The sequence below is a fragment of the Dioscorea cayenensis genome, chromosome 14, assembly GCF_009730915.1.
Source record: "Dioscorea cayenensis subsp. rotundata cultivar TDr96_F1 chromosome 14, TDr96_F1_v2_PseudoChromosome.rev07_lg8_w22 25.fasta, whole genome shotgun sequence".
NCBI lineage: Eukaryota > Viridiplantae > Streptophyta > Magnoliopsida > Dioscoreales > Dioscoreaceae > Dioscorea > Dioscorea cayenensis.
Genome location: NC_052484.1, coordinates 2,148,207 through 2,292,385, shown reverse-complemented (window position 1 = coordinate 2,292,385; position 144,179 = coordinate 2,148,207). Strand labels below are relative to the sequence as shown.

Sequence of the window (144,179 nt, the reverse complement as noted above, 5' to 3'; positions counted from 1 at the left end):
TAGTTATAATGAAAAAAAGCCCATATAATTATCAAAAATTAATTTTTTTAAAAATAATGTAATAATTTATATTTTAAATATATTATTTAATTATTTTAATTAATAATATCTAAAATTTTATTAAATAATTATATTTTAGGTATAAATCTCACAATGGTCTTTTTATTTTGCGTCCTTTTAGTCCATATAATATAAAATATATAATTTTTGTTCTTGTATTTGTACATTTTTGTTCTTTAACTATAAAATCCGTCCTTTTCGATTCTTATATTTACATATTTTCATTTTTTTTATCCCTTTAGTTCATCTGTTAGAAATGAACAAAAAGGCAAATCCATCAATTAGATAAACCAAAATAATAGAAATGTACAAATATGAGTACCAAAAATAGTGGATTTTATATTAGAGGAATTAAAAGAAAACTCAAAATAAAATATCATTTTGATATTTTGACCTATATTTTAATAAAAAATATATATAAAAAGTAAAAAAAATGAATAAAATGATTGTGAATTTTATTTTACAGTATAACTAAAAAATAATTAATGTCGAGTTTAATGAGTTAATGAAGCGATATGAGTTTTAAACTTTGGAATAATATAACAATTTAAAGTTGGCCTTTATATCCACGTGTGGCCATCGGCCCATCGCTCATCCATGGTTTATCCACATTTGTCAATATATTTATTATTATTATTATTATTATTATCAAAAGTTTATACTTAGTGACAACACACTCTATGCCAACTTCTTGAACTGAATGAATTAGTCAATGAGAAATCCTTCCCGCCTTATTTCAAAAAAAGTGGATTTCCACATCCCTTTTTCGCCATCCCAATGTCTTTCCCTTCTTCAACCTGGATCTCTCCATCCCACCACCCAACTCCACGCCCTCCTCCTCACCTCCGGCCTCCTCCTCTCCCCCTCCGCCACCCACCTCCTCTCCAAACTCACCTCCTCCTACTCCCTCTCCGGCCATCTTTCCCATGCCCACAACCTATTCGCTCAAATTCCTCAAAGAACCACCTTTCTCTACAACACCCTCATCCGCGCCCACGTCCAATCCCAGCACCACCTCATTGCCATTCATTTGTTCTCTCAAATGATCTCTTCGGGTTTTCGGCCGGATAACTTCACCTTCCCTTTCGTGTTCAAGGCCTGCGGCGATGTCCCGCTCTTTAAAATGGGGCTTCAAGTTCACTGCAAGGCTTTTGTTTCCGGGTTTTTGTCCAATGAGGTTGTTCAAAACTGTTTGATTGCAATGTATATGAATTGCGGCGAGAAGGAGGTCGGTTCGGTTGTTTTTGAGGGAATGAATAACCGGAGTGTTGTTTCATGGAATACAATGATTGCGGGGTTGTTTCAGAATGGATGCGCTGCTGAGGCTTTGATGGTTTTCGATCGAATGGTTGGTGATGGTGTCAAGGTTGATGAGGCCACTGTGGTGTCTGTTCTACCGGCTTGCGCCGTTGTTAAGGATTTAGAGACGGGCCGGAGAGTGCATGTTTTGGTAGATGAAAGAGGATTTGGAGAGTATGCTCCCGTGAGGAATTCTCTTATCGATATGTATGCGAAATGCGGGAACTTAGGTGAGGCAAGGAGGCTCTTTGATGATGGAAATTGGAGGAAGGATGTTGTCTCTTGGACCGCAATGATTGGAGGTTGTGTTTTGAATGGATGTGTATCAGAAGCTCTACATTTCGGTGTTAGGATGCAGTTTTCGGGGATCAAACCGAATTTAGTGACAATGGCCTCACTACTTTCAGCTTGTTCAAGTGCGCTGTTCATAAATTACGGCAAATGCTTGCACGGTTTGTGTATTCGATTAAGGCTTAAGGATGATATCGTAGTGGAGACTGCATTGATTGACATGTATGCTAATTGCGGCAACATGAATTTCAGTGCGCGAGTGTTTGAAACATGTTCAAGAAGAACAGCGACATGGAATGCTGTTGTATCAGGGTTTGCTCACAATAAGCATGCAATTACAGCGATAAAGCACTTCAAGTTAATGCTGGCAGAAAGTGTGCAACCGGACCAAGCAACGATTGCAAGTGTCCTTCCGGCTTATTCTGACTCAGCAGACATGAATCAAGCACTGAACTTACACTGTTTTCTGACAAAAACCGGCTTCCTCCGGAGCACAGAAACAACAACAGGCCTAGTTGATGCCTATGCAAAAACTGGGTGCCTAGACGCTGCGAAAGAACTCTTTGAAGGGCTAAATACAAAGGATTATGTGGCTTGGAGTGCGATTATCTCAGGATACGGCAAACACGGGCACGCGAAGATGGCAATTAGCCTTTTAGAAAGGATGATAGAGGCCGGAATTGAACCAAATAAAGTCACATTCACTTCAGTGTTGTATTCATGCAGTCATGCAGGATTAGTGGATGAAGGAGTGCATATATTTCAGCAGATGCTACAAGCACATCAAGTAAAACCAAGTCTTGATCATTATGCTTGTGTCGTTGATCTTATCGGTAGAGCCGGAAAGTTGGAGGAAGCTTATGGGCTGATAAAGAGGATGCCATATGAACCAAATCAAGCAGTTTGGGGAGCATTACTTGGTGCATGTGTTGTACATGAGAATGTGGAATTAGGAGAGTTGGCAGCTAAACATTTGTTTGAGATAGAGCCTGAAAACACTGGGAATTATGTTTTGTTAGGGAATGTTTATGCAGCAGTTGGAAGGTGGGAAGATGCAGAGTCAGTGAGGAGTTTGCTGAACAGCAGAGGGTTGAGGAAAGCACCAGGATGTAGCTCTGTTTGATTATTTGAAATTAAGATTTCTTTCTTCTTCTTCTTCTTCTTCTTATTATATATATATATATATATACATATATAATACACATATGTTTTTTCAAGAGCTAAAAATATAAAACTTTTTCAAAGATTTAAACTCAAAATCAAGTGCTTGAATTACCAAAGTTTTACGTTAGATGAAAATTATTTTTGAAGTACAGAAGAGGGTTGAAATTAATTATTTTTGTTTGAGATAAAGGATTAAATAGTTAAAAAGATAATAGTAATTTACAAGGAGTTTTATATAATTATAAAAAATATCAGGGAAAACATGGAAGATATTTGTTTAATTAACGGATGAGTGAAATGATTATTTCTACTTATTTGAATTTATTTTGTTGAAACTATCTATTTATTCTGTGTTAAAAATTTAAAAAAATATAGAATTTATTAAATCAATAAATATGATGTTCTCTATTTTTTTATCCTCACATTTTAAAATATTTTTTTTTGCATTATTTAATATGCATTAATCAATCTATTTTTTCCGGGTTTTTACTATTAACTCCCTGACATAGTTTTATTTTAGAAAAACCCGTTAATTTTTTGTATTTACAAATCAGTCCCTGAAATTCAGACGCTATAAATTGGAAATCCCCCGCCGCACTGAACCTCAAAACCCTCAAACGCTCTGAGATCGCAGTGATGGTGAGCAAGAGGCAGAAGCTCGCGAGGAAGCGCTTCAAGGAGGCCAATCCTGAGCTCTTCCCGAAGCCCGAGCTCTCCAATCATGGCGATTCCACTTCCAGGAAGAAGAAGAAGAAGCGTAATATTAAGGGCAAAGTCCTGAAAACGAAGAAGAATTCAGGAAAACACCCTTTTAGAGTTCCCGGCATGAGGCCCGGCGAGAACTGCTTCATCTGCAAGTCTTCCGATCATATCGCTAAGCTTTGCCCTGAGAAAGCCAGCTGGGATAAGAACAAGGTCCATTACCCTCTCTTTCGTAGATTGAATTGAAGGAATTGTATGTGAGAAAGATGAACTTGAAGGCAATTTGTTTTCTTTTGTTTGTTGAGTAGATGAGTTTAGGTGGATACGCAAAAAAGGCTAATGTGTGGTGATAAAGTTAAAATTTTTCTTTGTTTTTCTATTTTTTGCTTTGATGTGAGCTAGGTTTGAAGTTTTCATTGTGATTTAGAAGTTGATATTGTATGGAATTGTGTGATTGTTCAAATTAGGCTATGAATTAGATGTTTGTTCAGGTTTTTATTCATGGTTTTTGGTGATCTTCGTGATTAAAACTACATTGTGTTATCTTTCCTAAATTTCAGCAGGAGTAGTTATGTAGGAAAATTCTAATGTTTGTTCTTCATTTTGTTTAAATTATTTCCTTGCATTATAAGTGATAATTCTTTTTTATCACTGAAAAAATCCAACATGAGAGTGGCCCCTCTTCAAGCTTCTTTTTTTTTTTTTACTTTGGGAAACCCTGTTATTATAGTGGAGAAAATTAATTTCAGCATTAAAGTTGATGAAAATCGAAGGCTGCCATTTTCTATATGACTGTTATGACTGTGTTTCAGCAAATTTCTATGTTGTTAAACCAAGTTTCTATGGCTTGATTGTGCTTAGCTGGTGTTTGCAGCAGTGGCCTATTGCTTGCCTAGCTTCAGTTTTATTTGATTTTCAATTTCTTTTGCACTAAAAATAATAATCTGATATGCTGTGTGCTATGTTCAGATATGTTTGTTCTGTCGGCAACGTGGTCACAGTCTTAAGCAATGCCCTGAGAAGGACACCAATCATAACAAGATATGCTATAATTGTGGCGAAGTTGGCCATTCTCTTCATAAGTGCCCCTTACCTCGTCAAGACGGTACTCTTATTATTGTTTTTTTGTTATTTTTTATGTAGTGCTTTGGAATTGCAATTTACTCTTTGTTTAATGTATTGTAATTTCTAAACTGAAATCACATGTTTCAATTGATATGGAAGTGTTCTGTCCGTTGCTTGAGATGAGATAAAGATGGATGCTAATTGAAATTCTCAAGTCTAGACAAATGTGTTCAAACTTGGTTCCAAATTTTCTTGTCGGCATGCACAACATACAAACAAGGATATTAAATTTTCATTGCTACATATCTGAACTTTATTTCAGAACATGATTTTTGTAGTGTTGTGTGCCTATATTCTAATTCTATGTGCTAAATTTGGTTTGTCATTTTCCTACGTCAGGTTGCTTATTTCATGCTGATACCCTCTCTTTAGTTCTATTCTAGAAGTTGCTATAACTGAAACATCAACCTAAGATTTGAGCATCTAGATCTCTTTCATACTGATTTTCTCATCTTTTCATCAGCCTTTGTTTTTAGTAAACTTGATCTTGTTTAATAATAAATTTGATTATTTGTCATGAGTGAAGGAAAGTCCTTCATTTAGTGATCTTCTCTGTAAATGCAGGGGAAACAAAGTATGCCGATTGCTTTATCTGCAAGGAACGTGGACACTTAAGCAGGAACTGTCCAAAAAACACTCACGGTATATATCCAAAGGTACTTGAACATGCTTTCATTTTTTTGGTGACTTTGATTTAGCGGGTAAAGATAAAACTGAAATCATTTCTTTGTATATAATCCTATACATGTGTTGGTGTATCTGACAATAATATGTGGTAACACAATTTCACATTATAAAACTGTTATAGAATCACAAGTCAGTTCAACACATTATATGCATATCCAATTGTTATTTACATTCTTGGAAGTTTACATCTCTAACACCTGGTTTATACAATTTCAGGGTGGATCATGTAAAGTATGCGGTGGAATAGACCATTTGGCCAAAAATTGTCCAAACAAAGGCAACAAAACTTATTTATCTTCCACAGGACTGAAAATTTCAAGTAAGCTGACGGTTCCAATTATCCACATCATTTATGTATTTACTATGTAATTTGAAGTAGAAAGACAGGCCTATTTATATATAGAAGTAAATCTTGCTGATTTTTATTTGGAAAACCATATCCATGTTCGATTCGAATATTAGCCTCAAGATGCTTTGGAGCACATTGACCTTAAACATGTCCAGGCCTAAAAATCCCTATTAGAAAGAAGAGAAGAATCAAATGCATATTGATCAACCTAGTCTCAATTCAATCTTATGCTTGGAAACAAGTTCAAAGCTTAGCTATTTGACAGCATTCTAGTATTGATCAACTCAACCTAAATGCTTTATTAGTGGCCACTCTCTCCATTCTCTCAACATGCTGCTTATATCATGTAGAATCCTGTGGTGAACTTGTGTACCATGAACTGGTCTATTGGTCTGAGAACAATCTTCTTACACATCATTCAATAAACTTAGTTTGTTGTTTAGAGAAGGAGAAATAACACACTAATTATGATAAAGTTTTGTCCTCACTTACCTCTATCCTACCATTAAGACAGCGGAAAAGTAGGATGCTAAACTATTATCGATACATTGCTGCTGAGATGCCATTATAACACAGATAATTTTGATTATAGTAAGAAGAATAAACTTGAAGATTAATATATATATATATATATATATCAAAGGATTTTCATTTAGTGTAAAGTGATACCTGTAAGTACCTTTGTAAGTAAATGACAAGTTGTTGAAGTAATGATGTTAATTATTATACGTGTATTTTTTTCATGTCTTTCCTCTGCAGTTGGTGATCGTGATGGAGACCGGGGAACACAGCATACAATTTTTCAAAGTGGAGATGATCTTGAAGATGATTTCATGGTAGAAGATACAAAACATGGGAAGAAAACCATTCAGCAGTCACAATCAGAATTGCCTTCTTCTGAGCATGTTCTTGAAGAGAAAATTCTTGTAAAACAAAAGAAAAACCGAGGCCCTAGAGTAGTGAACTTCTTCGGTTGATGCTCGAGGAAACTCTAAAGCATATGATACCAATTTTTGTGTATTATTATTCTTGTAATGTCCGGAATTCTCCAAAGCTATGTTGGTGAAAATGGCATCAACTTCATGTTGTATTTTTTTCCCCAGTTTTTGATCAAAACTTGAACACAGGCAAGATTTGCAGAAGGTTTTCCTTTGCTTCTTGTATTTGGTATTATTAGCAGAAGCTCAAGCAAATCTAATTCTTTTATTAATTGAGAAAAATGCACAAAATTTGTTGGTATGATTTGAATTTAAATTTTTATATTGCTTTTTTTTTAGGATAATTTGGCTATAAAAAAAAATAAAAAAAATAGTTAAATTTGAGTTACAAAATTTCACCACAAGAATTTTACATTGAATACAACAGAACTTTATAACTAAAGAAAAATAATGATCATACAAATGTGTGAAAGCTTACAAGTGATTGCTTCTTTTCATTTTTCTCAACTTCAACACCAAAAACACATACATCTTGTCATACAATTTGTCTAGAAATGAAAAATATGAGTAGCACCAATTCTTCTTCACAATCAGCACACCACAAAAGCACCAAATCCCTGAAAGAAACCCTAATCCCATGCTCAAGTAAAACCATGTTATATCATTATCCTCAGAACCATCTTCTTCCTCAGTTTGCAATGTTGGAGTTTGAGTTTTGTTGTTGTTCTGACAGCTAACATCTAATGGAAAGCCACAAAGACGATAATTGCCGTAATAGATAGATGAATCAAGAAGTGTTTGGAATTGACCTTTTGATGGAATTTCTCCGGACAAGTGATTATAAGAAAGGTTCAAATCACTTAATGATGTCAACAAAGTCATACTTTGTGGAATCACACCGGATAGATTATTCATCGATAAGTCAAGAGATTCTAACCATTGCAGCTGACTAATATTTTCGGGGATTTTTCCTGTGAAATGGTTCTTAGATAAATGCAAGCTTTGCAATCCAATCAAATTTGTTAACTCTTCCGGTATCTCTCCTGATAATTGATTATCAGAAAGATCAATAGCAATGAGAAGACTAGCTGTGCTATCGTACCTTCGAACTTGGCCTTTCATGTCTACTTCGACATTGTCCACATAACCGAGATATGTTTGTTGATAAAATGCTGGAGAAACCATCATGGCACTGAGATTGCCGAAAGAAAGCGGAATAACTCCTGAAAATTCATTATGTGCAAGATCTATTACTCGAAGAGACATGATGTTGCCTAGCTCTGGAGGAATGATGCCGGTAAACAAATTGGATCGGAGGCGAACAATGCCAAGACTCCAATATCTATCACTGATCAAATTTGATATGTTTCCGTTGAACTTATTGTAACCAAGATCAAGTGTTGCCATACCTGTACAATTTTTCAATGACGACGGGAGCTCACCAGACAAATTATTATTATTCAAATGTATTGCTTGCAAAAACTGCAATGAGCAAATAGAAGTAGGAATGCCACCACTGAGATTGTTGTAAGATAAATCCATGACTTGCAGTTGTAAATCTTGTGATTGATTCCAATTGTAAGAGCCATCCATGACCTGCATTTGTGAATCTTGTGATTGATCCCAACAATCTGGAATGCTTCCCATAATCTGATTTTTGGAGAGATCAAGTGTTATCAATTGCTTCAATTTACATACTGATTGAGGAATTTCGCCGCTTAAATTGTTTGTGGAAACAGAGAAATATGAGATACTTGAGATTGCTTCCATCAAATCATTTGGAATAAATCCTGAAAATGAGTTGTTCATTAACCTCAATTCTTGAAATGTTGACGAAAAATACGGCAGTGGCCCGACAAAATGGTTGTGACTTAAATCGATATAGCGTAGATTGAGATGTTCTAATGAAGCTGGCAATTTGCCTTTGATGTCATTATGTGATAAGACTACATTCTCAAGTTTCTGACTAAAATTCCAAAACCAATCCGGCATGAAATCTGAAATCCCGGCATATGACATCTCAATGCTTGACAAGTTTGTCAACTTCTGAAGCCAATTAGGAAATGCCGGTCCCGAACGACAGTAACTCATGCGAACTTCTTGTAGTCGAAGCGGCGGAGTCCAATTCGATTGAAAACTTAATACAAATGCATTTGAAGTCATGTCAAGATATTCAATCTTTGTGAGATTAGCAAAATGAGTTTCAGTTAGAACACCCATCAATTTATTCCCTTGAAGTTGTACATCAACTAGTTCTGTAGACAGTTGCCCAAGAGGAGGAATAGTTTCATTAAATGCATTATCAGAAAGATATAACTCTTGCAATGATGGCAGTTGAAGTTGTGGAATTGGTCCATACAATGAATTCTCCGAAAAATCAAGTGTTTTAAGAGACTTGAGATTGCCTAACCAATTCGGTAATTGTCCGACTAAATTGCTACTTCTCCAGTTCAATGTTTCCAAACTTTTACTAACACATCCTGAAAATGCTCCTTCAAATTCATGCAACTCATCGGTAAAATTATTCCCCGAAAGATCTAGCAAAGTTAACATGCAAAGATTGCCTAGTGATGTCGGAATTCCACTAGAAAGAACTCCGTTATTCGAAAGATCAAGGACTTTGAGATTAGTCAAATTGCTAATGGCAGAAGGAATAAGATTTGTGATGCTATTTCCTCCGAGATATAGATATTCAAGATTTCTTAATTCGAACAACCACAAAGGTACTGTTGAATTAATAACATTACCTGAAAGATCGATGAAATGGAGGGATGTGAAGTTAACATGAGGAAGAGAGAGCGGAATATGAAGCTTGCAATAAGACAAGTGTAGTTCTGATATCCATTGAAGCTCATTCAATGATTTGAGAAGATTAGGCGCTTTGGAGAGATCTGCCGCTTGGAAATTCAAGTACCGAAGAGAAGAAAGATTTGAAAGCCAATGACTTCCAACAATGTAGAGTGAATTAGCGTTGTTTGAAAGATCAAGGTAGTGCAAGCTAGTTAGATTGCCAAGTTGATGAGGAACCGGTCCCGCGAAGCCGGCATTTGATAAATTGAGATATTGAATAGCATCAAATGAAGCAAAGAAACTTGGAATACTCATTTGGAAGTTGTTTATGCTAAGGTCCAAGTATTGCAAATGCTTCAAAGCAAGCAAAGAAGAGCTGATCTTGCCTCCTAATTGCCGGGAAACAAGATCGAGCCGAACAACATGCCCATTAAGATCATGATTGCCACATTTTACTCCACTCCAAGTGCAACATTCTTGGCCAACCCAAGAAGATAGAAACCCAGAAGGATCATCAACTCCTTGCTTGAAATCAAGAAGAGCATTTCTCTCATCTTCTTTGCAAAATACCACTTTATCTTCTTCTTCTTGTTGTTTTTGTAGAACACCACAACAAACATCAATTATGAAGAAGAATAGAAGTAAGCTTACCACTAGTTTTATACCCATGATCAAGAATGGCATGTGTGATGTTTGTTTTTTAATTCTTGAATTGGTGTTTATATAGATTTAGTTCTTGATTTTGAGTTTATGGTCAACTTGTCCAAGCCATCCAATATGTGCATTTGGGAGATCTACCATGTGCAGGTTGGCTAGTGGGCAATATAAATATAGTTTGTAAGGTGCTAAGAAGCATGAAACTTTGTCTTCTTTTCAGAAATATAAGTAAAGTATTAATATACTAATAGAATGGGCTAGTATACATGCATGCTTATCTTGATTACCACCTAAAGGTCAAAGATGATAACTTGTCATGACTTTGTACTAAGGGGGCGTTTGGTTCGCGGTAATGTGCAAACATTACCGGGAATCTGGTGGTAATCTGTTCAGATTACCATGTTTGGTTGCTGTAACAGTGGTAATGTTGATGGTAATGTAAGATTACCAATAGTGAAATATTACCAAGTAAGGTGGTAATCACATTACCACCAAAACAGGTGTCCATCCAGATTACCAAGTTGGTGGTAATCTGGCATGTATTTTTTTCCAATTATACCCCCACTCATTTAATCTAATTCCTTATTACACTCCCTAGTTTTTATTTTTATTTATTATTTTTAATATTATAATTTAATTATTTATTTATCTAAATACTTTAAATTATATTTTTTAAAATTTTATATGTAAGGGTATTTTGGTAAATTTGACATATTACTGAGGTGATTACCATGACTAACCAAACATAGTAATGAAAGATTACCAGTAATATAAATACTCAACCAAACATGGTAATCTCACATTACCACAACATTCCCAGGCATATAACATTCCCGATCACATTACCATGGTAATCTCATTACCATGGTAATATATCATTACTGTGAACCAAACGCCCCCTAAGAGTAATGCTATATACAACTAACTGGTTACACGAACCAGCCACACAAACCACGTGGCTGGTGACGTGTAATCCAGTTAGTTTTAATTAGTTTTAACTATAATGATAATATCTTTTTGTTAATCAATTTTTTCTCTCCCGTGCCCTCACTCTCTCTCTCTCTCTCTCTCTCTCTCTCTTTCTTTCTCCAGTGCCCTAGCCGCCGCTCTCCCATGCCGTAGCCGCCGCCGCCGGAGAGCTCTCCCGTGCCCTAGCTGCCAGAGTTTCTTTGATCTTGGATGTCACTCTCCCACATCTCTCTCTCCCCTGGCCTCACTCTCTCTCTCTCTCTCCCTCCCATGCCCTAGCCGCCTTTCTCCCATGCCAGTAGGCCGCCACGGGAGAGCTCTCCCGTGCCCCTAGCCGCCAAAGTTACTTCAATCTCGGGATGCCACTCTCCCATACCTCTCTCCCGTGCCCTCACTCTCTCTCTCTCCCCGTGCCCTTACCGCTCTCCCATGCCGTATTTGCCGCCGCCGGAGATCTCTCCCGTGCCCTAACCGCCGCTCTCCCATGCCGTAGTTGCCGCCGCCGCCGGAGAGCTCTCCCGTGCCCTAGCCGCCCGGAGTTTCTCCCGATCTCGAATGCCACCGTCCCCACTCACCAAGCTTTCCCGTGCCTTAGCCACCGGAGTTTCTCCCGATCGCAGATGGCCCTCTCCGACTCACCGATGCCACCGGAAGGTTACTTCCATCATGAATGATAAGGATGAGGAGTCAAGATGGTGATGCCCGTGAGGAGTCGAAGATGAATGAATTTGCGGTCCTTAGTCCTAGCCTTTGATTTTGATTGTTCATAGGGAAATTTGTAGGTTGTCCACCAAAGATTAGTCGCTTAAATTTCATTGTCGGGAAGACTCACTGAACTCGCCATCATGATATAATTTTTTTCCGCTTTTGTTTCCTTTCCTCCCTTGGAGTGATGCTCTATTCATGTTTGGGTAGTTGTTTGTTTTTTTATGAAATTCCTCCCTATAGTGCGGGGCTTATTACCATGTTTACTCACTGATGCTATTGAGAATAGGAAGTACTTCTGCGTTGAGATAATTTTTTCCTTGGTTATTTATTGAATAATATCGATAATATTCTCTGGTATTTCCCTTAGATTCTTTCTTCGCGGTCGGAGTGATGCTCTATTTTTTTTCTGGTATTTTTCGCGGTCGGAGAATCTCTAGCGGCTAGGGCATAGAAGAGCTTAGGACCGGGAGAGCGGCATCTGAGACGGGAGAGCTCTCCGGCGGCGGCAGCTATGGCATGGGAGAGCGGCGACTAGGGCACGGGAGGGAGAGAGAGAGAGAGAGAGTAAGGGCACGGGAGAAAGAAAGAGGGAGAGAGAGAGAGTGAGGGCAAGGGAGAGATAAAAGTGATTAACAAAAAGATATTATCATTATAGTTAAAACTAATTAAAACTAACTGGATTACATGTCACCAGCCACGTGGGTCGTGTGGCTAGTTCGTGTAACCAGTTAGTTGTATATAGCATTACTCTTGTACTAATGTGCACTTTTGTACATATTGAACACATGATCTTAAACTAATATTTAATTAAGTCCGTTGAATAGTGCATAAGCATTTTCTTTTAAGGGATGGTACCTTGTGAAGACTTGCTACAAGTGTATGTTTTTTGTTTAACACGTTGTGCATGATCTAATGGGTTTTTCATTTTAGAATTGTAAAATATTTTTTAAAAAATCCATATTATCATTCAATTTTTTAAAATATTTTAAAAATTAATTTTACTCATGTCAACCATTATTTAAGGTATCCAAAAAAATTCTTAGTTACAAATTTTGAGACATTATATATTTGTTTCTTCAAGCATTACATATTATACTGTATAATTCCTTGTCAAAAAGTGGGGCAAACTTTAAATTTGTAATGAAATTAAAAATAATTAATTTTTTTACCTTAAAAAAATAAAGGATTTTTTAATAATTTTTGCACCTTTATTTGCCCAATTGCTAATAGTACCATACTTTTTATGCTAATTATATGGAAATTTTTGGTGATGTATAATTAATTTAAAAAACCTATAAATGTGGGGTAGGTAACCATCACAATATTAGTTATAATCTTAAATAATTTGTTACAAAAGCTGAAACAATATTAACCAAATTAAATGTTATCAATACCATGAAAATACATAAAATCTTCTATTAAAGTTAATTTGCTTTTCACTTCATTTTTACTATTTTTTCCAAACTTATAATTTTCAAAAATTACAACATCTATTCTATTCAACTTTTTCAACTCACTTTTTGCAGTAATCAAATAAACTTTAATCATTCAAAATCATGTTTTAAGATAAGAACAACAAAGCCAAACAAACAAATCCCTTCAGTGGAATGAATTTGTATTCAGGCACTGATGAAAATATTTAGAACTAATTAATGATACAAATCATAAATCTCATATCACAAATCAAGAAACAAAAAACAAATAAATATAATATTCCATCTTTGAGAGACATGAAAAAAAAGGTCCAAAAAATATAATTAAAGGCCAATAAATTTATCAAATTGATGAGGGTCTCATTCTTTTCTTCAAATAGCTCTTGATTTGATAATATCAAAACTCATCTCACTTGGATCAGTTGCTTGTAACTCAACTTGAATTCCATCAAGCTCTCTCTTGAACCTGTCTTTGGAGCTTGCATACAACATCTTACTCCTCACTTTAGATGTATCAGGAGACCTTCAAAAACCAAATTAATGGTGTTGTATTTTGGTTCATGAACAACATAATTACATTATATATTATAAGCAAATGAAATTTAATTCATTAATTCATATCAAACTACAAATTTATTGAGAGAGTAAAATAATATATATATATATATATTTATATTTAAAAAAAAATTTGAGAACTTATTAGTAGCTTTGAAAAAAAATGTCGATTTCATTTTGAGTGCAAGTGTTTAATATAAATGATTTTGTATCAACATGATTTCCAGGCATCAAATTAATTTAGCAAGTCAAGAAAGAATCCAAGTACATCAGGAAATGATTTTCAATTGGGGGAAAAATAGTAATTAATGAATATATGCTTATAGAAAAATTATGTTTGCTTGTATATCTCTACAAATTAATCATAGTCAATTAAAAAATTTTATAAAATAATTTAATACCGAGATACAAGTAATTTTCTAAAAAAAAAAAAACATATATTGTATATTAAATATTGTGGGTAAGCTACCACATTACTCAGATCATGTCAAAAATTGTGAAGATTTACCCTAAAAGATATATAATAATAATAATAATAATAATAATAATAATAATAATAATAATAATAACCATATAATGAGAAAATGAAGAAGACAATTACCAAGCTAGCAATGAAGAAGATTAAAAAAAAACATATATTATATGTTAAATATTTTAGGTAAACTACCACGTTACTTGGATCATATCAATTAATACTTGAGAAGGTTTTACCCTAATATATATATATATATATAATATGCAAATATTTATAATAATCATGTAAAGAGAAAATGAAGAAGATAATTACCAAGCAATGAAGAAGATCTTGCTCTTTTGGCAATTCTCATCAGTAACAAAGTCAAAATCAAAGACAGCATAGCGACATTCATTTGGAGGCAATGCAGCAGTGAAGTCCTCATAGCTCTGATCAGGTTGGCCAAGCATATCAACCTTCACTTGTTGGATCTTTTCGTCGATCTTGAAAACGATAAACCGAAAATTCCTCTTTGCTTTCAGCTCCAAGAATTTTAGCTTACACTCATCGTTCACCGCCATTCCCGATGCCGAATTCGCCTTTATAACACATAACAACATCATATTATAAAGAGCAAATACTAAATAGTATACATAATGATAATGATAATGATAGGAATACAACTATATAAAGTAAGGATCTAATAAACTTAGTATAATGTCCATTGAGGATATAATTAAGTGAAATGGTAATGCAAGGATGGTATACCATGGTTGTTGTGATGAAGGACAGTGCCCTTGGGAAGGGATGGAGAAGGAGAAGGGGATCCTTAGAACATGGAAGGGTTGTTTTGAAGGAGATGGAGAGGGTTTTGAGGGGAAAATAGAGGTGGAGAGTTTATATGCATAGGGTCCACAAAACACTTGTTATATGCCACACGTCTAAGAAAGAAAAACACTAGCACTTTGCATGCATGGCCTTGGTTTAGGGTTTCATGTATATTTTTAGGGCATGGACTTGGTCATCATTGTGTTTTGTGTGGATGCATCCTATGGATCATCATCAATATATCACACAAATACTTTAGGTTATTAACTTTGTAAAAAGTTTAATATACATACACCTCTAGAGGAGTGTTTTTCTCAATATATAAAGCAAAAAAAAATTTTAATTTATATATAATATCAAACAGAATAGAGATGAAAAGTTGTTAATAAGCTTTAATTAATTGTACTGTAGTGAATATATAGAAATCCGTTGAACTTCATTAATTGTCACCAGAAATTCATTTCATATACATAATAGATATATATTTTTTTTTCAATAACTTGAAGATTATTTTGATGTATACATAAAGGGTAAAAATCGCATCCGATGATGCGATTTTTTAATTTCATTCCCCATCTTTAACCATAATTAATTTGTTTCATATGCACAGTCTAAATTTTTTTTTTTAAAAATTTGTTTATCATTAAGATAAAAGTGAGGAAAAAAAGCCCAAAACAAAAAATAAGCTTCTAAGTAGAAAATGAAAAGGAACCTGTGGGAGAAATTTCAAATTAGACTACTCCATTGTACATGAATCGGTATTTTGAGTTCGAACCTCTCAGATTACAATTCATATTTAGGGTCCCCTGGCTGTGTGAGCCGTGAGAATTACCTCTCATTCTCCCCTCCAGGGTTGCATGGCGGGGGGATTATTCTCAGGAGGTCATTCAAGCCACCGTAACTGATGCACCTCCGTACCTGCTTGTCCTTTGCTTTGTTGATTGTCGATATCTATGTGTGTCTACAAAATAACAATAATTTATAATAATAGTTAAAGTATTTAGATAATAGGAAGCATGATTATTATTTCTGAGATAATTATTAAACTAATATCTTTAAAGTATATCACTTGTCGTAACTGAATTTGAAATGCAAATATGAGTGGAAAAACTCAAAAATTGGAGTAGCTAAATTATTTATTTGTTATCTTAATAATAAACAAATTTAAGAAAAAAATCGCATCCGATAGTTTTATTTATTTTTTTTGTAATGGTGTATGCTATATTAATAATAAAAATAATATTTTTAAAGAAACAAAAAGTTTTTGAAAAAAAATAAATTTTAAAGAAACAATAATTTTTTTTAAAAAAAAGATTGGGTTAAAAAACATATAAGTGATTATAAAAATTATAATATTATTGAAGCAATAGGAAGTACTCTCTGTCTACATGCCCACGCTTAGAAATTTTTTATATCCTAAATTATTTATCTATAAAACTTTAATTAAATGTTATTTTTAAAATTTGATCTATTTAAATACATTATTCTTTTATCGCTATCCTGTTAAATGCACTACTTTAGTGGATGAAAAAGAGAAAGAAAGGGGCAAAATGAGAAATATAGTCTGAATGTTCATGAAATTTTCAACTCTAATTAGTTCTTTTTTCATGAAACAGTTAAGATTGACATTTATAATAAGGCAGAGGAAGTATGGCAGAACTCATAAAAAATAAATAAATAAATAAATAAAATAAATAAATAAATTTTGAGGAAGACAAGAAGGATCCACTCAAAGTCTTCACACGCTTTCTCCTCGGAGATCAAGCAAGCTTCAACTTTGGCATTATTCAGAGTCCTCATCGGTGGTTGGAAAGTTTATTTTTTCAGACTGATTCAAAAGGTTAGATGACTCCTATTAATTAATTCTATAGTTCACACCAATGTAGGGCTTGCTTGTTGACGAGAGAGAGCTAGGTTGTCCCTGTCCCCCTACCAATAAGTGTGATTGATATTGTAAAATTAAAAGTAAAATAAAATAAAAATAAAAAATTATTTGTAAAGAAATACTTATAATATATAGGTTCATATAAAAAATATAAAAAATGAAAATAAGATATTTACAAAAATATTTTTAAAAAAATCTATAACAGATATTAAATATTATTTTTCTTTTTCTTTTTTTCAAACTATGCTACTTGATTATGAACATACTAAGGGTGCGTTTGGATGGATCATTGACTCCCAAGGATTGGTAATGAAACGCACATTAATAATTATAAAATATTTTTTTAAAATGTTCTATATCTTTTGTTTTTTTTTTTTATACTTTCCAAATAAATTACAAAGTTTTGGGGGTTTTTTTTTGTTCCAACTTCAAATAATTATGAATTGTGTAATATATATATATATATATTAAATTTAGTTCCACCAATGATTTTATAGTTTATAAGCACCGGTTTCGAAGATATTGTCTCTGAGCAGGTGCTAAATTTAGCACACGTAAGATGAAGGCATAGGGGTGTTAAAAGATTAATTTGTGCAAATCCTTAATACATGGTTTGTTCACATTTGGTTAAAAAAATAATCTTTAATTTTTGTTACCTTATTTATGTAATTTTTTATATAAAATTTTAATAGAATGTTTAACATTTTATGTTAAATAATTTTACTTTTAGTTATTTAAGATTTTAGAAATTTGTTTTTCAATTGAGATTTTTGGTTTTTTTTTTATGTTTAGCTTTTTGGTGTTTAATTTTAATGAAAGGGATTAGCACTTATGCCAACGGGGCACTGCACAGCACTAGCCCACTCAGGCTGGGCTACGCGTCGTGCTTGGCCGATCCATTGGACTAAGCAGGCCGTGCCAAGTGCCAACCCTATAATATTACTACAAGGTGGTCGGCACAATTCTTTTACAAACATGAGTAATTCATAGTTTGTAAATAGTTTTTTTTTTTAAACGAATTCTTCAAGAGCTATATACATTAAGAGTGTGCATATAGACCGAGAATTGATTATCTGGCCTACACGCCCTCAATAGAGACAAAGAGTTGGGCTCTAGCCATACATTACCACCAATGCTTCCAAAATTAGTCATTTAATTGTGTAATTACCTCTTTAGTTTCTTATTTAGGTGTTGTGAATATTTTTGAATTTATAACGATTATGTAATTTGTTATATTATGGCCATATTTAGAATATTTGATTGGGTTAATTGAGATTTGAGAAACAACCCAATCTCATTTTCTATGTGAATATATTTCTCACTTATCCTGGCACAGAAGATGTTTGTTAGAATGCCAGTGAAAGTTGTTACAATTCTGTTATGACTCTCAATTAATAGTGTGATGAATAAATGGAACGGCATCTTTTGGCTTGATATTATTCTCTCCTTCTTTCTATCCTTCTCCCTTTCCCTGTCTCCCTCCTATAAAATTCTCTGAACTTACCCAGTCTCCTGCATCATTAGGTGCTTTCATTGACCCCATAACGGAAAGTATGGTGACAAGGGCGCGCGTTGTCGATAAGCAGCTGTTGTTGATGGCCGATCAATTAGCTCGTCATGACTTCATCTTCACCAAACTCGATTTGTTCTGTACCACCTTTCAGCACCATTTCGATTCATTAGAGCTGATGCGGAAGACTCACTCCGACTCCTTTGAAATTCTCTAAAGCTCCCTTGCTGCACAACAAACAATGATGGCTGAGATGATGGTGAAGTTACCACAACTTGATCGAGCTTCGTCATCCTCCCAACCTCCATTGCTACAACTTCCCACCAACCCAGCTCACTACTCCTCACCCTTGACTCCTTCGTCTCTCCACTCATCACCAACAATTCTAGCAGTCCGATCGTCGAAGATCGAGGTTTCCTTCTTCTCCAGCGATGATGTTTTGGGATGGTTATTTTCAATCAGCCACTACTTCCTCTTCTTCTTCATGACTGGAGCTGCCCACTAATGGTTCCAATGGGTGTGCCCTTCGATCAACTTCATCACTAGGAGGATTTTGTCCGGAAACTCTAGCTGTATTTCGGCCCTTCCTCATTTGTGAATCATGAAGCCAATCTCTTTAAGCCAAAACAAACTACAATGATCACCGCATTCTTTCACGAATTTGAGTGCCTCTCTACTCAAGTCATCGGATTAAGTGAACAGAGCTTGCTGAATTGCTTTCTCTCCGGCCTTAAGGACGAAATCCAATAAGAACTATACTTGCTGAAGCTGGCCAACCTCCACAATGCGGTGGGGATGGTGAAACTGGTAGAAGGTAAATGCCTTGCTGCTTGGGCAGCCGCTTCTCGCCCAATTTTCACCTACTCTTCGTTACTTGATCCACCGATAGGAGGACCTTGTTCGACTCCCTTGCCGATTAAACATCTTTCTCCTGCAGAAATGGCTGCACAAAGAGAGAAGGGCCTTTGCTTCAACTGTGACTCTAAATTCACTCTGGGACACTGTTGTAGTCATGCCCTCTTCCTCCTTCAGCTTCGCCTATTCCGGCACCGGAGGAATCACTGAATGTCTATTGGGTTACAGATGGGCATTGTATTTCTTTTCATGCACTCATGGGCAAGCTTGTCCCATTGACGTTGAAGCTCGCCAGCTCAATCAATGGTCACGCCGTAACCGTGCTCGTGGATGGGCTCAACAAATAATTTCATATAATCTCGTCTCGCCACTAACCTGAACCTTGTCATCCAGCCATCATCGCACATGCAGGTCACTATTGGAATTGGCGACGCCCTCACATGCAACGGTGAGTGCTTGGGAGTCCAGCTCAAGTTGGGAGATGCTCTTTTCACCATTGATTTGATTATATTACCCATCTACGGTGCTGATTTGGTCTTGAGAGTGTAGTGGGTAAGGCAGTTGGGTCCCATCTTATTTGATTATGATCAATTATGGATGGAATTCACGCACCAGACTAAGCGCATTTGGTTGCAAGGACTCACCCAGCCGCAATGTGATCAAGCTTGCCTAGCAGCTCTCTCTAAGTCGGGCATGCATACAGGCCAATTTTATCGGTGGTGGAGTCGGTTAAACCGGATCAGAGCCCGACAATCTGGCCACAAGCCCCGGTTGTCTTCCTCACAGGTGTTAAGTCCTTCCTCCATTGCTTCATTGATATTTTTACAGTGCCGACCGACTTACAGCCGATTAAAGAGCAGGACCACTGAATTCCTCTCTTACTCGGTTCCGCTCCCGTTAACGTGTGGCCTTACCGTTATCCTGACTTCCAAAAATCCAAAATTGAGAAGCTAGTGAGTGATATGCTCATCGACGGCATTATATGTCCGAGCACGAGTCCATTTTCATCGCCGGTGCATCTGGTCAAGAAGAAAGACGGTTCTTGACGCTTATGTGTTGACTACAGAGCCTTGAACGCTTTCATTATCAAGGATCAATTTTCGATTCCCACGGTGGAGGAAATCTTGGATGAGATTGGCATTGCACAGGTCTTCTCCGAGCTAGACATCCAGGCATGATATCGTCAAGTTCGGATCTACCCATAGGACATTGAGAAGACAGCTTTCCGCACACATGACGGCCATTATGAATTCCTCGTAATGCTATTTGGACTGTCGAATGCCCCTTCAACATTCCAGTCTCTTATGAATTCCATCTTCAAACAGGTACTGTGCAAATTTGTTCTTATATTTTTTGATGGCATCCTTATGTACAGCTATGACTGGGACTCCCATTTGCGACATCTCGATGAGGTCTTCTCTTGTTTGTGACATCATCACCTTTATATAAAACTTTTAATATGTGAATTTGGTTGCCTCTCTCTGCCTTATTTGGGCCACGTCATCTCCGACGAGGGTGTTGCTGTTGATCCCGCAAAGATTCAATCCATACATGATTGGCCCCTTCCGACTTTGGTGAAGCTCTTGCGAGCATTTCTTGATCTCTGCGGATATTACCGTTGGTTTGTTTCTTGATACTCTATTTTGGCAGCCCCGTTAATCGAGCTTTTGCGCAAGGATGCGTTCGTCTAGACACCCACAACTATAGAGGCCTTCAAGGATTTATAGGAGGCCTTAACCCAAACTCTGATCTTGCAATTGCCAAATTTTGAGCTTCCCTTCGTGGTTTAGATTGACGTTTTGGGCTCGGGCATTGGCGTGATCCTCTTACAGAAAGGTTATTCGATCACCTTCTTTAGCAAACAACTCTCTGCTTGAAACAAGCCGCATCCACATATGCTAAAGAAATGCTAGCCATCACTGAAGCGGTGAGAAATGGCTTCAATATCTTTTGGGTCGGCAGTTCACAGTCCAGACCGACCATCATAGTCTTCGCGCCCTGCTTCACCAAATAATTTAAACCCTCAAGCATCAGCGATGGTTGTACAAATTAGTGGGGTTTGATTTCGATATAGAGTGCAAGTCGGGTGTACTCAATGGGCTGGCACATTGTCACAAGTCTCTGGTGTATCTTATCAAGCTCTGTTCTCGGACTCCTGACCACAACCAATACTCTGGGACGCCATTCGAACGGCTTACAAAGCTCACCCAGACACCATGAAGTTGATTGCTTAGATCACCGGGAATCCAGGCCAGCACCTAGATTTCTCATTGAAAGAGGGTGTCTAGTTCTTCAAAGGAAAGATATGGATTCCAGGGAATTCAGTACTTCAACCTCTCTTATTAGCGGAACACTAGCTCGCATCACTAGCATCTTTTTTTTGCCAGAACTTCGGCGTACAGTTTGGGAGTATGTAGCCAAGTGCTCAATTTGCCAGGCAACGAAGTCCTTCAATTGTGCTCCTTAGGGCCTTCTGCAACCCTTGGCGATTCCAGGAAAAATTTGGCATTCAATAGCCATGGATTTTATCACAAGTTTACCGCCAGCGGGAGGAAAGACAACAATTATGGTGGTGGTTGACCGTCTGTCAAAATAGGCGCATTTCTTCGCATTGAGCCCTTCTTTCGTTGCTTCTCAGGTGGCATAATCTATGGTCCAAGATGTCATTAAACTTCATGGACTTTCGGTGCAGATTGTCTCCTATCGTAACCCTATCTTTATGTCTAATTTTTGGTGAGGGCTATTCCAACTACAGGGAACGATGCTAGCTACTAGCACTTCTTACCATTCACAAACGGTCGATTAGACGGAGGCCCTCAATTGTTATTTGGAGGATTATCTGAGATGTTTCGCCGGCAACAACCCCTGCCAATGGCCACGTTTCCTTCTATGGGCCGAGTGGCATTATAATACTGCTTGACACTAGGCGATCAAAATGTCGCCTTTTGGAGAGGTATTTGGGCAAGCACCACCCTCTTTAGCTGATTATCTGACTAGAACATCATTGGTGGGGGCGGTGGATGACTTACTTACTGACCAGTCAAAGCTCATCACGACACTGCATGAGAACTTACAGCTCGCCCAGCTTCGAAAGCAGAACCAAGCCAACTCCGGTTGGACTAATGTTCAGTTCTAGCTGGGAGATTGGTTTACTCAAATTACAGCCCTACCGGCAATCTTCATTGGCACATTGCACATTTCATAAGCTAGCTCGACATTTTTTTGGCCCATTTCAAATTGTGGAGTAGATTGGTGCGGTTGTTTATAGATTGCAATTTCCAGTCATGACAAAACTCCACAAAGTATTTCATGTCTCCAAACTAAAGCGGTTTATTGGGGATACCACAACGGTTCTTCACCCATTGCCGTCTGAGTTCTTCAACCAACATCCCATTCTGGAGCCCAAAGCTTTTCTTCAGTGCAGGGATGTTCTCAAGCACGGACACATCTTTCCTAAAATCTTAGTTTAATGGGATCACCAGCCAGAAGAGGACGCCACATGGGAAGATGTAGCAGCATTCAAGGCCACTTATCCTAACTTCATCCTTGAGGACACGAATCTTTAAAAGGTGGGGCAATTGTTACAGGAGAAACATCAAAGGAAGGGGGCGTATCCATCAGAAGGAGCTCTCGTAAAACTCAAGGAAAGAAGCACGCCAAATACGATGATTAAATAATGAAGTGAAATGAAATCAGATGCAATAATTAGAAGAGTGAATTACATTGGTGAATGTTTGTAATTAGGAAAAATTTACCAGTACTAGAAGGTTGTTATTACTTTACAAATTACCTTGGCACACAAGATGTTTGTTAGAATGCCAGCTGTGAAAGTTGTTACAATTTTGTTATGACTATCGATTAATAGTGTGATGAATCAATGGAACAACATTTTTTGGCTTGAAATCATTCTCTCCTTCTTTCTATCCCTCTCTTCTCCTATCTCCTTCTTCCTTTCCCTGTCTCCCTCCTTAGAAATTCTCTGAACTTACCCAATCTCCTGCATCAGAAAGCCATTATTTCCGACTATCTAATTCTTTATAAAGTCTTGAATTTGAGAATTTTGAATGTTTCACTCTTGTTTTTTCATGAAAGGTCAAATACTATTAGACTATGAGCCCTTTGGTCGTTTGTAAATAGTTAATTATTTTGTTGGCCAAAATTTGTCAAGAAAGATAAGCCAAAAGATAAATAAAATAAAGGCAAAAAATTTATATTTTTCATCCAGTATAGGCTACGAGACAAAAGAGGAAATCTTTTAAGTATATAAGCACTTACTCTCCATCGCAACCCCAAGTAGATATTAGAAAATAATTTTTTTAACTCTCACAAATAAAAAACTCATTATTTCTCTGTAGGAATTATTGTCCGCGTCTTCCACTTTAAGATGCACAAAATGAGAGAAAAAACCTGTTATTCTCATATCACCACACTATATATATATATATATATATATAATCTATTAACTTCTTTAGTTTAATCACACTAGATTTCATTATATAGATTAACCTTCTTGATTTCTTGATACGGTATCTGTATCTGTATCTGTTATATATTCATGGTAATGCATTAGTCTGTAAGTAATTGTCTCACTGCTCAGTATCTCAATACATATGATAATGTTAATTATTCTCTATGGTGTACGTGATAATTGATTTTGTTCCTTGATTTCTTCAATTAGAATCACATTACTTAATTTCATCAGAGAGTATCACACTATATATATGGTGATTAACTTCTTCTTTACTTTTCTTGATTCCCTCTAATACTCTAATGTTGTAATAATACTACAATTTTAATAGTGATTTTTTAATCTTAGACTTCACTATAGATGTAACCCTATTGTAAACTACCCCATATATTTGTTAGTCTTAAGAGTCACTCCATTTGTGATTATTATTATGTTAATAATAATAATAATAATAATAATATTATTATTATTATTATTATTATTATTATTATTATTTCTTCTTCTTGGATTAGGAAATTTGACAATGAAACATCGTCATTTTTGTTCTTCTTCATTTTCAAAGACTGAGAAATACTTGTTAGACTAAGAAATTCCACAGGTAATTAATATTATATTTATTAGAGTGAAAAAGATTTAATCTTCTTCTTCCTTCTTTTTCTTTTTCCACTAGGAAATTTGACAATGAAACATCATCTTTATTCTTCTTCTTTATCTTCTTAGAGAAATTCCATATGGTGACATCATATATTTTTATAGTGAAAGAGATATAATAATCAAGGGATTGGTCCAAATGTTAGAGATTTTGGTTGCTTAAGCAATTAGCTTCCAATTTGAATTCTCGTATATATATATATATATATGTACAAAATATCCCACTGAGAGAAATTTACCCTTTTACAGGACTTCCAATACATGGTCTACACTCTCACAACCATTAAAAGACTTCTTTGGTTGACGAGAGAAATTTGAGCATCCTTTGTTCCCCTCTAATAAGTATACATAACAATTTACAAATAATATTTTAATATACGTATAAAAAAATTTGTAAAAAGAAAAAAAATACAAATATTTTAATTCAAATAATATTTGTTAGATTTATTATGATGTCATTATACATATTTGTGTCATATTATGCTAGTCCTTATATAATATCTGTTAGTATCGATGATTGTGTCCTAACCTTAATCATGGTTCAAGTAATCCACATTTTATTCCCACAAAATTCAATTATTAAAGTAATATATTAAATAATTAATATAACAAAAACATACCACATTTAATTATAAAAATTTTAATATTAATTTTATAAATGTTGATTCAAATTTTCGTTTAACTCTAAAATATTTTTTTTTTCATTCAAATTAATTCAAACACTCAAAATAACTCCGATATAAGAGTGAAAATAGTCGGGTTTGGACATTGTTGCTCGGGATCATTCTAGAAAAAAAAAAACATGAAAATAGATAAAATTTTCCCTTAATTTTTCTGATTAATAATAAATATTTATTAAAATTAATGAATTTTAAAAATTAATCACTTACCAAACTTCGTGAAATTATAAATGGTAAAAGTTGATTGTGGCGTAACGTTTGGGTGTTTAGTTGAATGGAAAATTTGGATGAGGAAATTCCTCGTCCATAGTGTGGTTAATTAATGGGAACTGAAAGACATGACTCTCTAACCTATCTATATAAACGAATTGAACACAATGGAAGAGAAATCAACATCTACACACAATTAGCCATTCTTTCATCATGGATAATTTACTGTCTTTACTACTGATCTTGTTTCTCTTGTTTATTAATAAGCTTGATGTTTGTACTGGTGACCTACAACAAGAAGGACAAAAACAAGATCAAGTAGTTGAAGTTTGCAAAGAAGATGAGAGAAAAGCTCTTCTTGATTTCAAACAAGGGCTTCATGATCCTTATGGATTTCTCTCTTCTTGGACTGGTAACAACTGTTGCACTAGTTGGAAGGGAGTGCAGTGTAGCACTAGGACTGGACACGTTGTGCAGCTTGATCTCCATAGCCAAGTGCCATTGTATGATTATAATGACAATCCTATTCGTTCCCAAAGATTAGGAGGTGAAATCAGGCCTTCTCTGCTTGGCTTGAGGCACTTGAGATACTTGGACCTTAGCATGAACTACTTTGTCGGAATCCATATCCCGGCCTTCATTGGTTCATTTCGGAGTCTTCAGTATCTTGATCTTTCATATTCTGGTTTCAGTGGAGCTATTCCGCATCAACTTGGTAATCTCACTAACTTGAGCTATCTTGATCTCTCTGATGAGATATTTGGATTTGGGTGGAGGCTCCATATAGTTGGAAGTCATTGGCTTTCAAATCTAGTTTCCATTCGATACTTATATTTGAATGGAGTGGATCTTTCTAAAGCACCAAATATAATCCACTCATTGAATATGCTTCAATGGATATCTGAGATACGATTGTCTGACTGCAAGCTTAACCTTCCTCTTTCTCTTCCTCGAGTTAACTTCACATCGCTCTATCTCCTCGATCTTGCAGGTAACAATTTTATTTCAACTATGTTTTAATTGGTTATGGCTTGATTTTAGTTACTAGCATATGATCTATTTATCTTGGCTATAATAGATTTCTAAAATCATATTCTTTCTGCCATTAGAAATAATCTAATTTTATTTCTGACTCTCTGTTTTATTCAATCTTTCAGATAACAATATTAATTCAACAATACCATTTTGGTTGTTTGAATTAAGTAGGCTTCAGTATCTTTATATGGGAGATAATCGATTCTCAAATCTCATTCCTCCAACCATTAGCAATCTAACTTATCTCAAGACCCTTTCTTTCAAAAATAATATAAATAGTAATAATGGATGTGGAATTCCAAAAACTTTGGGTGATCTTTGCATGTTGACAACACTGGATCTTTCAGGAAATAATGTTAGTGTTGAATTGAGTGAATTTGGAGAAACATTTTCAGGATGTATTAATATGAGTTTGGAAACACTGATATTGTCGAATGCCAACCTGTTTGGTCATTTACCAGAATGGTTAGGAAATCTCAAGTCTGTCAAGTCAATTGACCTCTCTTTCAACTCATTATACGGCCCAATTCCTGATTATCAACTGGTACCATCACTGCAAGAGTTAGACCTTTCTTATAATACCCTGAACGGTACTTTGCCTGAAAATCTTGGCCAGTTGTTTCCCAAGTTAATTCTTTTAAGCGTTCGCAATAATAAGTTGGTGGGTGTTGTGACCGAAACTCATTTTGTTGATCTTACAAATATAGAATATCTGGACGTTTCTTCGAATGCGTTCATATTCAATATTAGTTCAAATTGGGTTCCTCCATCTTCTTTGGAAGAAATTTTGACAGGTAGTTGCCAAATGGGACCAAGTTTTCCTACTTGGGTTCAAAAATTGGAGAACTTGTTTACTATTTCAATGTTTGAGGCAGGAATTTCAGATGTCATACCAGATTGGTTTTGGAATTTTAGCTTGAAACTTCAAATTGTAGATTTATCACATAATGATATCAAAGGCAGATTGCCTCATTCACTGGAGCATCTCAATCTAAGTCATGTCATTCTGAGCCACAACCATTTTGAGGGACCAATACCCCTTTTTCCCTCAACAATTGAAATATTGAAGTTAGAGAACAACTCATTTTCTGGGATTATTCTTGCTTGTTGGAACCAATCTCTACAAACAAAACTTACAATCGTGGATCTTTCTTACAACAGTTTAAGTGGTGATTTTCCTGCTTCAATTTGTGGAGGCTATTCATTGGATGTATTACACTTGAACAATAATAATTTTTCTGGTGAGCTCCCTTTACAATTGAGAAATTGCCAATCTTTGGGAATACTTGATCTTGGTTATAATAAATTCAATGGAAGCATATCAACTTTGCTTTGGGATGGCTTGTTACATTTAGAAGCTCTTCGACTTCGATCTAATTTATTGATTGGCAACATTCCTCCACAGCTGGGCAACCTCAATTTTCTTCGAGTTATAGATCTTGCACACAATCATTTTTCAGGAGAAATTCCAATAACTTTTGGCAACCTTAAAGCCATGAAGGGCTTCTTAGATACTTCACATGATATAGATCATTTTAACACATTTGAAGTGGAAATGAAAGGTAGAGAACTTTGGTATGGTGTTGAAGAATCTTCTCTCCCCATGGCTATTGACCTTTCTGATAATGATTTATCAGGAGAGATCCCGAAGGAGCTAACAAACTTGATAGGCTTGCGAAGCTTACATTTATCTAAGAACCATTTAACTGGAAAGATTCCTGAGAGTATTAGTCAGTTGCGGTGGTTAGAATCTCTCGACTTATCAATGAATAATCTGTCAGGTATGATTCCAGAAAGTATGGCATTATTAACCTCATTGAGTGATTTGAACCTTTCTTTTAATAAGTTCTCGGGAAAGATTCCATCTGGTGGACAATTTCAGACATTCATCAATTCCTCTATTTACAGCAACAATTCTAATCTCTGTGGATTTCCATTAGATGTCAAGTGCCATGAAAATAAGCCATCTCAATCACCTACACTCCAAATTGGGGAAGAAGATGTTACTGAGGTTGATGAAAGAAAATGGCTTTATTTAAGCATGGGAATAGGATTTGCTTCTGGACTTTGGGCCTTTTGTAGTGCATTGATATTAAACAAGAGGTGGTGCTTCACATATTTTCAATTATTAGATAATGCTTTTGATTGGATATATGTGGTTACAGTGGTAAACTTCAACAAAATAAAGACAACTTGTTTGGTATTTGCCTAACATATTTTGTTGTATGTAATATTTGTAATGAAATTATCATGATGTATTGGTGTAATAAAATAATACTATTTGAGTTTAAATAAAATAGGCATGTTCCTTGAGCAATGCTCCAATTAAATACTAAATAAAATTAATGCCCATCTTTGAGAATTTAAAACCAATTATTGTAATAATCAAAATGAGTGTACAACATTCATGTATTTCATATCATTTTGTACACTCATTTAGCATGTATTATAATTATATTGTGAAATTTAATGCTAAATATAGTGTGGTTTGCATTCTTAGGCTTAGGGCAACATTTCAAGCCGAGAGAGAGAGAGAGAGAGAGAGAGAGAGAGAGAGAGAGAGCCAAAAGGAGCATTCCAGACTCTAAACGAAGATGTTGGAGCTTTGTCGGCATCATTTGAAAAAGGGCAATGCAAACTGGTTGGCTTACAGGCCTCTTGCGGCCAACTTTACGGCCGTAAGTGGATTCCAGAGAACCTTGCGGGGATCCTTATAACCGTAAGGAGGATTCAGAGCCAAATCAGAGAACCTTACGGGCACGACTTATGCCTATAAAAATGTCTGTAAGGACCATCCACAGGAGTTTATTACCACAGCATACGCTCGTAAGGGTAGTCATAAGAAGTAGCACAGTGAAGCTTACGGTTTAGCGCTTACGACTATAAGTTGGACCGTAATATAAATAGAAGATCTTACAGATGGGACTTACGGCCGAAAGTGTTCTCGTAAGGCTCGTGACCATCTTCTCCAGCTCCTTTATGGCCACATCCTTACGCCCGTAAGCAACCCGTAAGCAGTCAGTTATAAATAGAACTTATGAGGATTTTTAGGGTATTTTTTGTTTTTCTTTTGGGCGATTCTTAGAGGTGAAGTTTGAGAAGAAAGGAGATAAATCTCCAGTACTGAAGGGCTATTCCAAGGGAGATTTGGATCCATATTCAAGGGGATTGGAGATTGTAGCTATCAATCTCATCTTGGCGGCATGCTTGGAAGCTTTCCTAGGGCTTCTTCGGTAATCCTCCGTCGGCACGATTGAGAAGAGGGTTTTCATGTTTCCTCCTATTACTTGTATCTTCAATGCTTACCCTCCACTAATGGAGGACTAATTTGATAGATGTTTGGGCATAGTTGAAATCTAGGGTTTATACTTTGACAATGGTTGTGGATGGTTGTGCTATTTCATTTCATTAATCGCAATTTATATTTTTGTATCTAATTACATGTTTTTATTGAATGATTGCTATTGTGGCAAGAGCCCCCTAGTTTTCATATATTTGATGTGCTTGGTGACGAGAAGAAATTCGTACATAGCATAGACTTGCTATAATTTGAGGGGATTATGAGTAAGACTCTAGTTAGGGTACTTTGGAGACCCAGTCTCCCTCAATTCTCCTGAGTGAGTTAGTGATAATCTTTGTAGGATAGTTTCTTAATAGAACTGCTTTGTAGGATAGTTTCACTAAAATTGTGATAATACCCTGAATATAATTCCTTACAAGTATCCAAAGGTTTAAGGTATTACACGAGGTTTGTGATATGTTGAAGATCAACAATATTTCTGATAACGCCATTAGACTCTGATTGTTTCTATTCTCACTAAAGAGAAAAGCCAAGCAGTGGCTCCAAGCTCTCTCTAGAGCATCTATCACAACTTGGGAGTAGCTCGTCGAAGCGTTCTTAGCCCGTTATGTTCCACCAGGAAGAATGGCCAAGTTGCGTCAAGAGATTACAGCTTATGCATAGTTGGATACCGAATTATTGTTTGATGCGTGGGAGAGATTCAAAGACTTATTAGGGAAATGTCCACATCACAATCTCCCTGAATTGATGTTTCATCAAGGCCTAAATCAGAGTACCAGTCATCTTATTGACTCAGCAACAGGAGGATCACTTGGCAATAAGACCCCAGAGGCTGTCAAGCAGTTGATAGAAGAGATAGCCATAACCAACTACCAATGAAATTCTAGAGGTAACTCAGTTGGAAAGCCCACTGGGATAATCGAGGTTAGCAAAGTCACAGCGTTAGGAGCCCAGGTGGAGGGCTTGAGCAAAAAGATTGATAACTTATCCACTTAGAAGTCTACTGTAGTTATGGTTTACAACACGTGTGGGGAAAGACATGCCTATACATATTGCTCTATTGTAGGAGCGGCCCACGGATACATCGAACAAGTATATTTCATTGGCAGTGCCCTCCGACAGCAAGGAAGCCCCTACAGTGGCACCTGTAACCCAGGATGGCAGAATCAACCTAATTTCTCTTGGGGAAATCAAGGGCAGCAGCAGAAGCTCCCACCAGGATTTCCTCAACCATAGAATTATAAGAAACCCGTATTGGAGGAAGTACTTACTCGGTTTATACAGAGCACGGATACTAAGTTTCAGCAGTCCAAAACCTAATTTCAGTGCATAGAGTCAATGATGAGAAATCAGTAAGCTTCTATTTAGAATCTAGAGAATCAAGCGGGGTAGATAGCTAAACTGTTGTCCAAATGTACTCAAGAGAGTTTGCCGAGTAATACTGAAGCCAATCCTTGTTAACATCTCAAGGCTATCAGTCTTCGGAGGGGTAAAGAAGTGGGGATGGGTTAGTAACAGGCTGATAGGGAAGGAAAAGAAATTAGAAGTTGAGATTTTGGAAAGTCCGGCAAAGAAGGGAAAGGCCACTCCAATTGTTGAGAAAAGAACACCGCCATTAGTGAAGAAGTATGTCCCTCGCTTCGTTACCCATCAAGGCTGAAGAATGATCGCACAGATGAAAAATTCAAGAGATTTTTGGATTTATTGAAGCAACTACACATTAATGTACCGTTTGTTGAAGCTCTTTCTCAAATGCTGAAGTACACCAAGTTTCTCATAGACTTACTAACCAAGAAATGGAAAATTTGAAGAGGTGTCAACGGTTACATTGAGTAAGGGATGATCGGCATTACTTTAAAACTAACTACCAGGGAAGAAGAAAGATGTAGGGAGTTTTACTATCCCTTGTAGCATTGGTGATTTGGTAAATGAAAAAGCCCTAGTGGATGTAGGAACTATTATAAATATTATGCCTTACACTATGTTTAGGAAATTTTGACTTAGTGACCGTTAGCCAACTAGGATGACCTTACAATTAGCAGACCGCTCCATTAGGCATCTTTAGGGAATCATAAAAGATGTGTTGATTAAAGTTGATAAATTTATCTTCCTGGTAGACTTTGTAATTTTAGATGTAGATAAGGATGTTGAGATCTTGAGGTACCCCTCATTCTTGGTAGGCATTTCCTAGCCAGCTTCCAAGCTCTAATTGATGTTAGCAATGGTAGAATGATATTTAGGATTGGGGGTGAGTAAGTCATGTTTGATTTATCTAATGCTACTGATGACACTTGTTCTTTCATTGATAAGATTTATTCGATTGTTGATGAATATGTGCAAGAAATTCTGCACAAGGAGCATTTTGTGGAGTTATTGGATGCCCCTCATGTTGAAGAGATCGCCTCTATTCTTACACCAACATTGGTTGAGGAATAGATGAGCAAAAAGTATTGGCTAGAGGTCACTTCCCCCAAGAAAGGCAAGAGAAAACTTTTACCTAAGGAGGTAACACTTGAGTCAGTCAGCTTCATTGGTAAGTTCACCATTTTCTTCAATCTCGCACTTGGGCACTATTTCAGAGACATTCATTTTGGTCTTGAGGAGTATTTCTATTTTGAACCTCCTTGACATGCGTATTCCAGCTAAGCCAAGCTCGTTATGTTAAACAAGCACTTCTTGGAAGGCAACCCAAGTAAAACTTTTTGTATTTTGTTGAGTTTGAGTCCTTACTGCTAGTTTTGTAGTTTTGTTTGAGTTAAAAGTAAATTACTCGGCATGCCTTGGATTTTTCATGTGTTGGCTGGTTGTTTGTTTTTTTGACACTCATTTTGTGCTTCATATATCATATTTATACTTGAGCTTAATTATAGGAAACATGGGAAACTCTACCCATTTTCCAGGACTGTTTACCGGCAACTTATGCCTGTAAGCAGGGCCTTAAGCCTCAAATAGAGAGCTTTACGGCATATTTACACCGTAAGCCACCCTATAAGGGGGTTCCAGAGAGTTTTAAGAGTGTACTTATTGCCTGTATGTCCTGATGAGCACAGTTCAGAGGTTCCTTACGTGTGATTTACGCCTGTAAGTGAGGTGTAAGGGTCATCCAGAGCACTTTACAGGTATTCTTTAAACCCTTACGGCCCATAACCTTAATGGGGTACAACCTAGGTTCTTGACGGGCATCTTACCCATGTAAGCAAGATCGTAAGAGCAAGACAAAGAACTTTACAGGCTACAGTATAAAGGCCCTTATGATAGTAACCTAGGTTATAAAGGAGATGTATCCTTACGGGCCAGGCCTTACGGCCGTAAGCTCCCCGTAATTGTTCATTCAGAGATACTTACGGTCACGGCTTATCCCCCAAGCTGCCCATAAGACCCTAGGGTTTTAGTGTCGCCAGCGACCTTTGAGCTTCATTTCAAATTCTCGTTTTAAGTAATTTTGAACTAGTTTGGATTGCTCCTAAAGCTTTTCACCTACCAGTTTTTTATCTTATACTTTGTATCAAAAGTAATCCTCATTTTTCATGATTCTTGAGTCAATTTATTGAAATTTCACATGAAAACGAATGTGTGCATGCTTAGCACTGCTTGATTGTTGTTTTAAAGTCGAAATTTGTAAATTTTTGAGCTCCAATGTACAGGAGGGGTTCTTATGGTCTAAGCTCATGGATTATGGCCGTAAGGTTGCCGTGGCTATAAAGGTGACATTCCTCGAGGCTTACGGTAATAAGCCTACTCGTAAAGAGGCCTTAAGCACTCCTAATTAGAGTAAATCTTGTATTTTTTTTTCTAAACATCATATTTGTCTGTCGCAGTATGGCTAAAGTGAAGAAGGTTGCATCAAGACCGGCTAAGAGAAGCTGGACAGAGGCTTCTACCTTGGCATGGCCACCGTGGAGGAGACGACGACTCCCCTGATCCCTTCGGCCCCTACATTCTCCAAAGCTCGCTTCTGAGAGCGGTTTGCCCGCTTGAAGACAAAGTGATTTGGCCAGTCCTGTACGGTGGGCTGGTCGATCCTCGAGCAATTTGGGCTTGAGAAGGAGGTGAAGGGGTTGTTTTAAACAGGTGGATGGAGCAGCCTTTTCTCTTATGAGGAACAGGTGTACTGGGACACAACCCTTGAGGTCTTATCCATCTTCAAAGTGAACCGAGGGCTCGTGGGGTTTGATAGAGCTATTACCATTAGATTTCAGCTATTCGGGGAGCAGGGATAGATGACTTACATAGAGTTTTTGTTATTGTTAGGGTTGCACGATACTGACTACACCAATTCCCTGCAGTACGAGAAGTTGCTGATCGACTTCCCTCTAGGCGTCACAGCCAAAACATTGTGGTAGCATTTGAGCAGAAGGTGGAGTTACGAGCTAGGCTTCAAGAATACCTCTTTCCTCACTCGCTCGGCTCTAAGATACGCCCATGCTATCATTGCATGCTCTTTTGTAGGTAAGGCCGATAGCATTGGAGTGGTGGGGCGACAGGAGCTCCTATCCTCTACAGCATTGTAGAGCATCACCCCATCCACCTTGGCTACGTACTAGCAGACTTTATCACACATCAGGGCTAGTATGTATGTCTTGGTGTGATTTTCACAGGCCCATATATCACACGACTCATCCAAGATATGGGCTTAGTAGATCGACTTCAAGGACAGGAGGTGGTTGGCGGCACATCTCCCATCGGCATTAATACATTGACCATTGTATCCTCACCTTGACCACAGAGCAGCCATCAGCAGGGGGTGAGGATAAGGTTAAGGAGTTGAATGATGAGTTTTGCAGTGAGTTATCCCTACCTTCAGCCACTAAGCCTGCAAGTTCGCCCAGTCCATCAACTCCTCCCAAACATAGATCAGAGATTCATGAGCTGTGGGCTAAGGTAAGACAGGTAAGGGAGGACCAACAGGCTATATAGTTGACGCTGGTACAGATGTAGGCCGATCTTGGCTGCGCTCTGGATATTCTTGCCAGGCTGGTCCCTTATCCAGTTCCATCTCCTTCAGCATCGACTTCTCCATCATCACCGCATCCACCGACAAACTCCGCCCCATCGGACTGAGCATTAGTTTCTTTTCTTTTCATTCTACTCTTTCATTTTCAAACTTTGTATTCATCATTTATGAGAAGGGTTGGCCCTCCCTAGTTTGTACTTATTTTTTTAGACTTTTAATGGATTTCAGTTTTTATTTTTGTTATTTTATTTTTGTTGAGCTTTAATGTCTTCCATGCACTTCGCAGCACTTAATGGTAACACCCACCGTCCTCAATTACAAAAGGGATGCTCACTCGGTCATTTCTTGACCTTAAGCAATCCCAACTGCTAGGTCACAACAACGGACACACTAGACCGGTTCCAATGATCAATGTACTCTCTAATTTGAACCGGGGAAGTACTCATTTTCCACTCCCCTTCTATTCTTGTTTACATTGTCTTGCATGCTTATTTTGCCCACACATTGAGTACAATGTATGATTTAAGTGTGGGGCAGGGTTTATGACTCATTGTATTTTTTTACATGCCAAGTTGTAACTAATGTCGGTGCATTTGAAATGTAGTTGGAGTTTCTTAGTATTAAAGGTGGACACATGTGAGTTTGGTCCATTTTGAGTTCTATTTTTTTTATGCTACACTATATTCTTGGTTATTCACCTAATTAGAGCACACAAATTCTCTATTGTAACAACTTAAACCTTGTTGGACTTCATATAGTTTAGTTCATTTTACTTCATGTGGTTGAATATTGAGAAATTTTTTTGCAAATTTGAAAGAATTTGTTAGAAAAAAATGAGAAAAGAAAAGAGCTGCCACTATTAGAAGTGTGAAGCTAGTCTCAATAAGTCATATATGGTGTATGCCCTAATAAGAGAAAGAGCTACCTCTTTAGGAAAGTGAAAGATACCGTATTTCGGTAAAAGATGTGGAAAGAGCTACCTCTTTTAAGCGTGAAAGCCACTTGTGAGGCTACGTGAGAAAATGATGCCTTAGGAGTTGTGTGAAGCTACCACTTTATAATTAAGAAGATGTTTGTGAAATTTTTGTTATTAAAGTCCTCTAGGTCAAAAGAAGTGAAGGTGTTGTAACACACACACACACACAATGATAGCTTTGAATAGAGTGTCTACTATTGTTGGAACTTAAAGTTTTTAGCAATCTTGTTTAGTTGAAACCCGAACTACTTTTGAAATTCCCCAATTCTTGAAGCCCCGAGGTCTTGCACTTTCTTCACTTAATTTGTAATGTTTTATTTTTTCTTAAGAATAAGCAAAAGCTTAAGTGTGGGGGAATTTGATGAGTATACAATGCCATGTATTTCATATCATTTTGTACAATCATTTGCCTTGTATTAGAATTATATTGTGGAATTCGATGCTAAATCTAGTGTGTTTTACATTCTCAGGCTTAGGGCAGCAGTTCAAAATGAGAGTGTGAGAGAGAGAGAGAGAGAGAGAGAGTCAAAAGGAGCATTCCAGACTCTCTCAGAATTATTTTAATAAAGACAAGGCAAACTGGTGGCTTACGGGCCACTTACGGCCAACCTTACAGCTGTTAAGTGGATTCTAAAGAACCTTGTGGGCATCTTTATGCCCGTAAGGAGGATTCAGAGCTAAATCAAAAGGGTTTGATTTCCGGCTTCTGATGCTATTATATTTAATGTTTTATGGTGATTTGTATGCCAAATTTTGAAATTATTGGTGCATATTTATGTGAAATTGTACTATGAATCACTTGATCCTATGCATCTCTATCCCCCAAGAAAATTTTGTTTGATGTATTTGTGAAGGTGTACTGAAATTTTGTTAGAAAAGAACCAATTCATTTATAAGTAGGACATGTTTGTATGTATATAGTTGTATTATCACTAAGTAGGTTAGGCACAATTGTGTAATTTCGTCAGTTATCCTGTTTACTGAGTAAAATATGATGGTTAAGTGCAAGAGTTGGTTGCATGCAACTAGCATTAATTAAGAACATAACTAATTAATATGCATTTTTCAGCTATCAGCATCTTCTGATTGGCATGTATATTCTAAATATACATTATGATATTCATTAATGGTATTAAATGATGTCAAAAATTGTATGAAGAGTATACAGTATAAGTAGATAGTAAGAAGGAAGATGTATGTGGGCGTCCATTAAGCTTGGAATTCAATAATAAAACAGGTGATCTTTTTGTTGCTGATGCTTATAAAGGGCTTCTAGAGGCCACACATAATGTGAGAATTTTGAAGCATGTGGTCACAAGTGTAGAAGGTGGAGCACTTTGCTTCATAAATGGTTTGGACATTGATCGAAATTCAGATGTTATCTACTTCGCTAATAGCCGCCTAAAATACCAGAGAAGATACCTTACAAATAAATACATTAATTTTTCATTATATAACAACACTAGTAAGATATATATATATATATATTATGATGATGTACCATTCAGGAAGTATATGGAGGAGATAATATACGGTGAATGTACCTTTTTAAAATAATGCAGGCAAAAGTATGAGATGGGGGCATTGATTGGAGGGGAATGCAATTAATGTAGTGAAGAAGTCTTCACCAGCAATTGACTTAATGCCCCCAGCACTTGCGGCTAATGGACTAGAGATGGGCACGGGCCGTTCGAAAACCCAGATGCAGCCGGAACCGCCTGAAGCAGCCCACGGGTTAGTGACCCAACGGGCTAGTTCAATGAACTGTAACCTGCCCGTCATGTAGATGGGCCGGTTACAGGTTGGGTTGCCCCCAACCCGTGACCCGGCGGGCCAACCCGTTGGGTTGGCCAGCCGTGTCAGGCCCGATTTGGAACCGGGTCAACCCGTCGAGTTAGGCCCGGTTTGGTATTTAATTTAATTTTTTTATATTTTTTCTGAAAATTTTTGAAATTTTTTAGATTTGTTTTTCTTTTTGTTAAATGTGTGGGCCAACCCGGCTCGGCGAGTCAAACCCGCCGGGTCAATAGGGAGCCGGGTTGGTTCCGGGCCCAGCTCCTTCTGAATCAGACCCGCCGGGTCAGACGGGTCAACCAGGCCCGACGGATTCGACTCCCCTGCCAGGCCAGGTCCAGGTCAAGGGGCAAGTGAATCGTAACACGACGGGTCTGGCCCGCAGGGCCGGTTAACCGGCCAGTGCCCACCACTAACATGGACTAGAAGTTACATAATGGATGCTTTGCTGCACTATTCTAAAATGGCTCCTATTTAAAGGCATGTTGTCACGCCCCGACCTTAGCCGGGCACGTGGCAATCGCTATGACAACAAGGAGTGGATCCTACAACATCCTACCTCCTAATCATCGTAAGGCTAAAAAAAACCGCTATCACAACTTACTGAAAAGGGAGACAACCTCCACTACATAACCAACCGGGTTTCCAAATACAACCAGAAAGTACAAATACAAGAACAGTACACAAAAGTCAAGTCTAGTGGATCCATAAAATTTACATGCATATTGTAAACTAACCTAGACAAGAAGAAAAGGGTCGGTCAGTCTACTGCCTACCCAGCACAACCCAGTCCAACATCGCAGCCTGAGGAAAAAAAAGGAAAGTACTGAGTAACAGATGTTACCCACTGAGTGGTGACCGTATAGATATAACAGAGTAGTAAAGCATTCCAAATAGTAATTACCACAATAATAATAACATATACAAGTAGTTCCAGGTATTCAATAGATTAACAGAGATAAAAAAGATTTATAAATAGTACATGTAAGTAGCATTTTCTAACACATTGAGCACCGTTCAAAATACAGGATGACCTCAAACAATTCCCAAGCTAATCGTGGCTGCGACTAGCTATGGGACCATCAAGGTGTTTTTAAGAATTTTAAAATTCACAAATACTGCATTCCTTGGTGTTAACCATTGAGATCCCCGTGTGGTGACCCCGGGTTTCTCAAATCCAAGAACAATGAACACAAGAATGGAAACTAAATTGCATGCGAATGCAAGGTTACATGTCGAACATGTAACTCTAGGGTTTTATGGGAAAATGACGTCATTTTGGACCCAAACGACCTCAAACGATGAAGTTGGAGCTCTATCGGCACTATTTGAGTAAGGACACGGCAAAACTTGGTAGCTTACTGGCAGCTTATGACCAACTTTATGGCTGTAAGTAGATTCCAGAGAACCTTGCCGGCATGCTTATGCCCATAAGGGAGATTCAAAGTAAATCAGAGAACCTTACGGGCAAGGCTCATGCCTGTGAGGATGCTTGTAAGGACCATCTATAGGAGTTTATGATCACAATATATGTTCGTAAGGGCAGTCGTAAGAAGCAACACGGTGAAGTTTATGGTCCATCGCTTACGGTCGTAAGACCGTAATACAAAAAAAGACCTTACAAACATGACTTACGGCTGTAAGTGGTCCCATAAGGCTCGCGACTGTCTTCTTTAGCTCTCTTACGGTCATATCCTTACACCCATAAGTAGTCAGGTATAAATAGATCTGATGAGGATTTTTAGGGTATTCAACACTTTTCTTTTGGGAGTTTCTTGGAGGCGAAGTTAAGGAAGATAAGAGACGAATCTCCAGCACTTAAGGGGCAATTTCAAGGGGGATTCGGATCACCATTCAAGGGGATTGAAGATCATAGCCATCAAGATCACCTTGGCGGCGTGCGTGGAAGCTTTCCTAGGGCTTCTCCTGTGATCTTTCATTGGTACGATTAACAAGGGGGTTTTCATTGCTTTCATGTTTTTTCTTATTATTTGTACCTTGGATCATTGCCCTCCATTAATAGAGGTCTAATTTATAGATGTTTGGGCATAGTTGAACTCTAGGCTTTATACTTTTGACAATGGTTATTGGATCTTTGATGTTTTAATTATTTTTTTAATTGCAATCATTTCTATTTGAGTCTAATTGCATGTTCATGCTTGGATCTTCAAATATCTAATCATATCTTATGTAATCTTCAATCATTCTCTATACATGATTAGTCTCCTTGAATAGCTCCGCCCATAATTAGCTCTTGGATCTTCCTTCAAATTGTGATGATAAATATGATCTTGATAATCACCTTGGCTTGTCCTTGCCTAACTTAGTTTGTGTCTTCAATTAGCTTCACACCAAACTAAGCTCTATGCAATCTTCATGATCTTGGATTCTTGCCAATGATAAAATATTCCTCTCCCTCTTTAAAATAGATTTTTCTAAAAAGGAGCTCTATCAAAGATATGATTTATCATCCCGAATCTTACGAAGGATAGATAAACATACTTTAAATAAAACTTGCCTTTCTTGAAGAGAAACTTTAGACTTGATGCACTTTCCAAAAATAGTTGATCATTACATGACTCCATTGAGAGGAATATCTTCTAAACATAATCTTCATCTTGATCTTCTAACCCTTGTAGCTTCATATGTCATGACACCTAGCTTCATCCACATCATTATCCTAGTCACTCATCCTTTGTGCCAAGTCATCATTGCCACGTTATCTTCTTAGTCATTACTTCCTTTACTGAGTTATCATAGCCACATCACCTTCCTTTTGCCATATCATTACTCGGCTTATATAATGTCAATCCATGTCATCAGACTTAACATAATATTATAATGATATGAAAATATTTATAATTATCTTTAATTTTGTACCAAACTTTAAAAGCAAATTATAATTTCAAAAATATTTATAATTCAAAAAAGTATTGATAATTTCAAAATTTGATGAAACTTTGATATAAAATATCGTTGAAATATAAACTTCAATTAATTTAAGATTATTAGAGGGGTTGTATTGCAATAACATAAAAATATTTGTAATTTAGTTCTAAATTAATTATAAGTCATTAGAGGAATTGCCTTGCTAAACCACAAAGGTATTTGAAATTTAGTTTAAAATTAATTATGATTTATTGAAGAGATCAAATTATAAATAATATGTAGCATAAATTCATATGTTATATATCATTTTATTATGGTGTTCCTAAAAGTTTGAGTAACAATATACTTCACTATCATCATTTGAACCGGCCCAAGCCCGATCTAAATCCGATCCAAAGTCAATGTTTGATAGGTCAATCCAAACCCGACCCAAACAAACCTTGGATTGGATATGGATATCATTTTTAAATGATCTGGGCCGGCCTTTTTGGACTTTTTTTGGGCCGATCCAACAAGCTGACCCATGGTCTGACCCATTGAATTTATTACTAAATATTGATTATAAAAAGGGTAAATGACCCAAATAGTCACTGAACTATGCACCAATTCTTATTTTGATCACTGAACTAAAAAAAATTCTATTCGAGTCACTAAACTTATGAGTTTCTTCCAATGTGGTCACTGTCGCCTATGACGTTAACGATGATCTGACTTGGCTCCGCCATGTCATTAGGGTTAACCATGTCAGCAATGCCACACGGTTGAAGACTCTTCTTTTCTTTTTCTTGCACCTTAATCTGTGTCCTTTCTCCCTTTCTGTCAAGCATTGAAAACCCTAAATCTTCCTTGTTTCTTATCTCAGAATCATTGTGGAGATGGTGAAGATGGTGAATTCAAATGGCATGGAGATGCTAAAGATGGTGAAAAGATTGTATTTTCAATGCTAAAAATGGTGAAGATGGCAAAGATGGTGATGTTGAAGTTTTCAAATATCTATATTTATCAATATTGAAGATGGGGAAGATGTTGAAGTTGTATTTTTTGGAAGTTGTTGATAATGGGAAGATCATCATCTCCTTACCCTTCTTTAACTTAGTCTAAATCCCTTGCAAGTCCATCCATGTAACCGCTCATGGCACTAAATCCCCAACATTAAACATCCCCTCACCAGTCATCAACTTCTTCAACAACACTTTGTACGAGCCCAACTTTGGATCTAACACATCAAACACTCTCTGGTTTCAAGCACACTAATGAGGTGTCCACATTGGCTGGACTCATGCATGGACTGGAGCATGCATTGGATCTCATCACGGCGGATGTCAAACCAAATGGACATAGCTTTGGCGTCAAGCATGTGCAGGATGGTGAGCCGGTCGAAGAGCTTTCACTTTGGATTGTAGTTAGAGAAGGTCATGTCATTGCCGTGTATCTAATCTGTTTGGCGCTAGTGACTTTCCCATGGTGGTTGGCAAACTGGAGGTCAAGGATTGTAAAGAAGGAGCGAGTAGCGGAGGATAAGGAGATGATGATGACACGACTGTTGCCGATCTTGAGGTGCATTAGGGGATCGTAAAGCTTGGCGAGGTTGGTGAGGGAGACATGTGGTGCTTGGCCAATGAATGGGAGAGCATCAAGGATTGGGTAGCTTTTTGGGCTTGGAGGAAGTGGAAGGGTGGTGCGTTGGAAAGAGCGGTGGAGGATTATGAAGAAGCAAAGGAGAGTGGAGAGGATGAGACTTGGATCTACTGACACCATTGTAAGTTTGTGTTTGGTTTTTGGTGAGGCAAGTGTTGCTTGAAAAGAAAAAGAAGAAGAAGAGAAGACTTCTTTAGCTACGTGGCATTGCTGATGTGGTTAATCGTGATGACATGACAGAGCCAAGTCAGATCACCGTTAACGCCGTAGACGATAGTGACCACATTGGAAGGAATTCATAAGTTTAGTGACTCAAATAGAATTTTTTGTACTTCAGTGACCAAAATAGGAATTGACATATAGTTTAGTGACCATTTAGGTCATTTACCCTAATAAAAATTAAAAAATATTACAAATGATTGATTGACTGAAATAAGTTCATCATACAAGGGAGCTAACCAGCTAAGTGGCTAATTGTATGAGCCAACCTCATTAGTTATGGCATGCCAACCAACGACTCGCTTCATGATTCATCTTAAAAGAGAGTTATATTTTCATTGATCAATCAGGTACATAGAGGTCCAATTTTATACACAATGGGAAAAAATGCATATGATTGACAAATGAGTAGTTGCTAATTTAGTTTGATGCAATATTTTCCTCAAGTAAAAATATAATAATACTAATCATCATAGAGTTTAATAAAATATAGTTAAAAAAGAAAATAACAACGGGCCGATTTGAGTCAAATCCAAAGGCCCGATCCTGACCCGATCCAATGATTGATCCAAAGAGCCAAGCCTATGAGCTGGAGTATGGGTTTCATATTTTAAAGTTGGGTCAGCCTAAACTATTCATGAAACCCGTTAGATTTGGGCTTGAGCCAAGTCAAAATTTTAATTTTCTAGGCTATGCCGACCCAGCCCGGCCTAATGCTGAAAGTGAAATATATTTAGTTAAGTTTCAAATATTATTATCAAAATTATGATAATTACATCTGGTGCTAATATTGTTTGTAACATATGTTTATCTTTCTTGTGCATAGCTCAGGCATAACACTAGTATATATATCTAACAATATATTGATTGATCATGCTCGATTTTTGACATTTTATTTAAAAATCCTCAAGTTTTACTTATGTCTCATAAATCTAATAACATGATAGATCTGTCATGCTCAACATGTCAAAATATCAACTGATCAAGATCTAAATAATTTCCAAATTAATTGTTGAATTAACATAATTATTTGAAAAATTAGAAAGAGGTTGAGTCATGTGAAGTTGACACTAGAAAAGAAAGAATAGTACAAAGTTAGATGTCTAATAGCAACAATTATATTGTTCGCAAAAGGCGCTTGGCCCCATATAAGGTTTTATGAGTTGAAACGTTCATTGTTCGGTGGTGATGTGAAATACTATAGTTTATCTATTTCGGTAAAAAGCAAAATATATTTGCCAAATTATTCTCTCACTGAGAGATAGAGATACTATATATAGACCACACACAATAAATTACCGCTAGATATATTGTTAAATTAATAAATTATTGTTGAAGGAAATGGTTTAGTTTTAAAAATAATAATGGATTGGTTTGGTATATTTGACAAGGTTTATAGAATGTGTTAATTACTCTAGATATGGAAAAAAAAAAAATTTACTATACTAAAAGTGTCTTTGAAACTAATAACTTCTTGTTTTATTAGCACCGAGTCCTTCTGTGTAGGGTGTTCCTATCTAATTAAAAGCTTCGGATTCAAAACTCAACTCCTGTAGGATGAAAACGTATGTGTATTGAGAGATTAATTACATGCTTATACACATCTTTCACACATGATTTATTCACATTTTGTTAAAAATACAGTGACTTATTCACATTTTGTTAGAAAAATACGCAGGAAATTATCTCATACAAGGTTTTCCTGTAATAGATAAGTGCCTTCAACTTATTATATGAATTTTGTGATAAATTTGAAGACATATAAACCCCACGCTAAGAAAGTTATCCCTTAATTACTGGGAAAATCCTTAATGAAACATTACCTTTATTTATGTGAAATACGCACACGTATATATTCTATAGCAAATTTTCACTCACTGATTTAATATATGTATATGTAATTTTACTATGTAATTTTACTGTGTCGTGTGAGCAGAGATGTAAACCAATCGAGTTTGATCTAGTTGGCTCAAAATTAAATAGTTTGAGTTTGAAATTAGTCAAAAGAAAAAAAAAATTTGAACCCATTTGGATCAAAATTGAAATTAAATATAATTACTTTTGACAATTCAAACGGGAATGGATTTAGTTTAAAACTAAAGCCTTATTTATACTTTGTTTTTTATGTTTATTAAAAATTATAATATATTTATATATTTTTGAGCTACATAGTAACCTTGAGAAGCCTAGCTAGCTTTAAATTTCAATATGAACTTAAGTTGCTCCAAAATAGCTTGTGTGTACGTGCATCACACAAATTTGTGTATTCACTTACTATGTGATATATATTATATATTTCTTCAAAATATTCACTTATATGTAATTATTATTTTCGTTATTGATTTATATAAATTATGTCGCTGCTGAAAACAACACAACTCTTATGAAAGTCTGTCATTGAGGAAGTCAAGAACAGAGCCATCTCTCAGTCTTCCGAGGAGACAAAGGAACTTGGTATTATCCATCTCTCAGTCTTCCCAGGAGACAAAGGAACTTGGTATTATGTGAAGTCCTTGCTGGTCTTTGGAAATTTATCCCTTGACAAGACTATTTCTCGAAATAAAAATAAAAATAAAAATAAATAATAAATAATAAATAATAAAAAAGTCGGTTCACAATAATGTAGGGCTTAATTGGCTGACAAGAGAACTTGAAACACATTCGCCATCTCTAGTGAGCATGATTGATTATTGTCAAGATATATATGCATTATGCATGGTGAAGTAGGTTTTGTAAAATTAAAAATAAAATGAAACGAAATAAATTTTTTTTTGTAAAATTAAAAATAAAACGAAACGAAAAAAAAAATGAAACGAAATAATTTTTTTTTTTTTTGTAAAATTAAAAATAAAATGAAACGAAAAATAAAATGAAACGAAATAAATTTTTTTTTTGTAAAATTAAAAATAAAATGAAATGAAATAATTTTTTTTAAAAAATTATGTGTAAAGATATGCTTATTATCTACATATTCATGTAAAAATATATGAAATAAAATATTTATAAAAAAAATTTAAATATCAATTCGAATTAAATAAAAGGTTAATAGCTTAGTGACATTGGCTCCACTATATAAGTATAAGATATTCAATTGTCTCAAGTTCAAGACTCTTTGTTCCATATGCATGTCCTTTGACTAAAGCTTTTGTTGCATTTGTCAAAAAAATATTCAAAAATATTAAAAAAAACTTTTTATTAATATTTTTTATATTAATACATTTTCTTTTTATTTTGTATCAATTGCGCAATATATATAAGTAACTATATAAAATAAATATTTTTATTTTGCTGGAAATAATTGCTTTATTTGGGTTATAGTTTAGGGTTAATTAAAAAGCTTGACTTCACACATTTAACCAATTTTCTCCGACGTGTTAATCACTCCAGATATCAAGAATTATGTTGTGATCATAATAAACACAAATCCACATTCAAAGTCTTTCAAGAAAGCCAAAACTAGAAAAGTCATATCAAGTCTTTAAGAGGTCCTTAATTCAACTTTACATCTTGGCGAAGTCCTTAATATGTGAGCCCCAGCCTAAGAAAGTATCCCTTAAAATGCTAGAAAATCTGCCAATAATAGATAACTTTTCTATTAATGCATCTTTAGTCATTATTAAATGTGATAGCCTTGAAATCTGCAACTTTAGTCATTATTAAGATATTTATATGTGAGTCCTTCGATCGAGGGAATTTCTACATCAAAGACTAAGAAATTCCACAATTGAGCATTATATATATATATATGTGATTAGAGTGAGATATAGTGATATTAAATATATGAGATACATCAAACATAATTAAGTGGATTTTTAAATTGACAGGATGGAAAATATATTTGAAAGAAAAAAACTTTTATTAACAACCATTACCGTTCAGTGAACTGGATTATTATTTAAATAGTGAATAAACAAACCTATGATCGAATTTTTTGGTAGTATTGTATAAATCTTGTTTAAATAATATAGAAATAGTATAGTAGTATTGACCATTTACGGTTCATTGGGATCTCTGTGGAAAGATGTCATTTCTCTCATATCTGGAGTTATATGATAGGAGGATTTATTAGCACAATTTAGTTTCTGAAAATCTTCTTGACATGCGCGTGATATGACTCTAATTGTCTTAGTCAAGTTAATAAATCCCTAATGGATCAATGAAGTCACTGTAATTTAGTGCATCATCATACTACTTGTAACCCCTTTAAATAAGGACACTTGTCGTTTTTGTTGAAAAACGAAAAAACCTTTATTGACACTAAGAGAACAATTAACTTTAATTACATTAGATTATTTATATAAAATAGTACTAACAAAATCTTAAAAATAATCCTGTTCATCCCTCTTACTATTATTGTTAAATCTATATAAGGTCCATATTACAATATATATTTGCAATAAAATCGTAAAAATAAAAAAATTATAAATACTACAATGTTATCTTATATATTTATATTATATTAAGTTATTTCACATACTATATAAGTTGCTTTATATAATTATTATGTCCAAAGATTAATACTGGTTAAAGTTATTAACCAATTCCTATTACAAATTTAATTGTTAAAATAATATATTAAATAATTAATTGAGAATTATTGTAAAAAAAAAAAAACCATCATGTTATAAAACTAACATTTTAACATTAATTTTTTTTTTGGCTAATACTGATTAATTCAAGGTATTATTATCTATAACTTTGTCAAAAAAATATATACTATTATCTATAGCTTCATATAAAAACATAACAAATTAAAATAAAATATTTATAAAAAGATATACTATCATTTATAGCTCGAAATTTAGGGCAAACTAAAGTTAGCTCACAAATAGCTTGATCAATTGGTTGCTTTACTTGCATGTGTATCACACAATTTTTTATTTTTTTTTTATAAATGTAACAAGCACCATAATCAAGGGTCCGTAGAGAACCAAAAATTAATTGTCCAGTCATATACCTAACTCGATAGTGCCAGAATTACGTTGTAAACCTACTCCCATACTAAAACTCTTTATAGCATCATATGCATAGGAAAGCCCTCACCGCCGAAACACACTGTATCTTTACTCGCTATAGGTTCAATAGGATTTGAAAACTCAATCCTTTGTATAGCAGCAAATGTTTTATTTATTGGGTTAGCTCAATGTTGACTCTATCACACAAATTTGTGTATTCACTTACAATGCTATATACATGTATTATATTTCTTCAAAATATTCACTTATTTGTAATTATTATTGTTCATGTTGATTTATATAAATTATGTCATTGCTGAAAACAATAATATTGAAGCGATATGAGCTATTACACAGCTCATATCAAAAGACGGTCTTTGATGAAGTCAAGAATAGAGCCATCACTAAGTCTTCACAAAGTCTTTTGCCTGGAGACAAAGATACTTGGTAATTAATTGGTATCATGTATGTAGTCGTTGTTGGTCCTTAGAAATTTATCCCTTGACAACTATTTAAATAAAATTAAAAAAGGACTGGTTCAAAATTGTGGATTCAGACAAAATGATCAGTTCAGACAGCTTGAAGCAATTTTTTTGGCTCACCAAAAAATTGATGACCTAGCAGTATTTAATTTTATTACGAAAATGAAGATGAGACAGTTAAAAAGCCTTGAATCAAAACTTATTAAAAATAATAATGATAATGAGTCATCTATTATGGGTGTAGACTCACATCCAAACTCTTTATCTCTGGTTGAGAGTGTGTGGGCTAGACGAGCCCATGCCACACTCTTAATGTATATAACGCTTATTATTCCTGCAAAAAAAAAAAAGTACTAGCTCAACAGTGAGCATGACTGATTACTGTTAAAATATTTATAGTTAAATAGGCATTGTAAAATTAAAAGGATAATAAAAAAAATTATGTGTAATGATATGCTGATAATCTATAGACTCATGTAAACAAATATATAAATAAACAATTTATAAAAAAAATTCAAAATATCAATTAAATTGTTATTAAATCTTATTTTTATTTATTTGTCTTCTTTAAAACTATTTTACACGATGTTTGGCATATTCAAAATTACACAAACTTCTTATTGATATTTTTTATTTTTACTACATTTTCTTTCTTTTTAATTATTATACCAATTGCACAACAAGTGACTATATAAAACAGATATTTTTATTTTGTTGGAAGTGATTGTTTAATTTGGGTTATGATAGTTTAGGGTTAAAAATAATGGCTTGGTTTGATATATTGGACTGATTTTTTTTTATATATAAAATATAGACAAAATATGTGTCAGGGATATACGTATGGGTCAAAGATAAGAGGTTTGGGTTGCAAACCTGCACACGCAACTAATGACCTGTTACTATTATTCCTTCCATCAAGTCTTAAGCTCGAGACTTTTGAATGTCATACTTTCAAGTTTCACAATGAGATCAAGTACCACTTGGTTATGAACTCTTTATTACAGGTTTTATCAAAAATGTTAATTAGTCAAGATATCAAGACTTATGTAGTTGCTCATCCTAAACACAAAATCCACATTGAAAGTCTTGCGAGAAAGCCAAAACTAATGTCATCTCAAGTCTTTAAATTAAAGGTCTTAGTTCAACTTTGCTTCTTACCAAATTCCATAATATGTGAGTCCTACCCTAAGAAATTGTCCCTCAAATGCTAGGAAATTTCCCCAATGAAAGATCATGATCTTTATGAATGTGATAGCCTTCAAATAAGCAACTTGCCAATTAGGTCACTAATATTATATTTATATGGTTGCCCTTCCATCGAAGGAATTTCTACTTCAAAGACTAAAAAATTCCATGAAGGAACATTATCTTTATTAATGTTATGAGAAGGAGATATATTGATATATTTCAAACATATAATAATTAAGAAGAGTGTTATTGCCTATTGGCACTAAGGAAAATCTATTGGAAATAAAATATTATTATTGAGGGTAAGAGAACAATTAACTTGAATTATATCGGATGACTTAAATAAAATAGTACTAACAGAATCTTAAAAATCACAACTTCACTAAATAACAAACTTAATATTATGCTGACTTAATTTAAAATAAAACCACGCAATGTTGCTGAATGGAAAGCTTTAGTGGGACTACTCTGTTACTTCAAGCATAATTAAGAGCGCTTTTAATGGAAATCAGCGTTCACAAAGAGTTTAGGACTTCATTGGTTGACTAGAGACTAGAACATCCTGTTCATCCCTCTATCTATTATTGTTATATCTAAGATCCATGTTACAATATATATATTTGCAATAATGTATTTATTATCTCTGTATACAGTTAAATAAATTATTTGAAAAAATAAAAAATCATTGGGTAAATATTTATGTTGAGTGGGCACCGTCCTATTATTTTTTATTTTGAGTATTAAACTTCAATCTGTATCATTTTAATCATTCAATTTTAATTTGTATTTATTAAAAAAATATCAAAAAAATTACGGGGAGAATTTGATGACATGTACATCGGATTTGCCATATTAACACTAGTTCACCTTGTCATTTACATATACAAACATGATACATCATCAAAAAAAGTCACATGACTACTCTTATTGACAAGTGAATTAGTCAATAAAAATTACTAACATGGCTCTATTTGATAACGCAATATATCTACATATGCAAATGATGAACAAACTAGTGTTGACATGGCAAATCCAATATATATGTCACCAAATTTTTCTTAGAATTATCTTTGATGCTCAAATTTTTCTAGTGAATATAAATTAAAGTTGAATGACTAACCAAAGGGCTTGTAGCCTAGCGGTACCCTGGGTGCCCTCGTCGGAGGAGACGCGAGTTCGATTCCCTCTGACCGCGCTCCTCAATTTCAAGAGGGTGAGGACATTGTGACAATTCCCCCGCCCGCGTACCTCCCTGAGGGTTGGCGCTTGTCGCCCTACCTCAAAAAAATAATAATAATAATAATACAAATTGAACTTTGGTGTTCAAAATGAATATATATATATATATATTGTATGGTATCCACTTAAAGAATTTATGCCATAAATACTATGACGTTATCTTATATATTTATATTATATACATTAGGTTAGTTCACATACTATATCAGTTATAATTATGTCCTAAGATTAATATTAGTTAAAGTTATCTACCAATTCGTTTTACAAAATTTCATAATTAAAATAATATATTAAATAATTAATCGAGAACTATTATCATAAATAAGAACTTATCATTTTATAAAACTATAATTTTAACTTTGATTTTTTTTATTTTATTTTGGCTAATACTAATTAATTCAAAGTTTTGTTTAACTCAAAATAAAATTTTCCTTCAAATTAATTTTCAATGATCAAACCAATCCTATTATCTCAATACCAAGCAATCACATGTCCATTGTCAGGAAATAAAAATAATTGAGTTTGAGTATGATTGCTCAAAAACAATTAAAAAACTTTTTTAATGCTGTGATCAAATTTTAACTTAATGAATACCAATAAAAATAAATATTTTAAAATTAAAAACTTTTAGTTTCTCATTATTCATAAATATTTATTAAAATTAATGATTTTAATAACTAACTACTAAACACATTTATTCAAATAATCAAGTCTTATAAAAGATGGTTTTCATATTTAAGCACAAACTCTGGTGTTGTATTAGATAGAATGGTTTATCATAACAATAATTTAAATATACTAAATATATTGTTTACTAAAGCCTATTTCCACTCTGTTTGCAAAAGTTTGGAATCACACAGAATTCCACAACAATGTAACATCAGTCATTTAACTGAAAGGGATTTAAATGAGGAAAAATTCAAGAACACTGCCATGCTAGAATGATTGAATGAGACACTTGACTCTCTAATCTATCTATATAAACCAGTTGAACACAATGGAAGAGAAACCAACATCTAAACAATTAGCTTTTCTTTCAGTATGAATACTTTACTCTCTTTACTGCTGATCTTATTTCTCTTGTTTATTAATAGGCTGGATGTTGATGCTGGTGTTCTACAACAACAGCAGCAGCAGCAGCAGCAGCAGCAGCAGCAAGATCAAGTAGTGGTTTGTAAAGAAGATGAGAGAAAAGCTCTTATTGATTTCAAACAAGGGCTTCATGATCCTTATGGACTACTCTCTTCTTGGACTGGCAATAACTGCTGCACTAATTGGAAGGGAGTGCAATGCAGCAATCAATCAGGACAAGTTGTGCTGCTTAACCTCAACTACCAAAAGTTAGAAGGTGAGATCAGGCCTTCATTGCTTGATTTGAGACACTTGAGATACTTGGGCCTTAGTGGTATTTACTTTAGAGGAGTTGGTATCCCAGCTTTCATTGGTTTGATTCAGAGTCTTCAATATCTTGATCTTTCATATGCTGGATTCAGTGGAATTGTTCCATATCAACTTGGGAATCTCACTAACTTGGCCTACCTTGATCTCTCTGGGAATCATTATTTTTGGCAGAGGCTCCATGTAGTTGAAAGTTATTGGCTTTCAAATCTATCTTCTCTTCAATACTTGATTTTTGATGACGTTGATCTTTCTGAGGCACCAGATATGCTTCACTCATTGAATACACTTCAGAGGTTATATGAGTTACGACTGTTTTATTGCAACCTTAACCTCCCACTTTCTCTTCCTCAAGTTAATTTCACATCACTCCAAATCTTTGATCTTTCAGGTAACAATTTTGATTAAAGAATATCTTAATTGAGTATTTCATGATTTTAATTCCCTAGCATTTATTTATATGGGATATTATAGATTTCAAAACAACATGTTTTTTTTTTTTTAATTAGAAACAATCTTATTTCCTATCTCACTATCCTTTTCTGTTCAATATGTCAGGTAACAATCTTAGTTCAACAGTTCCTCTGTGGTTGTTTGAATTAAGTAACCTTCAGTATCTGAATTTGGGACTTAATCAATTTTCAAATCTCATTCCTCCTGTTATTAGCAATCTGACGAATCTCAAGATCCTTGATCTCAGATATAATTATCATGTTGGAGTTAGGCTGCCTATAACATTGGGGGATCTTTGCATGTTGCAAAAATTGGGTCTTTCAGGAAATAAATTCAATATTGAATTAAGTGAATTTGGAGGAATATTTTCAAGATGTATTAATAAGAGTTTGGAAACATTAAGATTGTCAGATGCTGGGCTAGTTGGGCATTTTCCTGGATGGTTAGAAAATCTCATGTCCCTCAAGATACTTGAAATTTCACAAAACTCATTATATGGCCCAATTCCAGAGCTTCAACTACCATCATTGCAAGAGTTATACCTTTCTTACAATAAACTGAATGAGACTTTGCCTGAAAATCTTGGCCAATTGTTTCCAAAGCTAGCTCTTCTAAGTCTTGCCAATAATAAATTAGTGGGTGTTCTGACAGAGACTCATTTTGCTAATCTTGCAAATATAGAATATCTGGAAATATCTTCAAATGAATTCACACTCAATATCAGCTCAAATTGGGTTCCTCCACCTAGATTGGAAAAAATTTACATGGATGGTTGTCATTTGGGACCTGGTTTTCCTACTTGGGTTCAAAAGTTGGAGAACTTGTATATTATTTCCATGTCCAATGTAGGAATTTCAGATGTCATGCCAAATTGGTTTTGGAATTTCAGTTTGAAGCTTCAAGGTGTAGATTTATCACACAATGACATCAAAGGCAGGTTACCCCATTCATTGGAACAACTCAATCTAGATGTTGTTGATCTAAGCAACAACCATTTCGAGGGATCAATACCCCTTTTCCCACCAACAATTCGACTGTTGAGCTTAAGCAATAACTCATTTTCAGGGATGATTCCTGATTCTTGGAACCATTCCATACAATCTTCACTTTTAGAAATGGATCTCTCTCACAACAATTTAAGTGGTGATTTTCCTGCTTCAATATGTGCAAACTCATCATTGGAGGTATTACGTTTGAATAATAACAATTTGTCAGGTGAGCTCCCTTTACAGTTGAAAAATTGTCAATCTTTGGGGATACTTGATCTTGGTTATAATAAGTTCAATGGAAGCATATCTACCTCAATTTTTGATGGCTCGTTATATTTAATAGCTCTCCGACTCCGATACAATTTATTTAGTGGCAAAATTCCTCCACAACTGGGTGGCTTCAATTTTCTTCGAGTTATAGACCTTGCACATAACCAATTTTCAGGAGAAATTCCGGTAACTCTTAGTAAATTGAAAGATATGAAGGGTTTTTCGAATACTACATACTTAACAATTGACTATGATGAATTTGATGTGGAAATGAAAGGAGGAGAACGCTCTTATGGCGTTATCGGATATGTTCTTCCCGTGGCTATTGACTTTTCCAATAATGATTTATCGGGAGAAATCCCTAAGGAGCTGATGAGTTTAACAGGTTTGCAAAGCTTACATTTATCTAATAATCATTTGACGGGAAAGATCCCTGAAGGTATCAGTGAGTTGCGCCGGTTGGAATCTCTGGACTTATCGATGAATAATCTATCAGGTGTGATCCCAGAAAGTATGACATTGTTAACCTCACTGGACGATTTGAACCTTTCCTTTAATGAGTTATCAGGAAAGATTCCATCAGGTGGGCAACTTCAAGCATTCAGTGCCTCTGTTTATAGCAATAATTATAATTTATGTGGGCTCCCATTAGATGTCAAGTGCAATGTGGACAAGCAATCTCAATCACCGATATTCCAAAATGATGAAGATTTTTTTGAAGATGATGAAAGACGATGGTTTTATACCAGCATGGGACTCGGATTTGCTTTTGGGCTTTTGGCTTTCTGCGGTGCATTGATAATAAAGAGGAGGTGGTGCTTCACATATTTTCAATTGCTAGACAATTTGTTCGATTGGATATATGTAACAATGGTGGTCAACTTCAACAAGATGAAAAAGCTTATTTTTGGGGAAAAATGATCCTTTTTGTAAGCTAGAAGAATTCTAAAATTCTCTTTTATGTACTAAACAATATAGTGAGCGTTTGTGTGCATTATATTGTGCTATGTTTGTAATAAAATTCTCCTGATGTAATGATGTAATATGTAGTCTTTTTTTATTAAAATAAGATATAAGCATGTTTGATGTTTGAACCCTTTCAAATACGGTTCTTTAATTCACTTAAATTCTTTGATATCATACTCTTTCATATTTTGGCTTCACTTTTGATTTGATTATTCAATTGAAAGGGTTGGTTAAATTTTTTTTTTTTTGGTATATTTCCTAAAAAGAAATTATTTGCAGCTAGTAAGCAAACATAAATATTTTCATGTTTTTAAGTTACTCAATACTAAAAATCTGTTTACTTAATTTTATACAATATGAACATAATATTTATATTAACATATTGCATATTTTCTAAGAGAAAAATTACACAAGTAAATCAAATTAAATTCAGTTATTTAGTTTCGTTTTAGTGTTTGGGTTTTTAATTAAAATTTAGTTTAGTTAATTAAATTTGTAGAAAGTGCAGTTTGTTTTTAGTTATCAAAAATCAAACTATTATTCAATTATTTGGTAATTTAGTTTAATTAGTTAAATTATATTAACGGAATGCACTCCCTAAGCTTCACTAGATGTGCTCATTAGCTTTGCAATTTCACCAACTTAAAGAACCTTGATTTCTTACATAATTCATGGTTTTATTTGATTGGGCTTATAACTTTTTTTTTTTATTATTATTCTTTTATGGTAGAATATCTTATTTAGTCCATCTAATACAGTCAATTTTTCCTTTGGTTCCTTTAATATGATTTGTCTCTAGAAAGTCCTTGTATTTTAATTTTTGAGAAATTTAAGTCTCTCTTTCTAATATAATTTGTCCCTAGGAGGTCCCTGGACCTACATTTTTTAAAAATTAAAATACATGAACCTTTGAGGGACAAATTATATTAGAAAGAGTGTCTTATATTTCTCAAAAATTAAATTACAGAGACCTCATAGGGTCAAATCATATTAAAAAGACCAAATGGGCAGATTAACTATATTAGAGGGACTAAATAGGGTATTCTACCTTCTTTTATTTAAACACACAATACAATCTATCCTGGAATTACTTATTTTATAAAAATAAATATTTTTAGTTTAGATATCTAAATATGATTAATTGCACAATTTCAATGATTATGGTAAAATTTAGCAATTTTAATAAATTATGGGATGTAAGCAGCCAAAATTTTATTCTTTATTGTTGTAATATTAATTATTTGTTTTCATTAAATTTAGTATACATAATTAAATATTTTTGTAGTGTTTTTTTTCATGAAACCAATTACCAAATCATAAATTTTATGACCATTTTTTTAATTATATCGATGCCCGCTGCCAAAATTTTTATCATTATTTTTCTTTTTTTCTGATAAATTATAGCGGCAAACGTTGCCCTATAAAAAAGGTTAAAAGAACAGACAGATATAGTAATACACCAGTTATGGTGGCTCAACAACCTTCTAGTGATTTTTTTTTTTATAAAAGTGGATAAACCATAACTTTATTAGAAAACTGAAAAACTAAACAATCTAAAACAATACAAACTAACGCTAACAACCCCAAACAGAAGCATGGGTAGAGAAAAGCAAAAGAACAAGAACAAGAAGAAGAAGAAGTACATCACCTCTGGTGATGCATTTCTAACAATCATTCACTAAAACAGCAAAAGAAGAGAAAACACAGAGGAGTTGACGAAGTCTGCCAAAAGGTGTCGGAGGTCAACTCATGCTGAAGGATGAGGGGATCACTCTTGAGGTGGTTGTGGTGCCACGATGTTGGGATGCTCACATTGTCGCTCATTCAAAAAGTGAGCGAACACTTTAGATTCTGGATGGGGTTGCTAGGCAGTAGTTGGTTGGATCTCTAGCTGCAGAAAATAATGACAGGCGCAGGTGAATGATTTTAACAATAATTGAATGCAAAGGTAAAACACGAGTTAAAAATTTGATTGTTTCTTTCAAGCCAAATATTCCAAAAATTGCTTTTGAAATTAGATCCCAAAGAAGTCGATGTCGAACATCAATAAATGGTATCCAGGACATCCAAACCTCTGCAATTGAAAGAGGATGGAAATGGAGGTTTAGAATTTGATGGAAAAATGCCCATATGGGCATTGTAAAATCACACCTAAGAAGGAGATGATCTGTTGTTTCAGACCCCTTGTTACACAGAACACAAGTATCAGGGGCATTCTGAATGTTACAACCTCTCATAGCTAGATTGGTGAGTGTTAGAATTTTTTCCTCACATGCTAGCCAACAGAAAAGTATTATTTTGCTCTGACAGCCAAATTCCCAAAAGGGTGGGTACAAAGGGCTACGCACCCCTCCATTTATAAGAAATGTATAGTATGAGCAAACTATAAAATTATTGTTGTTTTTTAAGGACCAAGTTTTCATATCATCTTGCTCACTAGAACAATCAGGAATGAACAAGAGCATTGGTTGAATTTCAGAAGGAATGTCTGTTCTAAAGATCAACACTTTATTAGTAAATACTTGTTTGAATTGTCTGATTGTAAGCAAAGGGAAGATGCAATCATTAAAAAGATTCGGCCATAGATCTTTAGGTGCTCTTCCTTCTAACCAATTATCATACCACAAAAATGTTGAAGCCAAGGTTTTAAAAACCAGACCGGACCGGCCGGTTCAACCGGATTAACCGGGAACCGGCCGCCAGTCCGATTCATAAGTATAGCTTAAACCAGTCTGGATTGAACCGGTTATGAACCGGCTTTAGACCGGAAATCATTGAACCAGACTGACCGGACCGACAGGGTTTTAACCAGAGATTCACACGCCACATCCATCAATGACCTCTCTTCTCCTCTCTTCCATCTCTCACAGCATCATCATTATCCATTATATCCTTCTCCTTAACTACAAATGCATACATCATATCCAAATGCTTAATCCCTGCTTCACTCTCCACTGGTTCTTCATCACAAGGGATTTGCAGCAGTGAGGTCATGACTCTCGGTCGTAGTAAAGGTTGCCAAGTAGACACACACAAGAACGGCACACACAAGATCACGGTGGAGAGGACGAGTAGCGAAGGGACAACAAGTGGCGTCATCGTCACCGCAGGTCCAACGACGGCCAATTTCTTCCCAATCCTCCAGCCACAGCAAAGCAAGCCAAGCTTGGGCGAGCTTCTCTCCGGCGAACTTAGGGCAGGCCTCTTTCATTGTCTAGGGCTTCTTCTTAGAAGAACAACGATTTTCGATGAATGAAAGAGAGAGAGAGAGAGAGAGAGAGAGAGAGAGAGAGAGAGAGAGCTCGGTGCTGGTTCATTCTAAGTTCTCTTTCTATGTGAGAGAGACACGCGTTGGAGAGTGCTGAGCACTTGAAACAAACAAGAAACGTGGTCGTTGTTTGGATGAGTGAATGTTGGCATGATGGCATCTTGCATTTCATTATACTTAATTTATATATATAACTCTTTCTCTAATAAATAATAATTTATTTATTTTTTTAATATATATGTTGAACCGGACGGTCGAACCGGTTGGACCGGTTGAACCGCGAACTAGTTCACCAACCGGTTCGTCGACCGGTCCGGTTATTAAATCCTTGGTTGAAGCACCATTTTTTACGATAATTAAGGAACAGAATCAGAAAAAAGGTAGAATATGTAAGATTCCAGCCCAAAAGAATGATTTGTTCTTGGGTGAAGAGTGAAAAAGTAGTCCTGGAGATCCTCTATTGAGGTAATTAAAGTGAATAAGTTTGGACCAACATCCTTTCTAGCCAATATAGATTTTCCCCCACCATTTACCTAGTAGGGCTTTGTTAAACTCCTGGATATTTAGAATTCCCCATCCTCCCATATTGCGAGGCCTACATATTCTTTTCCAGGATACTAGGCGAATACCCTTAGATCCCAAATCTGGTTATTTCCAAAGAAAGTCTCTTTGAATCTTATCTATCTCTTTAACTACCTAAGCTGGTAGTTTGAACACAGACATCCAATAAATTGGGATCGAGGTTACAACATAATTAAGGAGAGTGAGGCGACCTCTTAGGGAAAGGTAATTTGCTTTCCAGGCAGTTAGCTTAACTCGAACCATGGAAATAAGCTTCAGTCAATCCTGATGATTTGGTCGTCTGCCTGAAAGTGGATCCCCAGATAAGTGAGAGATAGACAATCCCTCTTACAACTGAGAATTGCCGCTGAGGCTGCATTTGGTTGAAAACCAAAATTTGTGGAATACAGGTAACTTTTAGAATAGTTAATGGCGAGGCCCGAAGATCCTTCATAAAGGTAAAGAATTAGTTTGATGATTTGGAGATTTTCCTACCCACAAGCTGTACTCCTTGCCTTAATCCCTCTTGCAACGGATGTATCCATGGGGAGCACCATTGACTAGAATCCTAACCTTAGCGGTGCTCAGAATGTTATGAATCCAGGCAATTCATCGAGGTCCAAAACCTTAGGCTGCTAACACATACAAAAGGAAATTCCAATCTAGTGAGTTAAAGGCTTTTGCAAAATCAACTTTGAAAGCATAACCTAAAAGATTTTGTTTTAGGAGATTGAAGATCAATTCCTAAGCAGTGACAATGTTATCTACAATACACCTTTTAGTGATTTACCATATAGAGCATGCTAACATACACCTGACTAAATTTATATCTATATAACTTAAGTTTTATTTTATATATAAATATACATGGAGTTATCCGGCAATTTTATTAAATATGAGGTTGTCAGAGCCAGAATTAGGGTAACTCAAGACCAAGTATAAGAAATTGTATTTTAAACTGAACTAATACTATAGCTCGACATTTGTCTTATTTATAATTTTATACAGCCCAGGAATTCAAAATAAACAAACACTCATTTAAGCATTAGTCTCCATCCTCTTTTATTGACTATCCAAAAATAAAAAATTAAAAAAAAAAGACTTGGTCAACATAAATTTACAAAATATATCGTATGTAAAAAACACAAATATATATATATTAGTTTATTATGTATTTGTTTTATGATCTCTCTTGAGGAAGACTAGTCATTGACACTACATATATATATATATATATATACATACACACACACAGACATTTGTAACATTCTGATGACTACAATTAAGAGGAACTATTCAAGGTATACGAATCAAGCCATATAATAAAAGACAAGACTAGACAAGTTAACCAGGAATTGAATTATTGTAACACACTATATAAGTATATATAACAAGCAAACATAATGCAAGAGAAACCAACTTCACATCTAAGATATTTTTCTGAGCATGGGTCTATACCACTTGTAATCTTACTTGTCTTGTTGAAGACTGATGTTTGTATTGGTAATTTACAACAACAACAAGAAGATCAAGTAGCAGTAATTTTCAAAGAAGATGAGAGAAAAGCTCTTCTTGATTTCAAACAAGGGCTTCATGATCCTCATGGTTTTCTATCTTCTTGGACTGGAAACAGCTGCTGCACCACTTGGAAGGGAGTACAGTGCAACACTCATAATGGCCACGTTGTGCGGCTCGACCTCCATAGAAAAAGGCCATTATGGGGTCCTGGAGGTGATCCTACTCATTCTCAATAAATAGGGGGAAAGATCAGGACTTCTTTACTTGGTTTGAGACACTTGAGATACTTGAACCTTGCCAATAACTATTTTAGAAGAATTTGTATCCCGGCTTTCATTGGTTCGCTTAAAAGTCTTCGATATCTTGATCTTTCAAATGCCGGCTTCACTGGAACTATTCCTCACCAATTTGCGCTATCTTGATCTCTCTGATTATCATTTCCATTGGGTGCTCAGTGTAGTTGGAGGTCACTGGCTTTCAAATTTATCTTCTCTTCAATATTTGAATTTGAGATTTGAGATTTGTGGATCTCTCTCAGGCACCACATATTCTCCACTCATTGAATAAGCTTCAATGGATATCTGAGATACAATTGTCTGGGTGCAAGATCAACCTTCCTCTATCTCTCTTCCTCAAGTTAACTTCACATCACCTTATTATCTCGATCTTTCTGGTAATAGTTTTATCTTAATTTTCTTGCATATATATATATATATATATATTTCTTTATCTATGAGTAGACTTGCAAATAATAAATTTTTTTCACTAGAACTATTAGGAAAAATAGAGTATCCGCAGGAGAAATCAAGAGAGCAATGAGACAATAAAAACACACAAGATTTACGAGTTTCGGCAATGTGCCTAAGTCCTCGGGAGTGGAGCGGCTGTGTTCCTCTTATTCACTTGTCTCTCCTCACAGTTGAGACAAAAGACTAGGGTTACAAATATTTATAGGTAAAAACCTAAATTTATCCAAATACAAACCTATTTGGATCCTAAACATATCCAAATTCTAAACCTATCCGGATACAAATCCTATCCGGATACAAATTACAAGATTATCAAATCATAATCTTAACAAGATATAAATTACCCTTGTATCCTACGGCGGGACGTTTCCCCCGCACCCCAACCTATCAAACTGATGCTCCCATAATATAACAGATGTTGTCACGCCACTCCACTCCGTTCCCACATCTGCTAGTTTACTTGTGTATATGAGCCATACACAACAAGAACGATTTTCATATAAAATCTCAATCTCTCTTTAATCTTTCAGGTAATTTGATTAATTTAACAATGCCCTTGTGGTTATTTGAATTAAGAAACCTTCAGACTCTGTATTTGCCATATAATCAATTCTCAAGTCTTATTCCTCATGTTATTAGAAATCTGACAAGTCTTAAGGTTCTTGATCTCTCATATAATGATGTTAGAGTTAGAGTACCACAAACGTTGGAGGATCTTTGCACGTTGAGAACACTGGATCTTTCGGGAAATACCGTCGATATTGAATTAAGTAAATTTGAAGAAACATTTTCAAGATGTATCAATCAGAGTTTGGAAACATTGAGATTGTCAAATATTGGACTAGTTGGGCATTTACCAAGATGGATAGAAAATCTGAAGTCTCTCAAGACACTTGACCTCACTTACAACTCATTATATGGCTCAATTCCTGAGAATCAACTAGCACCATCACTGCAAGAGTTAGACCTTTCTTATAATACTTTGAATGGGACTTTGCATGACCAATCTTGGCCAAATGTTTCCAAAGCTACCTCGTCTAATACTTGGCAATAATAAGTTGGCAGGTGTTGTGATAGAAACTCATTTTGCTGATCTCGCAAATACAAAATATCTGGATGTATCTTCAAATGAGTTGATGTTTAAAATCAACTCAAATTGGATCTCTCCACCTAGACTAGAAAAAATTTCTATGGATGGTTGTCCCATAGGACAAAGTTTTCCTGCTTGGGTTCAAAAGTTGGAGAACTTGTCTTACATTTCTATGTCCAATGCAGGAATTTCAGATACCATGCCAGATTGGTTTTGGAATTTCAGTTTGAAACTTCAAATTGCAGATTTATCATATAATGACATCAAAGGAAGGTTACCCCATTCATTGGAACATCTCAATCTATATGTTGTTGACTTGAGCCACAACCATTTTGAGGGATTAATACCCTATCTTCCACCATCAATTCTAAGATTGAGTTTAAGAAATAACTCATTTTCAGGGACTATTCCTTGATGATTGGAACCAATCCCTACAAACAAAAATTGTAGTAGTAGATCTAGCTTACAACAATTTAAGTGGTAATTTTCCTGCTTCAATTTGTGCATATCCTTCATTGAATGTACTACATTTGAGTAATAATAATTTGTCTGGTGAGCTCCCTTTACAGTTGGCGAATTGTGAGCATTTGTCAGTTCATGATCTTGGTTATAATAAGTTTAATGGAAGCATATCAACTTTAATTTGGGCTAGACTATTATATTTAGAAGTCCTTCGACTCCGATCTAATTTATTCAGTGGCAACATTTTCCACAACTTGATGGCTTCAATTTTCTTCGAGTTATAGATCTCGCACATAACCAATTTTCAGGAGAAATTCCAATAACATTTGGTAACCTAGAAGACATGAAGAGTTTTTTTTACATTTTCATACTATTCATTTTACTCTGACATTAACATTGAAGTGGAGATGAAAGGAAGGGAGCTTTCTTATGGCATTAGAGAAAACACTCTTCCGGTGGCCATTGACCTTTCTGACAATAATTTATCAGGAGAGATCCCAAAAGAATTGACAAGTTTGATAGGCTTGCAGAGCTTACATTTATCTAACAACCATCTAACAGGAAACATCCCTCAGAGTATTAGTAATTTGTGGCAATTAGAATCTCTTGACTTATCAATGAATAGTCTATTAGGTGTGATTCCAGAAAGTATAACATTGTTGCACCTCATTGAGCGAATTAAATCTTTCTTTCAATGAGTTATCTAGAAAGATTCCATCAGGTGGACAGTTTCAAACATTCATCAATCCTTCTATTTACAGCAACAATTATAATCTATGTGGGTTTCTGATGCGAATGCTATTACTGGGGACAAGCTCACTGATAGAAGGAGAAGTGGTCGTCGAAATCAAGGCATCGGTGGTGACAAATATAAAGATTTTGTGATGAATTGAGAAGCAGGAAAGGAGATACTAATTAGTAGTTAAATGTTGATTAGTAGTAATGCAAATTGTAATTTCTGGAAACCAGGTTGTTTAGAGGAGGGGTTAACAATTAGTTGGGTGTCCTGGCACGCGTCATGTTTGTGGAAATGCCTCAGTGGCGAGTTTGTTGTGAATTGGTTACAATTCATGATTGTTAAGATTCCCTATATAAACAGGGATACAATGAATGAGAAATCAAGAAAGATTTGCTCTATTTTCCTATCCTTCTCCCTCCTCCTTCCTCTCTTTTCCTCTCTTTTCCTCTTTCTCATCATCTTCTTTTCTCTGGTTCTTTTCCTTAATCTGCTGGAACTTGGTGAGCCTGCATCAAATTGGTACTTTCATTGACTCCATGACAGAGGGCATGGTGACTCGAGCGCGGGCGATTGAGTAGCAGCTAGCATCTATGGCCGATCAACTGGCTCGGCACGACTCTGTTTTTGCCAAGATCGACTCCCTATGCTCTACAGTTCAGCACCACTCCGAATCCTTTGAAGCCATCCGCAAGAGTAATTCAGAATCATTCGATCTCTTGCGTACCTCTATGGCCTCTCAACAAGCAGTCATGGCGGAGATGATGGTCAAGTTACAGCAGTTGGACAAGCCCTCCACCCCATCACCCCAGCCTCATCCGCTTCCATTACCAACATCCCCTCCATTACCAATGTTTCAGTCCCATCTTCCATTCACTCCACCATCTCTCCACCCCCCTGGCTCTATATCTCCTCCTCGTTTGCCTAGGATTGAGGTTCCCCTGTTCACGGGCGAGCATGCCCTCAGTTGGTTGTTCCAAATCAACCACTACTTTCATTTTCATCAAATTCCTGATGATCATCGCATCGCCATGGCCGCTTTCTACATGACAGGGCAAGCTCTTCAGTGGTTTCAATGGTTGTATTCCACTTCCCAGTTGTCTCATTGGGACGATTTTGTTCGGAAGTTGGAATTGAGGTTTGGACCATCATCTTTTGTGAATAACGACGCCGCACTATTCAAGCTTCGACAAATGTCCACCGTCACAGATTACTTGAATGAATTTGAGTGTCTCTCTACTCGTGTCACTGGTTTGAATGAGGAAAAACTCCTTAACTGCTTTCTTTCAGGTCTTCGTGATGACATCCAACGGGAGTTATACATATTGAAGCCTGGAAATCTCCACGACGCTATGGGCATGGCGAGATTGGTGGAGGATAAATGCAATGCTGGCCGTTCTCTGCAACCCAGGTTGACGTGGCCAAAACCACCTCCACAACTTTCTCCTGCACCGATCAATCGAACAGCACCCTTGCCGATCAAGCGACTCTCCCCGGTAGAGATGGCAGCATGGAGAGAGAAGGGATTGTGCTTCAATTGTGACTCCAAATTCACACCATGTCACAAATGTAAACCGGCCCAGTTTCTTTGTTTGTTGGTGGATCAAGAGGATGGGAATCCTCCAGATGGTGAACCTCCATCGGAACTGGAGCACCAATTGGTGGAGGGCTGCGCAGGAGAAACTTGGGAACATGCCAGCCCATCTATTTCCTTTCATGCTTTGATGGGGCATGTAGTTCCCTCCACATTGAAGCTCGTTGAATCCATTAATGGACAAGAGGTTCTCATTCTAGTAGACGGCGGGTCTACGAACAATTTTATCCAAAATCGGCTGGCATCACAATTGAAGCTGGTGGTGCAACCATCGGCCCATACGAGAGTCTCCGTCGGCAACGGCGACGCTCTCACGTGTGGCGGGGAATGCTCAGTCGTGCCTCTCAAGGTAGGAGATGCAATCTTCATGGTTAATCTAATCCTATTACCCATTTACGGTGCAGATCTTGTTTTGGGGGTCGAATGGTTGTTACAACTGGGCCTGGTCCTCTTTGACTACGAGAATCTCTGGATGGAATTCAATTTCCAAGGCAGTCATGTGCGACTTCAAGGTTTGACTCAACCACAATCTCAGCTGGTCAGGCCTGCATCTCTTCCAAAAACGGACTCGGATGGAGCACAATTTTTTCAGTTATCAGTTGAATCCATTGAACCAGCTAATCCGGATCATGTTCCATCTATTGGATCCGAAGCACCAGTCGTCTTCCTCAATGGCTTCAACTCTCTTCTTATTAATTTCAGTGAAATTTTTAAAACTCCGACTGGTTTGCCACCGCCACGAGCACAGGATCACTGCATCACCCTCACACCCGGAGCACCACCTGTAAATGTTAAGCCATACCGGTATCCATATTTTCAGAAATCAGAAATTGAGAAGCTCGTCGGGGAAATGCTGTCTGACGGGATTATACGGCCAAGCACAAGCCCCTTCTCCTCGCACGTCCTTTTAGTCAAGAAGAAAGACAGCACTTGGAGGTTTTGTGTGGATTACCGGGCATTGAATGCGGTGACCATCAAGGATCGCTTCCCGATCCCGACTGTGGAGGAATTGTTAGACGAGGTTGCCGGATCTCAGATCTTCTCCAAATTGGACCTTCGTGCGGGCTATCACCAGGTCCGAATTCACCCAAATGATGTGGAGAAGACGGCGTTCAGAACGCACGAGGGACATTATGAGTTTCTCGTTATGCCGTTCGGCCTCACAAATGCACCATCCACCTTCCAATCACTCATGAACAACACTTTCAGGCAAGTGCTTCGCAAATTTTTTTTTTTATGACATTCTTATCTACAGTCAGGATTGGACCTCTCATTTGACTCATTTGACTGAGGTGTTTGGGAGACTCCGAGATCATCGACTCTTCACTAAACTATCAAAGTGCGAATTCGGATGTACTTCTATTGGGTATCTTGGCCATATCATCTCCGGTGAAGGGGTGGCTGTGGATCCTGAGAAAATCCAGGCAATTCGGGAATGGCCTTTACCAGTTTTGGTGAAAGCTTTGAGGGGATTCCTAGGCCTCTGCGGCTATTATAGACGCTTTGTTGATCGGTATGCAGCACTTGCCGCACCATTGACTGAGCTTCTCCGCAAGAACGCATTTGTCTGGACACCGGCGACAACTCAAGCTTTTCAAACATTTAAAGAAGCCAATGATGCAAACACCAATTCTACAATTGCCTGATTTCACTGCTCCGTTTGTTAATCAAACTGATGCATCGGGTACCGGAGTTGGCGCAATTCTAATGCAGCGAGGTCATCCTATCGCGTACTTCAGTAAGCAGCTAACAAACCGCATGCAAGCTGCATCAACCTATGCTCGCGAAATGTTCGCGATCACTGAAGCTGTGAAGAAGTGGAGACAATACCTATTGGGCCGACGTTTTATAGTCCAAACAGATTACCGGAGTCTCCGATCCCTACTCCACCAAACCATTCAAACACCAGAGCAGTAGAGGTGGCTTTGCAAACTTCTTGGTTACGATTTTGATATTGAGTACAAGCCAGGGGTGTTAAATGGTCCTGCTGACGCTCTGTCTCAGAGGGAAGAAGCAACACTCTCTGCTATGTTTTCAAATTTAGGGCCACAACCAATTCTCTGGGAAGCAATACAGCGTGCTTATAATTCTCATGGGGAAACAATGAAGCTCATAACCTCAGTGAAAGAAGACCCAGGACAACATCCGAATTTTGTTTTAAGGAATGGAATTCTCTTGTTCAAAGGGAAGGTCTGGATACCGGCAGATTCAGCTCTTCAACCATTTCTGATTGCTGAGTTTCACAATACGCCAACGGGTGGCCATGCCGGCATATACAGGACATTGACGCGTATCGCGAGTATTTTTTATTGGCCAAACCTCCGGCAGTCGGTACGCGACTTTGTGTCTCATTGCACAACATGCCAAACCATAAAGCCGTTCAACTGAGCACCTCAAGGTCTCTTGCAGCCACTGCCAATCCCAGGAAAAATTTGGCATTCAATATCCATGGATTTCATCACAGGAATGCCACCATCCAATGGAAAATCAACAATTCTGGTGGTTGTTGATAGATTATCTAAACATGCCCATTTTTCAGCATTAGGATCTCAATTCACAGCACCACAGGTAGCAGAAGTCTTGGTGAGGGATGTCATCAAGTTGCACGGCATACCGGCTCAGATCGTTTCCGATCGTGACCCAATTTTCATGAGTAGCTTCTGGCGGGAATTGTTTAAGCTACAGGGTACTCTGTTAGCTACGAGTAGTGCGTACCATCCCCAAACGGATGGGCAAACGGAGGTACTCAATCGATGCTTGGAGGATTATCTCCGGTGCTTCGCTGCCGACAACCCCCGACAGTGGTCGCGCTTCTTGCCGTGGGCAGAGTGGCACTATAACACGGCTTGGCATTCGGCGATCAATATGACTCCTTTTGAGGCTGTGTTCGGTCGACCACCACCTTCTCTAACGGATTACCTCGCCGGAGATTCCACAAATGCTTCAGTTGATGATTTACTGATTGAACGGGCAACTGTTCTCCAGGAGTTGAAGAAGAACTTAAGTAGAGCTCAACTTCAAATGAAGAATCAAGCTAACGCGGGCCGTACTAATGTCCAATTCCAGAAGGATGATTGGGTGCTATTAAAATTACAGCCGTATCGCCAAACGTCTTTACGGCAATGGTCATTTAACAAGCTTGCTAGGAGGTTTTATGGACCATTCCAAATACTGGAACGAATTGGTGCTGTGGCCTATCGCTTGAATTTGCCAGATACTGCCAAATTACATAATGTATTTCATATTTCCAGGTTGAAGAAGTTTATTGGGGATCCTACTATGGAGGTTAATCCGTTACCAGCTGAATTTTTAAATCAGCACCCAGTATTGACACCTAGTAATGTGCTACAAAGCCGTGAGATACTTAGAAAAGGAAAAGTCATTCCTCAGATATTGGTTCAATGGGGACAACATCCAAAAGAGGAAGCTACTTGGGAAGATACAGCTGAGTTTCAAAAGATGTTTCCTGAATTCACCCTTGAGGACAAGGGTGTAGTGGAGGTGGAGACAATTGATGCGAATGCTATTACTGGGGACAAGCTCACTGATAGAAGGAGAAGTGGTCGTCGAAATTAAGGCATCGGTGGTGACAAATATAAAGATTTTGTGATGAATTGAGAAGCAGGAAAGGAGATACTGATTAGTAGTTAAATGTTGATTAGTAGTAATGCAAATTGTAATTTCTAGAAACCAGGTTGTTTAGAGGAGGGGTTAACAATTAGTTGGGTGTCCTAGCACACGTCATGTTTGTGGAAATGCCTCAGTGACGAGTTTGTTGTGAATTGGTTACAATTCATGATTGTTAAGATTCTCTATATAAACAGGGATACAATGAATGAGAAATCAAGAAAGATTTGCTCTATTTTCCTATCCTTCTCCCTCCTCCTTCCTCTCTTTTCCTCTTTTTTCCTCTTTCTCATCATCTTCTTTTCTCTGGTTCTTTTCCTTAATCTGCTGGAACTTGGTGAGCCTGCATCAGTTTCCATTAGATGTGAAGTGTATTGAGGATGAGCCACCTCAATTGCCAACATTCCAAAGTAATGAAGAAGATTTTTATGAAGATGAAAAAAGATGGCTTTATCTAAGCATGGGATTAGGGTTTGTTTTCGGACTTTGGGCTTTCTGCGGTTTACTAATATTAAACAAAAGTTGGCCCTTCACATATTTTCAATTGCTAGATGATTTGTTCAATAAGATATATGTAGCTATGGTGATAAACTTCAAGAAAAAAAAATGAAGAAATAGACCTTGTTCTTTGGGAAGATGATGTTTTCTTTAAACTTGAAGAATTCCAATATTCTCTCATATGTATTAAATAATTTAGTTAGTATTTGTGTACTGTATTGTGTTATATTTGCAATTAAATTCTGATGGCATAATGGTGTAACACAGTAGTCTTATGGTTAAAATAAAATATGAGCATGTTATTTTTTTTTTATAGCAATTTTTCACTCAAATATATATACACTCATATTTGCATTCTATTATTACTATATTATATGATGTATAATATTTTTTTGAAACATTCAATCGCTTCTGATTATTATTGTCAATGTTATTAATATAAATTATATTAATCTTGAAAGTTACAATAATGAAGCGATAGGAATTATAAAACAACTCATAAAAATAATAAAAAAATATCATTACAAAATTTTTGCCTAGGAAACAAAATAAGCTTCAATTTGGTATTATCCAAATTCAGTGTTGGTGCTTAGAAAGCAAGCAAGCCATGCATGTAAAAGACTATATGATAAAGTTAGGAGAAAATATTCCCATAAAAATCTCACTTCACAATAAAGTAGAACTTGTTTGGTTGACTAGAAAGTTTGAAATAAATTCTCTACCCCTCCACCGAGTATGATTGAGCATTGATATATTAATTATTTATAGTGCAATAGATATTGTAAATTTAAATAACAATAATAATAATAATAATGATAATATGAAATAATAAAAACTAGTTGAAAAGATATATACCCATTAATAACCAAAGGGCTTTTGGTCCAACGGCACTGATCCAACAACAAAAAATGTTATTTGAGAGATAATAATTGCTTGGAATCAAAATACGCTGAATGCAAATGGGTGCCAAGAGTCTCTGGTTATGAATGCACGCTTATAAGCCAATCCCTATACTCACCTATACTCACCGGGTCAAAGTGCATAGGTGAAATCTCAATGCAATTTGAATGCGTGCCTCCTGAGTATTAGTGCTCATCACTTTTTTCTCATATATATATATATATATATATATATATACTCATTAATACTTAAAAAAACAAAACAATATTAGGATGACATAAATATTTATAACACAACTCATGCGAAAAGAAACTTTTTGAGGAAGACAATAGGCAAAGAAACTTTGATAAAGAGAAACTCGGAGCCATCACAAGTGTTAACTGTTGGCATAAACCCATTGGCCCAAAACCAATGGAACAAACCAATGAACTATAATCCATTAGCCCAAATCCAACTCCTCTTAATCCATGGATCACCCAAACAATGGTTGGCTTAAACCATTAACCTAAACCATGAACTTAATCCATGGATTAGTGCCCATGTGTTTAAGGAAAATGGTGGTTTTAGTTGGCCTATATATATGTGAGCTTATTCTCATTCTTACACAACCAACAAGTGAGAGTGAGAGGAAATTAGAGAGAAAAGGAAAGTGTGGAAAAAAAATATTTTGAGAGTTAGTCCAATCTCCTAGTATAAGAGAGAGAGTACTGGTTTTCTCCTTGTTATTAGTAAGAGTTTGTAACAAGGGTTTTCCACGTAACATCTTTGTGTTCTTTATTTTTCAGCATTTCTTTTCATTTATTTTGCTGCAGTAATGCTATATTCGGTCCTACATTTAGAATATATGTCTTCCGTCTTTTTTCATATTAGTTTGCATCTCAAATCTCCAACCACTCATAGAGCTATAAAGCCGAACGATGGAAGTGTTTATGAATTTATAATTGTCTCAGTAGAACAAGTGGAGATGGGGCCTTCACACATGGGCACCAGAGACCTGCACATAACCACTACTCACACTCCCCAAAAATATACCATCACCCACAATTTAAACACTCATCACTTATGAAGGATTTTAATGAGAATTCGACTATCAATAAATTACTTCATCGTTAGTTATGAATTTGTAGTTCCCCTATACATAAATTGCTCTCCTTTCTGTATGCATATCCCCATCTCTTATAAATATAGTTAATTTAATAATTAATTCTAACAAAACTGTTTTGTTTGTTTGTCAGTTGATGTACCCTAAAATTGATTTATATTTATCTTTGACCCACATATTATGGACGTTCACAAAACTATTTAGTTTGTTTGATCAATGTTGTGTTTGATCCATGGATTAGAGTGTTTTTTTAAGAGAATTCTAGTTTAAATTTTAATCATAGGAAAATTTATATATGAGCTAACAACACTTAAAAGTAATTAGAATTATATAAATTTTTAATTAATAACAAGTGTTTATAAATATTAATTTTTATGTTTAGTTAATTAAATATTTATTTACAATTTAAATGATTACTTTTCATTAAAAAAATACGGATATGATAACTCAAAGCCATAATGGTTAAAAAAAGAAAAATAATTTAAAAAGTGCGCAACAAAATAGAAGATAAGTGAATGAACAACAACATAATTGTCAATATCGAATTAAAAAGAAGGTTTTTGGAACTATTAAAAATAAAGCAATTCTATACTATTTCGAAAATTAAAACGTGTCAAATGCAGCTACCTTCTCTTAACCACATGCTTTGCGTGTTCGACATTGGCACTAGCGGTAGTTCTAGCTAGTTCAAGTATGCATGGATAGTTATATATTTTATGTTTTTTTAGATATGTGTATTCAAATTATGGTCAGTTTAATCAAAAGTTATATCATTGCACTATTTTACATTCAAGATAATTGTTTTGTTGGATAATTTTTTTTTTAACTGTATGCCTTCAGCCTCCTTACCAGTGAAGTCTTGGTGCCACCACTGGTTTTTGCGATTGTGATAGTTTTAGGATATGTATTTTTATTTGTAGCACAAATTTTGATAGAACTTTCTGCATATACTCCCTAAATTTTCCCAATTAACAACTTAATAAAAATTATGCAAGCAAATAGTAAATGAAAAACAATATACTTGAAATAGTAACAAAACAATACAATCTAAACAATATTATGAACACAAAATTCTAGTAATATTGCATATAGACATATAAGTTAAAGGAGAAAACTTAAGTGAAGTGCAATAGATAAAGTTAATGTAGATCACCATTGAATTTTTTATACTTATCCTGAGATGAGTAATTTAATAGAAAGATTAAGAGTATTATGGGAAAGTTGTTATATTTTAATATATTTTTGGTACATGTGTCAAAAGCTCATTGGATATTACACTAACTACACCTATTGCACTACACCTAAGTAGACCTCTAAGTTAAAGCACAAACAAAGTCATTTAATTTACCAAATTCTAATATCATATATAGAGTGCATAGGAGAAAATAAACAAAGTAACTACAAATGAAATAGTGTCGGGCAAAAGAATACCCCAAAAATTCTAAAATGAAAATAATATTTTAAAAGAGAATAAAAATATAAACTAAATGTAATTATGCAAATAATATATTTTATAACTTTTTCGGCGACACATTGAAAGAATTAAAACCACCATAATTACTATTTTGAGCATTAAATCACACAATCAATAAATCCGCCCCTAATTTATATTTTTTTATTAAAATTTTGCTAATACACCATATTTAGAAACACATTCAGATTTTGAAATTCAACAGCTTCTATCATTTGATTTCCCATATTTCTGTCTCTTCAATTTTTCTGCACTGTTTGTAGGGGTAAGCTAAACCCTAAACCCTAAACTCGACCCATATCCGACCCGGTTTAAACCGGGTATTAAAAATTGGATACCCGGTTTAAACCGGATCATATATCGGATATCTGGATCCGAATTTAAGTTTTATCTACTCCATGGATTTGTTTTATATAACAACATTACATAAAAAAAAAACAAATATGAAAAACTTACAACTTAGCATTAAACTCTTATATTATTCTCCACACAACAAAAATTATAACTAAAGTAAAAAAAGAGTTTTATCAAAGATTAGGCATTACAAAAATAAATAAATAAATAAATAAATAAATCAAATAACTTCTTAAGCATCAAGTGTCTCATCAATGATGATCATTAGTTGCTAGAGAGAAGAGATTTGAATGGAGACTAGAGAGAAGAGGTGGGTAATGACTATTGGTGAATGGGAGGTAGAGATTTGAAATTTTTTCTTTTTACTTTTAACCCTTGTAGAATTTAAATTTATATATATATATATATATATATATATATGAGTATATAACTCTTTAAGTTATTTGATTATGCATTTGGATATATTTTTTATTTTTAGCCCTTGGAAAAATTTAAATTTATTAATGTACATAAATATATATATTATATAACTTTTAAAGGGTTGAGAACTTGAGATGAGGGATTTGGATTTTTTTTTCATTTTTACTTTTTAGGCCATATAAAATTTAAAATTATATATATATATATATATATATATATGTGTGTGTGTGTGTGTGTAATATAATAAAAATTAAAAACGGGATCGAATTCGAATACCCAATTTTTAATTTCTCCCGACCCGATTCAACCCGATTTGCATTAAAAAATTCGGATCGGGTACCCGACCCTTTTTTTTTTATTGGGTACCCAAAAAATTAGGATAAAAAAATCGGATATCTAATTGGATCATTGGATCCAGATTTTTTTTGCTCGCCCCTAAATGGTTGAATATATTTGAATTTTTATCTATAATCCTACTCATTTTCCATAAAACCCAAAAAATAATCAATGTCCACCATTAATAATAAAAAAATACAACCCACAAAATCCAGTGTCTTTGATTAAATAATTCTATATAATTATATAACCTGAACCGCCCGGTCTGGTGGGCTGACACCTAAATTGGTTCAGATCTTTAACTGGACCACTTATGCAATCAATCCGGTATAACTCATTTTGATCCACCTTGAATTAGTAAAACCCAATGAACAGTCATGGTTTCTTTGACCAGAGGAAGTTGAATTTTGTTTTTTGAAATAACTTTTTCATCCCTTCATTTTATTTTTATTATTTATATTAAAAGGCAAATAATATGTTATTTCTTTAAAATAAAAAATTGTAAAAAAGAATGCTTAGTCTTTTTTTTTTAATAACCATGGTTGAGATATTTCTTTGTTAAGATTTTTTTTGTGTGTGTTAATTTATGATTACCATGAAGTGATTAACAATATATTTTTTTCTTCAAATTATTTATTTGATAACTAACAAATGGTAATGAATGTTATATTAAATATTATATATCATATAATTAAAAATAATCTATAATTTTAAAATAATATTAAAAAATTTTATTGGTTAAAATATCAAAATGATCCCTCTATTTTGCATTTTCTATCTTTTTAGTCCCTCTAATATAAAATCCGTCTTTTTGGTCCTCGTATTTGCACATTTCTATCCTTTTGGTCCCTCCAATTGACGAATCTACCTTTTTGGTCCTTCCAGCTAATGAACTGGAATAACCAAAAAAGGATGAAAATGTGTAAACACGAGGACCAAAAGGCGGATTTTACAGCTAAAGGACGAAAATATGCAAATACAAGGACCAAAAAGGCGGATTTTATATTAGAGGGACTAAATGGGTGAAAAACGCAGAATAGAGGGACTATTTTGATATTTACACCAATTTTTATTAATTTGGCATTTTACGGAATGACCCCACAATTGAACTATTTAACTGGAGACCTAGATTCTAGAAAGGTTTGATGTTTAAGATTGTTCTAATAATTATACTCCGAACAATACACAAATTATTGGTATATTGTAATAGTTATAATTATTGAACATAATTTAACATTTAATGCATTTAATGTAAGTAAATAAATAGAATTAAACATTTCTCATTACAAATATCACATTTAACAGAAACAAAAACTTCAATACAACAGAGAAAATTAAAAAAAAAAGTTTTAAAATCTTTCTTGAAACTCTCTCGAAGCCGATAATACAGCTAGTTTACATATATGTAGATTATTTAACATGCTTTAATTAAGTCAAAATATCAAAAAATGCTTGGAAGACAAAGTAAAATAAAATTAATAAAACATTGAAATCTTATTTTTCAATTAAAGACATTGGAATAATTTCATTAAATTAATTAGCATAGGTTTATAAATTAAATTTTAAATTTTAATTTTAAAACAAATTGAATTAACAAAAAAAATTTCCCTCATAAAAAAATTTTAACAACCACCAACCCAACATAATTGTATTGAAAAAAAAATCATCATAGTAATTCTTTTTCTCACGAAACCAACACAATATCATAAATTTCATGGCAATATTTCTTAAATATGTGGATGTTATGGTTGTGAGCATGCAACACTTAATTGTTTATTTTCAAAATTATTAAATTTTATCTAGATAATTAATTTTTCTATCATGAATTTCATGACAACTTTTCTTAATCATGTGATGCACAAGGCCAAATTTTTTTTTTTTTTTTTATGAACTATGCAATAATTAATTATCTGTTTGAAAATTATATTAGTATTTATTTCCCCCTTTAAAACTAAGTACTAGACCATATAGATTTTAGAGGGAAGTACCAACAAAATATTATCAACCCTTGAAACCAAGTTCTGGACCATAAATTTTAGAGAAAGTACCAACAAAATCTTACTCGGAGTTTCACATCACCATCTAAACCTTTAGAAAAATCAACTCTCTTTTCACATCTTTTGAAATTTCCCAATCACCATCTAATCCCTGATATTAATTAATTTTTATTAAATTACAATTTTACCCCTTCTTCTTCTATGTTTTTGCATTTTTTTCAGCTCACATACTTTTTGCTTGTCTAACACTGTCAGATTTTTCACATAGTGTGAGTTGAGATTCAAATCCATTTATTTTATATGTATATAAACACTTTATACAAAAAAAAAAAACTCAATAAAAATATACTTAAAAGTAGTTGGTGATTACAATTTTTCTTAATCATGTGGATGTGCATAGCCGAAATTTTCTTCTTTCTTGTTTTAAGCCATACAACAATTAATATATCTTCTTAAAAAAAAAAATCTATTTTCAAATTTATTTTTTTATTTTATATTTCTACAATTAACTTTAATAAATCTCTTTATTAAAAAAATAAAAATAGTAGGATACTCTCATATTATTATTATTATTATATATATATATATATAATATTTATTTATATTCAATATTTATTATTAAAAAATTGTAAAAATTGTACTCTCATAGTTATATAATTGTTTAATATTTTTTATTAATTTCATGTTTTAATTATGTGGATGTACACAGACAAAATTTTCTTCTTTGTTGTTTGAACTATGTGATAATTAATTATTTATTTTCAAAATTATTAAATTTAATATACATAAGTGATTTTTTTTTATTTTAGTTTTCTTATTAAACTAAGTACAATGTTATATATTTGGGCCATTTAATAAAATGGCCCTCATTTTTTTTTAATTAAACGAAATGGCCCTAGGGCCATTTTTTAATGTCAAAAACGACTCTAGATTCATCACATCACCCATAGGGTGATGTGATACTGATCGGTACTGAGTCGATGACTCAATCACCGACCTGTCAGTGACATGAGTATTTTAGAGCCATTTTAATTGTCGAAAATGATCCTTACGACCATCACATCACGGGTGATGTGATATCCGACCCTACTGAGTCAAGCACTCGATCAGTGTCGACTGGACTGGGCTGATGTGGCATTTAAATAAAAAAAATCGGGATTTTTTTATTTAAAAAAATACCACGTCAAGATGTCGATCAAGATATCACATCACCCATGGGGCTGATGCTGATGGTCCTGCTATTTTTGACAATTAAAATGACCCGAGAGCCATTTGGTTTAATTAAAAAAAAAAAGGGGGTCATTTTAATAAAATGACCCTATATATTTCATTGCAATTATTTTTTGATAAAATAAACAAGTCATATTAATAACGTGTGCAAACAATAAGTTAATACATCAACCCACCGTACCTTCACGCAAAGTCGCTTCCTCTATAAGACACACACCTTATAAAAGAAAATTGACAAAAATAAATCAAGAACTCATTTGTCATTACAATTTTTCTTAAATACATAGATGTACATATCTAAATTTTCGTCCATATTGTGGCGAACCAGGTAAAAATTAATAATCTATTTAAAAAAAATTAATTAACTATTTTCAAAATTATTAAATTTAATGTATAAAATCATTTTTAATTTTATATTTCTATAATTCATTCCAATAATTCTCCTTTTTTTTAGAAAAAAAAATAGTGAGATACTCTCACATTATTTATTGATATTCAAGATTTATTATAAAAAAAATTGTAAAAATTGTACTCTCAAAACTCTAATTTTTTTAATCTTTTATATTAATTTCATGTTTTAAAACACATAAATAAATTTTTTTATTAAATATTAAAATTTCTAAATAAATTATATATATATATATATATTGGGACCCAAAATGATTTGCATCACTTTTTCTCTATTTTTTCAAAGCTCAAGAGCTCGAAGAAGAGAAGCCATGGCGATGGAGGCCAAGTACCAAGAGCTTCGCAAAGCCGTGGAGACGATCCCTCTCGTCGATGCTCACGCTCACAACCTCGTCTCCATTGATTCAACCTTCCCCTTTCTCCGTTGCTTCTCCGAGGCTGAGGATGAGGCTCTGGATCTCACCCCTCACTGCCTCTCCTTCAAGGTACTCTTCCTCATCATCATCATCATCATCATCATCATCCTTTTCTATTCGCTCTCTTTGAAGTTAAGAAGATCGATTGAAGGTTTTTTTTCAGAGAAATAGATGAAAAAAATGGAGAAATCCGAGTTCTCATCTTTGTTTATCATTGTGATTTTCATGGCGATGATTTCAATGCGTTAATCATTCGTTTTCATTTCGTCTGATTGAAATTAGGAAGATTAAGCATGGATTAATCTGGATTTTTAGAGAAATAGATGAAAAATAGTAGAAGAAAACTGAATTCATGGAGAGGATTTCAAGGTGGGTGATGGCGTAGTGATGGTGCACGTTTAGTTGATTTGTTCTGCAGGTTCATAGTAACGAGCATCCATTTTCGTTATGTTTGAATGTGAGTGTTGGTGCATGTTTAGTTGATTTGTTCCGCAGGTTCATCGTAATTTCTGTACGGCTACTCAGTGCTCACTGGGATGTTTTGTTTATGTTGGTCCGCTGGAGCATGGTAAGAATTGGTTGCAGTCAAATGCCGTAGTCTTTAGTCAATGAAGAATATAGTAAAATTATTTGGAAGGAGTTGTCTTGACATTCGAGCATTATTTTTATAAAAGTATTTGTGAGATAATTTAATCAAAAATTCAACGCTAAATTTTGTAATAATAAAATGGTTTAAATGCATCGGTCCTTATCAGTTATTTTTTATCTTTATATTTAAAAAATATTCAATGCAACACTATTTGATTTTTTTAATTAAATAAAAAAAAGGTATATGGTTTTGTGAATGGTATTTTTTACTCATGGCATATAATAATATAATATACACATGTGGCAGAACTAATATATTAGTTGATTTTGGGTATAATTGCCATATAAGTCCCTGTAATTATGTATTTTTTGCCTTTTTAGTCCTTGTAATACTTTTAGGTACATTTAAGTCCTCATATTTGATGAAGTTGGGACTTTCGAGTCCGAGGTGTAGATGGCATTATCTTCGCCGTTTCTTTTGAGCTGGCATGATTTTAAATATTTGCTATTAGGTATAATTAAGTCCTTGTATTTGATCGAGTTGGAACTTTTTAGTCCCCCTATTTCGTAATAAAAAAGTCACATTTGCAGTTAGGTCCAATTAAGTCCTCATATTTGATTGATTTGGGACTTTTTAGTCCCCCAATTTCATAATAAAAAAAGTCACTTCGTCGCAAAAAAATGGCAAAGTTAACGCCATCTATGCCGCGGACTAGAAAGTCTCAACTCGATTAAATATGAGGACTTAAATGTACCTAAAAGTATTACAAGGAATAAAAGGGCAGAAAGTACATAATTACAGGGACCTGTACGGCAATTAAACCTTGATTTTGCTGCATCAAATGTCATATGGATTTTTTAAAAAATAATTATTAGCGTAAAATAATTTGTTAAAAACTTTACATGCAAAAAATGTTTGTATGGGGTGTTATATATATATATATGCCTGTGATTCTACAATTTTATATATGTGTCTTTCTCTAATTTTATATTTTGAGTTTTTTGAAAAATTAAAAAGATTGGTAAATAAAAAATAGAGCCAAATGGACACTTTACTAACTATGATTGTGGTTGTGTTTATTTTATTTAGGACTGGGTTAGTATTGTGGGTATTAGTTTAAAATTGAAATATGTATACGAAAGTTGGTGACATTATTGTAATTCAGTTAAAAAAAAATTATCTGCGGTTTGGTAAATATAAAGTAGAGACATATGGACACTTTACTAACTGTGATTGTGGTTATCTATTTTATTTAGGATTGGGTTAGTAGTGTGGGTATTAGTTTGAATTGTGAAGTGTTATATGCAAGTTATCTTTATTTACAGAGTTTTACTTATTTTTTTATTTATGTAAATATTGAATTTTTGAGAAGCGGGAGGGTTACTCTTCTCTCTAATTTTGTTTTCTCAGAATTTTTTTTCCCCTCTTTATTCTCTTCCATGTATATTTTCTCCCTATTTCATCTTTATTATCATATTGCTTGTTTGCTTATATGCATAAAAATATCCACAACAAAATTATGAAGTTTTCACATGATTCAGACGAGCATGTGAACTATGTATGCTTGTGTCTTCTGTTTAGATTGTGCACAAGTTCATGTGCTAATTCTTTTATTTGTGTTTCCCTTCTAATTTTAATTAAAATTTTTAATTCTATCTTTTATTTTTATTTTGTTTTCATCATTTTTCCTGTTCCATATTTATTTCATTTTAAATGTTGTACATTGATTCATATTTCATTTTTTTTTCACTCCCTTATATCGTTTCACTTTAATACATCTTTAGATGAGCACACCTGTTAAAAAGAAATTTCAAGTAGTACGTAGGAGATTAATGAGTTTAAGTTGTGATGAGCTCTTTGTCATGCAGAGTGAACCCCATAATTTAAACTTTTACACATTATTTAGTCTAATATAATTGTTCCTAAATTAATAATTAAATGTATATAATAAATTTATTCACATATTTAGGCATCTAAATTCATTTTATTTAGTAAAGAGGTCAATTCTATTCAGTTGAGATGCTCTTAGTTAATAATAAGTCTTTTGCTCTGCAAAGGATGAAATTCAATAGTTTAGTGATTTACAGATTTGTGCATGCCTTTAACATCTTCTTAATCATACTTGAGGGGTAGTATTCACAACTATTTTGGTTATTCACTCCCCTTGTTTATTTTCGTGTCAGAAGTAATCATTTGATGTTTTATCACTATGAGCTGCAGAGAAGTTTAAGGGATCTTACTGATCTTTACAAATGTGGGCCTTCTTTGAGCGCACTTGAAAGCTATAGACAGTCATGCGGCCAACCCTCAATTGCTCGAAAGTGTTTTGAAGCTGCAAATATTTCTGTGGTTTTGATTGACGATGGCATCAAGTTTGACAAAATGCATAACTGGGAGTGGCATAATGATTTTGTTCCTGCTGTTGGTAGAATATTGAGAATTGAACATGAGGCTGAAACAATTTTAAATGAAGTAAGGATTTTTTCTTCATCTTAATTTCCCCCATGTTTTCCTCTCTCACTGTGGTATTTTTCTTAACTTTAAATTGGGTATTGATCCAAATGATCCCTACCTATCAATATAAATTGCTCACCTTTATTATTTTACAGGTGGAACCTAGTGTTATGTTAACTTTACATTTCTGGAGATCTGACTTTTCAAGGGTTGTCTATTCCTTGCCATATGTGATTCTTCTATACTCCTTTGTGTAGCTCACTCCAAATTCATCATTCATTATGTTTATAACTAGTTGTTTACTCAGTCTTTAGCATAGCATGAGCCAACCTTCAAATGCTACTTTATTGTTTATCAGCACAACTCTTCTTCTTGGTCCAATCTTGATATGCTTCTAAAATTGAATTTGAATTTTGTTGATCTATCTAAGCTGGTGTTTATTGTTTTCTTTTCAGGAGACAGATGACCTGTCAACATGGACACTAAAATCCTTCATTGAGATATTTTTGAGAAAAATAAAATCATATCCTTTTTGTAATTATGATCGTTCATTTCTACTGACTTTTTTTCCCATCGTAATTCGTAAGTCATGTTAAAGTCCATTCCTGAACTTTCTGATACAGTTGCTGACAAGATTGTTTCTCTGAAAAGCATAGCTGCATATAGAAGTGGTTTGCAAATTGATACAGAAGTTAGTTGGAAGGCCGCAGAAGAAGGTCTTCTCGCTGACTTAAATTGTAAGTAATGTGAAGAGTATTTGAAACAGACCTATTTGGATATAAAGTCATTTTCTAACTTGAGATGATAGTAATGCTTCTGTTGCACTTCTTTTTCAGCTGGGAGACCTGTTCGCATTAGGAATAAGAGCTTCATTGATTATTTATTTACGCGTAGTTTAGAAGCCGCTCTAATGTTTGGACTGCCTATGCAGATCCATACTGGGTAACACAAAGCTATCATATCACTCAGGCACTTAATATTTTATAATTGTTCATAAAATTTGCCTTTTCACATGTGGGAGAGAAATTAGAGGCCCACTTATCTGTGCATGCGGTGTACCACAATCTTGCTACCTGTCTGCTAAAAAAAAAGAAAGATGAAAAAAAGCATTTAAATTACACAGTTCTCTTTGTGAATAAGATTTCTGGGCATGTTCTGAGTTTGTAGCTTTTTGTAACAATTAGTAAAGTTCCATAACACACTTTCAGATTTGGAGATAAGGACTTGGATTTGAGATTGTGCAATCCTCTTCATCTACGAGGTGTCCTTGAAGACAAGAGGTTTGCCAAATGCCGGATTGTTCTTCTCCATGCATCTTATCCATTTTCAAAAGAGGCATCATACCTTGCTTCAGTGTACCCTCAGGTTTCGCTTTCATGCACTGTCTCATTTTAAGTGTTAAGTGCGCAATTCATTAATACATAATGTGTAGGTTTACCTAGACTTTGGCTTGGCGGTGCCAAAACTTAGTACACAAGGAATGATATCTTCTGTCAAAGAACTTCTGGAGTTGGCACCAATTAAGAAGGTGAACATATGCTACTTTGGTCCTTTTATTTTTTAATTATTTTTAAGGTTGAACTGTAGAAAAATGCAGCCTACTGTTTTTTTAATGCGGGAACTTCTGGTCCTTTCAGTTATTATATTATTTTAAAAATATGCAGTATATACAACTTGTTAAAACAGATGCATTCGTCAACTATATGATAATCTATGCTTTTGGAAGTATCCATTTTAGATGCTGACAAGAACCATTATGGTAGATTAATGAATCTTGTACACCATGAAGTGGATGGCATGGACCTGATTCATTGCTTAGTGTAGTTTGCTCAAGAATGGTGCTGCCATGAAAAGCATGGCATTGATCTGTGCATCTTTTTATGACACATTTTTTGGTATATCTTTATATTTTTTTTTCACAACCCATTTATTGGATTTAATTTTGCCTTTACAATGACTTTATTCCAACAGGTGATGTTCAGCACAGATGGTTATGCATTTCCTGAAACTTTCTATTTGGGTATGTGAAAGTTATAAAACCAGCCTTTATTTATTGTACTAATTTTATCACTTGATTAATTCTTCTTTTCTAAACATTATTTCACGCAACTCTTTGTTCTTTATTTTTCAATATTGCTTCTTTGTGTACTATCGAAGTTCCTTGCTCTTATCTTTTGTATGTATTCTTCAGGTGCAAAGAGAGCACGTGAAGTTGTTTTTTCTGTATTGTCCAGTGCATGTGATGATGGCGATCTTACAATCGGTGAGGCTGTGGAAGCAGTTGAAGACATATTTAGGCAAAACTCATTGCGTTTTTACAACATGAATCACGTAATTGGGTCTATTTCATGTAAAAATTCTGAACCTGGCAAGAGTGAATCAAGAATTGCACCTTCAGACAATATAGTTTTAGTCCGTCTTATGTGGATCGATACTTCAGGTCAACATCGATGTCGTGTGAGTTCTCTCTTTTAGAGCCACACTGTTTTCTTACATTTTGTCTTTATGAATCATAATTCCTTTAACAACCTGATACTTCCTCTGAACCAGATTTTTTCTTCTTTTTTTCTTATTGAGAAAATGGTGCATTTTATTATGCTTTAATGCCTAAAATTGCTTATACAGGTCATTCCAGCAAAGCGTTTTTATGAAGTTGTTAAGAATAATGGTGTAGGTTTGGCGGTTGTTTCAATGGGGATGACTTCATTTCTTGATGCTCCAGCAGATGGTACAAATCTTACGGCCGTGGGTGAGATCAGACTGGTACCTGATTTATCAACAAAGTATACAATTCCATGGTACATTTTTTTATCATCTTGTTTAATTTATTGTAAGTTCTCTTTCTGTTTATCCTCTGATATTTTGTGTTTTTGCTTTTTGTTGTATTGCGGTGTTTCATAACTTACTAGTGACACTCTTCGATGCGACTGTCCTATTTGGCCATTTCCTGCCTAAAATTTCCTCTCTTCGATGTGACTGTCCTATTTGTTGACTTTATGTACAAAACAGGAATCATGTTTTAGTATGGAAGTTGACCAAATCAAATGGATGGACTGTTCATAAATTAATGTAGAATAAACAAAAGAAAATACAAATATTCTTGTGCCAGTGCATCCGACTCCAGAAAGCCTAAATAATACAAGTTGAAATGTAAACTGGCTGCACTTGCTATCAGTTCATATAGTTTATTTTGTCAACATTGAACAACTTGTAACTCAACTCCTCATGACTTAAAAGCTGTATTTGTATAAATCTAGTTTACTGTTGTACTAATAAGAATGATTGCTAGGAGGTTGTTTGTGCATAAATCATATAATAATTTTGGCTCTCTCCTCTCCTAATAGGACAAAGCATGAGGAGATAGTGTTGGGTGACATGTACATCCAGCCAGGTGAACCTTGGGAATATTGCCCCAGGGATGCCTTACGCAGGGTGGCGAAAATAATGAAAGATGAATTCAATCTGGTAATTGTGACTTACAGTATATTAAATTCATCGATATCATCTCTGTTTGCTGTGTTCATGTTCTTCTTTTACATGCAGGTGGTGAATGCCGGCTTTGAAAATGAATTTTATCTCCTCAAAAATGTTGTCAGGTATGTATGATACATTCATTAGGATGCATTTTATGTTCAGACAGCACTTAGTGTTGTACTTATTTACAATGATTATATTCAGAGATGGCAAGGAAGAATGGGCTCCATTTGATTTAACTCCCTACTGCTCCTCATCAGCATTTGATTCTGTTTCTTCCATGCTACAAGAAGTGAATTCTTGTCTTCATTCTTTGGAAATTTCAGTTGAGCAGGTAAGTGATCTGATCTTTCATTATGAGCATCTTTCTTTTTAATATAGATTTGTGAGGCACATGTGGGCAGACAGCGTGATTTAACAAAAAGGTCTTCAAAAGATCAACATGATGTTGTTTTGACCTGAGAGACTTGTCAACACTTGGTAGTCCAAAACTTCATTCAAAAGCATTTTCTATTGTATACTCAGATACTCTAGCTGGAATATTGTTTTTATAGCTAAATATAGTTGCATGTAAAAAATTCTTGTGCATTTCCAACCTTGACAAAAAATTCATGTTACTAGTGGATTTCTTTGTTCTTGTCTACATATAAGGGCACAGTTGGTTCAATATTTGTTTTATTGATTTGCTTCCTTTTGCCGCAATTGTGCAAACAAAAGCATGTACGTGCCCGCGCACACGCACTTGCGCGCGCACGCACACACACTAGCGTGCATGCATAAAGATGGTTGTACTTGTACCCCTGGGTTAAGTCTAACATTTAATTGATACCAAACATCTACAAAATGACAATGCCCTCATTCATTTTCTCCTGCTGATTGTGTTGCTCTTGCAAATTACCTTTCATATTTGATTATGAAGTGGAATCTGTTATCCATAGACCTTGATCAAGCACTTGACAGTATTTGACATGAATGATACAGAGCAATAATCTTATGTTTGAAAGGGTATTTATGCAATAGAAATTATAAAATTAAGGATCATGCAGCAATATATACACAAAAAATCATGACTTTTTTGTGTCATGACAGCTACATGCAGAAGCTGGGAAAGGACAATTTGAAATTGCTTTAGGGCATAAAGCTTGTACTCTTTCTGCTGATCATTTGGCTTTCACTCGCGAAGTTATTAGATCCATTGCAAGAAAACATGGATTATTAGCAACCTTTGTCCCAAAGTGAGTACGAGCTTCTGCTTCCAACACTAAGTTTATTCATTATTCATACATGAAGGGACTGAAAGATTGGAAGGGGACAATTGTTTTTTTGGTGTTATTTCTCTGCTACAATCATTCAGAACATGTTATATTATCGGCATCTCATTACACCACTTGGTGCTTGCTTAGGTATTACTTGGACGACATTGGTTCTGGATCTCATGTGCATTTAAGCCTGTGGAAGGATGGGAAAAATGTTTTTATGGGATCTGAATCATCAAAAACTGAACATGGAATGTCAGTGACTGGGGAGATGTTTATGGCAGGAGTTTTCCATCATCTTCCTTCCATCTTAGCGTTTATTGCCCCTCTTCCAAATAGGTGAGGTTCCTCTTTTAAAATGGCAGCTCGCAAGCACCCACATTCAATAGACTTATAATTTCTTTACTTGGTTTAAGTAGGTGTATCACTGTGTCGGTTTCAATATGTACATTTATGTTCAAGCATTTCCATCCACCCATGAAATTAATTGAAAGCAAACTGCCTACATAATTTACAATAAGCAAATTTTGCCATGGAAGACTTCTATCTGTGAGTAGGCAGTCGATGTTGTGGATTTTTGCTGAGTCTTTCATAAATGCATATTTATTCAGGGGTATATACTGTCACAATTTTTATGTTTCATTACAAATGATCTTATAATTGTCAGTAAAATAGTCTTTGTTCATTATGAACATCAGTATCAATTCACTTCTATTCAAATTCCGGATATACATGTAACACATGATGAGAAGCAGATATAATGCTGAATTTAGGCTCATTGAATTTGTTATATATCTGCATTACTTTGCGAATGCCACCCACTGTGTACTTATGGATTGTTAAGTGTTTGATGTTCAACTTTTCAACCTGATCTAGCTACGATCGTATTCAACCAAACACATGGAGTGGAGCATACTATTGTTGGGGAAAGGAAAATAGAGAAGCTCCGATAAGAACTTCGTGCCCACCTGGTGTGGCTAGCGGCGTTGTTAGCAACTTTGAAATGAAGTCTTTTGATGGTTGTGCAAATCCTCACTTGGGGCTTGCATCAATTGTAGCTGCTGGAATTGATGGTCTCAGAAGGAACCTGACCTTGCCCAGGCCAATTGGTATGACTCAGTGTCAATGCTATCTTTATAAACCTGTTCTTAATTGTTTCCTCAGACTGATCAGGAGCAAAGATATTAATAATTGATGTAGCTAAATAATGTCACTAAGTTATGCAAATATTATCTGCTAATTAATATTTTCTTATGCGACAACATTTATGTTCTATTCTTCTGTTCCCATCTAATATTTTGGGGAAATATGTAAGTTATGCGGTTATGTTAATTAAATCAAGGGTAAATAATCTAAATGATCCTCTACCTTTTTGTGAGTTTCTAATTCAGTCACCCAGCTTTAAAAAGCTACAATCTGGGTCTAATTTTTAGTTTTTGTTACAATTTAGTCACCCGAGCATACACCATTCCGGTGATCACATGTGGCATATTACGTGACACATCTTTTCTGAAGGTGACATATGCCACGTGTGATCGCCGTTAACGGCGTATATTTGGATGACCAAATTATAACAAAAATTAAAAGTAGGGGAATCAAATCGTAACTTTCTAAAACTAAATCGAAATAGAAACACACGGACGGGGGACGATTTAGGTTGTTTTCTTTTAGCAAGATATTTGAAGACACTATGATTTCATAAAATGCTGTATTATTACTGTATAAATGATTCATAGGTGCATTACGACATCCTAATGTGATAGAGCAAAAGTAAATATTGGATAGGTTGGTAATTAAAATCAATAAGTAAAAAAAAAAAATCATTTATCAGTGTTAGAGTGCTTTTCCTCAGACTTGATAAATTTCTTTCTTCTAATATTGAAGCTCTCTGTTTGATTTTTTGAACAGAATCAAATCCTTCCATTTATGAATCTGAACTAAAAAGACTGCCAAAAGAACTGCAAGAATCTATAGATGCTCTTGATCAAGATCAAATACTGAAGGATTTAATTGGCGACAAAATTGTATCGACTGTTATAGCCGTTCGGCAGGTACATTACCATTTGCTAGTTCCGCTTCCATCAATCAAATTAAATTAATAAAACATCTCAAAGTCATTTCTCTACTAGAATCACCATCTTATTTTATTTCCACAAATCCATTTTCTCAGTAGTTTATGCTCACAATGCTTTTGCAGGCTGAGGTTAATTACTACAAAAAGAACAAAGATGCATACAAGCAGCTCATTCATCGTTATTAATATCAATTCTTCGTACTGGAGATCTTCATTACAATGCATTCAATAAATGGTATTTGGGGCCGATAATTCTCCAGGTTCGTCAGGTGAAATGGTTTCATTTATCATTATCGGAACACCTTCATTGCAATGCATTAAATAAATGGCATTTAGAATGAATAATTCTCCAGGTTCATTAGATGAAATGGTTTTACTTATCATTGTTCAATCACTGAAAATTCTTCGGCTTAAGTTCCAGTGAATAACAACTTGAATTACCTAATGTAACATTTCTCTTCTTCAAAATTTCTCATTTATGATACATCTTTTGAAGATCAATATAGCATTACAACAGAACATTTATAAATAACAAGAATCTACTGTAAAATTTCGCTTTTTCAGATATTCTCATTTATGATTTATTTCTTATTGCATTCACTTTACTTATCACTTGTTGGCACTATAATTTACTTATTGCTCATCAAACTTCTTAAACTGCAAGTGATGATCAATGTGAACAAGAACAATTTCATATACTCCCTTCGTTCCTTCTTATTTGTCATGTTTTGGAGCTCTTCTTGTTCTTTTTTATTTGTCACATTAAAAATTTTATGCAGTATTAAATGATTTTTTCTCTAAATCTATGTTTTAATTTAATGTACTTGTACAATTTTTAATAAATCACAATCAACTACGCATTAAATCATATACTTTACTTAGTGGAGTTTTAAATAGGTATAGTTTTGAAAAGTAATAGAATTTTTTATAAAATTTAAATTGTCAACTAACTTTAATCGATTTTTTTAATTTGTGTGAAGTAAGTAAATTTGACAAGTAAAAACAGAGAGAGGGAGTATGAATTATCTCGTTTATCCTCTTGAATTGCAAGTGATGATCAATGTGACAGTAAAAAATCTCATTTATAATTCATCTCTTATGATGTTCATTCAGCATTACTTATTTTTTTTCAGTACTTTGCTTTTCGGTTATCGATCATCTTGAATTGTTTATTTCTGATCAACATGACCGTATAAGCAAATGTTTAAGTTATGAAAATCATCATCTCATCATCAAGAATTGAAAATGACTTAATTTGACAGGTATTACATGATGATATAATGTTAAACCACTAATTTGTTGTTGCATGGTTTTGCTCTTAATTTTCTAAAAATTGAAGTTCCAAGTGTAGTGCAAAAATGTTTAGTTTATGTAAAATGATGTGATTGCATGTATGGAATTTTTTTGACTTGTGAGATGAATATTATATGGTTAGAGCACATGACAGGGGACGGCACTAATTAAATAGATTTTTTTTTTGCATATATACCCTTGTAAAACCTACTAATTGTGTATTTATATGTATACGCAAGTGAAAGTTGTTGTTACATGTATGCCTCGCTAAAACAAAACTTTGTTGTTTGTATTTTTCACATATTTATTTCCTGAATTTATATAAAAGTAGATATATATATGTATATATATAATGTTAGAATCTTAGTTTTAGATGATATAGATTCAATTGTGAGGTTTTTGTATTTGTTTTTATATAATGTAGTGTTTGTAAGAAGCTATTGGCAATTTTATTATTATATGGAGAAAATAATTGAAAAATATAAATTATTTGTGTTTATATATATAAACACAAATAATATATTATATATATATATACAAGTGACATCATTTATGGATGGGCATCACAATAACCATTAGATCATCATCCAATGGTTAAAATTAATTTTTGAACAGTATCAAACAGTGCCAAATAATATTATATAGTGGTGCATAGTGATTATAAATAATAAATTTATACAGTATTTATATAAATAATAACCGTTGGATGATGTTTAACAATTGTAAACAAACATTCCTAGCAAATAGTAACCTGTGTATCTATGTAGATGACTTAAACCCTATATATATATATATGAATCTTAATACTTTATGAACTTTATAAAATTATATATTACAATTAGATATTCTCTTCTAATTTATTTTTTTCTTTTATAAATATGACAAGCACAATAATTAGAGTGTGAGCACAACCAAGAATTAATGATCTAGCTAAGCATCTTCACATGGGGATTAGGATGCAAGCCCTTTTTTACATCGGGATCTTTTATGGTACCTTGTGCACAGGAGAGCCCTCACCGCTAGTGCACAATTTACTTTTATTCATCAAGTGTTAAGTGGAATTTAAACACCCGACCCTCTGCATACCAGCAAAAACTTTGTCCATTGGGCTATCTAATGTTGCCAAATCAAATATTTTTTGATAAAAACTAACAATTAAAAAATTAATAAAACTAACTAATAAATATGTACAGAGAGAGCTTCAATCATCTATGAACGTTAGTTGAATTAAAATCTACGAACATTGCTATTAACCGTTGGATTGCGATCCAACGGTTCATCACTATTGGATGAATATTATCACTGTGCTTATAAATAGTAGCACAATACTAATCAATCCAACTAATCCCTTGTTATGTCTCACTGTAGTCCCTTAATTAATACTGTATTTATCTATGGACATTACATGAACGTCCGCCACGGATGATTTATTTCCATATATATATATATATATATACCTTTTGTTTTATTTTATTAATATATAAGTAGGGTTGTGCTGGCCAAGAAGGCCATGAGGCCACATGAGAGCCCTCCACGTGGCAGCACGTGAGGACCGCACGAGCCCTCAAACTACTTCAAACTCAAACCCTTACCCCTTGTCCTTTTTATCAAATTTCGCAATTAGTCCCTGAATTTAAAACCATATCATTTGAGTCTCTAAACTATAAAAAAATTATTTATTTATAACCTACACTAAGATAGATTTATGTATTTTAAAAATTACCAAAATAATATTTTTCGTCAACGAGAAATCAAAATTATATTTATTTAGAAAACAAAAATATATCATATATGTGTAGTTGAGGGACCAATCACTAACTTTGACTAATAAAATAGAAACAAGGACTTATTTGCAAAATCGCAAGGACATCGATGGTGACGTGGACGGGTGGAGTTCCAACCTTGGGGGGAAATTGAGGTTTTCTCTTAAATTTATGCCTAAAAAACAAAGCCTCAATCTCATTTATAATATACCTCTCTTAAATCATTGATGTACTTTTTAATATTTTTTTAAGTTTTAATTTTATATTTTAATTAGGATTTTTGTGGTTTTTTTTATTTATTATTATGGCAAAGATAATATCAGGATAAGTTTATGTAAGCAAAGAAATATATAGATATTTGGAAGAAAAAAATTCATTCTAACCCATAATTATATTAAAATTTTAATACGAATGTACTTTTTGACTTTGTTTTTATTTATTTATTTTTAAAAATATGGGCAAGCCACGTCAACACTGAAATTAATATTTTACATTTCTGTATTCTCACTTTATATGAGCAAAGATTCGAAGTTCAATTTTTTTTTTTGCATGACATAAATACTGTACAAAGAATTTAATGTCAATAAACCAAAAAATCTTTAGTTTATTAACACTTTAATGAGTGACACTAGTGATACATAAACGTACAAAAAAAAAAAACTTTTAAATTAAAATTTTAAAACTTTTAAAAAATTGATGTTTAAAAGATGACTATGATCAATTATGTGTAATCACTACGAATAATTATAATAATAAATTACTTAAAACTCTATGTATATTTTGATTACGATGATACAATTTTTTTTTCAATTTATTTTTTTATTTTTTTAATATTTTGTTTCTAATCTTTCCGTTGTCAACATTTTAATAAAATATCAAAAAATATTATTAATGGTTGTTTATTTTTTCTAATAATATATATGCATAGAGGACAAGTTTACTAAGAATATTTGTAAATATTCAAATCTACGAATATTAACTGTTTATTATTGAATTGAAATTCAACGGTGCATACCGTAGTGTAGCACAATAAAAAGTGGGATGTATAATATTTTAATTTGAACTGTTAATCGTTATTATAACAATAATCTAATTAAAGTTAAAACTAAACTAAATCTCAGAGTACCTTATTAATCTATTTTTACTAGATACAATAGTTGGGTTATTGTTTAGATTATTGTTGGTTTTTCTCTCGGCTCACTTTGCTCTCTGTGTCTCTCTAACTCATTCTTTCTCCCATCTTATATATATAATATTCTAACTTTTTAATTTCTTATTTAAAGGGTTTTCTGGATGTTTGCATATCATTTGTGTTGCTTATTTTGGCATAAAAACAATATAAATATCTTGATAATAAGACATAAAAATAATAATAAATAAATAGTGATGGATATCACACACAAGAAGACATTTGGTTGTTGATATATATATTCTGACAAAATTTGTTGGGATTTTTTCATTTAAACCCCTAACCTTTGAGATAATTATATAAATGCCCAACTGATAATGAAGAACTTTATTAGGTGCAAATTTATCATTTTTTATGAAAAAAAATATATATATATATATAAATAAAAATGAAATTAATATAAGGTTTTATAAGAGAATAAATTAATACCTCCCAAACTATTTTATCATTGGATTTAAGTTACAGCCAAATATTTAAATATTTTTACACCAAAATAAATAATTTAAAATTCAACTGATTAATATTTAAAAATAATTAATATTAATAAAACCATCATCATGAACTAAAAAAATAATAATTTTAATTACTTAATTCCATCAAAAAAATAATAACAAATATTACAAAACCAACTTTTACATCTAAATCTCTGTCAGATACTCATGGCACTAATTATGAATTTAAAGACTCCTTAATTTTATTTAAAAATTAATCACAAAAAGTGCACTTTTTCATACATTTTAATTATCAATTTTTTTAAAAAAAAAATAATCCAAAATAAATAAATAAATTATTATTATTATTAAAAAAAAAGAAGTGATGGCCATCAAAGGCATCCATTTGCTTCTCTGTCGGCCAGCCAACCTTTATTTATTCAAGTTTCTAAATTCCTTATCTTTTTTTTCATTTACCCCCTTCTCTTTTTTCATAATTTCATTTCAGTCCTTCTCTTTCTCTCTGCACCAACCCAACCCCACCTCCATCTCCACTCGGAGGAGAGATCGAGGCACCGAGAGAGAGAGAGAGAGAGAGAGAGAGAGAGAGAGAGAGAACGAGAGCTCCATTGCTCCTCCTTCTCTTCTTCTTCTTCTTCTTTTTCTTCTTCTCCATGGGCTCATCATCTGGTTTTGATTACTCTTTCAAAGTGCTTTTGATTGGGGACTCAGGTGTTGGGAAGAGTAGTTTGCTTGTTAGTTTCATCTCCAATCATGTCGATGACCTCGCTCCCACCATTGGTGATCACTGCTCTTTGCCCTCCTTTAGCTTTGGAATCTATGTTCAATTGAATATTGGTGTTTTGTTTTGGTTTTTGATTTGAAAGTTTGGATTTTTGTTGTTAGATTTTGGGTTTTGATTTTATTTTGTGGGGTTTTTTTGGGCAGGTGTTGATTTTAAGATCAAGTCTCTCACTGTTGCTGGGAAGAGATTAAAGCTGACAATTTGGGATACTGGTGAGGCGAATTAGATTAGCGAGATTGTGAAAAAAAAATTTCTTTTTCTTTTCCTTGTTATTTGAATGAATTGATGAATAGTTTTTTGTGAAATTTTGATTAAAAAGGTGGTAATTTGCTCAAGTCTTTTGTGTGGTTTTTGATTGAAGTTATGTGAAAATGAAGTTGATCAAAGAATTGGAATATCATTAGTATTGTTGTATTAGCTGGTTGAGGATGGTGGTTGAATGATAAGAATGTTGGATGCTGCATATGGTTTTTGAGTTGTACTTACATATTTGGTATGTTATTAAGGTTTATTCGTCTTTAATGTGTAATAACAACCATAAAAGTTTTCTGATTTTGCAGCTGGACAAGAGAGATTTAGGACGCTGACAGGTTCTTATTATAGAGGGGCTCAAGGAATAATTCTGGGTATGTCTTGACGTGCTGTTCTTATATTGTCTTTAGCATGTCTGATTTATTCTTGGATACCTTTAGTTATTGCTGACTTATCTTTGTCACTGCTTCGAAACACCAAGGATGAACACTAGTTTGTTGGAAGTAAAATTATCCTGCAGTAAGATTTTGCCATAAATGTCTCAAAGAATAAGTAGAAGCGCAAATAAAATGTTTAAATTGAAGACACTGGCAAATCAATTTCATATGTAAAAAAAGGTCATAGCAATCTTTAATGCTCCTAGTTCTGTGTTTAACTATTTAGTGATTTTGTTTTCTCTATATATGTTCTATGAGTTCCATCATTTTCTGCTTCCAAGCCCAAAACCCTAAACCCTGCTTCCAAGCTCATTGTGTTCTTGCAAAGACATTCATCTGTTATCATGGGGATAACCAAAACACAATCATGATGATTGTGTGTACTCTTGTTTGCAACTCCTGCATGTTGAATAAAATCAATATTGGCCCTAAAGTGGGGATTAGTGTTTGTTCTGGCTCCTAAAGTAAAATTTTATATATATATATATATATATATTCATCATTGCGCCTTAACTAGACAAATATTTTTGTTTTCTTCTCTAAAACCAACTTGTACTCAAATGTGTTGTGTCTCTGGTCACATCTGTTACCATGTTGTATAGAGGGGCCAAAACAACAAGCTCGTCCATTTCAAGGACCAAATGAACAGTTATTTTACATTTGAGGTCAAAGTCAATAATAAGTCCCATTGTAGGGGCCACTAGTCGCTTTAACCCAATTAAGCTGGCTTCTGTTAAGCATTTATACAGGTTATACCATAGTCAACTCCAGCAAAGATGTGAAATGGGGTCCATGAGAAGCGTTGCCTCGTATGTTACTCTAATTATATGTCTGTGAGCCCTGTCAAAGATATGAATTGAAAAACTGTTTTAAGAATAAATTCTCACATCAAATAAGTTTTACATGAGGAATTCTTAATAATGAATTGACCATTTGGTGTAGCCAAAATCTTTTAGGTTTTGCATAATGGTTCTTATGTAGGAGGCCACCTGATAGACTGATAAAATATCATTCAACAGTGTTCCTCTAATTAGTTTGCATGGCAAGGGACTTTTTTAAGTTGTGTGTAGTTGTAAACTGCAGTATAGTGAAGAAAAAAATATGATAAGATTGTAATTGACATCGACCTTTCCAAACCAAAATTTCTGACTACAGCGATTGGTTCCACTTGTATTGTATAAGTAGGATTCTCTGTATGGCCAAGAGCATGGGACCAGACCTTTATGCTAGGCTGCAAGCTTGTCCCAGGCTTGTTTTGTAGTGAAGATTTTGAGACTTCATGGGCAGCAAGGCCCAGAAACAGAATGTGACAAACTTGACCAAATTCCCACTATCTGCTTATGCTAGTTCTGGTGGGAGTATTTTTGTATTGAGCTTTATTTATTTATACCGTTAGAAAATTAAATGTCCGAGCTTAGTTATTATAAATAGTCTTGACTAGGCTTGCATGGAAAGGCCGAGCTTGGCCTGGCCTGCTCACAACTCTAATTATTATGTTCTGTTTCTTGGTGTTGTTGTTCTATTGTTATCTATATGATATGTTATCATTTAAGCACTGATTCAATTTTCTGCTTTAGGCTTTGTTCTTCTGTCTCTGCAGGTATCATCCTGCATATATTCTTTCGAGTTTTCAATATAGTAGGTTTAACCTCATCTAAATCTACATAAAGGTTGGCAGTCTGATTATACTTTTATTACAGTCTATGATGTGACAAGGAGAGAAACTTTCACAAACTTGTCTGATGAATGGGCGAAAGAAATTGAACTCTACTCTACTAATCAGGACTGTGTGAAAGTTCTTGTTGGCAATAAAGTTGACCAGGTAACTATGTCTTTTCATCTTTCTATGCATCTATCATGTAAAACTGAAAATTTTTAAAATTTTAGACAAATTTCATCCATCACTACTAACAAATTTATGACTGCACTAAAGATACCGAATATCCAATGTAAGTTTGCTACATAACCGAAGTGGAATTAAATTTGGAGTATTGGTAAGAAAAAATTATTTGTCTTATGTATATATTTTGGAAGAGAGTTATTCATTGCCAGGTTGTTATCTGGTAATCCAATTGGCTGTTCCTTGTGATTTGTATTATCTATTTCAGAAGAAAACTATTTACTGGGCCAAAACTAAATGAAGCATTTTGTAGCAAGAGGACTAATGTTCTAACAGAATCTTAAGCACTGGTCTGATTATATAAGATAGCAGGCTCAAAAGGTTTATTGTTTGTATATAAATGATAAATAGGTCCCCTTTTATTTACTTCAGCCTATGAATTTCAGGAAGCCGACAGGATGGTTTCTAGAGAAGAGGGCATTGCGCTTGCACAAGAATATGGGTGTTTATTTCTTGAATGTAGTGCAAAAACTCGGGAAAATGTGGAGAAATGTTTTGAAGAACTTGCATTAAAGGTAAATTTCTTTGCTGTTTTCTCAAGGAATCTTTACTCATCTAATTAGAGAAGGCTGGCATGATGGATGTAAGCACAAATTAACTGAAAAAGGGCCAGTTATGTGTCCTAACATCTGTTTCGTATTAGGTTGTGAGGCCCATCACCCATCTGTCCTCAATCTTCTGAATCTCTTAATGGTAAACAACGTCTAAAGAAAGACAATGTTATTAGTAACTAGTAAATTTCAATTCTCAATGTTCAATGTCTTAATGCCTTGCCTATGCCATCTTTCTATGTTGATTACTTCAAGCAAAGTCTTGTCTATCTGCTTAACACAACACAGACTAAATTATATTGAAACTCTTTAGTAACAAGTCCTAATCAAAGATCTAATATGAATTATAATTGGATCAAATACTATTTCAAGTCTCCTAAAACTCTGCTCAGCAAACTCTATTGGCTCTGAGTAGATGATTCTGAGAAAACATGTGAGCTTATTCAGTCATAATTCATAAAACACAAATTTTCTCTTGCTTTAAATGGCCCCGAAAGATAGCTAAGCATGTACAAGATAAAAGCATCCCTGCATTATTTGCTTTTATGTACTTATAATCCACCTACACATCAGACACTGTGCATCTACAGAGTAATGTTATCTGTACAAACTAGAGACTTCCCAATTACACTTACCAAGCTCATTTCGTATCAAGTTTGTGATTTTGTTCCCTCATAGGTAAAGTTTTTTTTTGGATTATATATATGTTTCCATATTTCCTCCACAAATTCAGAGATCTGTCTTGATGACCAGTTAACATCAAAAGACTCCAATACTTTTTATGTACTTATTGAAAATAGATCCAATTGTTAGATAGTTCTCCCTAGAATGCTCTGAATTTGTTCAGCTTTTTGTGATCATATTCCTTGAATCATGCAATCACATAGAGACAACAATGTCATTCAATAATGTATGCGGCTCATTGAAGCATGACTATTTAACCAACTCCCCTTTTTCCCACATCAGACTCTGCATGTCTCAAATGTAATGTTATTTGTACAAACTATTGACCTCCGAAGAATTGTCGTCTATCTGCAAACCATGGGATGTAGTGTTTTACGCCTCAAGGAAAAATAATAAATTATTATTCAGTTTGAAAGTCTAGTTTGTACAAATACCATCACTCATTCACTATCCATCCCACTTAATTTTTGATCCTGCAACTGCAAACAGTCATAGCTCCCAAGAACATTTCTTGTAAAGTTGGTGATTGCATTCCAATCATAAGTAAAGTTCTTATTTTGGATTGTAGATTTGTTTTCATATTTTCTCTGTGAATTTAGATCCATCTTGATGACTTATTCAAGTAAAAGTCAATCTGTTGTAGGGTCCAATATTTTTTATCTTCTTATTGAAGTTAGATCCAATTGTCAGATAATTTTCCCTAGCATGCTCTGAAACTTTTCAGTCTCTTGTGATCATATTCCTTGAATCATGCAATCACATAGTGGCAACAATGTCGGCAATAATGCATGCCACTCATTCAAGCATGGCCTTCAATCCATCGTGACACTATTTGGAAGTAGTGATATCATCTTCCAAACAAAGGGGCCCATGTTTCTAGTCCCAATTCAAGCTTAATGAAAGGAGCAAAGAAATGAATATTATAAATTTAAAAAAAAAAAAAAGTAGTTTTCAGCTTTCTTCTCTATACTACATTGAAACAACTTTTCTTGGATGTTAGTACTTATGCCAACAATGGTTGCTGAGTTATCAACTCAATGAAAGTAGTTCAATTATCTTGCATGCAAAGTCAACTTCTAGTTTGTAAATAATAAAAAAAAAAGGTCTTGGTAGTGTTTGGATTTTGCCCAAGTTCATACTCATAGTGTTCTGGCAAAAGTTTAAAGTATAATACCCGAATTGATCCCTCTGCTTTTCTCAATCTTCTCATTTGGTCCCTTTACTCAAAAATGCTCCCAACTAGTCCCTTTTGTCTTAAAAAGGGCTCACTTAGTCCATCCACACTTGAAAATGATCCAACTAGTCCCTGTATTTTCAAGAGTAGAGGGGCTAGTTGGGAAGAATTAACAGTAGAGAGACCAATTTGGGTATTATGCCAAAGTTTAACTGCTGGCTATTAGCTGCTTGACACGATGACACTCCTCTTTTTTTTATCATCTAATAGCTTGTTGTTGTAATGTTTGGCTTGGAAATAAGAAGATTAACAGCCAAATGATTTCGGTATAGCGTATTCCTGATTAAAAACCTTAATCTGGAAACAAGTAATACCACATTTCACCTGGATTAGCTTATGCCTGCATTGCCAAATTGGTTCACTTTATTGCTGTTTTTCAGAGCCAAATACAAGAATTGTCTCATAAAATGATACTGTTTCACAGATTTTGGAAGTTCCGAGCCTCTTGGAAGAAGGATCGTCGGTCGGGAAGAGGAACATCTTGAAACAGAAACAGGAAAACCATCCAACACAAAGCAGAGGATGTTGTTCATGATGATTCTCACTCAAAAGATCGATCGCGGCTTAAAATAATTAACCAAAAAACCTGAACACCCAGAGAGACATTTTCGGTGAAATTTCGTACTCTTATCTGGAGTTTGTGTGTATATGAGTGTTGTGCATTTGTTTAACTCATTCTGAATGAAGTCATTGGTTGTATATTATGAGTGATCTAATTGATCTGAGTGAATGTGTTCCATTTCTATTTGACATTCCTTTTTTTTTTTTTTGCCCTTTTTTTTTATACATTTCTGTTTGTAAAATTGGCATCTTGAATGGTTATCTCACCAATAAATGATTGATTCATGAGCTATTTATATATATATATATATATATATTCTCTTGCTTGAGATCAGTTTTTCATCTTCTGTGAAAGAGAAATTTTGCTGCTGATTATTTTATTTTATTTTTTATTTATTTATTTATTTATTTTGAAGTGGAAAACATATTATATATATATATATTATATATATATTATTGTTGCAGAATATTTCTTGGTGATATCAATTCTTTGTTGTGTGTGCTTTGGAATCTCTAGGTCTGAAATTCTGCCTGCTAGTTTGTTGATTTGTTTATATATATTTAAAAAAGAATATATATATATATATATAATATGAAGAAAAAAAATGGGTTTGAAATAATTGCATGATTTCAATTATCTTGTTAAAATAGTAATTATTTTTTGAAATTTATAGTTCTATGAAAAAAATATTCAATTTTTTTTAGCAAAACTTTGGAATATTTATTTTATTCTATTTTTTTTATTTACACAAAGGTGTACATCCAGCCTTGGATTTAGGTTATTCCACATTTCTTTATATTAAGATATTAATAACATTGATTATGAATTAATTAAAACCATTAAATAAATATCATCATTTATTAAGAAAAATAAAGATTATTTATTTTATTAAAAACTAAAATAAATGTGTATCTAATCACATATCATATGAAAATAAAATAAATTGCTTCTTTACCTATTAAAATAAATATCTTGATTTATATAGAATATTCATTTCAAGGACATTCTAAAATCTAATTTCAAACCCATGAAAAATAAAAGCAAAGGTGTTTGTTGAGATTGCTCTGCATATGTGTGCATTTCTGACATCGGCTTATCAATTTTTTTTTTAACACTAGACAACAAGCACCCCCAATTACGGTCAAAGTTAGGGATAAATACAAATGTGAAGCACACTCACGATCAATAACACATTACCCTCACATTGAGACAGTTGATACCGAGAAAATCTCTCATCAAATCAAAAACAAAAATGGATTCGATTTCGAACCAACTAGTTATTCCTTTCTTAGCGATGAGAAGGTATATTTCAATCTCGGAATCCCTCCGAAATGAGAACTTTAGCAAATGATCCGATACTAATAGCCTAGGTAACCGTTGGTGATTTATCACATTTTACCAATATATATACAAGGGTAGATCTTTTATGGATGTTCATAGGATATTAATCTATGGATATTAATTTGGACCGTTGGATTTCAATCTAATAATTTTTTTTATTATGAATGAACAATATTTACTATGCTTATGAGTAATATATAGTACCTAAACAAATCATAGCAAACATATTCCTAAAAGCATCTATATTATAAAAACTAAAAACAAAAAACACACCATGTTACCAACCACGGACGGCCACATAATCCTTCTTATATTTATATATATACAAAGATTAAAAAAAACCTAAAAAAGGACTTTTTTTACTTCTTTTTAGAATGTGATAGGATACAAAAGTAAAGAATTCATTGATGAGTTAGCCCCACAAACACATACATATTATATTAATATTAGCACACATATATATGATATATATATATATGTTATTTATTTATTTATATATATAGTACATATAGTCACAAAATTAAAAAAGAAACAAAGAAGGTGATGGGACATGGGAATAATGACAAATATCAATAAGTGAAATGCAAAGGTTCACATGTCTACTACCACTACACACCGGCCAAGCCAAGGACAGCGAACCCCAAGACATTGCTCACCGTTTCTTTCAAATTTTCAATTATTTATATATCTATATATATATACACACACACTTAATTTTATTATTAATTTATTCTTTGGTTTTTCTCCTACCTAACCATGCACGTTTGCATTCAAGTCATGCTCATCATGAATGGCTAGTGGATGAGAAGGCATAACTCCTTTCAAAGATGCGAAGATATATATATATATATACTATATTACTATATACACACGTAGGTGTGTATTTTATATGATTATAAATGATGTGGTTCATATGAGTTGTTGACATGTTAATTAGGCTTCAGTGATCTTTGTTTATTATGAGGGTTTTTTTTATAAATGTGATAAGAATTATTAGAGGTTGTAACTTCTCACTTACAATCAAAAATCTATTATCATCATTGTGTTTAATGCAATTTGAAATCAAGACATGATCTTATTTTTTACAGTAAAGCTAATGTCGTTAAACCAAAGACAGTTAGCTTAAGAGGCTCATTTTCTCTTTTGTTTTATTATAGTTAGTAAATGTACAGAATTATCAAAGTTATGCATGAGTAATTTGTAGCATATTATTTTAAAACAAGTTATTCTAATAAATGAATAATTTCCTATTGTTATTAAGATGGAATCATTTTTTAAAAAAAATTAAGGGGGCGTTTGGTTCAGTGTAACTGTAAATACAGTGGATTTCTAGTTACAATGTAATTGAAAATCCATGGATTTTATAATACAGTGCAGTCAAATCTAGTGTTTGGTTAGATATACTGTACATGCTGTATTATAGGATTTTGTATTTGATAAAAGATATTTATAAATTTGAAATTAGAAATTTTTTTACATTATAAATATTTTAATGATTTTAAGTACTGTATTAATTAATTTAACTATTAATTTTTTATTATTAAATTAGTTATTAAATTTATTAGTATATTTATTTATTTATTTTTTATTATATTTAATATTTTTAAATTTAAGTTTTTAACTCAATAAAAAAATATTTTTGAACTTTTTCATATATTTTTTAGCATGTTATTAATGATTTTTAATTATCGCATTGATCATTTTAACTCTTAATTTTATTATTAAATTAATTATCAAAGTAATTATTAAATTTATTATTAAATTTTATAATTTTTCACTCCACAAAAATATTCATAAATATTTAATCATATTTGTTTTTCTTTAATTGGTCACATATAGGTCACAAGTTATGCATTTGAAGAAATTTAAAGATGAGGGATTTGGTTTTACGCCCAATTTGGCCGTAAAACCAAATCACTCATTGGATGTAATATGAGTTACATTGGTTTTTGAAATCCTGTGAACCAAACACTGGATTTCAGAAAACCCAGTAACTCAAGTTACATGTAACTCAAAAACCCTCCAAACAAACACTACCTAAATGGTTCACACTATTTATCTAAATAATCATTCTTTCACTAAAAGTTTTATATATTTCAAATTTATTTCTTACAAAAATTTTGGTTTATTGACAAACTATCCAAATTAATGACTTTCTCAATGTTTAGATAAAAATAAAAATAGAATTTAATATATTTACAATATAATAAATAATATAATCAAATTATCAAGTTGTATAAAAAAATGTGTGATAAGAAATGTCTATTTTTTTTATATAAGACTCATAATATTTTATTTTATACTGATTAAAAACACACGGCTCTAAGAAACTTAAAAGTCAAAGAATTAAAAAATAATAATAATATAATGAAGTTTAATAAGATTGGAACAAAACCTACCGACAAGTCTAGCATCAACATCTAAATGAAAAGGATATGTAAATATTTTTCATGAATATTTACATATCCTTGATTTATGAAAATGAAATGCATATATTTGAAGTACTAGTCACCACTTAATCTTCAAATGATAAGATTACATACATAAGCATTGAAAGAGATGGAGATTCCTTGTGATTGAAACTTATCACCATTCACCAACTTAGTAATATGTTTGAAATGACAATATACTAATATGTGCCACAATATTTTTTTTTTTAAAAAAAATAATTATTTAAAATATTTTAAATAAAATAAATGTAGATAATTATAATTTATAGAGGACAAGAAGTGATTAGACATCTTTATAATAATAAATTAAAAATGACTGACAAAATTTTTAACGATGATAATCATATATATATAATTATTTTTTTAAAAATTATTCAATTAAATTAAATCTCATATTATCAATTTTTGAGTATGTCGATCTCTACAATTACATGAAAGCATGTTTAACATGCGAATAAAACTATATAAATTTGAGTATGTATTTAATAATTATTTTGAATTTTAAATTTAAATTGCATAATTTTTTTTAAGATAAAATAAATAAATCACTCATTTCATTATTATGGGAGCAAGTTAATTCCTCATATTTTCATTTAGCACAGAAAATTAGTATTATAAGGTTGAACATAGGATGTTGATGTAACTTTTTAAAAATAAATAATAAAATAAATTAGGATTCAAATTTGAAATTTAAAATTTAAAAATTGGAAACCAATAATTGATTAGCGTCTCTGGTTCATAATGCAAAGCCTGAGCAATCACATGCCACAAAAAGGAACATCATGAAAAGTCTGGCACTCTCTCATCCATCACATCAACAACAGTATTAGCATTATCACATTCTCATTCTTTTTTAAATTTTACAAATATATAATTGTTTTATTAATTTTATTTTAAAAAAATTAAAAAAAAATTAAACTAATATAAACCGTTCATTTCCACTATAAATTTATAAATCAAATTTAACTTTCGTATTATAGTTTTAATGGAAATATAAGATACTGAAATGGTGATTTTCTGATTTTTTATGTTTATTTATAAATATTTATTTTTTTTATAAGATAAAATTAGATAAGTGTCATGATTAAAAGAGAACAATATACTTTTTTTTTTTAATAAAATCACCTAAAAAATCAGTTAAATTTAAATTTCAATAAAATCTGATTTATGTGATATATATACATCTTATACCCAATTTTTGGATGTATTTATTCACTACCAAGGTGCGAAAAATTTATCCCACAAAATTTATTAATAGATTACTGTCTAAATAATACAATTAATCAAATTTCATTTAATTAATATATTATTACTATAAATAATAAAACTAATTATCTATCTTATTTCTTACGTGCTTCCAACCAGAGATGGAATCAAGTGCGGAAGATGGGGGAAATGGTCCCCAAGCTTTTTTTACATACTAGTCGTTCTCAAAGAAAAAATTTATAATACATTTATATGGCTCAATTGGCATTTTTTTATTTTTTTTATATGTGATGTTTATTTTTGGTGTTTTGATTTGAATTATCAAATTAATTTTAGTTTATTTTTTATTTTTAACAGATCTATAGTAATATTTTAAAAAAACAAAATATAACCAATCAACCCAATTAATACTTATTTATTTATTTATTTTTAAAGGAGCAACAAGTGCCTAATCAAGTAGCACGTGGAGGAGCCACACTCCACGTCACAATGCCCTCACTTTGCGTTAGGCGAGAATCGAACTCAGAAAGCCACTCTACCCAAAATGAAAACCCTAAGAATCGAACTCAGAAAGCCACTCTACCCAAAATGAAAACCCTAGTAAAAAATCCGATGCCAATTGACCCAAGCGGTTGGCACTAATACTTGTTTATCTCTCCATGTTTCACTCTAATAATTACTATGCTCAACTGTATTAGATGTTCCATCCATATTGCCATATTTCCAACCGTGAACACAATGGATTAACTCAACAAAACATAATGAAAAATGGAGAAGAAAATACAATAAACAAAGTCACTCCAAACACAAAACCAAGATAGAGAGAGGCCATCCAAAAGTCTCAAAGAAACATCCAAAACCCACAAGAACATAATTAATATATCAAAAGCAAAGAAGAGAACATCAAACATTAAAACATTAAATGATTCAAAATCAAACCTCAAACCATACATAGAATACCAAAGATCTCACCACAACCCAAACAACATACATAACCACTTAAACAAACTCAAACTACGTCCACCCATCCACGCATGCATGCATGCACACGTACGTACATCCACATCCACGTTAACATAACCACCACCTTTTTCTCTCAATATTCAGCGGAAGGAATTTGCTCATGAGAATGAGAAATGAAAAACAACTCATAAACAAGACCAGCAAGTCCACCACCAATCAAAGGACCAACCCAATAAACCCACTGATTATCCCAAGACCAGCTCACCAGCGACGGTCCAAAGCTCACCGCCGGGTTCATCGAAGCTCCGTCAAACGCTCCGCCGGCGAGGATGTTAGCTCCGACGATGAAACCAATGGCTATAGGTGCTATAGTTCCCAAAGTTCCTCTCTTTGAATCAATGGCTGTGGCGTAGACGGTGTAGACAAGGCCAAACGTCATGACGATCTCCAGCACGAGAGCGTTCCAGACGGAGATGCCGGAGAGGCCGAAGGAGCCGGTGGGTTCGCCGGTGGAGATGCGGAGGAGGAGGCAGGCGACGGTGGAGCCGAGGAGTTGAGCTATCCAGTAGAGGATGCCGCGGAGAAGGGTTATGTTGCCGCCGACGAAGGCGCCGAAGGTTACTGCTGGGTTGACGTGGCCGCCGGAGATGTTGGCGGCGACGGAGACGGCGACGAAAAGGCCGAAGCCGTGTGCTATTGATGCTGAGATTAGCCCCGCCGGTGTTGTGGAGGCGCCGCCGGTGAGCTTGCCTGGGAAACGAGTTTTTGTTTTGTTAGTATAATGTTGGCGAAACGCGTTGGTTCGGAAAGTATAATGTTCGAGAAACGCGTTTCCTAGTCAAACTTTTATATATATATATATATATATAAGCACGACAAAAGGGGAAAAAAATTATAACCTAAAAATTCGAATAAATCTTAGGAAACGGAACGCGTTTCCCATCTGATAGAATTTACCACGATGAAAAAAGGGAGATCGCGTTTCCCAATAAATACCAAGCATTTTTAAAGTGTTGACATCCGAGACAATATATATACGACATCAGAAAAAAAAATTAAAACCTAAAAATGTAAAAAGGGAAACGCGTTTTTGGCATAAATAATTTTCAACTCAAAAATGGAAAAAAATTGAGAAACGCGTTTCCCAACTTATGGCAATTTATGCCAAGGATTTTTCAAGGGTTGAAAAACTTTAAAAAAAAAGTAGAAGTAGATGCATTTGTGATCATATATTATCTTAATATCTCGAAAAAAAATTAAAAAAAAAAGACTCAAATATAAAAATTTAAAAAAAAATAAAGAAGAAACGAGTGTAGAAGGGGAAACGCACCAAAAGCCATGCCAGAGCCTTGGCCGGCAAAAACGAAGATAAGAGTTGAGATGAACTCGGCCAACGCGGCCTTGAGCGCACTCGGGTGAGTCGCCTCCTCCCGAGTTCCGATCGCTATCCTCGAGATCGGCATTCTTTTGATCCTCTAATCAACACCGTCCAAAATATAAACACTAATTAAATAAATATAAATAAATAACCCAAAACTCTCTCTATCCTCTCCGCCCTCACTCCTTTGAGTCTCCTTATATACTAAAAACTCTCACACCCTCCTTTCCCTCCACCGGCTATTGCCGGTTCTCGGTCACCTTCCAAAATTAACTAAAAGAAAAAAATGAATTTAATTATTTAAATAATTCAATATTATAATTATTTTCCATAAAACTTGAACAATTAACTTATTAATATGAAAATATAAAAATCATTTTTATTAATATAAATTTTTATTTTAATACACTTAATAATTTTTTATGAGATATAATTTTTTTATACCTAAATTTATCATAAATAACTCAACAGCTCGATTTTTTTAAAACGATCATATATAAAAAAAAACTGAGTTTTATAACTCCTGTATTCTTTACTTACATGAATTAAAATTTATTTATTTTTCTATGAAACAAACATTTTATACAGAAATTTGATACTAATAGATCAGAGTTTAGGAGAGATGTATTCATATTTTTTAATTTTTTTAAAATTATAAAATTTAAGAGGTATTTTACAATTTTTCTGAAAATAAGGAAAAAAAAAAGGACAAAATAATATAATTTTTAAACTTTTTTTCTTGTGGTTCTTGTACTGGGACAGCTCAGCAGAGGGTGATGATTAGCTAGACGTGCGACACGTGTTATTTCCGGATAAAGGCATGAGTGATTGGTCTGTGGGTTAGGACCACCGACACGTGTCCTGATTTGACCGGTATGGAAAGAGCTTTTGTTTTGTAGCTTTGTTCTTGGATTCTTTATTTTGGGTCTTGAATGTTCTAAGTTTTCAGTAATTAATTATTATTAATTATTAAACATGATAGTTAGTGATAATTATTTCTTTGAGAAGTCATTGTAAACAGCTATTTTTTTAATTATTTTATGTAATTTTTTATTTTTAAATTGATTTTTTTTGTTTATTATTAGCAAGTGGAGTATGTGCGGTGATATATTATTTGATAAACTAAATAAATAATAAAACTATAACCTATAAATAAGAAAAGAAAACAATCAAAATCAAGCAAATTAAACATGAAACATAAATAGAAACAAGTCAAATAAAAGCATTTAAGTTTAGGGATTATCAATATAGACAAGCCCCATCCCCACATATTTTTACTATTAAGACTCAATCATTCATTTAAAATGAATTGAACATGTAACATCCTGTGTAAACATTAAATGCTTTAGCCACTCAGCTTGTCATTTAAACCCTAAACACTATATATACAGTCTCAATTTTATTAGTATCTTTTCGGAACATGGGCTCAATTTTATTAATATCTTTTCATAATTTGGTAAAATGACTCTAATTATCGTTTCATCACGCTGTTGGAAAAAAATGATGCTCAATCTATAATCTACTAGTGTTGTTTTCTCTATTCACCATTGCTGGTTAGGATAAATATTTCCTATTTTATATTTTATATATATTTTGATTAACTGTTTCATCATAATATTATTTAATATATTATTTATTTTTAAAAAGTTACTTTTACAAAAAATAATCGAGTCTAAATTGTTGTTATTATTATTATTATTAAATAAGTCCAAATCAACAAACAAAAGACAATAGTAATATTTGACACAACAAAAGTAAAAAAAATAAAAAAAAATGTAAATAAAGACAAGTTGAAGATTAATTTGATAGATAATATGCCAAATAGCGAAGCAATCTTATCCACAATGAAGAATTATCAAATGGTGCAACCTAGAAGATGGCTCTAGAGGCCAATAGATGCAAGCACATGCCCATCTTTAAAAGGGTCCACCCAAATGAATGAGCCACTATGGAATGTTTGATGGCAACCCTTTCACCAACGGCTAAGTGGTTTTATTAGAAAAATCGGGTCTCTAATAGAACCCTTCACAAGTGGTGAGAGTTCGAATTTTAAGTGAGGGTATATTTCTAGGAGTATAAGTAGTGATTGTGTACGGATAATTCCAGCGCCTATGTATGCACGGGCCCCACTCCCACTTATTCCGCCGAGACTTGTGCACGCTCCTGCCTTTCTTAGCGGCTAGGCCGCTCATCTTGGTAAAAAAAAACCCTAATCCCTTTCATAACACACAAATAAATGTTTTTCAATTAATTTTATATATTAAATGGTTTATTTGCATCTGTATTACAGCAATTTTAATTCATGAATATAGTTTTTATTTTTATTATTTTTATTTTTATCTTTGTCATGGCTTTTTTTTAAGAGCCATTGACTCTAAATTAATTCAGATGAAATACTGAGTTTTATAATAAAAAAAAAATAGACATCTATTGGGTGAGATTGGTTATGTATTTTTTTAATGTATTATTATTATTAGTAGTAGTAGTATTTTGTATGGCTTGAACAAGAGGAACAAGAGGGTGATGATAGATTGAGTGTGATGCATGAATTGTATGGCTGTAAAGAGAATTCAAAGGACAATACTACTCTGTGAAAGTAATGTTCCTTTTCAGCCTCATTTGGAAAATGTTTGTTTGATTTCGATCATTGTCAAAGCATATCTCGTCTTCTTTATGGCTCTTTCCCATTAAGTCTTTGTTACTTTCTCATTTGGATTCCTTTGTTCTGTCAAAATTAGATCATCCATATGAATAAATTCATAAATTCACTTCCAAATGCTTCAATATTTTACATGTACATTTTTTTTTGTTGCTACATTTTGTCATGGTCCTCTCAATTGAGTTTAATTGAAAGCTAAATTTAACCCTTTGACTAATTAATTCACATGGTACAAGTGTCGAAAATATGCATTAAAAATAATAATTGTCATCATTGAGTAGATAAAAAAAATTATGATTCAAGTGTTTGCACATATGACTATATGACTAGGTTTTTCTTGTCATACTGCAACTCCAATTTGTTTTATAATAGATGTTTCACTTATTTAGATCCAAATCATACATATAAACATATAATCTTTTTCTCCCCTATTTAACCTGAGGCTATTTCATTCATCCTCTTACAGATAATCTTAAACTCAATCTTAATCAGAGCTGGAGTATCACAACCCCACTAGTGTTTATTTAATTATAGAATATGGATCACTAAACTATCCTAATCAATCATAAAAGATCAAACTCGTATGTTTTTTTTTCAAATACTTACACTATTTGGCATCCTTTATTAATAATATAAACATTTTTTTCTCTTCAAAATGATACTTCTATTCAATTTCATCCTTTGTCAACCATCTCTATATAAATCGATTTTTCCTCTTCATCTATTGCTTGATTATTAAGGCATTCTAAATTATTTCTATACAACAATAAATAATGACATAAATTGCTTCAAATTTATTAATAGCAGTACTCAAAAAAGGAACTTTTTTTTTAATGACTTAAAGATGGACTATGATTTTCTTTTTCTTGTTTGCATGGCTTATTATGTCTTCCAAATTGCATCCAATGGTCCAACAAACATTAAGAGTTGGACCAAATTTTGGATGAAAAAAGGACCACTTCATAGTCTTCAATGATCATTTGTGACATTTGAGATAACTTGTGGAGGGTTGGTGGTTCATAACTTCATATTCATTTGCATTTAACTCTGCACTGACTTTTTGACAACCATGAGTTGGATTGAAAGGTCCACTTCATCACACTTCATTTTTATTCAATTTTGTACCCTTTCACTCTTCATTGTCCAACTATTTTTGCATTTCCTTTTAATCCATGGGGAAATCACTTGTTTCTCTTGTTTTTTAAGCTTGAGTTATAGAACCAGAGCATAGTGAAATACTAATAGCTTTATAAAAAATAGACAGATCAGGAATGGGTTCTAAATGCAGTGGAATTTGAACTTAAAATCACTGATTTAAATCACTTAAATTTTTTGCTATTTGAATCGATTTCTATTAGTACTTGTATATTTTTAATAGGAAGTTATTACTAAATATTTTTCAAAAATATATTTATCTCTATAATCGTGTGGTTAAAAATGTACTTAAAAATAGAAAATTAAATTTATTATAAATGTCATATTCTCTCTAGTGAATATTATTTTTTTATTGCCAATTTCGCAATTTATTTTCTGTTTGACTATCAAATTATTTTCTATCTTTACAAGGACATCAATTTTTAAACTTTTTTTTTATTTTTTTAAAAATCCTTGAAAATATTTTAAATTTTAGTTCAAGAAATTTTTTTTAATCTTTATCCTTATATATATATATATATAAACACACCGACACACGCATAATTTATTAAAAAATGTACATAATTTGTGGTTGCAAATTTATCTAAAAAATTTTATTGCATTCCCGAAAAGGTTATTTGTTTTATAACTTTTATTTTAGAAAATGGTCCCCAACACAAGTTGGAACTCCACTTTCGGATTTCATTTTTTACCTAAACTATTTATTTACAAAAAAAATATCATCTTATATATATATATATATATATTCGAATAGGTAGCTCCATGAGTCCATAATTTAATAGGGCCTTTGGATTTTTTTTTCAAATGCAACAAACTCCGTGAGCCAGAAGGTATACGTGTATACTAATTAAAAATTGAATGTTTAGCCCATGTGCCCTCACTTGATGATGTAGAGTATAGATTGAAAATTCAAACCCACAACTGTAAACTATGACCACCACCACTGCGTTAAATTAGATTTGAACTCGAGACATTTAAATGTCTCAAACTCATTTTTCTAAAATTCACCTTTCTAAAGCTAATATAGATGGGCTATAAACTCTTTATTTTGGGTTCAACATCTAATGGTGAATTATAACAGTCAAAAACTTAATTATATATACTAATGCAGTATATTCAATGCATGTGTGTAAAATTTTTAATAAAATTTTATCATTATTTAAAAAATACAAATTAAAATTTTTGACTAATATGGTTATTATTAAACAACTCACATATATAACTGGCCAAATAAAAAAAAAAAGTCAAGAAGAGTCCAACAAAAGTTTAATAATTTTAGCTATAACTCTAAATACAATCAAAATATTTTTAATAATCTAAATTAGAGAAAGAATTCGAGTTTTACAATACGAAAAATTCGATCTGTTTTATAAAATTATTTTTATCTCTTGTCACTTCATTTTATAAATTTATACCGTAAATTCTAATGGTGATGTGATTTTTTTAACAAAAAGGATAAACATTGTCCAAAAAAATTGTTAAAATGACAAACAAATATTATAATACATTAAATTTATCATATTGGGTGAATTAACATACGTAGTAATGATGGCTTGCCACATGTGTCCAAGATAATATATTAAACAATATAATCTCGCAATCAGAGGCAGAGGAAGAGAGGGGTGTGCAGGGGGCGATCGCCCCCCCTTGTCACCGGCGAACTCCCGCCACCCCTCCTTTGACCCCTCTCTCTTTTCTCCGCCCCAAAGGCGGGTCTCTCTCCTTTATACTACTTCTATGCATCTCTCTCTCTCTCTCTCTCTCTCTCTCTCTCGTTTCCCTCCTCCTTTTCCCTTTTACTCTTTTACTATTTAGGTTTTTAATTTAATTTAATTTTTAAATTTTTTGGTTTTTTTTAAAAATATCTCTTTCTCTTTATATATCTTTAGATTTTTTTAAATATAATTTTTTTTTTTATATTTTTTATACTTATCTTCTTAAACATAATATTGTTTTAAAAAAATATTTATAAAAACTTATTATTTAATCTATTGATAATTTATAAATTACTTTATGTGGTATATATATTTTTATTTCAAAAATCTATGTTTTAGTTTTTAGTTTTTTATAAATTAGTTTACACAAAATATAAAATTATATTTTAACTAAGTTTTTGTAAAAATTTATTGTTTGGCTTGATTTTTATAATTAAACTACAAATTAACATATAAATAAATTATAAACAAAATTTATAAATATTTTATTAATTATTTTTTATTATAATTCGCCCCTCTACCCCATAATTTCTGGCTCCGTCCCTGCTCGCAATGGTAAATCTCCTCTATTCTGTAACTTTAAATAAGTGGACAATACAACTCCTTCTATGAAAGATCTAATAAACAATAAATGAATATTATTGTATAAATATTCCACGGTATTATATAGTGTTGTTACAGTACTGATGGCAGAGAGATATGACATTCCGCCTCTTCACCCACTCCCACATGTCTTTCCACTCAGTTAGACAGTGTTTGGCTAATGCTACAATTGTGACTTCTCATACAACTGCACAATCATGATCATAAAATCATGCTCTAGAACTATTCTTTATATTGATGCATCAAACGAGCTTCTTAATATTAGGCCTGATTTGAGTTAGTGGCCCCTAAAATGAAATGGCTTGGGCCTACCTAACTTAACTTGAAGAGAAATATTTGCAAACAAAGATGGCCCATTCCATGGGGACCTGCCCGAAGCCCAACATTGCCTTGAAAACTTTATAAATACATTTATAAATCCATTTGATAATTTTAACATGGTTTTATATGATATATGGTTATTCATGTGCAAGATTACCCATTTTTCTTATGAATATCTCATAAATTTCTTTTAAAATGTACATTATTAGATGTTGTATAAATAATTAGATTTAAAGATCATAGGCTTTTCAGTTAAAAATTAAATGATATATTATTTATTTTAATGAAGAAATCATAAGATCCTCATTAAAAATAGAAAGTGTTCTTACACTACAAATTTAGTTTTTAGGTAATCACACCAAATCAACTGCAAGCTCGCTGGTGCAGACACAAAGGGGGTGGACTCATTTTCCTCAATCTTGGGTTTAAGTGCAAGCGTACCCACCAATGTCCGGGCTAAAGTACCCTCATAAGGGGTATGCTTGGTGCAGGTGTATTGGGAGAGCTTATCTTTAGTATTGGTGCAAGTATTAACACCGGCCCAATCTGCTAATTAAAGCTAAGGGTGTAAACGAGCCGAGTCGAGCCTAGCCATGTTCAAACTTGGCTCGACATTATTTTAACTAAGCTTGAGCCAAGCTCGAGTTTCTTTTGTTTGAGCCGAGTCGAGCTCGAGTCTACATCGAGCTTTATAAATAGTAAAGCCCTCAAGTTCAACTCATTTATTTGAAAAGATAGGTATTTTTTTTTCATAAGTAATGCATCATCATAATAATTATTATTATTAAAAAATATTGTTTTAAATTAATATTGAACTTTTTTACAATAAAAATTATAAATTAATCTTATTTTTTCTTAAAATTATACTTAAAATTTAGTGTAATATTTTTATAATACATTTTTATTAATAATCTCATAGATGACGATGTTAAAATTTCTATTAAAATTAATATAAATAATTTACACAAATGAGATTGTTAATGATATATAAACAATTATATTGATGATTTTTATAAATAAACTTGTTAATGATATTATAAATGAGCATTTTAACGATTTTTATAAGTGAGCTTTTAATAATACTATGAATAAATTGTTCACAAGTTTTAACGAGCCGAGCTTGGTGGTATTTAAACTTGGCTTGTTTTACCTTACAAGCTTTAATAAATGACTCGAGTCCTTTATGAGCTGAGGCTTCGAGTTTTTAACGAATGCATTGGTTCATTTACAGTTCTAAGTAAAACAGAAATATTTTTGTAATTTTAATTTTATTTATATTATAAAATAAAATTTAAAAAATCCAAAATATTTTGAAATTTTAATTACTTTCAAAAATATTTTGGAGAAATGGAAACAGTTAGGAAGAGCAGCTGTTACTTTATTTAAAAATAATATTAATAAACTTTAACTATTTGAAAAAATTAATTATAAGTCTTTAAAAAGTTCAAAACATCTCAAACAAACCCTTTAACATTTCAATTTGTGAAATAGTCATTTTTTTCTCAAACATCATACTTTTTAGTCCATACAGTTCACTCTGTCAGTTTATTTTATCTTACAGCATATACTTCCCGCTTAAAATATATAATTTTAATTTAACATTTGATGTTTTCCTATAACTACATGAGTTTTTACTTAACATATATAGTATTATTTTGTTTAATATTTGATCTTTCTGTTTAATAGGGAGATAACTTTCCTGTTTTTTTAAATTATAAAAATTTTATACAAATGATATATTTTTAAAACTCAAGACCCAAAAAAGCACCAAGAGCATTAAATACCTTTTATCCAAATAAACATACGGAAAAGTTAGCCATCAAATCCAAAGTCCATGAACACTCTTTTTCCACTGCAACACTTTCATCTATAAAGCATGGTAGCAGTGCAAAACCTGTTTTTTTATTATTTTTTAATTTTAAAATGTCAGCACTTGAGGACCATATGATAATATTGTATTGTGGTTTACAAACTTTTGTACTATTTGATAATAAAAACTTAGCGTGGACGTTGGATATCATGCACTGTCGTGATCTTTTTGTCCTCCGGCCTTGGAATTTGTGCTACTTTTATATACTATATATATATAAGGTGAAAGTCACAATTAGTCCCTGAAATTTATTTAAACTGTATTCACTTTCTTCTTTGATTAATTATTTAAAATGCACTTAAGCTTTGTAGTTATATTTATAAATTAGTATTATGCCCGAACTATCCACGGAAGAGATTAATATATGTTAAAAATAATATTCATACCCAACATAATTATTATGATTTTGATAATAATATTTGAAATTTAATTAAGTATATTGTTACGCAAATTTTTAAAAACAACATATTTAATCTAAATTTTAAAAATTTTTGAAGTTCATACAATACAACCCCCTAATAATGTATAATCAATTGGAGTTTATATTTGAATGGTATTTTTATTTTTATATCAAAGTTTCATCAATCTTTTGAAATTATCAACGTTTTTTAATTATAAATATTTTTAAAATTATAATTTGCTTTTAAAATTTTGTTACAAAATTAAAGATAATTATAAATATTTTTATATTATTATAATATTATACGATTTTGACTAAAAGACATATAGCAAGACACTTTCCTATTTTAATATATATAGATTGTTTAATAAAATCCTTATTTAAAATTTTTTATTTAGTTTTGGTATATATTTCAATTACTTTTTTCATCAAAAGTATATTAATTTCAATATATTAAAGATATTTAAATTTATTTTATAATTAAAAAATATTTTAATGCTAATGATATTTTAGTCTATTGGCATTGAGTTTTATGTACAAAATGTTTCAATTTTTACTAAAAAACTGATTAGAATCTCAACTCATGTAAAAAGAGAACATAAATTTATTTAGATTTAATTTCATACAATTTTATATTTATGTAAAGCCCTTACATATAACTTGTTTGCTTTATAAAAAGAATTTAATAAACTATAAAAATATCTATTCTATGGAACTTTGGTAATATCCTAAATATTTTTTAATTATATCTAATAAATTTTTATTTAATTGAGTTGAATTTTTCATTTTTCTTTGTTCAGGGATCATAGAGATAAATCTTTATATGGAGGGACTAATTAAGACTTTACCTATTTAAAATTACGTATGGGATATGGCATGGCCTTACATGTTTGTATTATATCAAGGTCAATACATGTCCTTTTCTTTTTGTTACTTTTTCCTTCAATGCATTGGAATATGTACACAAGAAAAAGTCAAAATAAATAAAGAATAGAACCAAACATCCATGAACATTTTATAATGAACATATATTGGTGCATTCATGAACTTTTATTCTTTGATCACATGCCAAAAGATTTTCTAACAAACTAAATAAAGTTCTTATACTTTTCCCTTTCAAAAAGCAAGCTAAATATCTCTCCCATATATATATATATATATATATATAGGAAATACATTTGAAACTCCCAATATGTTTTCATTGTAAGACTATTGTTCTAAGTTTAATTTTATAAACAATAAAAATTACTAAAGACCATTGCAAGCTTTCCTTGTAATAATATAGTCTCTTTGAATTTTTTTCTTTCTACTTTTCAATTATTATCTTATTATTTTGTCTTTCTAATCTTGATGTGCATAATATTTTAATAAAATATTATAAATATCTTTTAACATCAATGTAATGTGATACCGGATGCAAAGGAGACAACACACTTAGAAAAAAAGTGAAGTTGTCCTTGTATCCAAGTGTGAGAGCATGGATCAAATGCAAAAGTATGCATCAAACACAAACATGATGTTGAGGGAGGAAAATAAGAGTAATTTTTATAATTTTAATTTAATTTAAAGTTAAAAATGAGAAAGTTTTAAAAATTTAATATAATTGAATGATTTTTCACTGAATCAAAAGAGTCTAGAGAGACATAGCGTTATTTTCCATTAAATTTATTTAAGCATTTTTTTAAATTTATTTTATCATGTATATATATATAATTTTAGAAATATATTATTTTCTTTTAAAAATTTTATAGTACTATTATTAGTTTTGCTTCATAAAATAAAAAAACAAATAAACAATGTGTTTTGATCTCTTTCTCTTTAACATAGACTCATATGAGCTGTTAATTAATAATTATTTGAAAAAAATATAAATTCAAATCACATATTTAAAAATATATGATTAAAATGAGTGAATAAACCTTCATATTCCAATATTCTCTAAAATATTTACATAGCAAAAAAAAACAATTTTAATAAAATTATTTTAACTAGATATATTATAATATATATTTTAAAAAAAAACGATAAGTGTCTGTCTTTATGGTGTATGGGTTACACGAGAGATTTATTTTGGTGCTGCTAATAACTTCAACCAGGTGGGTTTGGCTATTTTATCACTCACTCTCATCCTTCATTAGCATCACATAAATATGAAAAAAATATAATTTATTTATTTATTTTTTGATGAAAAGTGGATAAACCACTGATTTATTGAGAAAGAAAAAACAGTACAGGGATAAAATTCTCTCACCAGAAGTGAAGGAGAAAAGTACAATAAAGCAGAGAAATAAAAATAAAAGGAGGTAAAAGCATGTTCAGGCGGAAGACACCGTCTGACATCTCAGGTCTGGCCAGAAGATCTGGTGGTGCAGCAACTCCTATGGGGTGTCGTGATCGACTTCGCCAGGAGGATTTGATGCGCTTGCACTGAGGAAGTCAAGGGAGCGCTTGATTTTCTGTGATGCTTCATTGAATGTTTGTTGATGTCTATCCGCAGCTGTTGGGAACCATGAAAGAAGCATATTAGCAGTTTTAAAAATTATGTTTAATTGTGGTAAAGCAGTCTGTTGAAAGATACGAGAGTTCCTTTCAAGACAAATATTCCATAAAATTGCACGAGAAATGAGGTCCCAGAGTGGTCGGAGTCGAGGTGTAAGGGACAGAATCCAGGAGGTCCACAAGAGCGGGATGGTTTGTGGGAGAGAAGATGAATCTAAGGATTGAGTAAAGAATGCCCAGATGCGTTTGGAGAATTCGCAATCGATGAAAAGATGTTGAATGTTCTCGGAACCGTTGTGACAGAGGACACAGGTGTCAGTGGAATTTTGAAAATTACAACCTTTCTTGAATAAGCTAGAGAGAGTGAGGATCTTGTCTTCTCCAGCTAGCCAGCAGAACAGAGTGATATTTCTAGGGTTACGACTTTTCCAAAAAAGGTGGTAGTACAGTGGGCTGCGGGTTCCACCATCAATAAGATATTTATAGAAGGATTTAACTGTGAAAGTGCCACTTTTTTCAAGGGTCCAATTAAGAGAGTCATTCTGTGTGTGAGAACATTCGGGGATAATATCAAGAAGGGGAGATAGCGTGTCTTGCGTGGCCGTATGAAATATGTGATCTGTGTTATTAATAAATTGTGAGAATTGTCTGATTGTTATCCAAAGACCTTTTCAATCAGCTTTACAATCATTGAAAAGGTCAGGCCAGTGGTCTCTTAGTAGTATAATTTATTTTTTTAACAAATAAAAAAATTAATAAAAAAATGAAATATTATTTTATTTGTAAGTAGAGCAAAAATTAAAATTTTTTAAAGGGTGTATATATAAAAAAGCCACCTTCTTCTCTGCCAGTTTGTGAGATTCTCAGTACAGCAGTGCAACTGCTACTCATCCTCTTCACTGTCACTGTTCTCGCTTGCGGAGCCATTGATAAACCCTAGATTTCTCTGCTCTTCCTCCTCGATTGAAGCAGGTTTCTGGTCAACAATGCGGAAGTATTTACTGGAAGTTAGCCCTGAGCGAGCCAGACCATGGTCGGAGCCGCTGCCGAAGCTCCAACATGAAAGAAAGGTCCCGGTTGTTTACTATCTCTGTAGAAATCGCCATCTTGAACACCCTCACTTCATTGAGGTCCCTCTCTCTTCTCCTGATGGCCTATATCTCAAAGGTCAGTGCTTTTGATCCATGGTTTTTCTTTTTCTTTGTTTTTAATTGTGGAATGGTTTTGTTCTGGTTCTTTGATTCTTGTTGTTGTTGTTGTTGTTGTTGTTTAGATGTGATTGAGAGGTTGAATGTGCTGAGAGGGAAGGGAATGGGAGGGATGTATGCTTGGTCTTGCAAAAGGTATGGAATTGATGAGTAAAAATCGATTCTTTTTTAGTGTTTGTTTGATGATTTTGTTTGCAGGAGTTATAAGACTGGATTTGTGTGGCATGATCTTGAGGAGGATGATCTTGTTTTTCCGGCGAGTGGGAATGAGTACGTGCTCAAGGGTTCTGAGATTTTGGATCAATCTCATGGTTCTGATCAAGGGTTTAATCGTGGTAGCTTTGTGAAATTGGAATGCTCGCAACCTGTTCGGAGAAATGCCGAGCTGAAACCTCCACCTCGGCGGCTGCATTCCTCATCCTCATCCAGCACTGGTTGTTCTGATGATGGTGCTGGAAGCTCGGTAGAATTGCAGGTTTGCAATCCAAGCATTGCTCAAGATGTGGCGACACAGACCAAGGAGGGGCGCAAGAAGGAGACTTGTGATCGAGGAATGTGGACTGAGGATAGCTCTGTTGATAAGCAGAAACAGAGGTCTGAGATTGAGAGGGAGGAGATTTCCCCAGTGTTGTCGGAGAGAAAGGTGGAAACTTTGGAGTCATTGATCAGAGCTGAGGTCAAAATGAATAACTTCAGAATTTCAGAAGGAGATCAAATGCTTGTTTCTGCAAGGACAAGGTTGAGAGCTAGCAATGTGCTCATGCATTTGATCACTTGTGGGTCAATCTCTGTGAAGGATCACCATTCAAGGTTCTCTAGGATGAAGTTTACTCCAACGGTGCTTCGGGGTTCTGGGATGCTTGGAGAGCTTGATTGCTTATCCGATAATCCAAGGCTCATGGGATTGAGGTTGGAGGATAAAGAGTACTTCAGTGGGAGCTTGATTGAGACTAACAGGCATAGAGAGGAAGGTGTTGCTGATGTCTCTGCTCTTAAGCGCTCTTCATCGTTCAATGCTGACAGGTATATCTCTTTGTCATTTTGATTACAATTGGAACAGTCTTAATAGCTGCATTGGGTTGTCTCTTTGGATATGTGAATTCACTGCTTTTCACTGTCAGTCATCATCCTTGAAACAATTGAAACAATATCAAATGCTGCATAGGATTGTCTCTTTGCATATGTGAATTTACTGCTCTTTACTTCTCTTTGAGAACAATGAAACAATCATGAAAACTGTATAGGTTGTCTCTTTGCATATGTGAATTTACAGCTATTCAATATCTTTGATCACCGTATGAAACAAATGAAACAAGCTCAAATGTCACAGTTTAATTCTACAAAAAAAAAAAAACACAGTTTAGTTCTTGATTCCATTTAATTTGTGTTCTCATTCGAATTTCTAAAAGCTTACAGTAGTATAACATTTTTCGATAATCTATTGAAATTTCTAATCCTTGCTTGACTATCTGTTGTCACAGTATGCATCGATCAACTTAAGTTATGGCATCATTACTCTAACTTTGTTCGAAAATCAATGCGTAACTTTAAGTATATATCTCAAGATGAACTTAATTGACAGTAGTTGAGCTAAATCTTCTTTGTATTCTGAATGATTTTATTGTTCCTTGCATGGTTTGTGCTGATAAGTTGTATAAAAAGCAGGCATTGCACATCACCAGATTCAAAGAAGGAGAAGGAACTGCGTACGGATTCTTCCCGATCCAAATGCCTTCCAAAAACAATAAAAATTATGTCGAACAAACAGTCACGGAATGCAACAATGAGATCACCTACATCTGAAGCACCAAGGACATCTTCAGCCATGCTGGACTCGTCGAAATCCTCACCTCTATGTTCATCAAAAGCTGGAAGCAGCCGGATAATTACTGATGCATCCTCACAGAAAGGATCGTCAATGAGGTTAGAATCTTTTAAAGAGCACAACGACAAAGTTATCAAGATCGAAGAAAGTTAAGTTTCCCTGATACCTTTACCTTCCTTGAAAGTTTCTAAGATTGTTTTTCATTTTACTCTTTTGACAAAGATTATTTTCGATTAATTTCTGCAGACTTACTTCTGGAGCTCGGGTTATAATCCAATCAACGGCAATATGTGACGATAAGGAGGATATCTCATGTTCTAGTTCGTGAACAAGAACTTGTTTGTAAATTTCAGAAGTCAGTAACTTCATTTATATTCAATTCATTCGATCTATGAATTCGGTCATTTCTTAATTCTGTCGTCTGTCTTTACTTACAGATCGAAAATGAAGGGAAGCACAACATTAACAGAGTGAAAGACTGATGATCCATATGAAATTTTTGGTTACTAATCTCTAATTTAGAATGGCTTATATATCATCTTTCTTGCAAATTTTTTGTTAAAATTATGAGTTTTGGTTGTACTGAATGAAGTCATTGTGTATTGTTTATATCTGAAATATGTTGTTTTGTATTTGCTATTGTGATCCCCTAAACTTTACTGTCTCTGAATTTAGTCCCTAAATTAAATTTATGTGACAAATCAAATTGAGTAAATGCAATGATTAAATGCCGAGTAGCCATGCTATATTTACATACTAAATTTATTGAAGTTACCGGAATAGATATCAATTTGTCATTCATTGTCATTCTTTATATTCATAAATTTTAAATTCAACCCTTAAAAAATTTTAAAAATTTAAAATTATAAAAAAATTTATTTAAAATTTTATTTAAAATTTTAAACTCACGTACAATGAAATTTTATACTCAAAATTGTAAAAAATTAAATCCTAAATAACAAATAGTATACCCTAAAATTTTTAATTATAAACTCTAAATTTTAAACCCTAAATTCTAATCAAATTATAAATCGCAATTCCTTGTAAAGAGTTTTTGGTTTATTGTTTATAATTATGAGTTTAAATTTATGATTTAAATGATAAAGATAAATTCATTTAAGAAAAAAAAGAGAGAATGATGTAGATGCTAACACATACCAACTTAGCATTCATATTATTAGAAAAATTTATTAGATAAAAATATCATTACTTAATGCATAAAGAGATTGACCTTATTAACTTACAAACTAAATTATTGAGAAAAATAAAATTTATTTATTAAATAAAATAAAGCGTGTAGGCCATATTTTTGATATGATAAAAGTTTGTAGGGTCCTCTGGGGATATTTCCACTCTTCTTGGTCTGTCCTCTTAGCTAATTATAGCTATTTTTTAAAATAATATTTTAATTGGTTTTCTTCATACTTCTGTTTTTTTTTTTTTTTTTAAATTAGTGTTCATTTGAATGAACCTTTTGTTCTCCAAAAAATGCTTATTTTATATTTATAAAATAAAAAGTTTGGTATACATATATATATATATATATATATTCCCATATAAGTTTTGAGTGTATTTAATTATTTAATTTAATAAATTTATGAGTTAATTATTTATATAAATAATAAAAAAAGTATATCTCATAAAGGAATCTTTTTATCTATAGAAAGACCAGAGAGAGAGAGAGACAAGACATAATCCATGCTATCTTTGGGAGCAATGAAAACCCACAAGCACAAGGAAAAAGTATATAACAAACTTAAAGCCAAACAAAACACACCTTTTAACTTCCCAAACAAAAGTAGTAATACAAGCAAGCCCACTTGCTAGGACTAGGGTTCAGAGATGGGGACATTCCTCTCAAACCCTAACCCTAACCCTAACAAGCCTTATTACAAGTGTACAACCACATCAAACCCTAAATTATTATCAAGTGCACACTATATATACACTAAGTTTTGCATATAGAAGATGCAATGTACTGTGACAATAAAGATACATTTAAATCATTCATCTTAAAATTTATTGTCACATGACACACATTCAATGATCTTAGTGTAATACTAGACTTTTCGATAGATTATTCTTTCGTTTTGATGAAACAAGGACTTAAAGAGCTCAGACATTCTCCGATGATGATGGAAGTAAAGGTTGAGTTAAAGAGGCACCCTTGTATGAAGTAGGATTAGTCGATCTTATTGATTCATGCTCGGCATTAGAAGCGGTGTTGATCGCCGCCTCTTTTGCTGCAAAAGCTCTCTCTTGGCTCTTTCCATATAGTACCAAGTAAAGTCCGATAACAATAAATACAGCACCGAGAATCCTAATAAAACATAGGTAAGTAAACTATATACAATGAAAAATTTAGTAATACAAATACAATGAAAAAAAAATTACCCTCCAAGGTAAAATTCTTCCCCAAGAGCAATGGAGGCAACAATGGCAACGACTAGTGTTTGTACCGGTTGATAGACGGCGACAAACACTGGACCACCTCTGTCAATACACCATATTTGAACAGCAAATGCAATCCCAGAGGCTACAAAACCCTACATTTGGATGCATAATCAGTGTAAGCTTAATTCATGGAAAAGAAGTACACTTTGCTGATAGACATATATAGCACTCCATACTTCTACACCTTTGCAGTTTGAACTTTCATATTATAATAGAAGAGACCCATGATCTTCATTTTATGTCCCCCATTAGGGTTGGGTTAGGGTTATTTTTGAAAAACTTTTTAAAGTTTTGATATAGGACTAGTTATTTTTGAAAAACTTTTTAAAGTTTTGATGTAGGACTATAAGTAGTACTATTATTTCTTAATGCACTTCTTCATCTTTACAGTTTGAGCATTCATATTATAATAGAAGAGACCTTATCTTTATTGTCCCCCATTAGGGTTAGGGTTAGGGTAAGGTTTAACTTTGAATAACTCTCTATAGAGTTTGATGTAAAACTATCAAAACTATTATCTCTTATGGGTATTATAATAGAAAAGATCTATATATCTTCTTCATTTTATGCATCCCTTTTAGGGTTAAGGTTATCAGGGTTAAGCTTGAATAATTCTTAGGACTAACATGTAGAATTTAGTCGATACTTCGAATAACTCTCTAAAGAGTTTGATGTAGAACTATTAAGACTATTACTATTGATAACTATTAAAAAAAAAAGCTTTATCTTCTTCATTTTATGTACCCCAATTAGGGTTTGAATAATGAAGGACTATAAGGACTATTATTTGTGATAAGTATTTACCGCGTAGAAGATAGTGAAAACTTCGCCACCAGAATTGAATATCCAAGCACTAGCATCTCTCTCGACAACGAGAGCGATGACGAGGAATTGAAGAACACCAAAGAAGCAAGTATAGGCAGTGACCGAAAGGCGAGCCGGGTATTTCTTAAGCACTGGAGCCTGCAAGACAAGCCAACCAGACCAAGAAAGGCAATGGCCTACGAGATAAACGCACCCTAAAGTCCAACTCTTGCCTTTAGGGTCCTCAAGCCAAAGCACAGGAGAAGGATCAACATTATTGACATGGTTCAAGGTCTTTGAGGGGGAGAAGATGACTGGCCCTTTGTAGAGAGTGATCACTGACGCACCGAAGACACATGCCAGTGTTCCGGCCACCTTCGAAATACCGTCCCTTCTGTTTAACTTCACCTTCTCAATCCTATACAAGAAGCAAGATCAAGAACCAAATATATATGTATGTGTGAGAGAAAGAAGTTTGGTAGTTGAATTGGTATTTCTGAACATGAAATAAGATCAAGAACTATTTGTATGTATAAATATATATACATATAAGATTAATCAAACCAAAATATCACCAAAGTAATCAGTACTACTTGATACTTTACTATTTCTAAACATGTGATCGATAAGATCAAGAACTATATATATATATATATACAAGAGCTCAATGGAAAAACAAAAATAAAACTACTACTGCTACTTCAGTACTAGTTATATATAAAATTATAAATAGCTCAATCAAAACCACATGAAACTAAAGTTAATAGTACTAAGTATGCTATGTACAAGATCAAGAATTATAAATGATATTAAACCAGAAACAAACTTAGAAAGGTACCAAAATATACATACTTGATATATATATAGTATGTAATCAAGAAAAAGGAGATAAAGAGTTCACCTGAGAGCAGCTGCCATAAGGAATGTAAGAGCAGGGACAGAGTTCTGGATGGCTGAAGCAAACGTCGGTGAAGTGTTATCGAGTCCGAGCAAGTAGAAACCTTGGTTTGCAGTCATCCTATATATATATATATATATTTATCACAACCACAAAAAGAATGAACCTCTTCACCATAGTTTCTCAAATTAATCCATATAAATATATATTAAGGACATGATCTTCTTACCCAATTAGAGCAAGTACAAAGAAGTGGAGAATGAATGATAAGGTCATTGGAGGCCTGTCCTTCCTGAAAATTAATTAGATATGTTTAGAATTATATAAGACATGTATATATAGTTTAATTAAGTCATAGAAAATGAGTACATATGTATATATATATGTATACTTTTCGAGGAAGAAGGCGAAAGGGAGGAGAAGGAGAAAGGCGATGATGTTTCGATAAACGGGAAAGACGAGCTTGCTAATGCCCATGTTGAGAGCTGCACGAGAGACCACATGGAAGCCTGCATAGCCAAATTGTAAGGCTAACATGGCAACGTGTAACTGCACCCTCTCTGGCACCCCACATATCTTCCTGTCTGCCATTGTTATTTTCTCACTATCAAGATCAAGAACAAGAACAAGAACAAGAAGAAGATGAAGATGATGATAATGAAAAATTAAGAGAAGAAGAAGAAGAAGAAGAAGAAGAAGAAGAAGAAGAAGAAAGGGGAGGTGTGAAGGAGGGAGGAAGAGGAAGGGGGGAAATATATGAAGAGAAGGTGGAAGGAAACAAAGGTTTGATGTGAAGGGGAATTTTGCAAAGACACCCTTGATTTATATTTAAGTTTTATTATTGTTGGTCACCATCAACCACTTGCTCTTTGGTGTGGGGTTTAATAAATGTATTTTATTGTTAATTTTTTTTATATAAAAAGTAGTAATATTAGTAAATAAATAATTAGTGTTGGTTAGAAAAGTTTTTTTTTAAATTTTATGATATTTATTTTGATTAATATTTATTAAGTTAAAGTTTTTAGGTATAAGACAGTGCAAATGGTGTACTTCATTTATACATAATATTTTTTTATAAGTTAGGACTAATGTTTAGTATATGTGCTACATTATAATATGTCAGGTTGTGATAGACCAAAACAAAAAATACTCTGATTCTAGAACTAAGTAATGGGGTTGTTTGGATTGGCTTCTAAGAAGCCTAAAAATATTTTTTTATAAGTTAAGCATTTTTGGATGGAAGAAAAAATGTTTGTATTGGTTTTTCTGCAAAAGCAAAAGCTGTTATAAAAGTCCAAATTTAGTTTTTTTTCAAAAGCTGGTAAAGAGGTGCTTTTAAACAAAACAATTCTGAAAAGCTGTTTTGGGTGTTGTAAATTATTAGTTTACCCTCAACAATTAAACAAATTAATGCCCTCAGTCCTAGTTTATTAAACAACAAAAAATATGACTACAATAATAATAATAATAATAATAATAATTATTATTATTATTATTATTAATACATTACATTATAATAATAATAATTATTATTATAATCATAACACATTAAGTTATAATAATTAATAATAATTATAATTATAATTATAATTACAATACATTAAGTTATAATAATTATTAATTATAAATTAAGTTATTATTATTATCATTAATATTTTTATTATCATTATTAATAGCAATGTATAATAATAACTCAATGAATGCCCACTTTAGTAATTTGTCACTCCTAAAAGTCATTTTAAAAATCCACATCCAAACTACTTCACACATATAAAAGTATTTTTACATTAGCTTACCTAAACATAAAACATTAAAAAACACTTAAACTTACTCTCAAAAGCACTTTTAAAATCAGTGCTTCTGTAACTTGAAAAAAAAGCACTTTATTTTTAAACTAACCCAAACAAGGCCAATATAAACTCCATTACAATAAGTCACCTAGTTAATATTTTTTTTATAATTTTTAATATTATTTAATTCAGATTAAAAAATCTTCAACAGAATTTCCGAAATGAAAATATTAGAATAATATTTCTACAATATAGTATAAAAAAGTTAATAATCCTAATTTCACAGCTACATCTCAACTAATGATACAAATCATCTTCCAATTCTTTTTACCAATTTATTATAATACTTTGACCAAGTTTTAACCCTTATGTTTATCTTTTTGAGATTCAAAAACATTTAATGGCAAATAAAGTTGATTAGGAACTATACTGATCAAGTCCACTACAATGAATATGTATCATTTGAATGACATAAAATAATGATATAATATTATTAATAATATTATTATTATTAACAAAACTATGGCAATATAAAAGGGTGCATAAGTTGTGTTCTTAATGATTAAAACAAGAGAAAACAATGGTGAGTGGTAGCTATGCATGCTTTGAAAATATGGATGGATGGAAATGGAAGGCAATGGACATCAATGAATAGCAATGCACCCCCATTGTCTCCATCACTAACAAGACCAATTTCTCACACCCACTCTCCCACTATCTCTTCTCTTTCTCAGTCACTTGTTTAATTTAAGGAGTGTTTGTTTTTTTTTCATTATTTTCGTTTAATAAAAATAAATTCTTTTGTATACTAGGTTAATTTGTTGTTTCACAATTATTGGATTTGGATAAAAATGAAACCTAATTTAAAGTTAATCCAACCGAGTTACAGTAGGTTATATGTATATATATATATATATATATTGATTTTAATTATTTTGTTTATGATAAGATATGATGTGGAGATGTTTTTCATTAAGAGTATTGAAATCTTGTCAATAATCTCTTAATTTATTGACACTAGGTATTTTATGTAAAATATTTATGTTCTTATTAAAAAACGGATTTGAACTTAGCTCACGTGAAGTGAGACTCTCATTTTTTTTTCTCCAGAATAATATATGAGGAAGTCTTTCAGTCCTTTTATACATCAATTTTGGAAGAAATTCTAAAAATTCTTAAATTTTGGTGTGCTTTTTTTATATATTAGTAATCTAATACACGAAATTAATATATAGTATATTTTAGTCTATAATTGTAGCAAATAAATGCAACCAGTTATTGTTTAGAGTCAAGGATTACACTCATGGATTTGATATCTCAACTAGCGCATGGAAGAGAATATATATATATATATATATATATGGTTATCAATTAATTCCAAATAACAATAAGGTAAAAAAAACTCTCATAGTTATAAATTCTAAAATACCAAATATTAAATTAGAAGAGCATGCATGGATAAGTGGATTTTTATTTAATAAGTTATATATTACAATATTCAATCTAATTACACCAATAAACACATAATAGACATTGATAATTAATTTACGCATAAAAAAATTATCACAAATACAAATTTAACAATGGAGATAAACACACCATAACATATACAAGATATGTATGACCAGCCTAGCTTGAACTTCAATAGCAATATTAAAAATAATATTCACTATTACTAATAAAAATATAAAAATTTGATGAATAAATTATTGTTTTGTACTTTACTATAATAAACGGTTAGTATGACATTTTTTTTCTTGATGAAAAATAGGTCAAGAGAAATCTATTGAAAAAGAAATTATCATTTTTTTTAGATAAATTGATAAATCAATACACTTCAATTCCTAAGACAATAAATTGGTTTTTTTATATTGGTTTTTTTATTAGTATATGTTAAGTGACAAGTGTCCCCCCCTTTCTTTGTGATACACCCAAAATATAAAATTTTGTATATATATACAACTAGATGAATTAGAATATATAAAACTTCATTTAAAGTTTTTTTTCTTGTTTTTTTTTAGTATTCTCCTTAAAACTTTTGTATGTTTAGAGATGTAAATCAAATTAATCCAATCATATGGAATGGGGAATTGTACTTAGTGAAAATAATGAATTTAAAATTCTGTATATTTCATTTATTTATGTTCTTTTTCTTCACCTCTAGTATATATATATATATATATATTGATAAAATAAACAATTCAAGCGTATATACATCACCGGTAATTAATAATCCAGTTTGTACGTACTCACTTGGCAAATGTAAAAATTAGGTTGTATCCACTCTTATTAAGACACCATTGCATCGTGCATATTTTAAACTATAAACAATAAAAATCCTCATGAAAGATCTTTCGCAATGGACCAGTAGTTCTAGATTTTTTTACTCAAATGTTGGAGTTTGCTAAATTGCATAAGATGGACTTTTTCCTTCTTTTATGGGACATCATGCCCACCAAGTTCACAACAAGCCATCATATCATTCCTCTTCAACAACAAAGCACCACTCTTTTCATTATTCCAACTCCATTTTATCAAACTTCCTTTTTTTTATTTTATATTTTTATTTCTTTCATCCAAACTTCCTTTGCTCTCCAGCTCCTACTCATGCATTCCATTCATACCCCTATAAAAATAAATAATTATTAATATACTCTCATAAATATCATATTTACTTATATGGTTTAGGGTTCAAACTTAATTTATAAATTTTTAAAAATATTGGTTTTTTTTCTTCTGCTTTTATTATTCCTCCATTTCGAAGATAAATGAAGTGAAGAGTAATAAAAGGTAGTTCAATTTTTTTTATAAAATTATTTTATTGCCATTTGGCTAGAAAACTATATAAATAAATAAGATTTTGATAGATACCCAACTAAATATTGGTTTCACTAGGGTAGATAAGCAATTATTTATTTTTGCATATTTATACAACCTTTATTTATGACATTTTCATGTGACTTGAATCTTCTTTAATTATTATTATATTTATGCAAAAATTACATTTGTATATATAGTCACACATATTATTAATTGTTATTCACTTTCATAAACTTAAAATAGGAAGACAACTAAAAATGTACATAAAAAGATCAAATAATGAGATTTGAAAATAAAAAAAAAATGTTAATATATATTTTTGTACTTAATAAAATCTTTAAGTTTATTTTTAATCAAAAAGTGCATGAAAACTAATACACTTATGCAATGTCTAGGGGTATAAAAGTAATTTACTTATTTATTTTATATTTGTTGTCCATTGAGAATCCACTTGATAGGGATTGTTATTGGTATTATTGCATGCAACTGTTTCACACTTCTTCTTTTGGTCTCTCTTTAATTTCAAATGTTTTGTAAGTTTTAGACAACATAATAATGAATTCATTAGAAAGCTTGTTTATGTGTGTTTATTTGTGTTTATTTGAATGATAAATAAGTCCAACTTAAGATAAAGGCATTAAATTTTAGAGTTGAATAAAATTTAATATTTTACACACTTTATATTTATGTAGGTATATTTAATATACAAATTAAAGCAATGCTGATTATGAGCTCAAATAAAAAAACTTTGATTTAGAAAAAGAATTGTTAGCCGTAATGTAGGGTTACAAACAAGAATTAAAAATATGTTTGGGCAAATACTTTGATAAACTTTATCAAGAAGGTTCAATTAAGTTAATAAAGTAAGTTAAAATTAAATCAATTATTTTTAAGTGTCTCCCACATATTCCTACCACCACCATAGTTTGTCTCACTTTTGATCTATATTTTTTTTCAAAAATAAAAAAATTGTAGTTTATTAACAGATCATAAATTCATAATCAACTTTAGTGTACAATTCTTCTAAAAAATCTTTTGATGAGTATATATTTGTCACATGGGCAACTAAAATAAGATGATCTTTAAAACCTTATATTATAAAATTTACATAACTTTTAATCATATATATATATACATACATTGCTTTTAGATTGGCTTAAAATTTATCTCATAAAACATAACATATATATATATATATATATTTATATCATAAGATTAGTTAATTAATTTAATCAGTTTTAGTTTTAATATTTCAAATTACAAATATAATTTTTTTTTAAAAAAGAGAAAAAAAATTTTCCAAGCTTTGTGCCAAGAAGCACACATAGGAATATACTCGTTATCATTGATAAGGTTGAAAATGATACTATCTCTCATTTGAGTGTGGAAACATTGTTAGGTTTGAATGACATTGTGTGCATGCTTTGTTTTTCTTTGTCTTACGTTTCTTTGGACAAAGCTTAGTTTTTCTTCATTAACTTTTGTCTCCTTTAATTTAGTAAATGTTTTAGGAAAAGATTCTTTTGTTAATCTTTTCGGCGTTTAAGTTTTATGATATCAAAATCTAAATTTTTGATATACTAATAGGATCTTTCACCACATTCAATTTAATCATTCATGAGTCTAATGATTTTTTTATATAAAAATAATTGAATGGTATGAAAGTCGACTATTAGATTTTTCATGTGATGCAACAAACTGGTCATAAATAAAAAAATCAAAATCCCAAATAAAAATTTAAAATTTTATATTATGTAAAATCTAATGTTAGGTCTTATTAATTGCAAAAAGAAAGATATATTTACACAAATATTAAAGTAGAGAGAAAAATGCTTTTTAAAGTGATATTCCTTCTTTTTCCTAATAACTTTTTGCCCTCAAAAACCAAAAGAAACTCAATAAATATTTGACTGTATTTGACAAATAGATAAGTATTTAATTGCAAAAAAATAGTATTTACACACAAATGGTTACTTATGCTTGTAAATTTGTAAATAAGTGGAGATTAGCAGAAACAAAGGATAAAGTTATCTTTGTTTTATTAAATTGATTTAATATTAGATTCCAATTACAATAATTTATTAAAAAATTATTAAAATAAAATTGGAAGAAAACTAGGTGGAATTACCATAACTGTAATAAATATATGAGTGGTAGTATCGTTAACTCATATTTGGAAGGTCAAGGGTTTAATTCTATTTCAAAACATAGTTGAAAAATTTAGAGTGTGTTGGTTGGTCCACATTATATATTGTTGTATATACCCCATATACAAAAATAAATATGCATATGTTAGAGCTGAGCTAATGGAGTAATGAAGCATAGTGAAGGAGTGAAGTGATACTATATTTCGCCCATTGGGGGAGCCACAATTAGATGAGTTGGGGTGCGGGGGTAACGCCTCTTCAGTATGGTCCAAGAGTAATTTTGTAAATTATACCGAGTATGATTTTACAATATAAACTCATATAACTTTAATTTTTCATAATAAGAGAAATACATCCACTCCGTTCCAAAGAACGTAGGTATATCCAGTGGCGGAATTATAACTAGTTGGGGGTGGGGGGTGCTCTAAAGGCAAAGCGTAAATTTTTTTTTTTATCCAATACAACAATTATCTCGGATAAAAATAGTGTGGGAATATAATAATAATTTGAATATATATAGAGAATATATATATATAAACCACAATTTGAACTGGTGTCATTGTTGGTACTAAACTCGATCCGTCTAGTATATGAGTAAGAGAAGGTAGTTGCATCTCTTGGTTTTGTAATTTCTAAAAAGACTAAAATCGATCCGTCTTAATATAGGCAACCAAATTATAATTTATTTATAATAAAACTATAGTATATTTGATGTGCAATTGTTTTAATTTTTATTGATATTTCTGTTATTTTAAAATAAACTTTAAAATAAAAAATGGCATTTAAAAAGAAAAATCACAAGCAAGATTCAAACTTGTGCACTACCCTAGGACATACTCTTAAACCATACCCACTAACCATTCAAACACACTTATATTTTACATTCAGAATACTTAAATATATCTAAATAAATAATTATCACATTATTTTAAATATAAGAGAATTCTTATTTTATAAATATTCTCAAGGGGGCCAAGGGGGCTTTTCACGGGTAGTTCTGCCCCTGGGTATATCAAAAAAACTTATAAATTTTGTGTATTTATGTTATCTTCTAGCTTTCTTTCTCTTTTAATTATCTGATTTTATCAACGTATGTTAATAATAATTATTATAATTTAAAAAAAAACCACAAACCCTAAGTGGGAGTGGGAAGTGATTGAAGTTGAATGAAGCTCAGATAAAACTAAGTGGAGGTCTCAAGTGAATGATGTTGAAGCACTCATCCTCCATCCATGCATTTTGATATCCCAAGTCTTAATCACAAGGATATCAACATGCACACTGTAATCTATCCTCCACTTCACCACAATCACCACAAAAGTGATCCCTAATATTTATTTATTTATTTATTTATTTTATGTATTAAGGCTTGTCAAGGTCCCACAAGACTTGAGACGATCATGATATTTATGAGTGTAGTGGGAGACACTTATTATACATTTTAAGTATTTATAATTAAAATTTAATCAATTTTTGTGATAGATATAAAAATTCTGATTTATAACCAAAGATATTAAATTTAATAATTTTTATTGATGCATATTCCCAACACGGCACTTCCAATGTATGTCATTCTTCTCTAGATGGAACCTTGATTAATTCTACTTTAAATTTTAAAAAATATATATTAATAATTAAAATACTAATTAGGATTAACACTAGATTTTAATGATAAGTTATGCATCAAATTTAAATTTAATCTAAATATAAATAAATAGAGTTAATCAAAGTAAGATTTAAATTAGCATTTCATTCCATATTACATATGCATTATATTATGAAAGATGGTAGAGTTATCAAAATGGGTAAAAGATAAATTTTTGTAAGACTCTCAGAGCTTTTTCTTTAATAATTTTTTTAATGATTTTTTACATTGAGAAAAAAAGGAAATTGTCAAACCTCATATATTTATTTGCATGTGTAATTTCATGATATATTATTTTTTCCAATTCTCTCATGTCTATCTGTTATCTAATGTGGCCCTTCACTCTTCACAGCATATATAATTTTTTTTTTTTTTAATCAAGCATATATAATATTTGTATTAATATTACTATTTAACATATAAAATATCATGCTAGTAATAAGAATATTTTAAAAGGGGATTTTTGCATAAACCTGCTTGGAATTTTCCCTATTGACCACTAGCCCATTCCAAGGTTAATGGGCTACCTGAACAACTCTATTGGGCTGGGTTAAGAACATAACGGCCCATGGATCATGATTAATAAATGGGTACCTTCTTAGCAGTTCAAGTGTTTTTAATATTCTAATTGTTAATTTAAATCTTATTTAGAGTAATTTAATTAATTTAGATTTAAATCAACTATTGCAGCTATATAAAAGTAAATATTCTTGCTTTAGCTATTATTGTATAATAATTGATACTATAATTATACTATGCATATAAACGTCGCACTCTATTAATTTCAATATAAATAGATTTTTTTTTTAAACAAAAGCTACAAACACTGCCCCATAAAAGAATTATAAAAAAGATAGACAAATACAGAGATACCTCGATTATAGTGGCTTAATAACCCTTCATAAATATACTATATCGAACGGGCTGACACCCGGACCAATAATGGTCTATCCTAACATGTGCACCCAAGATAATAGCCCCCACAACGACAAATCTCCCTTATCTTGTAATCTTGGAAAGGTGAAAATACAACTCTTTCCTATAAGAGAACCAATAAACAGTGAATGAACAGTACTATACAATATTATACATAATTGTAGTCTTGACAAAAGAATTGGGTTAAAACTCTCTGTCTTTCCACTCACTCCCACATAGAATAGTAATATATAATATTGTACATAATTGCTATAGTACGTCCTGATGGCAGAAAGATTAGGGTAGTGTTTGAGTGAAGGTCATGTTTGGCCTATTTTTTAGGGTAGTAATTATTACCCCCCATGGGTAATGATCCACTGGAGGGAATGAAAATTGATTGAGGGTAATGGATATAAAATACCCATTTTACCCATACACTATATATTAATATATTAAATAAATGTAAATATATTAATATTAAAGTAATTAATACTTAAATATAATAATCATATTAAATAAATAAAAATATTTATAATAAATGTATTAATATTAAAATAATTAATAGTTAATTATAATAATCATATAATAATTATAATAAATATTTATATTAAATATAAATGTATTAAATATTTAAATAATTAATATTTAATTATAATAATCATATGAATATTTATTTCAAATATAAGTCATAAATAATTAATAAGTAATCTAAATAATTAATTATAATAATTAAAATTTATTTAAAATATTTTATAAACAACAAAATTGATTTATTTATATTAAGGACATAAAAATAATTTTATATCATATCTTTTCATTAATTTTTAGTATTTCTAATAAATTACTCTTCTACTTTTTCTATTCCCAATAAATTACCTCTCCAACCAAACACCTTTTTCATTATCATTCCCTACCCATTCATTTTTCGTCTTTCATTACGGTAATCTAAATGCACACTAGATGAAAACCCTTCACCTCTCCACTCACGTACCCATATCTTTCTACTGCACTAAGCAGTGTTTGGCTCAGATAGTTAGAATACACCTAGTTAAGTTTTTACTTATGGACTTAAAACATGGATTTAGAGCTCAAATTATACAATAGTTCCAATTCGGTTGTTAAAAATTCTATATTTTGTTACATGGGCTCTGAGAGGGTATTTTACTAACTACCCATTCTTTTAATTTAATTTAATTTATTTCATTTTATTTTATGCTGTTGTTTTAGCAAATGACTATTTTATTTATATAAAATCTTCTTTTTCTAATACATATCATCAAATTTTGGATATAAAATATTAAAATAGTTTCTACTTTTAATAAAACTAAATATATCTTTTTTATTATTTTTGATAAAAACCCACATATATAAGAGAGAAGGAAAAGACCATTTTAACCCCAATTAGGACATCCCAAGCATGTCACAGAGAATCCTAATTTGTCAGCAGATTATGTAAAGAGTGATGAAGGATTTAACCAAGAGACTATAAGAAACTGAAACCATAAGCTATAATAAATTTACTACCTAATTAATATTTATCAAATGTGTTCTACAAAGTATACAAATACAAATGAGTAAAGAGTGTACCGATTAAAAAAGCCGAAATAAGTCGCATTAGGTTGTAGCAATGACAAAATGTCGGTGCACTACTCGCAAAATACATGCCAAGGTATCCATATCCGCCTCCGCCTCCGGCTTCACCGCCGCTGGCCTTCCCAGCCCCGGAGGCAGCCCCGGAACTTGACCCACCCCCGTCACTAGCTTCTCTGATCATAACAAGTTATTAATAAAGATAACTGTTAGACGCAAACCAAATATATTAACAAAGTAAAAACTTTATCTGCATTCACTAATTTAAGCCAATACAAATCAATTAACCAAAATGTGATATCATATTAGGTATAAAGCAAATATATTATACGGAAATGATTCAACCTAAACGCTAAAGCAAAAGGGATAAGAATTTTTTAGTTTTATAAAAGAATCAATTACCCATTCATATTCAATTTTTCTTCTCCCATAAGTGCTTCAGACATCCAAACAAGCTACTTTAAAATTTGGGTTTATTTTTAATAAGCTAGAAATTTGGTACTTATTGTATAAGCACTAGACAAAAGCACTTATGAAAAACATAAGTAAAAATACTTAATTTTCTGAGTGAATTTAAAAGCGCTAAAGAAGAATTTGATAAGACACTAATTTTCACAAATAATCCAAACAACAAATAAGCCCTTATTTATTTAACATATGTGAGATAGTCTACCATAGGGGTGGCAATAGTTTGCCCCGACCCACTTGGTCCAATTTTGTTCGATCTGGAATAAAAAGAGTTTGGACATAAATTTTACAAATGCAGGCCGAGTCCATACATAGCTTGGTTGTCCGGATTTAAATCCGGACCGGATCTGATGATGAAAATTCGGACAACTTGGCCCTTTCACCCCTTAAAATTTTAAAAGCTCACAATATTATGCCCATTTGTTTTAAATTCAATTTTATATGTTTTTCCAATTAAGATTTAGATTTTTGTATGATTTGAGTTGAGTTTTGAATTGTTAACATTTTTTTTTTTTTTGCATTTAATGTGAATTAAATTATTTTTTTAATAATTTAATGTTTTAGTGAACTTAAAAGTAGCTTATAAAATTCAGACAAATTTGAACATCTGGACAACCTGGTTTTAAAATAAACCAGGTTTAAATATGTTAAGTTTGTCAAGATTTAAAACCGGACCGAGTCCAGACAAATGTTATTCTATTTATATTAATAATTGTCCGAACCCGGTTTTGTCCGGAAACAGATTTTTGCCACCCCTGGTCTACCAGCAGCAACACCTTCCCCACTTAATTGTGTTTTCTAGCAGGGTGTGTGAAGGAATAAGATTCCATTGTAATATACCAGAAGCATCTAATCTATATGGACAAATGCAGGCTACCAACTCGGTTAGCAAAAGCATGCATCAACCAATCAAGTGCACAAGGAAAGAAAACAATAGCTCTGTTGGTGGCAATCATAGGTTGGCAGCATTCAGGACAAACTTACAAAACTAGGGGTCTCACCACATTATGTCCATCAACTCATAATTGCCTTTTGAATTGGAATTAGCTCAAACTAACCATCATCATCAATTGAGATCACAATCTTCAACAGTTGTAAATAGATAATAGTTGAAACTTGAAACCATTGTTGAAATTAATCCTATTGCAGTATAAAAAGTCAATTCAGGGACCACAAGTCTGAAAGTCTGAATAAGTTAGTATTAAAGCTGCCAGTTGCCACTTTTTTTTAGCACAGATAGATTTAGTCTGAATGTGAATATATACTTCACTGGCAGAATCATATGCCATACATAATTAAAACAGTTAAAAAATTATTAATTCTGGTTGTGGCAACAACTAATGAATTTACTAAATAAATCAGTAAATTAAACAGATAATTAGAACATATACTTCACTGGCAGAATCATATGCAATAAATAATTAAAATAGTAAGAAAATTATTATTTCTGGCTGTGGCTAGGGCTGCAAACAAACCAAGTTGTTCGCTAGCTATTCGGGGCTCGGCTCGAAAAAAGCTCGTTTATTAACCAAACGAACCGAGCTCGAGCTTGATTTTCAAGCTCGACTAGATAACCAAGCCGAGCTCGAGCCTTAAACAGCTCGGCTCATTAAGACTAGTGAGAAACTCAGTACTGTACCATAGATACTGTAGTAATTTAAAAAAAAATTTTAAATTAGTATGATAGTTATTTTAAATTGACTAAAATTACTGTAGTATATATACTGTGACAGTATTACTGCAATGATTACTATATCAGAATATACTGTAGTTACCCGAGTTGAGTATTTTCTTAGCGAGCTGAGCTCAAACTTCACAAAAGAAGCTCAAAATAGGCTCGACTCGAGCTCGAGCTCGGTTCAAATAGTATCAAGCCAAGCTTGAGCATCACAAAGCTCGGCTCGACTCATATTGCAGCCCTAGCTGTGGCAACAACTAATAAAATTACTAAATAAATCAGTAAATTAAACAAATACTAAACAAGTTTTGTAATTATTATAAAAACCTAAAGACAGCCCAGGAACACAGCTGGCTCCCTGGATGCAAAAGACAAGAAAAAGAAGGGCATAGCATGGGTCATTGTATTGCTTTTCTTTTCAAGGTCTAAGCAAATCAATTCAGGGTGCTGTAGGGGTGGGGCTCAGCCTTTGCCTACGTTGGGGGGCCACAAATATTCTTTAGAACCCTTCATCATGCAAGCTGATTGGACACTTTAGGGACCCCCTTAATCCATTTATTATGGAGTGCCTAAATACTGAATAAGATACTAGTAAAGATGCTATCCTGCTTATATAGAAAACAAGGTCTTTCCTGCTCACCCCATAAGACATGGTATACAGCTGATGTCCCTACTTTTATCATTATTATAGTAAGTTGTAATAAAATAAGGATAAAATTTAAGCAAGGATATGTTACAATGAAATTTCTCTATCCAATCTACAAAAATAGATGAGCATAAAATTAAAGCTAAAAGCATTGTGAAAGAGAAGAAATTATATGTGATAACATTTAACATTTCATTTGAGGGTGTTGATTATTACCCTTTGGAAAATAATCTTGGAGTCCCTTATTTTGATTTTAATTTATTTGTTGCTCTTAACACACTTTAATGTCACATGTCAGGATCAATAAGCTTTTTTATATGAGATATTCCTTTCTCATGAGTAATCAACATTTGACTTTTGTTCCTAGTGTTTATTATGGTTCCACCAAACATGTTCACCATATTAATGTATTTTTTTTATTATTTTATTTTTAAAACAATTTAGGTAGCCTTTTGTATAATATTTATGGTGAAAATTCCTATTAGCCACCACTAAAATTAAAAAAATTGTATCCTAGTAGAAAAGGAAACTCAGCAGTTGAAACAATTTATTAATTAGGTTTCTACACCATTATGGTTCAAGGACGTCCGAGGTGAGACAAATTAATATATGTATATATATATTGAACTTACATCCTCTATAGATGTCTATAGATAAAAAAATCTATAGATGTTCAATTATCAGCAATTGGATCGGTATTACTGTTACAAATAATAATTAATATATATATATATATTACTGTAATATCTACGGTTCATCAATGTTAACAGTTGGATCAAAATCCAATGACTAATAATAGACATCTATATCGTATATATTTGTCTATGTGCATAAACATCTCGAACCTACCCTAGTACCATACTATATTTAAGCTTTATATTAAATAACTTTAAATTTAATATTAGAGACACCATAAAGTTTAACCCTTATTTTCTAGAGATGCATGGCTTTACCCATTTCACATTGGCTTCATTATCCAACAAGGCCTCAGAGTGGCGGTTAGTTGGTCAAGATAAGCCAAAAGGGTACTATTTTTTTATCTTAAGTTCTTAACAATGAAATTTGTCAGAATGGCACATAGTATTTTTTTTTAAAAAAAAGTGACTGTTCCCAAGAATACAACCCCACATGAAACGTTCTTTTAGGCAAGGAAAAGCTGACAAGGCTGACAGTCTGACACCATAAGACACAAGGCATGCAAGACTTTAGAACCAATCAGAATAAACTTTAAATGCTTGTATTAAATATTTATCTTTGATAACAAGCCTCAATGTTTCCAACCCACCGCCAGGTCCTTAACATCATTTATCCTTAACCTTTCCGCCTGTTAAGGATTGTTTTGTTACAAAACTATTTGCTTTTTAGCATCTGCATTCAATTCCCCATCAATATCACCCTTTTAGTTTTAGCACTTTATATAACATAACATCAAACTATGTTCTATGGATTGAGCTTGAATCTAAAAATCTCTAATACTTGGGCTCCACCAAATAGTTAGTTGCGCACTAATGAAATATTACCATTTTTAACCTCATCCTTAATTAGAAGACGTTTATTTCTGACATACAATAACAACACATTATCTGCTATCATAATTTCCCCCAGAAGCAATCAGCAAAGCACTTAACATTGTAAGGCCTTATTCCATGTACGGAAAAAGATTTTGCTATCCTTGTCCATTATTATCCATGCCATTTAGTGTTTTAATAAAGGATAAGTTACTTTGACTAGCATATGCTCAGATAATAAATGCAAACAGCATAAAATTATACAAACAGTTATCAGTAATTAATGTCTAGCATATGCTAACGTCTATGATAAATGTAAAAATGACTAAACAAATCCATCATGGTATTTCTAGGCTTGTACCATGAAACCCTCTTTATCCACTTCACTCATACACAATTGATTCTTTAGCCATAGCTCAATTTTTGTCCCGGTCAAGCCACATGAATATATTTATTTTAGTCTTTCAGTTTCACATTATCTATCTAATAAATCACTTAATTTTGAATCCAATTAAAATGTGATAAAAACACTGAATGTATCTGACCATCCTGAACATATGTGCATAGTTAAAATATAAAATAAAATTCATATAATTTAAAAACTAAAGCACCTTTTCTTTTTCTTGGGACCACTAGCGAAATTATAAAAGAAAAACCAAATGTCCCCATATGCATTGATAGGCAAGACTAACTCCATATAATCAAATCACTTTTTCAGTAACTATTCACGCCGTTTTCATAACTGAGGACCATTTACTAGACAAGCATCTGATCAAACAAACATTGAAAGTCAATGAAAAATTCATCAACGACATAGACATTAAAGAAATCAAAGGCATTGGTAGGGTTGCAATCGAGCCAAGCCATGCCAATCTTTGTTATGTTTAAACTTTGCTTGACATTATTTGAATTGAATTCAACTTCTAGGGTTCATTTAACTCACAGCCACAAAAGTTTGTATATAGCGTTGTTACCACAAAAAATTTTTTTTTAACACAAAAATCATTTAATTTTTTCCTATTAGCTTGTTTTGAGGTTATTCCCATTGATTTTGCTCACATGCAAATTTTACAACCATGAGAGTGAAATAAAGCCATAGAATCTATTTTGAGCTTTTTTTTTTATTAAGCTCAAACTCAGTTCACTAAAGAAATATCAAGTTTGAGGTCGGCTCAATGACTACAGTATAATTATTACCGTGCATATATACAGTAATTTACCAACTGAACATATGCTACAGTTTTTTTGTTTTGGTTAAATTACTGATGTATCATGTAAAAATAAGTTTTTATGAGCTTTAACGAGCCGATCAAAGTTGAAAATCAACCTCAAACTCAGCTCTCAAGCTTGGTTTATTTGCTAAATAAATGAAGTTTTTAAGAAAATGGAAGAAAAAAAGTTGATGAGAAGTGTGACTGACCTTGTCCCACCAAAGACACCGGCATTCCTGGTGAGCTGGTCAATGAGCGCCGCGGACTTCGGCTCCACGCTCGATGCCAGGCCATACTTAGCCCCCACCCCAGCCCCAGACGCAACGAAGAACGCCCCATTTACCATCACATCCCCTTCCGATCTCCAGTTCCATCCTTCCCATTGCCCATCCTCAGTATCCACTCTCTTTGTTACCTACAAACACAATTTGATTCAACTTTTTCAACACTAATGAATCAAACAAACCTAAAAAAAATCATGAAAAATTGAAGAAAAAATAAAAAAAAAAAGACCTCTTTTGCATTGGGATTGGATGGAGCAGTGTAGCGATTACCCTGACTGTTGATTGTAGGGTTTGCACTGCCTCCAATGGCGTACATCTCCCATTGAGTGAAATCATTGTTGACGATGTGGATATACCCTCGCCGGCACCTCGGCATACGCTGAACAAGCTCCTCGCCGAAGCGATTGAAGGCGATGGTGACTTGCATCGCGGAATCCGGAAGGTAATCGTCGCTGTGGCCGAGAAGCATCACGTCGTTGTGGTGGGAGAAGTAGTTGTTGGAAATGGTTAACCCGGTGGATCCCATGATGGCGTCGATGAGGCCATCGGCGCAGGAAGAGAGCGAGCAATGGTCGATCCAAATCTTGCGAGCTCCGTAGATCGAGATGCCGTCGCCATCGGAGCGGGAACGGTAGCCAGCGTGGGTCGGTGTGGCGCGGACGTTGGCGTTGCCGGCAGGGACGCAGTGGTGGACGTTGATGTTGTGGATGATGACATTGGAGACGTATTGGAGAGTAATGCAAGCACCGCCGGCGATGTGGACATCGGCGCCACGGCCGTCGATGGTTTTGAAGCTATTGACAAGGAGCTCCTCGGATAAATGGATGGTCATATCGGCGGCGAAGGTGATCCAGAGAGGATCGTCTTGGATGGCGGCGTAGCGCAGAGTGCCGGGACGGGGATTGACGGGATCGGGGTCGGAGGAGTCAGTGACGACATAGAACTGGCCGTTCTTGCCGCCGAGAGCATCACGGCCAAAGCCAAGGCCACACTCGGCGAGGCGCTGCCGGTCAGCGCGCCAGTCCGTGCCGGCGCAGCGCCAGCAATCGTCAATGGGGTTTCCGGTGAAACATTGTTGATCTTTGGACTCGATGAGCGCACGGCGATGGGCGAGCTCGACCTGCCTGAAAATGGACCAATTGTGGAAGGAATTGAGAGAAATTGAGGAATGAGGACGGATTGCAGGCGAGATGGTTACCTGTGGAGATGATCGGCGACGGCATCGGGGTCTGGAACGGCGATGGAGGAGTTGGGGAGGATGGAGATGGCGGTGGAGGAGGAGACGAGGAGGAGGAGGAGGAGAAGCATTGTGGTGGAGCTTGGTTGGAAGAGAAAGGATGGAAAAAGGTGGGGGTTTTTAGAGGTTTATAATTAATTTTATTTTGGAGGTGTTTTGTGATAATTTATAATTTATAATTATCTTTTGAAAAAAAAAATAATAGTGAATGAAGTGGGTGTGATGGAGAGATTGATTGTGATAATTTTGGAATTAATCAATATTTTTATTTCTTTAATTAATTTAACTTACTAAAAAAGTTTGTGATGATTTGGAAGTATTATATATATATTTTATTTTTTTTATTTGAAATAGTGTGTGAAGTGGAGCGTGAGAGTGAGAGTGACTGATAATTTGGGAATTTTAATTTTTAATATTTAATTTAAATTTAACTTTAAGTAGGTAGTGAGGTGGGGTGTGGGTTAAATTTTTCGCCTTGGAATTTTGTTAATTTGAAAAAAAATTCTTTTTAAGAGTGAACATGAGTCTCGGAATATCATTTTTTATTTAGTTATTTTTACCGATGTTGGCAGACTTGGACCGCTGGTGAAGTCCAAATTTGATTGGGTCAACTCAAATTGCACCGGAATCAATAATAAAATATAAAAATTATATTATAATAATTATTAATTATTAAACTTGATATAAAATATAATTATAATAATATGAAATTTTAATTTAATAAAATTTAATATTAAAATCGATGTTATGCTCAAATAAATACATAACAATCAGAATAAAATAATCAATAATAACCATAATTAATTAAATATTTAAATACAAACTAAGAGTTTATTTTTACACATTAAATCTAATTAGTTTATTTAGTTCTCGGTCTAACTAAACATACAACTAGATCTTGATAGACCAATTCAAAAAGTAATGAAACCGACCAGTTTTATAATTATTTTTTGTTTTTAAAATTACCCTTAAATATGAAAGAAAAAACAAAATAAAAGTTTTTTTTTTCTTTTAAGGATTTTTTTTTTTACTAAAAATTCTTTTTTCTTTTTATTATTAAAAAGGAGAATTCTTTACATCATAAATATGGACATTTTGATTGAACACATTTTCTACACCTTTCCTTCCAAAACTGACACTCAACAGGCATGCCATGTTCTATTTATTCTTCATTCCAAATTAAATTGTTATACAATTCTCAAAATAAAAAATCAACTCCCAAAATAAAAATTAAAAAAACCAAAAGTTATTCTTAACCAAATATTGCACTTTTTCCTGCATTTTAAAGTTTATTTTGATATTTAAAGTTAAATTACAGTAGTACATTTACTGTTTTACCATACGCTAAAGTCATTGGACATTATGCATGGATTTTGAAATGATATGCACAGTGAAGTGCATAGACGTGAAGTGAATACTTCAACGCAAGTGCTCTCATTTTAAATAAGCTATAGGGTTCGGACTCACATCTTCTTCAAAACACATATCTTACGCAAAGTTACTGATACCAAAAGACTTAATCTGTTACTAACAAATTAAGAGATTACCTGTAATAAAAACAAAATTAGAGATTTACCATGTCCTGTAACCAATAAATCATCATCATTATTATTATTGACAAATAGGCAACAAGTGCCCTGTGTTTAAGAGAAGTCAGGGGCATGCACAAATGTGAAATGAAACCTCAATGCATATACACCCTCACTTTGCATGAGCTTTAGGGTTTAGCCTCGATTCTTCCTCAAAATAAATATTCTAATAAAAAAACCTAGCACCAATAGACCAAGAGGCATGGTCTATGACCAACAAACTAATGGGTTTCTGCAAATAAAAAAAAAACTAGGGACTTATAAGCAATAAAAAGAAAATTCAAATAAAAACTTTAGGCTCGGACTGTTTGGTTCGGATAGCCGTTGGAAGGCTCTGAACTTTTTTTCTTTAGTTTCTTCTCAACTTCATTCATTTCTTCAAACCCTAAAAAATCCAAGACGAAAGAGTTCTAGGGTTTCTCATCTTCTCCGCAATCGCCAATGGAGAACCACGCCGTTGGAGCCATCAAAACCCTTCCTTTCTGTAATTCCCTTGCAATTTGGCTTCAATTCTTGATTTTGCCCCGATTTGAACCGGGGTTTAGGGTTTTCTTGCTTCGAATTTGGTGGATTGGCTTCTGATTTTGATTTCTTGTTGTTTAGGTGTTGGGAGAGCGGAGAGATCTCAGAAGATGCCGGTGATTGGAAGCGCGATGGGGAGGAAGATGCTCTCGGATATCACCAACACCGCTAGGGCCGTGGAGGTCGCCGGAGATGGAGAAAGTGATGCTGTGGTTGCGTTCTGATTACTCTTTTCATTTTCTCGTTTGTTTGTGTTTTTTTCTTGGGAATTTCGGTTAATTTGAATCTTTTTTTTCTCTAATTTCAGGACAACCCTGCTTTGTTGAAGCTTCTTTATGAGAAAAGGTGAGTGAATTGTTGCAAAGATTACTGATTGTTATTGTTTTGCAACATTTTAGTGAAATTATTTGGTGAAATTTTGCTTGATTGAACAGTAAAATTATAGAGATGAGTGGCATGGAGTTGCTGAATCTCCGGACTGCTTTGCAGAAAGCACATCAGCAGAACTGGCAGCTAGCTCAGGCAAATTCTCGAATGCTTGGGGTTTGTATCTCTTTTTCATCTTTTCCTGTTTTTCTTTTATTGTTCTTTATTGAAATTTGACATTTTTTTAATATCAAGTCTTTGTTTTGCTCTGCAGGAACTCAACCAAGGGAAAGATAGAGTGAGTTTCCTACATTT

At 33.1% G+C, this 144,179-nt stretch overlaps 14 protein-coding genes across 17 annotated transcripts in view; 9 read left to right on the top strand and 5 right to left on the bottom strand.

The window, feature by feature from the left end:
- The first annotated feature begins 769 nt into the window (after positions 1 to 769).
- Positions 770 to 2,778, top strand: LOC120275396 (pentatricopeptide repeat-containing protein At5g39350). Its single transcript, XM_039281951.1, has one exon. The coding sequence runs from the start codon at positions 773 to 775 to the stop codon at positions 2,771 to 2,773; it is 2,001 nt and encodes a 666-aa protein (XP_039137885.1). The 5' UTR covers positions 770 to 772; the 3' UTR covers positions 2,774 to 2,778.
- Positions 2,779 to 3,432: 654 nt separating this feature from the next.
- On the top strand, positions 3,433 to 6,883 carry LOC120275286 (uncharacterized protein C683.02c-like). The gene is made up of 5 exons (XM_039281818.1): positions 3,433 to 3,729; positions 4,486 to 4,621; positions 5,206 to 5,297; positions 5,545 to 5,647; positions 6,437 to 6,883. The coding sequence occupies exons 1-5, from the start codon at positions 3,451 to 3,453 to the stop codon at positions 6,652 to 6,654; spliced, it is 828 nt and encodes a 275-aa protein (XP_039137752.1). The 5' UTR covers positions 3,433 to 3,450; the 3' UTR covers positions 6,655 to 6,883.
- A 206-nt stretch (positions 6,884 to 7,089) lies between these two features.
- LOC120275590 (receptor-like protein EIX2) lies at positions 7,090 to 9,720 on the bottom strand. The gene has a single exon (XM_039282213.1). The coding sequence runs from the start codon at positions 9,718 to 9,720 to the stop codon at positions 7,090 to 7,092; it is 2,631 nt and encodes an 876-aa protein (XP_039138147.1).
- Positions 9,721 to 13,544: 3,824 nt separating this feature from the next.
- On the bottom strand, positions 13,545 to 15,044 carry LOC120276283 (actin-depolymerizing factor-like). The gene is made up of 3 exons (XM_039283007.1): positions 14,950 to 15,044; positions 14,515 to 14,780; positions 13,545 to 13,695 (listed from the first exon to the last, which is right to left on the bottom strand). The coding sequence occupies exons 1-3, from the start codon at positions 14,950 to 14,952 to the stop codon at positions 13,545 to 13,547; spliced, it is 420 nt and encodes a 139-aa protein (XP_039138941.1). The 5' UTR covers positions 14,953 to 15,044.
- A 7,150-nt stretch (positions 15,045 to 22,194) lies between these two features.
- Positions 22,195 to 34,665, top strand: LOC120275589 (receptor-like protein EIX2). Its single transcript, XM_039282212.1, has 7 exons — positions 22,195 to 22,383; positions 25,536 to 26,259; positions 26,426 to 28,503; positions 31,915 to 32,028; positions 33,249 to 33,330; positions 34,331 to 34,494; positions 34,543 to 34,665. The coding sequence occupies exons 1-7, from the start codon at positions 22,195 to 22,197 to the stop codon at positions 34,663 to 34,665; spliced, it is 3,474 nt and encodes a 1,157-aa protein (XP_039138146.1).
- Positions 34,666 to 50,904: 16,239 nt separating this feature from the next.
- Positions 50,905 to 54,146, top strand: LOC120276462 (receptor-like protein EIX2). The gene is made up of 2 exons (XM_039283215.1): positions 50,905 to 51,727; positions 51,895 to 54,146. Exons 1-2 carry the CDS (start codon positions 50,980 to 50,982, stop codon positions 53,967 to 53,969), a joined length of 2,823 nt encoding a protein of 940 aa, XP_039139149.1. The 5' UTR covers positions 50,905 to 50,979; the 3' UTR covers positions 53,970 to 54,146.
- Positions 54,147 to 62,991: 8,845 nt separating this feature from the next.
- On the top strand, positions 62,992 to 65,638 carry LOC120275588. The gene is made up of 2 exons (XM_039282211.1): positions 62,992 to 65,201; positions 65,248 to 65,638. The coding sequence occupies exons 1-2, from the start codon at positions 62,992 to 62,994 to the stop codon at positions 65,636 to 65,638; spliced, it is 2,601 nt and encodes an 866-aa protein (XP_039138145.1).
- Positions 65,639 to 76,604: 10,966 nt separating this feature from the next.
- On the top strand, positions 76,605 to 87,043 carry LOC120276261 (protein fluG). Its single transcript, XM_039282984.1, has 18 exons — positions 76,605 to 76,820; positions 79,561 to 79,812; positions 80,250 to 80,317; positions 80,416 to 80,531; positions 80,631 to 80,736; positions 81,003 to 81,159; positions 81,227 to 81,322; positions 81,766 to 81,814; positions 81,986 to 82,251; positions 82,420 to 82,592; positions 83,139 to 83,259; positions 83,338 to 83,390; positions 83,473 to 83,602; positions 84,358 to 84,503; positions 84,672 to 84,863; positions 85,401 to 85,633; positions 86,433 to 86,575; positions 86,722 to 87,043. Exons 1-18 carry the CDS (start codon positions 76,647 to 76,649, stop codon positions 86,782 to 86,784), a joined length of 2,538 nt encoding a protein of 845 aa, XP_039138918.1. The 5' UTR covers positions 76,605 to 76,646; the 3' UTR covers positions 86,785 to 87,043.
- A 4,806-nt stretch (positions 87,044 to 91,849) lies between these two features.
- On the top strand, positions 91,850 to 97,884 carry LOC120275200 (ras-related protein RABC2a-like). Its single transcript, XM_039281724.1, has 6 exons — positions 91,850 to 92,075; positions 92,223 to 92,291; positions 92,640 to 92,705; positions 94,469 to 94,590; positions 95,055 to 95,183; positions 97,562 to 97,884. The coding sequence occupies exons 1-6, from the start codon at positions 91,949 to 91,951 to the stop codon at positions 97,670 to 97,672; spliced, it is 624 nt and encodes a 207-aa protein (XP_039137658.1). The 5' UTR covers positions 91,850 to 91,948; the 3' UTR covers positions 97,673 to 97,884.
- A 5,700-nt stretch (positions 97,885 to 103,584) lies between these two features.
- LOC120275977 (probable aquaporin TIP1-1) lies at positions 103,585 to 105,220 on the bottom strand. The gene is made up of 2 exons (XM_039282716.1): positions 104,990 to 105,220; positions 103,585 to 104,409 (listed from the first exon to the last, which is right to left on the bottom strand). Exons 1-2 carry the CDS (start codon positions 105,120 to 105,122, stop codon positions 103,793 to 103,795), a joined length of 750 nt encoding a protein of 249 aa, XP_039138650.1. The 5' UTR covers positions 105,123 to 105,220; the 3' UTR covers positions 103,585 to 103,792.
- An 11,909-nt stretch (positions 105,221 to 117,129) lies between these two features.
- Positions 117,130 to 119,961, top strand: LOC120275372 (protein UPSTREAM OF FLC-like). Its single transcript, XM_039281920.1, has 6 exons — positions 117,130 to 117,426; positions 117,533 to 117,602; positions 117,666 to 118,490; positions 119,133 to 119,441; positions 119,539 to 119,647; positions 119,730 to 119,961. Exons 1-5 carry the CDS (start codon positions 117,246 to 117,248, stop codon positions 119,618 to 119,620), a joined length of 1,467 nt encoding a protein of 488 aa, XP_039137854.1. The 5' UTR covers positions 117,130 to 117,245; the 3' UTR covers positions 119,621 to 119,647; positions 119,730 to 119,961.
- A 1,087-nt stretch (positions 119,962 to 121,048) lies between these two features.
- LOC120275129 (protein WALLS ARE THIN 1-like) lies at positions 121,049 to 124,170 on the bottom strand. Its single transcript, XM_039281629.1, has 6 exons — positions 123,840 to 124,170; positions 123,678 to 123,740; positions 123,452 to 123,568; positions 122,551 to 122,968; positions 121,687 to 121,838; positions 121,049 to 121,612 (listed from the first exon to the last, which is right to left on the bottom strand). Exons 1-6 carry the CDS (start codon positions 124,037 to 124,039, stop codon positions 121,408 to 121,410), a joined length of 1,155 nt encoding a protein of 384 aa, XP_039137563.1. The 5' UTR covers positions 124,040 to 124,170; the 3' UTR covers positions 121,049 to 121,407.
- An 8,507-nt stretch (positions 124,171 to 132,677) lies between these two features.
- Positions 132,678 to 141,509, bottom strand: LOC120275504 (probable pectate lyase 5). The gene is made up of 5 exons (XM_039282109.1): positions 141,349 to 141,509; positions 140,380 to 141,274; positions 140,076 to 140,281; positions 134,353 to 134,531; positions 132,678 to 132,889 (listed from the first exon to the last, which is right to left on the bottom strand). The coding sequence occupies exons 1-5, from the start codon at positions 141,456 to 141,458 to the stop codon at positions 132,798 to 132,800; spliced, it is 1,482 nt and encodes a 493-aa protein (XP_039138043.1). The 5' UTR covers positions 141,459 to 141,509; the 3' UTR covers positions 132,678 to 132,797.
- A 1,860-nt stretch (positions 141,510 to 143,369) lies between these two features.
- LOC120275505 (shugoshin-1-like) overlaps positions 143,370 to 144,179 on the top strand; it is a 2,272-nt gene continuing 1,462 nt past the window's right edge. For all 4 annotated transcript variants that reach the window (XM_039282113.1, XM_039282112.1, XM_039282111.1 and 1 more), the window contains exons 1-5: positions 143,370 to 143,460; positions 143,580 to 143,710; positions 143,806 to 143,843; positions 143,933 to 144,041; positions 144,139 to 144,162. In XM_039282113.1, the coding sequence (XP_039138047.1) occupies positions 143,418 to 143,460; positions 143,580 to 143,710; positions 143,806 to 143,843; positions 143,933 to 144,041; positions 144,139 to 144,162 (345 nt within the window). In that variant the 5' untranslated portion in view covers positions 143,370 to 143,417. The remainder of the gene's footprint in view (positions 143,461 to 143,579; positions 143,711 to 143,805; positions 143,844 to 143,932; positions 144,042 to 144,138; positions 144,163 to 144,179) is intronic.

What these genes read in the sequence shown, in the direction of transcription:
- LOC120275396 (XM_039281951.1), top strand. Translation starts at nt 773, where the DNA reads ATGAGAAATCCTTCCCGCCTTATTTCAAAAAAAGTGGATTTCCACATC.
- LOC120275286 (XM_039281818.1), top strand. Translation starts at nt 3,451, where the DNA reads ATGGTGAGCAAGAGGCAGAAGCTCGCGAGGAAGCGCTTCAAGGAGGCC. An exon ending in CCAGCTGGGATAAGAACAAG is followed by an intron (nt 3,730 to 4,485) that starts GTCCATTACCCT and finishes TGCTATGTTCAG; the next exon opens with ATATGTTTGTTCTGTCGGCA. An exon ending in CTCACGGTATATATCCAAAG is followed by an intron (nt 5,298 to 5,544) that starts GTACTTGAACAT and finishes ATACAATTTCAG; the next exon opens with GGTGGATCATGTAAAGTATG.
- LOC120275590 (XM_039282213.1), bottom strand. Translation starts at nt 9,720, where the DNA reads ATGAGTATTCCAAGTTTCTTTGCTTCATTTGATGCTATTCAATATCTC.
- LOC120276283 (XM_039283007.1), bottom strand. An exon ending in AAGATCTTCTTCATTGCTTG is followed by an intron (nt 13,696 to 14,514) that starts GTAATTATCTTC and finishes TGGTTTTTGAAG; the next exon opens with GTCTCCTGATACATCTAAAG.
- LOC120275589 (XM_039282212.1), top strand. Translation starts at nt 22,195, where the DNA reads ATGTCGCCTTTTGGAGAGGTATTTGGGCAAGCACCACCCTCTTTAGCT. An exon ending in CCAACTCCGGTTGGACTAAT is followed by an intron (nt 22,384 to 25,535) that starts GTTCAGTTCTAG and finishes TTTATTAATAAG; the next exon opens with CTTGATGTTTGTACTGGTGA. An exon ending in TGTGGGCTAAGGTAAGACAG is followed by an intron (nt 34,495 to 34,542) that starts GTAAGGGAGGAC and finishes GTACAGATGTAG; the next exon opens with GCCGATCTTGGCTGCGCTCT.
- LOC120276462 (XM_039283215.1), top strand. Translation starts at nt 50,980, where the DNA reads ATGAATACTTTACTCTCTTTACTGCTGATCTTATTTCTCTTGTTTATT. An exon ending in CCAAATCTTTGATCTTTCAG is followed by an intron (nt 51,728 to 51,894) that starts GTAACAATTTTG and finishes TCAATATGTCAG; the next exon opens with GTAACAATCTTAGTTCAACA.
- LOC120275588 (XM_039282211.1), top strand. Translation starts at nt 62,992, where the DNA reads ATGGCCGATCAACTGGCTCGGCACGACTCTGTTTTTGCCAAGATCGAC. An exon ending in CTCATGAACAACACTTTCAG is followed by an intron (nt 65,202 to 65,247) that starts GCAAGTGCTTCG and finishes TCTTATCTACAG; the next exon opens with TCAGGATTGGACCTCTCATT.
- LOC120276261 (XM_039282984.1), top strand. Translation starts at nt 76,647, where the DNA reads ATGGCGATGGAGGCCAAGTACCAAGAGCTTCGCAAAGCCGTGGAGACG. An exon ending in CTGAAACAATTTTAAATGAA is followed by an intron (nt 79,813 to 80,249) that starts GTAAGGATTTTT and finishes TTTTCTTTTCAG; the next exon opens with GAGACAGATGACCTGTCAAC. An exon ending in TTTTTGAGAAAAATAAAATC is followed by an intron (nt 80,318 to 80,415) that starts ATATCCTTTTTG and finishes ACTTTCTGATAC; the next exon opens with AGTTGCTGACAAGATTGTTT.
- LOC120275200 (XM_039281724.1), top strand. Translation starts at nt 91,949, where the DNA reads ATGGGCTCATCATCTGGTTTTGATTACTCTTTCAAAGTGCTTTTGATT. An exon ending in GCTGACAATTTGGGATACTG is followed by an intron (nt 92,292 to 92,639) that starts GTGAGGCGAATT and finishes CTGATTTTGCAG; the next exon opens with CTGGACAAGAGAGATTTAGG. An exon ending in GGCTCAAGGAATAATTCTGG is followed by an intron (nt 92,706 to 94,468) that starts GTATGTCTTGAC and finishes CTTTTATTACAG; the next exon opens with TCTATGATGTGACAAGGAGA.
- LOC120275977 (XM_039282716.1), bottom strand. Translation starts at nt 105,122, where the DNA reads ATGCCGATCTCGAGGATAGCGATCGGAACTCGGGAGGAGGCGACTCAC. An exon ending in AGGCTCTGGCATGGCTTTTG is followed by an intron (nt 104,410 to 104,989) that starts GTGCGTTTCCCC and finishes CTCGTTTCCCAG; the next exon opens with GCAAGCTCACCGGCGGCGCC.
- LOC120275372 (XM_039281920.1), top strand. Translation starts at nt 117,246, where the DNA reads ATGCGGAAGTATTTACTGGAAGTTAGCCCTGAGCGAGCCAGACCATGG. An exon ending in TGATGGCCTATATCTCAAAG is followed by an intron (nt 117,427 to 117,532) that starts GTCAGTGCTTTT and finishes GTTGTTGTTTAG; the next exon opens with ATGTGATTGAGAGGTTGAAT. An exon ending in TCATCGTTCAATGCTGACAG is followed by an intron (nt 118,491 to 119,132) that starts GTATATCTCTTT and finishes TATAAAAAGCAG; the next exon opens with GCATTGCACATCACCAGATT.
- LOC120275129 (XM_039281629.1), bottom strand. Translation starts at nt 124,039, where the DNA reads ATGGCAGACAGGAAGATATGTGGGGTGCCAGAGAGGGTGCAGTTACAC. An exon ending in TTCGCCTTCTTCCTCGAAAA is followed by an intron (nt 123,741 to 123,839) that starts GTATACATATAT and finishes ATTAATTTTCAG; the next exon opens with GAAGGACAGGCCTCCAATGA. An exon ending in TTTGTACTTGCTCTAATTGG is followed by an intron (nt 123,569 to 123,677) that starts GTAAGAAGATCA and finishes ATATATATATAG; the next exon opens with GATGACTGCAAACCAAGGTT.
- LOC120275504 (XM_039282109.1), bottom strand. Translation starts at nt 141,458, where the DNA reads ATGCTTCTCCTCCTCCTCCTCCTCGTCTCCTCCTCCACCGCCATCTCC. An exon ending in GTCGCCGATCATCTCCACAG is followed by an intron (nt 141,275 to 141,348) that starts GTAACCATCTCG and finishes GTCCATTTTCAG; the next exon opens with GCAGGTCGAGCTCGCCCATC. An exon ending in CCAATCCCAATGCAAAAGAG is followed by an intron (nt 140,282 to 140,379) that starts GTCTTTTTTTTT and finishes TTGTGTTTGTAG; the next exon opens with GTAACAAAGAGAGTGGATAC.